The sequence below is a fragment of the Coptis chinensis genome, chromosome 8, assembly GCF_015680905.1.
Source record: "Coptis chinensis isolate HL-2020 chromosome 8, ASM1568090v1, whole genome shotgun sequence".
Lineage (NCBI taxonomy): Eukaryota > Viridiplantae > Streptophyta > Magnoliopsida > Ranunculales > Ranunculaceae > Coptis > Coptis chinensis.
Window position 1 is genome coordinate 26,848,986 of NC_141463.1, and position 116,850 is coordinate 26,965,835.

General features: G+C 37.4%; 12 protein-coding genes and 2 pseudogenes across 23 annotated transcripts in view; 10 read left to right on the forward strand and 4 right to left on the reverse strand.

Annotated features, from left to right (window-relative positions):
* LOC147480822 (uncharacterized) overlaps positions 1-5,001 on the forward strand; it is a 13,031-nt gene extending 8,030 nt beyond the window's left edge. Inside the window, exons 4-6 of one of the 2 annotated variants that reach the window (XM_086580191.1) lie at positions 2,353-2,751; positions 2,834-3,224; positions 3,295-5,001. Coding sequence is in view for 1 of the 2 variants with exons in the window: in XM_086580192.1 (XP_086436318.1) it covers positions 3,336-4,160 (825 nt within the window). In the remaining variant the exon portion in view is untranslated. Of the gene's footprint in view, positions 1-2,352; positions 2,795-2,833; positions 3,225-3,294 lie in introns of both variants that reach the window. The other variant, XM_086580192.1, reaches the window with a different exon arrangement.
* Positions 5,002-6,241: 1,240 nt separating this feature from the next.
* LOC147480823 (DUF724 domain-containing protein 8-like) lies at positions 6,242-9,912 on the reverse strand. The gene is made up of 3 exons (XM_086577712.1): positions 9,326-9,912; positions 7,839-8,556; positions 6,242-7,271 (listed from the first exon to the last, which is right to left on the reverse strand). The coding sequence occupies exons 2-3, from the start codon at positions 7,948-7,950 to the stop codon at positions 6,451-6,453; spliced, it is 933 nt and encodes a 310-aa protein (XP_086433838.1). The 5' UTR covers positions 7,951-8,556; positions 9,326-9,912; the 3' UTR covers positions 6,242-6,450.
* Positions 9,913-40,150: 30,238 nt separating this feature from the next.
* LOC147480824 (DUF724 domain-containing protein 7-like) lies at positions 40,151-41,943 on the forward strand. Its single transcript, XM_086577581.1, has 3 exons — positions 40,151-40,300; positions 40,383-40,443; positions 40,862-41,943. The coding sequence occupies exon 3, from the start codon at positions 40,900-40,902 to the stop codon at positions 41,311-41,313; it is 414 nt and encodes a 137-aa protein (XP_086433707.1). The 5' UTR covers positions 40,151-40,300; positions 40,383-40,443; positions 40,862-40,899; the 3' UTR covers positions 41,314-41,943.
* A 2,248-nt stretch (positions 41,944-44,191) lies between these two features.
* On the forward strand, positions 44,192-51,158 carry LOC147480825 (DUF724 domain-containing protein 7-like). Of its 5 annotated transcripts, none has more exons than XR_015204660.1 (8): positions 44,192-44,828; positions 46,073-46,408; positions 46,930-47,349; positions 48,268-48,795; positions 48,870-48,939; positions 49,204-49,362; positions 49,452-50,271; positions 50,450-51,158. XR_015204660.1 is itself a non-coding variant. In XM_086577577.1 (7 exons), the coding sequence occupies exons 1-7, from the start codon at positions 44,385-44,387 to the stop codon at positions 50,036-50,038; spliced, it is 2,544 nt and encodes an 847-aa protein (XP_086433703.1). In that variant the 5' UTR covers positions 44,192-44,384; the 3' UTR covers positions 50,039-50,465. The 5 variants fall into 5 exon arrangements, 1 of the variants encoding a protein (XP_086433703.1); XR_015204661.1 differs by having other exon boundaries at positions 50,664-51,158; XR_015204663.1 differs by having other exon boundaries at positions 49,204-49,332.
* A 20-nt stretch (positions 51,159-51,178) lies between these two features.
* LOC147480826 (DUF724 domain-containing protein 2-like) lies at positions 51,179-57,121 on the forward strand. 3 transcript variants are annotated; one of them, XM_086577580.1, is made up of 5 exons: positions 51,649-51,791; positions 53,659-54,084; positions 54,808-55,404; positions 55,483-55,573; positions 56,101-57,121. In XM_086577580.1, exons 2-5 carry the CDS (start codon positions 54,043-54,045, stop codon positions 56,919-56,921), a joined length of 1,551 nt encoding a protein of 516 aa, XP_086433706.1. In that variant the 5' UTR covers positions 51,649-51,791; positions 53,659-54,042; the 3' UTR covers positions 56,922-57,121. The 3 variants fall into 3 exon arrangements, with proteins under 3 accessions (XP_086433704.1, XP_086433706.1, XP_086433705.1); XM_086577579.1 differs by having other exon boundaries at positions 53,659-54,076; XM_086577578.1 differs by lacking the exon at positions 53,659-54,084 and having other exon boundaries at positions 51,179-51,791.
* Positions 57,122-57,930: 809 nt separating this feature from the next.
* LOC147480827 (protein AGENET DOMAIN (AGD)-CONTAINING P1-like) lies at positions 57,931-58,560 on the forward strand. The gene is made up of 2 exons (XM_086578753.1): positions 57,931-58,367; positions 58,521-58,560. Exons 1-2 carry the CDS (start codon positions 57,931-57,933, stop codon positions 58,558-58,560), a joined length of 477 nt encoding a protein of 158 aa, XP_086434879.1.
* Positions 58,561-59,384: 824 nt separating this feature from the next.
* On the forward strand, positions 59,385-60,980 carry LOC147480828 (protein AGENET DOMAIN (AGD)-CONTAINING P1-like). The gene is made up of 2 exons (XM_086578754.1): positions 59,385-59,453; positions 60,480-60,980. The coding sequence occupies exons 1-2, from the start codon at positions 59,385-59,387 to the stop codon at positions 60,978-60,980; spliced, it is 570 nt and encodes a 189-aa protein (XP_086434880.1).
* A 458-nt stretch (positions 60,981-61,438) lies between these two features.
* Positions 61,439-63,534, forward strand: LOC147480829 (uncharacterized). The gene is made up of 4 exons (XM_086577915.1): positions 61,439-61,924; positions 62,004-62,064; positions 62,336-62,500; positions 62,604-63,534. Exons 1-4 carry the CDS (start codon positions 61,514-61,516, stop codon positions 62,657-62,659), a joined length of 693 nt encoding a protein of 230 aa, XP_086434041.1. The 5' UTR covers positions 61,439-61,513; the 3' UTR covers positions 62,660-63,534.
* Positions 62,690-63,334, forward strand: LOC147480830 (DUF724 domain-containing protein 6-like). The gene has a single exon (XM_086578755.1). It carries the CDS (start codon positions 62,690-62,692, stop codon positions 63,332-63,334), a length of 645 nt encoding a protein of 214 aa, XP_086434881.1.
* Positions 63,535-66,722: 3,188 nt separating the features above from the next.
* On the forward strand, positions 66,723-72,010 carry LOC147480831 (uncharacterized). 4 transcript variants are annotated; one of them, XR_015204580.1, is made up of 4 exons: positions 66,723-67,290; positions 69,781-70,381; positions 70,471-70,558; positions 71,034-72,010. XR_015204580.1 is itself a non-coding variant. In XM_086577427.1 (4 exons), the coding sequence occupies exons 1-4, from the start codon at positions 70,019-70,021 to the stop codon at positions 71,063-71,065; spliced, it is 651 nt and encodes a 216-aa protein (XP_086433553.1). In that variant the 5' UTR covers positions 69,967-70,018; the 3' UTR covers positions 71,066-72,010. The 4 variants fall into 4 exon arrangements, 2 of the variants coding, with proteins under 2 accessions (XP_086433553.1, XP_086433554.1); XR_015204581.1 differs by having other exon boundaries at positions 66,760-67,290; positions 70,486-70,558; XM_086577427.1 differs by lacking the exon at positions 66,723-67,290 and adding an exon at positions 70,794-70,961 and having other exon boundaries at positions 69,967-70,381.
* A 227-nt stretch (positions 72,011-72,237) lies between these two features.
* Positions 72,238-73,498, reverse strand: LOC147480832 (SMR domain-containing protein At5g58720-like; annotated as a pseudogene).
* A 269-nt stretch (positions 73,499-73,767) lies between these two features.
* LOC147480833 (uncharacterized) lies at positions 73,768-78,382 on the reverse strand (annotated as a pseudogene). The gene is made up of 9 exons (XR_015205449.1): positions 78,359-78,382; positions 76,894-76,960; positions 76,278-76,306; positions 75,989-76,197; positions 75,356-75,474; positions 75,052-75,141; positions 74,863-74,938; positions 74,286-74,440; positions 73,768-74,013 (listed from the first exon to the last, which is right to left on the reverse strand). The product of XR_015205449.1 is annotated as an uncharacterized LOC147480833 (transcript).
* A 20,810-nt stretch (positions 78,383-99,192) lies between these two features.
* On the reverse strand, positions 99,193-105,339 carry LOC147480834 (uncharacterized). The gene is made up of 6 exons (XM_086580195.1): positions 105,257-105,339; positions 105,025-105,175; positions 104,848-104,934; positions 103,802-104,729; positions 99,612-99,795; positions 99,193-99,505 (listed from the first exon to the last, which is right to left on the reverse strand). The coding sequence occupies exons 4-6, from the start codon at positions 104,390-104,392 to the stop codon at positions 99,312-99,314; spliced, it is 969 nt and encodes a 322-aa protein (XP_086436321.1). The 5' UTR covers positions 104,393-104,729; positions 104,848-104,934; positions 105,025-105,175; positions 105,257-105,339; the 3' UTR covers positions 99,193-99,311.
* A 746-nt stretch (positions 105,340-106,085) lies between these two features.
* Positions 106,086-106,454, forward strand: LOC147480835 (protein AGENET DOMAIN (AGD)-CONTAINING P1-like). Its single transcript, XM_086578757.1, has one exon. It carries the CDS (start codon positions 106,086-106,088, stop codon positions 106,452-106,454), a length of 369 nt encoding a protein of 122 aa, XP_086434883.1.
* Positions 106,455-116,850: the final 10,396 nt, after the last annotated feature.

The following is a 116,850-nucleotide window of genomic DNA, read 5'->3' on the forward strand; positions in this document are numbered from 1 at the left end:
CATAACCTTACATCTCCTTGACTAAATTAGGTTTAGGAGGATATGATTGTTTCCCATATTGTTTCCTCTCGTGAAACAACGATACTCATTACTTAATAATATATGACATGGTTAAACTTCATGTCAATGTTAAATAATGCATTCATGCCAAACATGGTAAATATCATATCATAGGTTGGGAAAAGTAAACTTTAACTGTACCCTTCACAACAAAAAGTATACGATATTTAAGCAAATCTAGCCACTGAATATGCAAAACAAGCGAGGACTTCACCTCCTCTTTTTTACATGAGCTCAAGCAAGATAGGATACCCTATTAACAAGACCTCAAGTACTACCACAACATCTAATGGCTCAACCCATTAATGTCTTCAACTAGAAAATTTTACCAATAAACTATTATCAAGTTTAAATTAAATCCATCCACGATGATTAATATCCAAAACTAGCATGCTACACAACTTTAACATATCCTATATTGGATATATGCTACAAGTTACTTCATCTAACATGTATTTTCATAACAGTACAATTATACCCATCGTCTAACAACACGTTCACTCAATAAAGGTAAGCAATTTATGCATTGAATACATTATAATTACTATCTAAGATTTGAGAGTGGTTGATATTAACTATCTTAAGGTCACTCTTAGACCATCTACATACATCTACATATGTACAAAGAAAATAATATCAAACTACTTCTAGTCAAACCAATTAATATCTTAGTGATAAACACGTATAATTTGTTGACTAGGTTATTAAAGAAGTTTAAGCTTAGGGATTTTTCTCCTAAGAAAAGCTAGCATGCAACTCAAGGCAAGAATATCACCATATAATCAAACCAAAAGAATTGCAATGAGTGAAAGAATACGATACCTAACCGATTGAAAAATCGGATTACCATATTTTCCTCCTTCTAGAAAAACAGTTCAAAAGAACTGTAATTCTGAACCAGCTCAGGACGAATTGGGTATCAAGCCTTATACCACTGGAAAGCTCTTTGAATCAGCTATCCAACACAAGAAGCGGATTGCAAAACCGAGCTCTGAGCTGAAAGTTATAGCAGTTTCCGTAACGAGTGACGCAGCTGTCAAAAAGACGAACTTTGACGTTTTTCTTGATAGAAATCTCATATTTGACTCCCACAAACGTAGGAGAAAAGTCTACAACCATATAGGGTTTGATAAACCACAAAAGATCAATAAATATTCAATCTTTAATTGGTTTCCCTATAAAAAAACGAAATTATTAGAAAATTTCTAAAGTCATAACCCAATAACACAAACAATAACTCAAAGTAAAAGACTTATCTTTTGATTGTCATTATTAAAGCACTCTCCTTTGTTCTACTACAAAACTCTTTCCTTAAGATTGTTAGAATAGTTGTATGAACACAGAACTAAAGTAGAAACGAAGGAAAGTAGCAATAAAGAAACAAGGGCGATGAATGGCGGGAATAACCAAGACGCGGATTAGTCGTCCTTAAGGAAAGATTTAAGCCCCTTCCAATGGTGCGAAAGGCAACGGCGATGGCGTCTTCCTCACAGGATTCAATGGTTAACAGCGACGACTTTGCACTAGAACGGACTACCCTCTAGAGCAAAGCAATATAACTTCTACGGGCCGGGGAAGAAGAGAAGAAGAAAAGGATGGTTTTAGTTTTCGTTTCTCTCGAGTTGAGTTCGATCAAGTCTATTTTCTATGGATGGACAGTCCTATTTATAGAGGTTAGGAGAAAGAGAGACCAACTCCTAATAGAACGAAACTTAACGCTCAAGAAAAAGGCAAAACAAGTTTAGGCTATTGGTCAAACCACTACCCACAACAGTAAGCCCAAGCCCAGGCCTGAACCCTACCCGATGTGGTGGATAACCAATGTGGGACTATCTACTATGCACTAAAGTGGAGAGAACACATATGGTTCATCTCCTCCACTTTGCACACACTCACAAGTATTTCGAAATACACTTAGAGATTCCAACACAAACTAGCCCTTCACCATGAAGTTGATTCGACTGAATAACATATATAAATGGATGTATGGTTACCAAAGTAATATCTACGATTGGATCATTAAGATGCCACTTCTGGTCAGATTCAGCTTGCGTGTGTTGTTTTTGTAGGATGCTTCTACTGCTAAGTCACTTGCTCTTTAAGTTAAAGTTTTGGTTATCTGCTCTTGGTGTGTGCAATGTTTGTGCTGTATAGGGTAGGGTAAAGCCATTTTTTATTACGTGTTTGTGCAGATTCGTGAGAAGGGATATAGGAGTATGCATACTTTATATCCATGGAATCACTGACGTCATATAACTTGATAATATATCTGATTAGGAGATTTTGTTTCAGGACATAGGCATAGATCAGGCGCAGCTGTTTAATGTCGATATAAAAGACGAATCACTTAAAAGAGAGAGGAAATTCAGTCATACAATTCCTAGTAGTAGTGCCCAATCTTCACCACCTAACAAGAAGCTGCATAAAGGAGAAGCAAGTCAAGAGACAGTGGGCTTGTCTCTATCTGACGAGTTGACCGAACTTCCTAACCTGAAACTTTGTCAAGAGAAAACTAGAAGTGATTTTGATGGTGATAGATCTGGCAATCAGAAAAAAGTTGCCGACTCATATCCGCCTACCATTAAAGGAGAACCATGTGACTGGTCTCGATCTATATATCAAGTGAACTACCCACAAAACAGTCTTGCTGCTCAATCCTCAGCGCACAGCACGGAACCATTGGGTGCTCATGTACATCCTCTATATTCCAATAACATCTTTCTCCTCTTAAACTGTATGTTTTCTTTAATCTTATTTTATTTTGGTTGTGTAGGATATCAACCAGAACAAAGGAAGGGTAGCAGGCTGTCAATCAATCGAAAATATATTCATTCAAGTTATTTTATAAACATAATTTACAATAAGTAGCACATATCATTAACAAGATCAAAGCATCATAACAGTTAACAACTGGAACCAAAGGTTGGTTACATATAGTAGTAATAGACTAATAGATGAAAATATACGATCTTATTTGTGTATCTGTAATTGCAAAGTGTTTTTTTTTTCTTTCTTGTAACCTATTCTAAACACAAGTTATATATACTGCTGATACCCTATGTGACGCATTTTAAATCCCGAACTCCATATTTCCGGCAGAGAAGTTACTCATATTGTTCAAGCAACACTTGGCCTTGACGATTCGTATCCTCTTGATTATATCAGTAAGCTAGAATTAACTTGTGAATGCTCATAGCTAATACCGATTTTAATAAATCAAAAACTCTCTTTCAGCAGGAGTTTCAACTGATAACCAACATACATCTCAGTTATCTATGGCAATCATCTCGACAGAAGAACCAACTAAGGGCAACGAAGCTCAAGAGGCCATGTGTTTGAAAGAAGACGAAAATACTGGTGACCAATGCCACGATGCCTTAGAAAATGGAGACAATGAGATTGTCATGGCGGCTTTGTTGAATGATCGCAACAGTAATTTGAATGTTTTGGAGAATGAAAGCTTGCCCTTCATTAAGAGCTCGCCTGGGTGGAAGGATGTGGAGTCCAATGAAATATTTCGTTCAATGCCACAGAAGCCACATTTTCGACCATTACAAAAAAAACCAGAGTTGCTTCGTGAAGGAAAAGCTCTTGGTTTGATGGCATGCTTTGGTAGTTTGGTGGAGAAAATAAGCAAAACCCACTATGATGAACCTAAGAGCATTCTTGAAGACAATGAACCTAAGAGCATTCTTGAAGACAATCTGAAACTCCTTTCTTATTTTAAATCCTTTGGATTCAATGTGCAACCAATACAAGATCGGCAAGAGGGCGTGGAGCAGGGAATGAAGCTAGCAATTGCGCGGAATGTTACAAAGCTGCGAGCACAAACAGATTCCCAAAATGCGCTATCATTCATACAAAAAGCTGCCTTTCCATGGGAGGCCAACAAGATGATGAGGAGCATTAAAAGAATGGAGGCAGAATTCGAGGAATTCACTATTGTTCATATTTTCAGAGAAGCAAATAAGTTAGCTGATTCTTTAGCGAGTACTATACCTGATGAGGCATATGTAGACATTAGTATAAATTCCTTATCACATGATGTAATCAAGATCATAGATAATGATGTTATAGGAAGAGAGTATGAGCGATTGTAACATGTACATAAGCTTCTATTATCAATAAAGGGGTAGGGGACCCTGTTAACAACCCCGCTTGCTGATCAAAAAAAAAAAAAAAAAGATCGGCAAGAGGAGTTGTTAAGAGTCAAAGAGGAGGAAGTGCAGATTGATAGGAAGTTGAAGCATGTTGAAGGAAAAATCGTCAAGGGGGAAATTGAAGAAGAAGGACTGAGGTTAGATATTGTTAAATTTGACATGGTACTTGGCGAATATAATGAAAAAATTAGAAAGCTTCAAGAATATGTCAACAAGATGAGCAAGGAGCGCCAACTGTTGTGGAGATAAAGCAGACTACAGGTTCTATCCTTGCCTCATTGCGAGACAGTCGTAATAAGATTAAGAAAGAAAGACAGAGCACCAAACAGAAGTTTAATCGTATAGCTGCTGCACCTTGGTGAATATGGTTTGATCTTCCAAGAAACTCTGTAGCCTATTTTAGTATCTTGAACTATCTAAGTTCTATCCACTTGCTAATTGAACACCTTCTTGTCAGTGCTAACTCTTAACGACAATTGTATGACTGGATTGTCCCTTGAATGGGGCATATTTGTTTGACCAGCATATATGAGTTGGCTACTTGGCCCTTTAGGGGATTAAAGTAATCATTTTATTTGATATACTAGTGTAGTTCTCTGTCACTGAAGTATTTTATGGAAAGTGCATTTTATGGGTGCACTTCCCAGGGGGTTCAGAGAGGTCATTGTATAATGATTGCAGACTTCAACTAGATAACATCTATTTAATAGAATTCTGTAACGTGAGACTAGATAACATCATATACTACTTATTACAGGTTGTTTTGTTTTGTTTTCTGTTATGTTATCTCTATAGTATAGGCTTGCGTTTGTCAGGAGCTGCAAATCGCAGTGAGAAAAAGCAGACTGCCAAATGCTTCTAGCATTGCCCTTTTGCAAAACAGTGGTGACGGTGTTTCTGAAGGAAATTCAGAGGACCACACTTAATTTTACTTGTATTGCAGCAGTTCCTTGTTGAATATGACTTGATATTCCCTGAAATTCTGTATACTAACTCAGCGTCTTCCACTATCTATGCTCTATAAGGCCATATCAATGATATATTGTTTTCCTTTCTAGGGGCCTAAAACAAGACCGTTTTTGCTAGTATACTTTGTTGCATAATTGTAAACAGAGAATTCTCTCTTACGTGATTACCAAGCAAAAACCTTTTTTTTAACAGTCTATTAAAAACATTTCACGGCATCATTTATATGTATATTCTGCACCAAGCCACTCATCAAATCCATTCCAATTTCCAAGAACATGAAACTCGCTCTTGCATTTTCGAAAAACAACACAACATGAAATTCAATTCAATTCTGTCATCCTCTATATATTGCATTAATTGTAATCCATGCTTGAATATCCTTTTCAGGCATCATTTGAAATTTGTAACTAGTCAAACAACTCACAAGCCTACTACACGGCCTATTCTAGACAGAGCGGATAGTATGATCATCCAAGAAGCAATATCACGCTTCCGCATTTGCCAAGAAAATCTGTTCGGCTAAACCAAAGATAGTACTAGATCACTCAGAAAATTATTATTAGTATAATTCATGTTATTAATCATAATATCAAAACCCACATGTTATTAATCATTATTATTGGTCTTTCTCGGTCACACACACAACAGCGCAGTCGCTTGTGCCTCTCAGAAGCATTGTAAGTTTCTATGCCGCCGTTGATCGATCATTGTAAGCATAGAACTTATGCCTCTAAGAAGAACTTATGCCTCTAAGAAACATTGTAAGTTTCTATGCTTACATAGCAGCGCGGTCGCTCGTGCTTACAACGCTAGAAGTTACAAAACGAAATGGACCAAACACAATATATGGGATTTTCAGATAGAACTAGGGAAATATTAAGAAATGTTATACAACTAAAAATTAAAGGAACTAAAAACTTGTTTTTATTAGTCAATTAAGATAAATTTGAATATGGTAAAATAATTGTAATTTTGGTAACAGCTTAAGTTTATCAGCCTATCACCTCATTTTCACAATTTCAGATGCCTTAACAGACTCAAAAAGACATTGCTAGCCTGGCCCTTGAGTGAATTCATATTATGTTCATCAAAAGAACATACATACATATATATCAAGTGGGCGCTTACATTCAAGGGGTTCAGCTACAATTAAGAGAAAACGAATTAGCACTATTATAGGATGAAACAGAGGTGTTGAGTTAGTTTGAGCATAGAACTTAAATGTGTACTTGACAATGCTTCATTGAAGACGAAGACATATTTACCAGGGAGCAGCAGCTATACATGCGAAATTAAATGTGGTCTTCTGAAGCTCTTTCACAATATCATTATGCCTTTTTTGCAATGAGGCAATGCTAGAGCCTTTTGCCTGCTTTTCCATCTCAACCATTTTCAGCTCCTTCTCAATCTTGGTCACTGATTCTCGAAGCTCCCCAAGTTTCTCACCAATTTCAACAGCTTTAGACTTCAGTGATTGTTCATCATTCATTTCGCTCTTTATCTCTCCTTCAACTTGCTTCAAATTTCCATCAAGTTGTACGCAGCTATCTTTGACTCTAAGAAACTCCTCTAGGCGAGCTCGTACTGGCTGAACATGGAAACCAAACGATTCAAAATCCTTAAGAGCCTCTAGTTTGTTTTCAAAATCAGTCTTAGGTTCATTAAGTTGGGCTTCCCTGGTTTTCTCTACCAAACCTGCAACGCTCATCATTAAACCAAAAGCTACTCCTTCACGGAAATACTCAGGGCGTGAACTTAAGGGTTGAAAATGTGGTTTCTGTCGTATTGAACTGAATGCTTCCATGGACTCAATTTCCTTCCATAAAAAAAAACTCTTAGTGAAGGGCAAGTTTTCATTTTTCAAAGGTTGTTCATCACTGTTGTGATCAATCTGCATAACTATCTCATTTTCTCCATTTTCTGCAGCCCTGTCACTTTGGTCATCTGTATTTTTATCCACTTCCAAACTCGTGGAACAGTTATCCACATACAAGGGCTCTCGAAATTGATTGACCTTCATTGGTTCTTCTCTCAAGGAGACTTCCATGCTGGAAGAAATAAGTTGGTTATCTGGTGAATTCCCTGCGCAAGTCATGAATGATAAATACAATAATTACTAGGTACAAGCATTCAGTTATTCATATAGCTTAATTTAACAATGGTTTCAAGAAAAAACGAAACCCCAGTCTACATAGATAGAGGTTGCGAATCTTTAACTAGTCAATATTTCTGCCAGCTTTTTTTTATGTATCTGTTGTTTGTTCAACATCACTAATGTCTCGGTTGGAAGTGTATTGTTTGGGATCTATGAAGCACAACAGAGGAAATTAGCTTTATTGCATTAAACCACTCCGTGTGTCAGGATTAAGGGATTTAAATAGGGAAAGAAATTTCCTCCGTTTAGTGTTAAATCAATGTAAGTCAAGCCAACTAAGCAATAATTCAGAGGAAATAGTATCGCATCAAACCAAACACAGTCTATGTGGAAAAGGTTTCCAAGGGAGTGAAAACACTATGATAGCACTCACCATTCGTTCGAGTGGCTATGTGCCTATGCATGTGTTAAAGGATCTTTGTTCTTCCTAACGTTGTTTTCCAATGATACTAATGAAAAATCATATTTATGAAAGAATCTGAACTACTGCATACCTTCTGCTGTAGGTTCTGAAATATATTGACCACCTGTTTCCAAATTGATAGTTGTTTGTTTTCCTATCCCTTCTTTCTGTTGATTGTATTCCTGCTCAAGGTAAAGAATCATATTATGAAAAGATCATTCAGCTAAAGACAAACGCTATTTGGAGCTTAAACTTGCATCTCGACTCAAGCTTGTTATGCTATGTGCTGAGGAATGAACTGGAAGATTGTCTTGCAAATACTGCAATTGAGTTTTTGACGAATCAGCAACAGTTATGTGAGTAACAGATTTGTCACAACCAAAATCACTTCTAACTTTCTCTTTACAAATAATCAGAGTAGGATGCTCGATCGACCGGTTTGATAGACATGTGAAGCTATTATTCAAATTTTGACTATCGCCTTTCTTCTTTTCAAAGAGAACTCCATCTCCCTTTGTAGTTGGGCAGTTCAGATTAAAGAATGACCCTGACTTAGGCATGGTTCTGGTGAGCATTGCTCCTGTGGTATCTTCTATTAGAGACAAGGAGCCCAGTGTAGTTTCTCCTTTATTTAACTTCTTGTTAGATGGTGGAAACTGGGAATTGCAGCCAGGAGTTGTATGTTTGATTTTTCTCTTTCGTCTATGTGATTTACTGGTTATATCAGTATTGAGAGCAGTGTCATGGGCTTGCAACAGCTGTGCCTGAGCTTGTTCGACTTTGCCTTGATTACACTTTGTGCCTAAATCCTGAAATAGAAGCTCCTGGTCAGAAACATAACTAGTGATAGGATATCTCCGGTGCGATGAATGTATATATACTCCTAATTGCTATATCACGGATGGGAATAAACAAGTAGAAGGAACTATCTCTTGAGATCAATCATATAGAACACAAAGATTGCCCACACCAAGAGCAGATAGCCAAAACTTAATTTCAGAGTGAATTAGGAGTAAAAGAATCCTACAAAAACAATCCACAACTCAAGGTGAATTTAACTAGAAGTGGCATCTTAAACATTCTAACTGAGACACCATTTTGAGACGATAAATCTTTCACTTGTATAGGCAATTACAGAATGCAACACAAACCAGTAAAACATGCTCATATATTCCTATGAGAATAACATAAACTACCCAGTAAAACATTATAACCTATGCAGAACAGATTTGCAAGATACCTTGTATCCTTAAACCCATTCTTTTCATATAAAACCTCTACTTCTTGCCCTTCATTAAACTTCATTCTCTTCCTTCACACTCACTCTCACAAACTTCTACATAATCACAATGTACTTTACAAACTGAAGTTTTACCCTTAGAATAAACAAAACCCTTTCACACAAAACTACAAAATCCCAAAATACTCCAAACCCCCTGCTACTAAAACCCAAAAGACACAAAACCCTTTTCCAAAACAACAAAAATAAACAAAACCCATGTGTTCTTAAATCTCAAAATAAGCACAGTTTGCAGAAACAACAAAAATAAAAATAAAAATAAAAACAGAAAACAATACCTTGGGTTGTTCATGTTCAGCACTTGTATTATTTTTAACCCATTTCCCATCAATATACTCAAGATGAAGCCTTAACTGAGAAACCTCAAGCTTCATTTCCTCCTCTTGAATTTCAAAGTAGACCCTATACCTTAAACCCTCCTCAAAAACTTTATTAATCACACCTTTCCACCACCTACCCTTCAAAAACGCATCAACTTCTTGGTTTAGCCCAAAAGAAGAAGATGGTGTTATATGTCGGGGCAAAAACTGAAACAACACGGATCTACCCAGACACTCTTAAAACAAAAACTGACCTTCTGAATATCACCACCTTCTGAAGGTCACCACCTACGAGAGTATCACCGCTACTACCAAACAATTCCAGAACTCGCGCACCTTGTTGAACTTGTTGCATGAGAAAGAATGTTCTTGTTGTTGAGACTGAACCACTGTTTAGTTCAGTGGCTGCCTACATACCCCAGAGGGATCAAGTCTCTGAAAAATCTCCGGAGTATAGAGTTTTTTCAATGTAGTTCTGTTGGTGAAAACTCCTCATTATGTAACAGTCCGGAAAACTAGAGAATCCCTGGATACGGATCCTTGTCCTAGTTTTCAGTTATATTGGATAGAGAATCTCTGGATATAGATCTTTATCCTTAATTTTCAGTTACATTGGATAGAATCCAATCTCCATATTCTGCCAGGTCTGGCTGGGCCTTATTTTCATCTGATTACGGGCTTATAGTGAGGCTTGGCCCACATGCCATGTTGGGCCCTGGCTACGAACTAGGGCTAGGCCTGCAGATATGTAGGGTCCAGTCTGGGTGTCATGTCCAGAGATCATGCCCAGTGGTCCCCTAGCGGCAGGTTGAGCTGAAAGCATTCGGCCCAGTTGGATGTCTCACTGCACAAGTTGATCCAACGAGGCCACAAAAGAAGAGGATCGGGTAATGCCATGTGGACCATTTATGAGGGTCCACACATCGCCCCATCTCTGTCACGCGGAGCAGCCACGTGGCAGAGAAGAGAAAGAGAATCCGATAACGTTTCTTATGCTCAGCTCCTGTATGGTCGGAGACTTCCCTTGGGGAAGGTGATGTCTAGATTGCTGAATTGGTAGGGGATTGCACCTGGGCACATGATGATCCTGTTTTACTAGGTAATGAGTCGAGTCCGCTACATCCGTCAATCTTATGGCATCAGACTTGGAACAACAGAGATGTACTTATGCTCAGGCCTAAGAAAAGGATTTTTAAGGACATTCCTTTCTTCACCGTCGACTTTGTTTCTTCGGATAGGAAGTTCACCCATCCCCCACTCATTACTTAACATGGCATACACCCGCCTGCAGAGTTCAGGGCTGGGCAGGCCGCAGAATGGATGTTCCAAATAATTTCTCAGGTGAGCTCCTTAAGAAATTATCTTCTTCGTCCACAGATACTTGGATTTCTCCATAGTTTTCTTTGTTTTGTAGCTCAATTTAGTTCTTTCTCTAACAGATACTTGGATTTCTAATGCTGTGGTGAGTGAAGTTGATGAAAATACGGTTTCGCATAACCTTCAAACCTTGTTTGGTCTCCCAGAGATTATTAGGGACTTGAGTTACCCTGATACAATCGTTGCATGGGCTGCTGCATACCTTGTTCATCCTCTTCAGTCTGTGATGCCTGACACCGCTGGAGCTTCAGAAAAGGGAAATGAAGTATGTGTTAAACCTATGGCATCGAGGAGGCTTCCATGTATTGCTCCTTCAGATATTATCCTCCCTGGCTCATTGGGTGATGGCGCTCAGAATTCTGACATAGGTGATACAGTAGAGGATCTTGCACGGCGTCGGTGTTACATCTATTATTCTTCTGACGAAGACAATGTTCCACCGACTATCACGAGGCATCCTGATCCTAGCTTGAGATCCCACAGCTCGTGTTTGCATTCTCCACGAGCCACCATTTCCAAGTCTACTTCTATTCCACCTTCTCCAGTCGTTATGCGAGGCTCTGGAGAACATCCACATGCTGAGGGTGTTGTTGAGGTCACCACCTCTGGTGTCGTCGCTGAGCAGAACCATGTTAGTACCGATGTGAATGGAGGGGGTACTCGTTATGTTATTCCTGATACTACGGATGATGTACAGTCGGCTCACTCTGTCCATGTCTCTAGTCACTCCGGGGACCACAGAATGAGAGACAAGTCTACAAATAATTGCTCTGTTGAAAAAGTTAGAAAAGACCCTTGTTCCAGTTCGGTACCATTTTCACTATCTTTTCAGCATGCCGAGGAGGTCTTGCTTAAGTCCTCCACCCTTTTTCGTGAGGCTTGTGTCGAGGCTGAGCTAGAATCTCAACGTTCACGAGACCACGTTACCACTTTGTTAGAGGAATGTCGTCGACTTAGAGAAACAATGTCTGCTCGTGATGAGATGATTGCGTCTAAAGACTTAGAACCCGATTACTTTAGGCGATAAGCTCGGGGAGTCCCGAATGTTAGACGAGCTATGGAAAGTGATCGTCGTGCGAGTGAGGAGAATACGGTCGTAGGTGGTGCGGGAAAACCGGCATCTAGTTGAGGAGTTTGCTTTGCTCAAGAATCGTGTTACGACTAGCCCGACTTGACATTTTGCTTTTTTCTTATTATGTATCTTCCGTTTGTAGTTCGGACATTTTGAAGGCTCCCGCACTTTAGTTATCTTGAATTCTTGTGATGTGGCTGTAAGGATATTTTGAAGCCATGGACTTTTTGAAATGAAAAATCTTCCACAAATGGCTTGGCAATAAAATAGAACTTGAAAAGTATTGGCCTGAATATTAGCAAAGATATATACTCCGCTTTCAACACTACATGTGGATCGATTCACATGTAGTGTTGAATAAGAAAGTTTGTGTATACCGGTAAAAGCGGGGATTTTCACCAAAGATAATGTGAAAAGAAAATAGAATAGATAAGGAATTGATGTTTGGCAATTCACCGGTAGAATTCCATTGTAGAATAACTTTCGGTTGAGCAAAAACCGGCCGGAGCATGTCGCCATACTCAGAATATATATCGAACGATATTGTGCTGCATTAATAGAATGACCCGATTGAAGCGTAATCGGATTGAGCAATTTTGTAGTAATGCTCAGATATAAATAAGTCCATATAGTCAAACCTTTGAAGGTGTTATCTTGGACAGTTTCAGAAATGATGATCCCAGTTAGCTCAAGGTAGGTGGCGAATTTTGAAGCTTTTGCTATGAAACTCATAAATGATGTTAATGCACAGAGTCTGATTCTAAGCATATTGTTTTCGGTTGAGAGGATCAATGTCATTCAACCGTACCAAGCGATGTTATCTATCCAAACTTTGCGGCGCCTCCAAGGGATAGATTGCATCCAGCACTTGGGTTTTTAAAGTCCTAAAAGTTCGGAGTTACCCGGTTCACAAATAGGGACCGAGAGCGGAGGGTCGGCGCCATTTACTCGGACCAAGACACGGCGCTTCGTATGTTGGCTTTTTGAACCGGGATTTGTGTTTCACGCGAAGCCGGGCAAGAGGGTCAAGGCCATATACGGACCCGATACTTTAGTCGTCGGGACATTTTTCAAGCCCGGCGTACTTTCGCGCAAAAGACTTGCCTTATCAGCGGCCTCGATCAATTATAAGGATTTGAACAGCGAGAGGGGCGCTCTAGTCTGTACCAAGCTAGACAATTGATGCCATTCAGCTGGGATTCGAGTATGCATTTAGTATTCAATGCAGTTTCAAGTGTAAAAATGCTAGAACTTGGAATTTTTGCAAGCAAAAATGAGGCTTTTAACTTGACCCGGGCATCTTTGAGCATTTGAACGGGTTTTGTAAAGCTGATAGAGATTTGATCTGAAGTCATCTATACCAGCTAGGTAGTCTTAGGTTTGAACTGCGGTGTGTCTAGTTGGAGGGTTAACCACCGGTCGAACTTGACCCGAGTAATCGCGGCGCGCTTGAACTTGGATTTACGTAGTGCGGGTGCTAAAAATTCATAACCTTTGTTAATAAAGAGTATCACATTAACTTCCAATGTGGCAAATAAGGAATGATAGCGAATGATCATTAGACTTAGTGTTATTCAATGACTCGGTACATGATATAAAGAAAAACTTGCTAAAATGAGAAGCCATGCTTTACTCGGGACATCGCCGGCGAAAGATTTTCACGGCATTATTAAATGATTTCAGTGCATCATTTATTTAAAAAACTTCCTAAGATGAGAAGCATTCCATGCTTTACTCATGACATCGCCGACTAACGATTTTAAGTAATAAGACCCTTTAGATGCCAAGCTATCCACAATGAATGGCCCCTCCCAATTTTCAGAAAACTTACCCGAGCTCGGGTTATCAAAATTCTTGGCTTTTCTGAGGATCCAGTCACCAGGTTTGAAGACACGTTCTCTGAGTTTTCTATCATGACTGCGCTTCATGTTTTCTTGATATTTGACCAATTGCTGAAGAGCTATATCCCGGCGTTCATCAATAAGAGCTTTGTCGTAAGCTAAGACTTCATCTTCAACCCCGGATTTTATTGCTTCAGGTTCTATTTGTTGGTGCCATGATCTGTTGGGAGTATCGCTTCGCACCATATGCTAAAGAGTATGGTGAAAAGCCTGTGGACCTTCTAGGAGTAGTCCTATATGCCCATAGGGGCCAGGCGGACGAACCCGGTTGCCTTTAGCTCCGGTAAGCCTTTTCTTAAGGGTATCGGGATTACCCTATTAGTAGCCTCTGCTTGGCGTTTGCTTCGAGGATGGTAAGGAGCAGAAAAATTGTGCTTTATGCTCATAGACCCACAGAATTGTTGCATCTCTATGGAGCCAAATTGGGGACCCGTTATCGATACTAATTCGAAGGAACTCGAACTGCGGATAATATATCACGCCACAGAAATTGCTTTACATCAGCAGTAGTTATTGAAGCCAAAGCTGTGGCTTCGACCCACTTTGTAAAGTAGTCGGTAGCCACCAACAAAAAACGAACTCTTCCAGGTGCCCTAGGCAAAGGTCCCACGATGTCGAGACCCCATTTTGAGAAAGGCCAAGGGCTGAGAATTGGGTGCAGTTCTGTGGCTGGTAGTTTTCCAACTTTAGCGTGTTTCTGGCACGGCACACAAATTTGAGTGATTCGTTTTGCGTCTCTTTGCATATACGACCACCAATAACCCTGTGTTAAAGCCTTGTAGGCAAGATTGCGACCACCCGAGTGATTTCCACAAACACCTGCATGAATTTCTTTAAGTATCATTTTGCCTTGCTCTGGGGTAAGACATCTTAACTGTGGCCCGAACCCCATTGGTCTTTTATAAAGTCGAGCAACTCTTTCTTTAGTAAACAATACTGCGAATTTCCATGCTTCTCGCTTAACCTTCTGAGATAAAGCTTTCTCTATGGGGAGATTTCCCAAGTTCAGATACTCGATGAAGGGAAGCCTCCAATCAGATTTTTCTAGTGCCAAGATTTCTAAGTCCCTATTATCTCCAAATCATCAAGAGTTTCCTCTTGGATTCGCTTGATTCAAACTTTTCGCTTTCGATGGGGATGATGTAAGCCCCGATATCTTCACGGTCGCCCTAAATACTGCTAAGGTTACGGGGTTCATTCCTTGATCTGAATCATTTAATGTGGGATGCTTTCTTTTGAGTTGTTTTTTTTAAAGGATGCCAAAGTCGGCGATCCTCAAAGATCAACCGGATCTATAGATTCTGGAGATGCCCGATCCGCCTGTTCTCTTTTTCTTCGTCGAGTGCTAACAGCAAAAACTTGCAATGCGTTACACTCTATAACATATGCCTCATGAAGTTTCATTGGTTTTACATTGATGCTCGGCTCTTGCTGGAAATCAATCTGGATTTCTCTTGGTTCATCTAACTGGACAGCTGCAGAGAGGTAAGCTAGTGCATCAGCGTGCCTGATTTCATTCCTTGGCCTTTGACTGATGGAGATTTTGTCAAATTACGCGCCAATTGGTGAATGACCTATTAAATATGCTGCCATCCTTTCATCATTTTGCTTGGAAAGTACCACCAAATTGATTAGCCACCAAGCGAGAATCTGTTAGCATTTGAATGTTCTTTGCTCCCAGCTTAAGTGCGGCATTCATACCATAGATAACAGCTTCATATTCGACTTCATTATTAGAAGCCGAAAAGCCTAGTCTGACTGACCTTTCAATTTTCTGTCCTTCAGGGCTGATAAGTACACAACCTAGACCAGATCCGGATGCATTTTTTGAACCGTCAGTGAAGATGGTCCAGAGAGCTTGATTACTGTCAAGAATTCGCTCGCCCCCAGAATCGGATGTACTGGGTGAGAATTCCTCAGTTTGTTCAGGGAACTGAACAGAATGATCAGGAAGTTGTTCTATTTCTGCTAATTCTGGACTCAGTTGGATGTCATCCACAGGAAAATCTGCCATAAGAGAGGCCAGAGCATGCCCCTTTTCTGCAGTCCTTGGCTCATAAACAATATCATATGCGCTAAGGTAACTTGACCATTCAATCAGCCTATTTGATTCCTCCTGTTTGCCGAGGGTCTTTCATAGAGGATACTCAGTATAAACCCTCACCGTTCTCCCCTGAAAATATGGCTTCAACCGCCGAGCTGCATGTACTAAGGCCAACGCGACTTTCTCAATTTTGGAGTAACGACTTTCTGCTGCGGTTAGTGTTTTGCTAACAAAATGAACCGGCTTTTCTTCAGAATCATCAACAAAATGGCGACCGGCTGCGCAGAGTCGATTGCGACAAGATAAATTCCTCTGAGGTTCTCCGGCCTTTGGACTAACCAAAATTGGGGGAGAAGTAAGGTAGGCTTTGACTTCAGAGAAAGCCTTTTCACAGTCTTCATTCCAGGTGGATGCACCTTTCAGAGTCTGAAAGAACGGCCTACATTTATCAGAGTATCGAGATATGAAACGACCAAGAGCCGCAAGACGACCTAAGAGCCTCTGTACTTCCTTTCTGCAGGTAGGGGGTGGCATGTCGAGAATAGCTCGAATTTGCTCCGGGTTAGCTTCAATTCCCCTATGGGTCATCATGAACCCTAAGAATTTTCCTGAAGATAGGCCAAATGAACATTTGGCGGGGTTAAGCCTCATTTTGTATTTCTTTAGTCGATCAAATACTTTCTGCAGGTCAGCAAGATGATCGCATTCTTCGCTTGACTTCACAACCATGTCGTCAATATAAACCTCCATAATAACCCCAATGAGATCAGCAAAGATAGTATTAACCAGCTTTTGGTATGTGGCCCCAGCATTCTTTAGGCCGAATGGCATAACAACATAGCAATATAGGCCTCTGTCTGTTATGAATGTTGTATACTCCTGGTCATCATAGTGCAGTACAATTTGATAATATCCTGAGCTTGCATCCATAAAAGATAGTTTATTGAAGCCGTATGTTGCATCCACCATATCTGAAATTCTGGGTATAGGATAAGGATGTAGTGGGCAAGCTTCATTCATGTCTATGAAGTCGACACAAATTCTGAGCTTCCCATTCTTCTTTGGTACTGCTACAATGTTGGAAACCCAAGTTGGGTATTCAACTGGTTGAATAAATCCAGCCTCCAATAACTTGTCAATCTCCTTATTCACTAAGAGTTTCCTGTCTGGGGCCATTCTCCGCGGTTTCTGCCTTACCGGTTTGACTTTTGAGTCGATGTCTAATCTGTGACAAGCGACGCTGGAGTCAATTCCAGGCATATCTTTTGGATCCCAAGCAAAGATAACTCTGTTACTTTTCAATAAGGCCACCAAAGCTTCTTTCTCTGTTTCAGAAAGTTCTTCAGAGATGAAAGTGGTCTGACTCTCTTCTTTTCCTATCTCGCACTCTTTTCAAATTTTATCGATCGTCGGAGGTCCCTTAGTTGGTGCCTCCCGAGGTGCTTTGGCTGCCCTCATTGGTGCTCTGGTCCAACCCTGCTGTAAGTGCTATTTCTGCTCAGTGTTGAGAATGGTGTGTCCTCTGACCTCAGACTTTTTATAATCATCCATCGCATGCTCATGGCATTTCAGGGATGCAATCTGGTCACTTCGGATCTTACAAGTTCCCTTTGCTGTTGGAAACTTAACAGCTTGGTGATAAGTGGACACCACCGCATGCATTGCATGAAGCCAATCTCTGCCTAGAATGACATTATATGTGGATGGGCGTCTACCGTAACAAAGTCAATTCCTACAACCTTGGGACCCTTGTGGATCGGCAAATTAATTTTACCAACCTTTTTAGTCTGAACCCCATTAAAGCCGATAATTGGAGTATCATCTTCCTGAATAAGATCATCGTCGAGATTCATGACAGAATAGCATCCAGAGAATAGGATACAGGCAGAGCTGCCAGTGTCTATCAGAATTCTTTGGACTCTGCGGATGCCAACCCATGCTGTAATCACCACAGCATCATTGTGAGGATAGTAGACTCCTCGCTCATCTTCTTCGGTAAAAGTTAGTCCTCCTTCTACCATAGTCTCAGCATAGAACCCAAATTTAAAGTTGATACTGTTTATGTGATTCCAACTACCAATTTTTTGAATCTTATACGTGATGCTCCATTTTCTTTCACGGTTGGATGAGCAACCGCCTTTGAGCATGACATACTGACTATCACATCGCGGTTTCGATCAGATTTACATGAGCCATCTTTTTGAGTACCCTTTAGATACTCCTTCAGCTGCCCCCCATCTGCCATTCTGGAGACCTCCTTCTTGAATGCATAACAGTCATTCAAAGTATGGCCGAAATCATTGTGATACTTGCATTTCTTTGACTTATCTCTCCTTCCCTCAGTATCAGGTTTCATAGGGAACGGTTTGGAGAGTTTTCCTTTGAGCTTGTCATACAATTCTGAGAGACTGACGCTGAGCTCTGGAAGAGTAAGATCTTTGCTTGGGCGGCCATCTTGTTTCTGACTCTGTGAGACGCCAGTTTTGGCATCTTTGTTATGTTTCTTTCTATCTTTGTCATGCTGTTGTTGTTCCTGCTTTGCTCTATCATTTGAAAAGTACCCTTGCTGCTTGTACTTTGAATCTTCCTGAACAGTAGCATACCTTTCTGCTCGCACCAGCAAATCCTGAACTGTTTCTGGAGGCTTCAGAGTGAGTGAGTTGTATAGACCAGACTTATCAAAAGGAAGAGCATTTTTGAAAGCTTGCAAGCGCCAACAACGTCATCCGGGACATTCTTGACCTCTTTGAGCAAAGACTCGAAGTTTTCGACAAGGTCTCGAATGCTTTCTCCTTTCTCCATGTGGAGGTTGAAAAGAGTTCGAACCTTTTATGGTCTTCTGTTGTAGCGATAATGTTTTGAGAACTTGTCATGGTCGCGGAAATGTATGGATTGAGCGAGGATGGAGCTCGTTAAACCATGTCAAAGCTTCTCCGCTAAGGGTAGCTTGGAACATTATGCACATCAACGCATCATTGTTATTAAAAAGAGCTATAGACGATCTGTACTTCATCAAGTGCTCATCTGGACAACCATCTACATCATCGTAGGTTAGGACTGAAGGTTGTTTGAAAGAACCAGGGGAAATATAATCTCTGATTTCATCTATAAAAGGAGATTCTTCAGGTCCTTTGATTGCCAATTTATGTCGTTTATCTTCCCGAGTAGCTTTGGAATCCATAGCAGTTCTAATGAGCTCTTGGACTCGCTGCTCATTCAAGCTGTCGCTATTTTCCTGCAGAGCGACATTGTTCGTGCCGACTCTGTAGGTATGATTTCTCCTTTCAGGGCTCCAGCCAGGCTCAACAGAGTCTTGCCTATGTTGCCTGAAATTTACTTCCGCCCTGCGGGGGTTTAGCTCTCTGGTTTGAGCGTAACCACCCACAGAATTGTGGAGGGCTCCCATTCTGTGGCTTCTAGCCCAATGTTGGCTACCTCTTCTATCTCCAGCTCTCTGATAACCTCCATTAGTCCTCCGGTGAGTGTTCCTCGAACCATTGTGTCCTGATTCTGAGGACTCTGAACCTCCAGGACTACGATCAAATCTTCTGTTGCCTCGAGCTGGTCTGTGTTGTCCTCTTTGTAGTACCGGACTGCGAGAGCGTTGCACGTCCCTCTCTAGATTGATTTGAGCCGCAGAGGAATATCCGGAAACTGACATTGATTGTTCCTTGGGGTACTGGGAACGTCTTGACACTGATCTGCTTCGGTGACACTGTGGGCTACGAACCCGTCCTAGTATAGCGTTAGCTCCACCTAAACGCTCCACAATTGGAGTTCTGTGGTTTTGGGTGTTGCTGGAGGCATGGCTCCTTGGATGATACCTCATCTTTTGAGACCTGCTATCCTTTGGTACAGAAGATTCCTGCTGAGAGTTTTCTTCCCTAGGGCTTTTTGTCGTCATTTCTCCTAAGTCGATTGTTTTCCGGTCGCCCTTAAGCAACATAGACATTAGAGTTTCTTCATCAGATGGGTGAGCATTGTGGCTTGGATCCTGAGGGCCCGATCCAGGCCCAAGGCGGCCTTGCAAACGCCTAGGCAATATGGACGGTCCAGATTGGGTGGAAATAGTACCTGACCTAGGCCCAAGGCGTTGCTGCAGACGCTGAGGCAGCATTGACGGTCTTTCCCCAGCAGATGCAAATCCGTCTCTGTGTGTGACAACTCGAGTACCCCTAGTTGCATCTTGTTCCCCTGCTGGAACAGTAATTCGCAGGGTCTCCACCAAATCTTCTTCTTCATGCTGGGCGTCTAGATTTTGTGAGGGAATCTGACGTGTATATTTCTTCTAAGCATGAACCTCATCAACAACTATGTGTTGTGCTGTCTCAGCATTAGGAGGCAGGTTTTGTGCAATTTCTGGAACTTGACTAGTGTCAGCCACCTTTTGATTTCTTTTTGGTCTCCCAGCAGCCATTGATCGTGATATTCAATATAATAAAAGAGAAGAACGTAGTCGTGGGTCGATGTCCCCACAGACGGCGCCAAAAGATGTCGGGGCAAAAACTGAAACAACACGGATCTACCCAGACACTCTTAAAACAAAAACTGACCTTCTGAATATCACCACCTTCTGAAGGTCACCACCTACGAGAGTATCACCGCTACTACCAAACAATTTCGAACTTCGCGACCTTGTTGAACTTGTTGCATGAGAAAGAATGTTCTTGTTGTTGAGACCGAACCATCGTTTAGTTCGTTGGCTGCCTACATACCCGGTAGGATCAAGTCTCAAAAATCTCCTCGGAGTATAGAGTTTTTTCAATGTAGTTCTTGTTGGTGAAAACTCCTCATTATGTAATAGTCAGGAAAACTAGAGAATCCCTGGATATGGATCCTTGTCCTAGTTTTCAGTTACATTGGATAGAGAATCTCTGGATATAGATCTTTATCCTTAATTTTCAGTTACATTGGATAGAGTCCAATCTCCATATTCTGCCAGGTCTGGCTGGGCCTTATTTTCATCTGATTACGGGCTTATAGTGAGGCTTGGCCCACATGCCATGTTGGGCCCTGGCTACTGAAAGGGCTAGGCTCTGCAGATATGTAGGGTCGATGCGGGTGTCATGTCCAGAGATCATGCCCAACTGGTCCCTAGCGGCATTGTGCTGCTGAGCATTCCGTCCAGTTGGATGTCTCACTGCACAAGTTGATCCAACGAGGCCACAAAAGAAGAGGATCGGGTAATGCCATGTGGACCATTTATGAGGGTCCACACATTATATCTTTGGGTTGTAAAGGTCTTAAATAAGCTATATCAACATGTTCTCTTAATGATGCAACAAGATCATCTTCTAATAGTGTATCATACTCTATAACAAACTTGTTCTTTGTTTTTGATGGGCCTATTATTTTTGCTATAAACCATGATCCTTCAAAACCTTTTTCATTACTTATTACTTCTACTTGTTTTCCTTCTGTTAAAATGTCTGCAGTTCTCATGTGGCCTTTTGAACGTTTGGTTCTCTGAAAGAGAGAGAGTGTGACAGTGTGTATAGTATTATATAGTATATAGTCGAGTGAGCGGAGCGAACGATTTTGGCAGAAGGGGGGGCTATGCGGACAAAACCAACTTGGTTGGTTTCTGTCTGTCTGTCCTCAACTTTTCTCTCATTTTTTCTCTTTCTCCTTCACCCATCTCTCCCTCTCCCTCTCCCCTGCATCACCCAACTCTCTCTCTCTCCCCGCAGCTCCGCTCACTCCCCACTGCCACGCAGTATACTAGTATATAGTCTATAATCGAGTGAGGGGTATGCGGACAAAAGTTCATTTGGTTGGTTTCTGTCTGTCCTCTTTTCTAATCTTTGTTTCTCCTCTCTCTCGTACTCTTCCCTCTCCCTATTTCTCTCTCTCTCCGATTACGCCCCACTGCATAGCAGTATCTATACTCTATAGTACATTTAGTACTGCCTAGAAAATTAGGAATAGGCTGTTGGTATGGTTATTGAGTTTGACTCAGGTAGATGACTAGATGGGGACCAATTTTGACCAAGTGAAAATCATTAAAACTGGGAGTCTTAAGCTATTGTAATTCGTCTTGAACTGAAGTTGACCACCTTTCATTCTCGAAATTGATTCGCAGGTTCCAGTACAACTTCCTCAGGTTCGTGTCTCATTGTTATCATGAAACTAATGTTGGAGCTGATTGTGTTGCCTTCATGACTTGCAACTCAATATAATTGGCAGAATATCAATCCTTACCTCCTCAGAATATAGTAATACAGACAACATATGTCAAATAATAAATAATATAGAGTTTGAATAATATGCTTACAAAGCGTTTCAGTAGGTCTGCCTGTCTATGAAGCATCTCTTCTGAAACCGAAACAGCACTTTGTGTGGCCTGTTTGTTGAAACTTGAAAGCCACCTTCATTACATTTTCATTCATTTCTTATTCTTCAATATCCAAAATGTCAAAGGCAACAACCTTACCCTTAAGAGGCTCGAGCTTCTTCTTCCAGGTCTGGAGATGTAAGTTCTTGGGAGGCAACTGAATCCAATCAAGTATTCTTGGGAATTTACCATTCAATGCTCTATGAGCCCCAAGAGAGGGGATGTGAAGGAATGTCCAAATATCAAAACAAATAACACAACCATAAACTGCAAAGGAGTCCTTGTCAGCTAACACATTTTTGTAAATATCATCCAAACAGTATTCCAACATCTCAAAGCAAGGTGTACCCCATGGAAACTGATCAAAAGCAACTAGGTCCTCTGCAAGATCAGCATACCTTCCATCTACAGTCCTAGAAGATCCAAGAAGCACAACTTGGAGCAGCACATACAACCTATTTAGCCTAAATATATCACTTTTATCTTCACTACCACTGGATTTCGCCACCACTAAAGCATCTAATATTTCTGTCTCACTAACAGTGCTTCCTTTAAAAAACCTAGCACGAATTGAAATTTCGATGTGTTGTTCTTCAAGTCAATGGTGTAGAATGAGTTAGCAACAGGTTTTACACTAAGACTCATAATCAATACAACATCACTCTTCTTGAACACCAAATCTTTGTTACCAATCCGATAGCAAAGTCTACCAACTTTATGGCTAACTATGGCGCAAATAAGTATAGTTGTTGCGTGCAAATTTTTTTGGATTTGCAAAAAACTTCGAAAACAAGAATTCTCAAAATCCTCCATTTCTTCCTTACTAAATCCACCAAATAATTTTTGCATTTTATCTAATGACATTCTACATGTCAGGTTAAACTTCCTCATTTCTCCACCAATAATTCAAACCGTAAAGGAGGGTTAGAATATGAAAATTAAAGTGAAACTAAAAGTCAGGGTCAGTTAGGGTTTCCAAATTGAGATTCACTAGGATGGTTTTTACCCCCTAATTCCCAATTGATTTCTTTAAGTTTCGGTTACTGTGACACGTGCCAAGGTCATTTCCCTCTATGTGTCAATCTTCATTGGGTACCCAACTTCATTTCCCGCCAAAATAGTGATGTCCATGTTGATTCCTCTATCCAATGAATAAACATATTCTGAACCTAAGAGTATCAGCAACTCTGTTATACATTATCTAAATAATTAATTCAAATAAGATAAAAATAAATAAAAATAAATATTAATATAACATTCTACATAAAAAATCTTAAAGGGTGAAACATGCCGAAGAAGCATGCTTGCCACTAAATATCATAAAATAAACATTTAAAAAAAAAAAAAAGGTTTAAATGCCTTTAAATAAATAAAAGGTCTTCTACAAATTGGGGACAGATGTCAATCCTCAAATTTCCCACCAAAATAATGATGTTTATGTTCTTCTATCCAATTAATAACTATATTGTGGCCTTAAGACTATCAATAACTTTCATGTACATTGATAATTATTTATTCATTAAATTCATTTATGGGTTCATTTAGTCGAGTTGCGTGCCCTGGAGTTGCATACTTGCATGTCCTCTAATATAGCTACAAATTGCTACATATTACATTTGACAAAGGGTCAAAATTTGCTTCATTTTCAAATCCAATTGGCCTTGGATGACCCTTCGTTTTTCTGTGTCATGATGACTATTTATGGTACGTTAAGAAAACTAACCACCCCACATAATTACGACACCTCATTTCCCACAAACTTTTGTCTTTAAAACCACTCTGGAAATAACAATGGGTAGCAATCATCTAAAATTTGATCTCTCACATTGTAATATGCTTACTGTTAGCAACAATCAACCAGTCAAAAGTTTTATATATATATATATATATTATTTATTATATATTTTTATATATATATTATTTTTTTGGATTTATTTTTTTTTGTCTCTTCTTTGATTCCCTGAAACCATTGAAACCACTGATTACTCGAGTGATGACGAGGATAAAATGTGGGATACTTATTCCAGTGATGACTATACGGACGAATAAGAAGAAGAAGACGATGAAGTGATGTGGGACCTATATTTTGATGGAGATGTTACTGATTATATGTGGGAGGACCAAGACATGGCTGATGATAGTTCCAGTTCTAGTGATGGTGATGATGGCAATGATGACGATGACGAGGATGACGAAGATTAATCCTATTTGTGGTCAAGTTTCTGTTATGTTATGTGTTTATGTCTTGTCCAAGTTTCTGGAGATTTTGTTCCTTTTGTTGTTGATAGTTGTGGAATCATAACATGTCTTGTTGATGATGTATAGATTTTGTTTATGTTTTCATCCTTTGATGATGGTTTAATACATGGGTACATTTTAATTCATGATTTTTATCTTGTTATTTTTTCCAGAACCTTGTTATTTTTTATGATGGTTTAATACATTTTTCTATGTTTTTGTAGGTTTTAATCTTCATCTCTACGTTTTTCTTATTAAAAATTTATTTGTGTTGGTAATAAAAATATGAACAGTGTTAATGTTAACCGTCCATCATAATTTTACGAATTTCGATGCTTCAAAACTGCAAATGCATTCGTGATCGTTAATTTACATCAGCTCATCTCTAAGATAATATGTGGTATATATCCACACACCATCAAATCACTAAAATCATTACTAAAACTAGAAAGAGAGTGTCGTAGGTCCACGTAGGCAATCTAAGATATCAATAAGGGTAAAAATGTCCAAATAAAAGTTGAAAAGTCAAAATTGGGGAGTGGTTAGTATTTCGGAACAAATTGACATTAGAGCATTCCCAATGCAACCCATTTTTATTCACCTCCACGTTAGCTCTATTTCTCCTCTTTTCCACCGTTTTGGTGAAAAGCAAGGTGAGACTGCCCAATGCAAATGTGACTATTATTCTCGGACGGGATGTTTGATTCCGTTTGAATGTAAAAATCATAAAAACGCGCCAAACATCCCGCCTAAAGTTTAAAAAAAAACCCCCGAAAAAACACACGAAACATTCCGTCTAAAAAAAACCGATTTTTTTTAAAAAACATACGAGATGGAATAAAACATTCCGTCCGAAGTTCCCAACTCAGCTACTATCTCGGTTGAAGGTTTCACTCTCGTTTTGACTTAGGAAAATAATCACTTTGATATTCACCTTTGCATTGGGCAAATGTTTTTGACCATTTAGAAGTGAATATTGTTACATCCCCCTGATATTCATCTACATTGGGAATGCTCTTATGAGTTACTATTTAGGAAATTATCATATAATAAGAGCATCATCAACGTATTGCCAAATCCCATTTCTAATGTGAAAGATGGAAATGAATTTGGCAATTTTGACTCCCAACGCGCTGCCAAAACACGACTTGTATTTTAACAATTGTCAAATTATATACTAAATTACTGAGAAAAATATAAATGAGCCACACGGGACAAGTTTTGTCGTCTAGCATTTTTTTCTGTTTTTTTAATCAAGTGAGCATATGCGATCGTGTAGAGTTGTTTTTTGAGAGGGCGTAAAATGTGTCTTGGGCTGCTATTTGTCTCCTTTAATAGTCTCTCCCTCATTCTCTTATCTTCTCCTGATAAGCACCCAAAACTGTAATATGAAACTCCATTGAGACATATAAATTTGGTTAATTATGTGTTTAATAATCATGAAATAAATATATTTTCGTACTTTTGCAGGTATTCGCAGTAAACATTAAAATATTGGTTAAACCTGCATTAAAGCACGGGGAACGACATATATATGAATTCTTTCAAATCAGTCATGTAAAACCCAACAAATCCGCACAGAAGTATCAAACTTCCGAAGCTCCTACCTCTTGAACCAGGACTCCGAATGCGACAAGTGAGCTGCTCAGACAATCAGAGCGATGAACTCTACGCATAGGCGGGAAGTTGTAAAATTGCCAAAAGACCGAACCGCCACTAGACTGCACGTGGACCCACTATACGGGCCCGCAAGATTTGATGAGTCATCAATCATGGAGCATGTCAAGACAAAAATGTCAAATTATTGGTGCAAAATTGACACCTTGCATGTAATTAATTAGATTAGGTGTTAATAGTGAAAAAAAAATGCAAGATGTTACTTTGTTTTAATGTGTTGGATAAAAATGAAGTAAATGTGATTTGGTGTTTCACGTGGGAGGAAATGAGATTTATAACACCCCAGCTTTTATTTGCTTTTTCTATAATAATAATAATATTAATAATAATAATAATAATGTAAATAAATAACAGAGATAAGATATCCAGTAGTTTTTGGATAAAAGCCCGTAAGTAAGTAGATAGGTTTAAAACCCTTGTTTTCGGGGAGGTTTTAAAAACCAGAAAATAGGGGTTTCTCACGTAGGGTTTTTAGGGAAAAACAAAACGGGAGTTTTAGAAAGAAAAAAAAAAAAAAAAAAAAAAAAAGTTTTACTGAGAGAGAAAAAAAAAAGGGGGTTTGAACAAGAAAGATTGTCCGTCGGGGCGTGACAATGAGGCGTTGAGTTTTCGGGGTTTCGCTCTCGGGAAGCTGTTCGGTTTTAAACGGTGAGTAGTCTGACGATCTTTTTAAATATTTGTTTCTGCTACAGTAATGTTGGTTTTTTTTTTATCTGGTAAACTCTATTAAAGGGTGCCAATTCTGTTAATGGTGTCGACTATGTTAGATACCATTTGGAAACACTGCATTAAATAACTAGGACGAATTTTTGGCATTTAAACTGTCGAAGTCTGGACATCGGTGGGTAATGGCGTCGCCATCAGCACCAAAGCACCAAACCGTCCTTCCTGTTTTGTGGTTGAAGTATATTTCATTTTTTTTTATTTGTGGAAATGTTGAAGTGTTAAATTTGAATGTTATTGATGATGTTTGGTTGTGGTAATGAAGAGTTGGGTATTGAATTGGTGTTTGGGTTGATTGGGTGAGGGGAAGCCTTGAAACAGCCATTAATGGCATTCAACCAAGACCCCAAACCGTCCGGATTTGTAATGTGTTGTTTGAATGTTGTTGTTGTTTGGATTTTTGTTGGGACATGGTTGTTGGGTTGAGGTGAATATGTTAGGTGGATTGGGTGCTGGAGAGGAGCTGTCGAAGCTCCAAAGGTTGTTAATGGCGTGGGATGTGATTTTTACAGTATAACAGGATCATGAATTGTTAGGATAGGTGTGTAGGGGTTTTTGCGAGGATGAAAACCGCTGGGTTCTTTTTGTCATGGATGGCCGGTGGTGGCTGGAAGTTGAATGAGGGAAGGAGATGAACAGTAGCAAAAACGAATTTGGGCTTGGGCCAAAATCGTGTGGGCTAATATCTTTTTACTTTTGGATTTTTATTTTTGGGCCTTAGACTTTGGGCCTTTGGGTTAGAAGAGTTTGTGGACTCGACTTTGACTGTTGACCGTGAGTGGACTCGACTTTGATTGATTGACCGAGTGGACTTTGACTTTGACTTTGACCAGGGTTGACTTTGACCAGTTGATCTGAAAATTTGACTTTTTCCTAAAATGATGATTTAGTCTAATAGGATAAGTCTAGGACTATTAACGTGTTTGACCTTAGGCTAGGACCTTTATAAATATACTTGTGTTCGTGTATTTACTGCTTTGTGATTTTTTTTCAGTCTTTTGCGATACACAACGTTATGACACTTATACATTCATGAAATTAATAACGCGTAAACCAAAAATAATTGAATCAAGATATTCCTACGTTCTCTGAAATAATCTATGCAATAAAGTACAATAACGTAAAACAAAACTTACCGCACCCTTTTTAGAACTCTCCACTTCAAGTTTTGAATTGAATTTATGACCGATGAAGTCATATGTTAGGTGGGCATTTATTGAATGTGCCATAAATGGCCCGTTAGTGTTATATAAGGGTATTCATTGAATGTGCCATGAATGATTATTCATTGAATGTGCCATGAATGGATGGACCGCCCTAAAGAGGAACTAAGGTATTCGGCCTTGGGTTAGTTGTATTCCTTGAGTGTACGGGAATGTAGGATTGGGTATTCCTTGAATGTGGCGGTGAATGACCGGGGCATTCATTGAATGTGCCATGAATGGCCCGTTAGTGATTTGATAGGTATTCCTTGAATGTGGTGGGAATGACCTAAGGTATTCATTGAATGTGCCATGAATGACTTGAGTTTTGTGCCCAAAGAGGCTGTGAAATATGTATATGAAAGCCCAGAGATGGCTATGATATTGTGGTATTCGGTGGGAGAGAGGCACACAGGAATGTGTGATTTGGTAAATATGTGGAGTGCAAATCGTGGAGTAGGTACTAAAGGGTGGGTGTATAAAAAAAGTAATTGATTAATTGATAAGAGAAATGGATTTGTTTATACGAGTGTGCTTGGGTTTACTTTTGAATCCATATAGGATATCTATATATGTTATATACAAGTTCTAACTTTCTTTTGCAGGAGAGTAGGACTTAATAATATTTTTGCAGGGACGTGGTCCTACCCTTATACAGCGGCGGACATCGGTAAGTGTAATTCAATTATTTAGATATTAAAAGGAGTTATTAGAATGAGTTAATAAAATGGAAGTTAATAAAATGGAAGTTTTTCTTGGGAAGAAACTATGCCGGTTGAGATGACGGAACTACCTGTCTTCCAAGCTGAGAATGATTAGGTTATGATAGATTTAAAGTGTTAGTTGGATAAGTAAAATTTGAAATGTTTATATGTATTTAGTCTACTCATACCAGCAAATTCAATTTGCTGACCCATGTTTGCTTTGTTTTGGCAACGTGGGTGTATTCTTGGGAACATAGGTGGAAGGCAGTGGAACCGCGGCGTGTGATTGGGATTCTTGCATGGAGCAGTCCGTTAGTTTTCTCTTAGGTCTGATTCCTATTGGAAGGATGTAATAACGTAGTTTACCTTTTTCATGGCATGAGAACATGGTAGTGAGGAATTTTATTCTGAGAGTTTGTTTGATATTTTATTTGGAAGGATGTTATCTTAATAAAGAAGTTGCGGATAATTATCGGGATTATTTTATTTTAAGTTGTTTCTTTTATGACATGGCTATTAGGGTTTGTATGTGTAATATCCTCCGTCATAGTCTGGGTTTTTAAACAAGTGAACCTAGTGATGTTTGAGATATTTATATTTCAAATATTCACTTTGTTATTGTTTAGAAATTCGGGCTGTGACAAGATTTCTCTCAAATGGAGAAGAAAACAAAACAAGGGGGGGACAATCTATTTACTCCCTTGACTTCTTTTCCTTTACCATGTATTATTTTTGTCACACCCCGAATTTCGACAGAATTTGGAAAAACATTATTTGTTCCCGACTCTTCGATCTCTGAGGTGTGACGCACTCTCAACTTCCAAAAACCCATAAACAGTTTAAAATATGCGGATAATTAAAAACCAATAAAAATTTTAACTTAAACAAAAGTCATCTTCATTACAAAAATTAACAAATAAAAATACAAATAACTTTGTCTCAACTGAAAAACTATATCACCTCAAAGGAAAACAAAGCCTATCTTGAAATGCGACGCTAACGCAAATCACGAGCAGCAACCAATCTTCTTCTACACTAAACCTGTCAAGACTTATCAACTATGTTCATTTAATGAACACACCCGATAAGCAAACATGCAAATTGGGTCAGCATTATAAAAATGCTGGTGTGAGTAGCTCTAAAACACAACATATACTTATACATATATTTACACAATCTACAAGGCAGTTAGTTCCTCCACCGAGGCGCCTTAACTCCCAACAACTAATACAACATCCTTAAGTTCAATAACTAAGGCAGGTAGTTCTTCCACTGAGGCACCTTAACTTCCCACTAACCACACAACAAACTATACGCATAATAAAAAGGCATTTAGTTCCTCCATGAGGCGCCTTAGGTTATAACTAAACTATAACCAGCCAAGCATATACAATCATCTATCTAAAGATATATTATTAACCAACATATTACCATAATTATATTAATTAAGGCTTTCTTTGTGTGTCCCTAAAATCACGTCGTATCTATGTCTTACCTAGTTTCCCTGGCTACCACAATCGCTACCCAACGCCGAACATGTACATCCACATGCCTCCCCTTACATAATGAACCACTTCGTGCGTAACCACCCTGAGCGAGATGCCGCACACCAGGTAACCCTCACACGAAAGCCATTATGTAAGTAATATCACTATTCGGCATAAAATATCGCGCGGCCTCGTTCTATTTTGCTTAACGGAATAATCAAGCCACTATTCGGCTCACGCCGAAGGGCCATTCAGATTCAATCACATTAAGCCCGAAGGCCATTAAGAGAAACGCCAATCAATCAAATTGCACACACCCACACAGGGCAGATCACATAAGTTGTGGTAGTCAGGTTCTAGGATTTTTGTTACGTAATTTATTCAGGTGTCATACATTAATGACTCATAATAAATTTCACTATATCACGTGCATGTCAAATACATTATTGCACTAAGCCACAATATATAGAAATATCTCAATTATATCTCATAACCACTTTCATTCTTTCTCGTGCCAATACATTATTGCACTACGCCACACTCCCGTGGGAAATATTCACAATTACTCTACTAGCATCTCACATATAACGTAATGTAGTGTTTATACATTTATGTCTCCAAAACTATTGCATTCAATATATATATCCCAACATATTATATAATGTCACAATATCAACGTCAAATCTTAATTAGATAATGACCACCAAATTTATACAAGCTTCCACAGCATTTTAGCATTTGATTTCTCCATACAATTTACAACATATAATGCAACACAATTAAACAGTCCACAGTCCACAATCAAAGCCCAATATATATATATGTTTTACACACCACTTACGTCAAATCTTAATTAGATAATGACAAACAACGTTATATAATTTCCGACAATATTTTATTACTATATTTGTCTATATTATCAAATATGTGAAAAACTGAAAAAGTCAACATTCCACAGTCAAAGGTCAAAGGTCAAAGTCAACGGTAAAAAGTCAACGTCAAAGTCAACACTTCAATGGTCAAAGGTCAAAGTCAATTGTCAAAGGTCAAAGTCAAAGTCAAACTGTCATTTCCATGTTCGACAGGTTCAGGGTCATTGCCATGGTTCATGGCTAAGGTCAATGTGCATGGCTCATGAGCTCATGACTAAGGTAATGGTTCGGACCCAACTGGCCAAGCCCAAACTTTAAAACCCGTAAGTCTAAAACCAACTTATTTATTCTACCTGATCCAATTGGGATCTATATTAAGTCCTATGGACTGGCCCAAAAACTTTAGACTGAACTGGCCCAAAACACAACTGAGTTCGGCCCAAAAATTGAACTGAAACCGGCCCAAAAACAAATGGGAGAAGGCCCAAACAAAACAAACTAAAATCGGGCCCAAAACAAAACAAAAATAGAAATGGCCCAACATAACTAATGTGGTCCGGCCCCTAACAACTTAACTAAAATCCGGCCCAAACTAAATTAGATTTCGGCCCACACAAAATAAGGTTTTTGGCCCAACCAACAAACCTAAACCCAAGAGAAACCGATCCAGCCCAAGCCCAGGCCCAAATCGTCATCTCCTACCTCCAGCAGCCACCACCAAAACCGGCCACCACCAATTCCGATCGCCCAACACAGACTCGGGCCCAAAAACCAGGCCCACGTATCCCGAATTTAATCCAACCAATTTTAAATAAATAAATAAATAATTAATTAATTAATAAATATGTCTTTTAAAATACGGGCGTTACAGCTATACACATCTCAAAAGAATCTCGTCCCGAGATTCAGAAGTAAAGCTATACGAACAAATAACGTTGGTTATTAATGTAGAGCTTTCACAAGAATATACGTAGATTAAACTTAAGCAAGATAACATTTGTATTAATTATTTCTAAATAATACCCGAATATATATCCTCATGCCATTACAAAATCTATCATATTTTAACTGTCTATATTAAAATAAATTATTAATGTCACTTAAACACAAGACAAATATATCATTTCTCATGAGCATGCAGTTTCTTAACACGTAGCAAACTCTACGAAAATTAATATTCTACTTGACTAATCAATAATGTGAGGTAAGTTCATCCATGCATAAAAACATTATAGAGTCTTTCATTATCATGCATAAAAGAAAATTAGTGTCCTAACACACTTAAAACAAAAGGTTACTCATGTCATTGATACTACAATAAAACTTTATATTTACTTTAGTCATACTATCAGAAATATTAAATTTAAAACAACCCTTGAATCCTAATTGATGCTTGCAACTGGATCAAATATAGCACGTATCCAAATATAATTTTTCATATTCATCTATCAAAATCATATAGACTGAAACAAAACAATTAAGAACAAATACTCGACGCTCATTGTTATTATTATTATTACTAATTATTTTAAACGGTGAAAAGATTCAAAAATTAATCTCCATATACAATGACAATTAACATAAGCCTTGCTACCGTATAACACGAATTTTAAAAATTTTAGGATAATATAAACTCACTTCTAATATATCACCCATAACAACTTACATTCTCACGGTAATATTTATGAACCATAAATCAAGGTATATATTTAAGAATACTCGAATATGCAAAAATTAATGTGAAACTAATTTAACTATATTAATCTATCATGTCATAATTTATCGACACGAAGCACACTTATAAGACAAAATAAAAATCCGTTTGTTGTTGAAATACGATCATCATTATATTAGGACATCCTCTACATAAATTCCAATATAGTTTAAAAATAACAATTATCACCATTATTTTAATTAATCATTAATAACGTAACCCTAAGAAAACAACCTACACATGCATGTCTTCTTGGTAAAACAATATTAATCATCACGTACGCACGGTAATAATTCCTCTATATACAATAATATAAAAACGTGTATACGCATGTATACATATCTCAAAAAGAATGCACATGTATACGCAAGTATACACATCTCAAAAAGAATACACGTGTATACGCAAGTATACACATCTCAAAAAGAATACACGTATATTTTATTTATTATTCGGTCTATTTCTAACTAATCACATCTAACAAATTAATCTATAATACTTCAAAACACTATTCATCCATTAAAGTGTACGAGTAAGGCGAGATAGTTCCTCCAACACCGAGGCAATTAGTTCCTTACTTAGTACATTACAAAGTCATCAGTTAATGCAGGTCATTCAATATATATTAAAATATCTCATTGTTTCTTAAATAATAATCTAATACTCAAATACAAAGTTCACAGACAGGTTATCACACTTAATCCCTAATTCATGTGAAAATGATCACCAACAACAAAACCACACTATAGCAGCACACATCATTTTGATCAAATCCGTCAATAATTAACATATTACACATATAACCACTCCTCATATGATAAGAAAAATAAAAATCATTTCATATCCACTCCACAAGAGTTTGGCTGGTTATAGTTTAGTTAGAACCTAAGGCGCCTCGTGGAGGAACTAAATGCCTTTTTATTATGCGTATAGTTTGTTGTGTGGTTAGTGGGAAGTTAAGGCGCCTCAGTGGATGAACTACCTGCCTTAGTTATTGAACTTAAGGATGTTGTATTAGTTGTTGGGAGTTAAGGCGCCTCGGTGGAGGAACTAACTGCCTTGTAGATTGTGTAAATATATGTATAAGTATATGTTGTGTTTTAGAGCTACTCACACCAGCATTTTTATAATGCTGACCCAATTTGCATGTTTGCTTATCGGGTGTGTTCATTAAATGAACACAGTTGATAAGTCTTGGCAGGTTTAGTGTGGAAGAAGATTGGTTGCTGCTCGTGATTTGCGTTAGCGTCGCATTTCAAGATAGGCTTTGTTTTCCTTTGAGGTGATATAGATTTTCAGTTGAGATAAGGTTATTTGCATTTTCATTTGTAAATTTTTGTAATGAAGATGACTTTTGTTTAAGTTAAAATTTTTATTGGTTTTATTTATCCGCATATTTAAACTGTTTATGGGTTTTTGGGAGTTGAGAGTGCGTCACACCTCGGAGATCGAAAAGTCGGGAACAAATAATGTTTTTTCCGAATTCTGTCGAAATTCGGGGTGTGACAATTTTAGTTCCTTAACTTTAGTATTTTTTTCGTTTTTGGTTTTGGAAGTAAAAGCTTGTAATAGTTTTAATGGAGGAAACATTGTGTTCCTCTTGAAAAATTCTCACTTCTTCATGCAAGTGAGTTTATAAATAGATAGTTTCTTCTTTTTGTTCTCTCTCTCTCTTTTTACATTCCACACTTGTTTTAGTTTTAGCCCAAGGATCATGAGCTAAACCTTCCCTTTGTGGGGAGTTAATAACACTCATGTGAGGGAAAAGTCTTGTTATTTGGTTTAGTAGGTGTTTAGGAAGAACAACTAGGCCTACATCCTATTCCAAAATGATAGTTGGTATAGAGTCTAGTTAGGGATCAAGTGATGAGGTTAGAGATAAGTCATTGCTTAGTTCCACATGCTAGCATGTATGAGCTTAGAGATGAGTCATATTTGTTAGGGATCAAGTTTTCTTTTAGTAGAACTTGTCTATGAGTTATAGGAAGATTTTAATACACTTATAAAAATCAAATAACAAAAGTAATCTTCACATGAGGAGAATTAACTCTCCGCTTTTGTTTTAGTAAAATTTTATTGTGTCTTAGTTGCATGATTTCGTAACTTAATGTTTTTAATTTTTGTGTAGTAAAGAAACCAAATATTTAGTATTAATATAATCATATTTAAACTTAGGGTTATTTAGGCTTTAGTCCTACTTTTTATGGGGTATTTAGGCTTTTGTCCTAAAATTATCGTTTATTAGGTTTTAGTCCTACTTCCATCTCCGATTTTCTCAAATGACCAGAATACCCTTAGAGCATGTTTATCACACGACTTGAAATTGCATAAATGTAGGACCAAAACCTAATTTACCCAATTATAGGAGGGGTAAATCCTAAAAATGAGATTCAGACATGCACTAAACTCTAACATTTTCTTAACTTACATTAAGAAAAAATGTATTTTGGGAAAAGTCATTGTATTACTTTTTTGTGCATTCTCTTTCTCTATAAGTCTTAATTTTAAATTGTTCGACTATGCAACACAATGTTGCGTTCATTGAGTCATTTGAATTGGAGTGCTACATTCATGGGATTAAAATCCGTTCTGTCTTGGGCGACAATTGTTCATCAACCTTGAGCACCAAGAGGGAGCAAATTTGTCTTAATAAGGACATAGTGATTATCACTAGGATCGAATTTAATCATTGGTAAATTAAGTTAGTTTGTTGAACTAAAAGTTTGTTCATGACATATTTGTTGTATCAATTTGATTTTGTTGTTTACTTAACAATAAAAATAATTTTATAATAAGTTTCCTACATAAATTACATCTGCCATTCGATCATTGATAGCGGGGCTATACAATAATGTCCATTTAGTTTTAATCATAAATATTTTAAAAGCGGGGCTATACTTGTAAAACCAACTCTGTGTAGTAGATTCTGGGCTCACTAAAACCATTTATGGGCTTGGGCTTTTCTGAGCTGGAAAGTCTCTCTGTCTACGTGGCACTCTCTTTAGAGAAGAACTTCAATTCGAGCGGTAAATTCTTCAATATATATTTGTATTAAGCATGCGACTCATCAATATTTGTATTTGTATTTGTATTTTTATCTTATGAATGTAGCACTCCAATTCAAAGGACTCAATGAACACAACATTGTGTTGCGTAGTCGAACAATTTAAAATTAAGACTTATAGAGAGAGAGAATGCACAAAAAAACCTTGAAATGACTTTTCCCAAAATACATTTTTTTTTAATGTAAGTTAAGAAAATGTTAGAATTTAGTGCATGTCCAAATCTCATTTTTAGGATTTACCCCTCCTGTAATTGGGTAAATTAGGTTTTGGTCATACTTTTATACAATTTCAAGTCGCGTGATAAACATGCTTTAAGGGTATTCTGGTCATTTGAGAAAATCGGAAATGGAAGTAGGACTAAAACCTAATAATCGACAATTTTAGGACAAAAGCCTAAATACCCCATAAAAAGTAGGACTAAAGCCTAAATAACTCTTAAACTTACTCACTAAAAGAGTAAAACCCCTAAATAACCAAGTTGTAAGTGATCCTAGAATTTAGTTTGGTTCGAATTCTTACTTCAAACTATATAAACACGAAGATCGTGAGTAAGGAAAATCTTTGAATTCGCACTTTCGCCAAAGAAGAGATTCAAATCTCTAACAAAGCAAACGGCAAAAAGGTGAATATCACCTCCCTCCTTCATCTTCCTCCTCTCATCTCCTTATTTTCTCTTTATCTCTCTCCTTTATCTTCCTCCTCTCATCTCCTTCCTTACTACGCTCACGCCCCCACTGCTATGCAAATTAAAACAGCTCAATTTTGTCATCTATCTACTAGTGCATATGGTGTGAGTGAGTGTGTGACTGTGTGAGAGACTAAGAAGATGTAGATGTAATCAGTAATCTATATGTGTGGAAGTTATAGGCGTGCGCCTATCATTTGTGTGGTCATTACAAAACTTCAAAAAAACAGTCTTCATTCATTCTACAAGTAAAAAAGGTTTTCCCGTCCATAAAATGAAATCAAATTTATCAAATTATTGGGCTGGTACTTAACTTTGATTTGGCAATTTGTATGGGTGAAAAACGCTGACGTGTGACAGCCAATTATAACAACGCGTTGACGATGCCTTTGGTTGCCTTTAAGTTGATGGCACCGCAACCAAAGCCCCACCAGGCGGGCACCAGCAAGTAAACAAATAAAAGAATACAAGGCTTATTCCAAACGTGATCTAGGATGAGAATGATGAGCATCAAAACAAAAGAGGATTGTACTTAAAATCAGACCCCAATAACAAGTAAGACCAAAAAATGGAGTTTGTTAGAGAAGCAGAAGGAGGGTTTAAAGACAAGTGGTATGCTGCAAGATCATAAAAATATTAATAAATGGAACAAGTAAGACCAACGTTCTAGTTGAGTATAATAAGCAAAAAGAGCCCATGGTGCTAACTCCGAGTTCTGCCACACCAAGCCCTCAAACGATCTTGCATGCACTGTAACCGCTAAAACCTCCTCAGTCAGAAGCAGAAAAGAAGAAAAAGAACAAGAATGGCGAGAATATGGAAGACAATCAAACGAGTGAACAATGGTTCTTTGAAGAAGGAAATAGTGCTCCATCATCATCGGCATTAAAACGAGTATGCAGATCTTCCTTCTCCAAATCTCAATTTATCATAGCAGAAATTTGCTCTTTTCTTTTTCAGTGTAGGAAAATACGTATGATACGTCCCTCATCACTTTGACATTTTGGTGTAGACAATCCCTGCACATAATGCTTACATATGTTGATTAAATCTTTACTAATAATATTAGTCCTTAAGCTCATGCGTGTCAGAAGAAATTGCTGTAGGAACTAGGAAGAGTGTGTGCAAAGAATAGTCTGTAGGAATTGGTCTGGAACCAAGATATGCCCCTTGGGGATACTACGTGAGTATAGTATACGAAAATTAATGTTGCGGTAAATTTGAAATCAAACTATAGATTGTTAGCGACAATGCCCATGAGAGCACATAAATTAGAGTGGCTATTCTCTTCATGACGTTTATACCAAATAGCAACTGAAGAAATTGTAATGATAGAACTGATACTAAATGTTTCCTTAAATTAAAATATGAAAACCCAGTTTAGTTGGCTTTAGGCCCTTTATCATTTTGACATTTTTCTTCACGCCCTGCTCTAGAGTCACTCCAGGAAGAACAGACTAAGACTTGACTTGAGATGATGCAAATCACTGGTACACGGAATGCCTACATATGTTTATTAAAGTAGGCTGTCGAACGAAACCAGATTTTCATGGGTGTATCTTGATTTCAGATGCCTTTCTAAAGAAATATAGTAATTTATCCTTTGTTATGTGAGAACTTTTCCTTTTCCCCACTGATAACCTTCTTTCTTCTTTATGCTTAAGATCACCTGTGCTTATTTAATGTAATACTTTCGTCAGCCCGTAGTTTATTACCAACCTGATGATTTGATAATATAGAGCCAGCTATTCGATACGTCCTCCTTAAAGGCCGTATCGTCAACTATTAATGCTCTAAAATAGTTTCGTCGTTGTTATACCTGAATCGAGCAATCCTAAACCGATCGGGCATCACGTGTATCCTCAGTCTTTGTTTCACAGCACTTGGCAAAGTCAAACACTCAATCTCCATGTGAAGGAGGTCCATGCTTAAGCAGAAGGTTGATATATTTGTTCAAATTTTATGATCTCCACACCAATTATGAAAACCTAATTTCTCATGGTTAGTAACAAAATTGCACTTCAATTCTTTGTAGAAGGCAGCTGAGCCAAGCTTTACCAACGGAACACAAGTAGAAGTCAGCCTTCCTGATAAACACTGCTGTGGTGCATGGTTCCCAGCAACAGTATTCAAGAAAACCAAGAGTGACTCGTTCTTGGTTCAGTGTAATAGCTTGAGATTAAGTGTTGCAGCAGGGCTTTTGAGAGATATTGTGCATGCTAAACATATTCGACCTTCCCTTCCTGAGAATTTCAGAGGAATTCCTTTCTATGTGGCTGATAAAGTATATGCTTTTTTTTTTTTTTGGCTGGTGGAGCAGAGTAATTACTGAAGTTCTTCCTAGTAACAAGTACACGGTCCAGTTCCAGCATCAGAGCAATAGGAGAGCATTCAACCAAAATGAGTTAAGGTGCCATATCGAGTGGATCAATGAGGAAATGGTTCAGCAGTCAAGGGTAGGAAATTTCAGTCACGTTTAGTCTTTTACTTTTATAAATGAGATGGTAGACCCACAGTTATATCTCAAACGCGTCTAATTTTGTGTATCCTAGAATACCCCTGCTTGTGCAATACAGGTCTCTGTTTAAAACTTGAAAACACTTCTTTGAAAGATAAATTAGGAATTCCAACCTGTATTTGCGTTTTGCGTTTGGATTTTGATATTTCCCTCGAAAAAGAGCATATGATATGTGTTTAAAGAAATAAATTTAGTCTATTGATTCTTGCATTTCAGCTAACTTTTTTTTTGCTGCCTTTCATGTGTGCTTTTTCCTCGGGTTCTCTTACTCTTCTCAAGCATAGAATATGATAAGAACATCGATTTCCCAGGTTGAATTTGATAGTTCTTTGCAAAACTTCGTTAGTATTAATAAGAGATTGCTTTGTTAGTGGCTAAGTTTTGAGTATTAATAAGATATACCAAGTTAACTTCCTGCAAAAAAATCTTGCTGTTTAATCCTCAGCGCACAGCACAGAACCCTTGGGTGCTCATGTACGTCGTCTATGTTCCAATAATGTCTTTCTCTTTAACTGAATGCTTTTTTCGTAGTATTTTATTTTATTTGTGTAGGATATCGATCAGAACAATGTTTGTGCTGTATATGGAAGGGTTAAGAGACTTGCTCTTACGTGTTTATTCCCATTCGTGATATGGGATGTAGGAGTATGCATACTTTATATCATGTATACTCCTATATTCATGGCATCACTGACATCACTTAATAACTAAGTTACATTGACACGGACATGTGTGTCCATATCCGACACGGATACGGAGTGTCAGACACGGCGAAATATCAAAAACTAAGATATATCACATACAATATGTGTCCGTGTGTGTCCGATACGGACACGTGGATACGTATCCGACACAGATTATTTTTGAAATATGGTGTGTTCATGTAACATAGCTTAATAATATATCTGATCAGGAAATTTTGTTTCAGGATATAGGCATAGATAAAGCGCAGCTGTTTAATGTTGACATTACACATGAATCACTTACAAGAAAGAGGAAGATCGATCATACAATTCCTAGCAGCCACGCCCAATATCCACCACCTAACAAGAAGTTGCATCAAGGAGAAACAAGTCAAGTGACAGTGGGCATGTTTCTATCGGATGGGTCGGCCGATCTTCCTAAACTGAAACTTTGTCAAGAGAAAACTAAAAGTGCTTTTGATGGTGACAGATCTGGCAATCAGGAAAAATTTGCTGGCCTCTCACTATAAAAGGAGAACCATGTGACTGGTCTCAATCTATATATCAAGAGAACTACCCACAAAACAGTCTTGCTGCTCAATCCTCAGCACACAGCACGGAACCATTGGGTGCTCATGTACATCGTCTATATTCCAATAACGTCTTTCTCCTCTTAAACTCTATGTTTTCTATTATCTTATTTTATTTTGGCTGTGTAGGATATCAATCAGAACAAAGGAGGGGTAGCAGGCTGTCAATCAATCAAAAATGTATCAGAAGGTTTGTAGACATTCAAGTTATTTTATAAACATAATTTTCAATAAGTAGCACATATCATTAGGAAGATCAAAGCATCATAACAGTGAATAACTGGAACCAAAGGTTGGTTATAGTAATAAACTAATAGATGAAAATGTACGATCTTATTTGTGTCTCTATAATTGCAAAGTGTTTTTTTTCTTGTAACCTATTCTAAACACAAGTTATATATACTGCTGATACCCTATGTGGCGCATTTTAGATCCCGAACTCCATATTTCCGGCAGAGAAGTTACTCATGTTGTTCATGCAACACTTGGCCTTGACGATTTGTATCCTCTTGACATAACTTATGTGAATATATCAGTAAGCTAGAATTAACTTGTGAATGCTCATAGCTAATACCGATTTTAATTAATCAAAATCTTGCTTTCATCAGGAGTTTCAACTGATAACCAACATGCATCTCAGTTATGTATGGCAATCACCTCGACAGAAGCACCAACTAAGGGCAACGAAGTTCAAGAGGCCATGTGTTTGAAAGAAGACAAAAATACTGGTGACCAATGTCACAATGCCTTAGAAAATGGAGACAATGAGATTGTCATGGCGGCTTTGTTGAATGATCACAATAGTAATTTGAATGTTTTGGAGAATGAAAGCTTGCCCTTCATTAAGTGCTCTCCTGGATGGAAAGATGTGGAGTCCAATGAAATATTTCGTTCAATGCCACAGAAGCCACATTTTTTACCATTACAAAAAAAACTAGAGTTACTTCGTGAAGGAAAAGCTCTAGGTTTGATGGTAAGCTTTGGTAGTTTGGTGGAGAAAATAAGCAAAACCCACTATGATGAACCTAAGAGCATTCTTGAAGACAATGAGCATTCTTGAAGACAATGAACCTAAGAGCATTCTTGAAGACAATCTGATGCTCCTTTCTTATTTTAAATCCTTTGGATTCAATGTGCAACCAATACAAGATCGGCTAGAAGAGTTGTTAAGAGTCAAAGAGGAGGAAGTGCAGATTGATAGGAAGTTGAAGCATGTTGAAGGAAAAATCGTCAAGGGGGAAATTGAAGGACTGAGGTTAGATATTGATAAATTTGACATGGTACTTGTCTAATATAATGAAGAAATTAAGAAGCTTCAAGAATATGTCAGCAAGATGAGCATGGAGCGCCAAATCGTTGTGGAAATAAAGCAGACTGCAGGTTCTATCCTTGCCTCATTGTGAGACAGTCGTAATACGATTGAGGAAGAAAGACAGAGCACCAAACAGAAGTTTAATCGTATAGCTGCAGTGCCTTGGTGAATATGGTTTGATCTTCCAAGAAACTCTGTAGCATATTTTTTGTGTCTTAAACTATCTAAGTTCTATCCACTTGCTAATTGAACATCTTCTTGTTAGTGCTATCTCTTAACGACGATTGTATTACTGTTTGTCCCTTGAATGTGGTATATTTGTTTGACCAGAATATATGAGTTGGCTCTTTAGGCAATTAAGGCAATCATTTTGTTTGATATTCTAGTGTAGTTCTCTGTCACTGAAGTATTTTATTGGAAGTCATTTTAAGAGAAGCTTTTGCAGACTTCAACTGGATAACATCCATTTGATTCTGTAACACGAGACTGAAACTAAACACATCATATACTACTTATTACAGGTTGTTTTCTTTTATTTACTGTTATTTTATCTCTATAGTATAGGCTGTGTTTGTCATTTGAAAAGTTTATGTAAGATATTTTGTATGTATAAATTGTTGTGTAAAACTGGCTAGAAGAGGGTTTTCTACCAGTTGTTACTTTTAGTCTTTAAGGCCGCATATGGCGGGTTTGAACTGAGCCATAGAAGGAAAGTATAGAACTGGCCAAGATTTAATCACTTTACACAGAGAGAGGGAGAGAGCAAATGGACATATTGTTTAGTCTGCAAAACTATTAGGCTGTCAGTTCAATATGTAGTGTCTTGATACTATAACAGCAGGGTATTTGATAGCATTCGTTTTCTTTAATTACCTACCCTTTTAATACTTCTTCATTGTTAAGATCTAGGAGATTTCCCTTAGAGTAACATATGCCTGGTTTTATAACTTATTAGACGATGATATAGTTGGCGGAAACAGCTTGAGGAGCTATAAGAAAGTACAGCACGCTGGGTAGAGGAGTTGATAAGAGTCAAAGATATGATAGCCAGCTACAAGTTACAATTTGATTGGAAGCTGAAGCAAGTTGAAGGGGAGATGGCACGCGAAAAGAATAATGAACACTCATTGAATCATACTTATTTTGCTTGTATAGCAGCGGTTCCTTGTGGAATATGACTTGATCTTCCCTGAAGCTCTGTAGACTAACTCAGTGTCTTACACTATCAATGCTCTAGAAGGATCTAACATGTTAGCCTTATAGAAATCATTATTACGTGATTACCAAGCAAAACATTTTTTTTTACAGTCTGTTAAAAAAAAATCACGACATCATTTATATGTAGATTTTGCACCAACCCACTCGTCAATCCATTCCAATTTCATAAGAACCTAAATCTCGCTATTGGATGTCCATAAACAACACAACATGAAATTCAATTATTTCATTCTCTTTTTTTTTTTGCTAACCGGGTGTTCGGGCTAGCTAACGCGCACCTCAACTAATCCCGGGGCATAGTTGAAAATTCAATAGGGTAGTGTCTCGCCAGTGGTCTTGAGGGGAATCGAACTAGTGACCATTGGAAAGCAAGCCCTTGCATTAATCATTTAATTGTATTCCACGCTCGAATATCCTTTATCAGGCATCACTTTAAAAGTTGAAACAAGTCACAAGCCTCGACTAAAAATACCACGCTCCCGCATTTGCCCAAAAAATCTGTTCACGTAAATCAAAGATTGTACATCAAGTCCAAACATCACCTTGCAATATATAATATTAATCCAACCCATTTCTACACTCACACATGGCAGCATGGTCGCGCATGGAACGACTATATTTGTGCATTGTTTTCGTATTTATTATGTTAATAGGATTTTAGCATTCAGAGCCTCTTAAACTTAAGTTTTAAGCATTCATAGGCTCAAAAACTTATTTGTTTTTTTAAGTCGTTTAAGCATTCAGTCGTAGTTTAAGCATTCAGTACCAAAATTCCTCCTGAATGTTGAATTCTAATACTTGAAACAAGGAAATCCTTTCTTGCCCTTTATTAAGAACCCAGTCTTAAGAACCCATCTACTTTCTTACCTTGACCTTTATGGCTTCAAAATGAGTTCTTTAAAATTTGAAGTTGGCGTCACAGGGTTTTTCATTTTTAGGGTTTTTAGAGTGAATGATATCCACTTTGTTAAAAATAGAATTACATATATATTTTTTGAAAGTAAACAAAATATTTTTGAAAATAAACTGTTCAAATATATTTGTGAAAACATATTTTAAAATAAATTTATTTATCATTTATTTTCTTCGATAATCCATCTCCCCTCCTCAAATCTAATATATATTTTCTTTTACATATTTTGTGTTTATAAGAAATCAAGTTAGTGCTTAAAATAAATAACATGAGTAAAATTAGTTGAATGATTTATATTCAGCCTTCAAAACTAGGTTATTCTAACATAAAACAAACATGTTTTTCAGAATTCACATTAATATCCATTTAAAGGCTCATTGAATCAATTCACTAATTGATTACTTAAAAAAAAAAAGCTTAAACCAGGGTCATTTTGGACATTAACAATCAAAACACCAGAATAGCACGTCGCAGACTCTGAGAACTCTTTCATAAAAATGGCTTTTACTTAAAACTAGTAACATTTCCAGCTGCTTCCTCTTTTCTCCATCACATTCCTCTGAAAACACACTGCATCCCTTCTCATAATCTCATTTCACACCAACCCCACTTACCCACTTTACCACCTTCTTGTCACTTTCATTCAAACCAACCCAAGAGGCAGTGAAGTGATCAAGAAGAAAAGATAATGGAAGAAGCAGGGTTTAAGGAAATGCAACAAGTAGAACTTAGAGGAGAAAATGAAGGGTATAAAGATACATGGTATACTGGAAAGATAATAAAGTTTCCAAACAGAAAAGCTAAGACATGGATATTTGTTGAGTATGACAAGTTGTTGGCAAGTGATGAACATGGAACAAGAAAACGACATCGGAAATTTGTTAAGCCTTGTTCTATAAGACCATTACCAGTAAAAATGCCAAATGAGGTCGTTTATGAGTGTTATCAACAAGTTGACGCTTTTTATAATAATGGGTGGAAGAAAGGTTTAATCCTTAAAGTTCATGATAAGTTGCCTAGGAGGTATACTGTTTATTTTCCTCTTTCGAAAGAACAAGTTGCTTTTGGAGCTGAGATGCTGAGAGTTCCTGTTGATTGGGTTGATGGAGAATGGGTTAAACCCCAATCCCAGGTAGATTTTATTTTGTTTTGTTTTCAGTTTATGTGATAAGGGCTTTTGGTCTAGCTTGTTTTTACTAGTTAGTGTAAGAGTTTAGGATGATTCCCAACCTGACTTTATTAATAAAAAGTCATTTAATGTACAAAGTGGCATTAGCATCATTAGAAATGAGCTGGATATGCCCAAAAAGGGTTTACAAAGAACAGAAAATGTCGCGAATTGGTCGGCCACTCTATGGGCTTCCCTGGAAATATGCTTATAAGTATGTTATCAGAAGATGATATGAGGATCTTGTTTGATTTACCCATACAATTAATTTCATGAAGGGAGGATTTCTCCATTGAGTATTCTAGTTGTTTGTAAAAATCATGTTTGCATTTCAGAGGAATGTCAACCTCTATACCCTCACAAACAGCAAGCTTTTTTAGAAAGAATGTTGAGTGGTTGTTAGAACGCCCATAGTAAGCCATCGCTATCTGTCCAGCTCGATTTCTAATAGCACCACCATAGCCTTCCTTATGAGTAAGGAAGCACCAATATATAACACCAACCAATTATCAAGCGGGGGTTCCCATGTAGTTGTCCCTTGTCAGGGCATGGTGAGTCGATTCAGGTGTCCAGCTTTTTCAGCGGCATCTTATTTAAATGATTACCCCTGAAGTGAAGGGTAGTGGTCTCTGTCCTTGTCTTGCCATAGACATCTCTGATTGTAATTGTGTCATGTACTCATGTCTGGCTTGACGTACATCCCTTTTTTTGTATTTATGTTATGTTTATGTTTTTGTTTCTTCACCATGTGCAAAAAATGTCACCTTCCATCATTTCACTATCAAATAGCCCCCTCTTCTTTTGTATTTATGGGTCCAGTTTAAGTGTTGACATGGGTGTTCTTCTAGCTTTGGCAATGTCATTCTCTGCTTGAACTTTTTCTTATAACATGTCGTGTTTATATTATTATTTTTATGGTAGGGTTACATAATATGTTATTTTGCTTTCCTTGTCTTGGACATCAACTCTCATAGCTTGAATTCTTCTCCAAAGAAGATATGTTTGCTTTGATCATCTAGTGACAGTAATAATTTCACCCTACTTTCTGTGGGTGTAAAATACTGGGCATGCTTTTCAACGAACTGTCAGATATTACCTGTTATTTCTGTTTATAACAATATGCTGTAGATTCCAATTTGTACAAGTATAACGTGTCTTGATAAATTTTTATGTTCAAATTGCTAACCGTCAACAAGTACTTCAAGCAGATGAAAGAGAGTAACAAGAAGAATGCTGAGGATGCAAAGACTTGCCCTCAGATCCATCAAACAGATGTTCTCTTTCAAATGAAGATGCGTCGCAAAGGTGGCAGCAGCGTCAGTTACTTTGGGAATCAAAATAAGCAAATGGTGATAACTCCGAGTTCTGCCACACCAAGCCCTCAAATGATCTTGCCTGTACTGCAACCACTACAACCTCCTCAGTCAGAAGCAGAAAAGAAGAAAAAGAACAAGAATGGGGAGAATATGGAAGACAATCAAACAAGTGAACAACGGTTCTTTGAAGAAGGAAATAGTGCTCTGTCATCATCAGCATTAAAAAGAGTATGCAGATCTTCCTTCTCCAAATCTCAATTTGTCATAGCAGAAATTTTTTCTTTTTCAACTTAGAAAAATATGTATGCTACGACCCTCATCACTTTGACATTTTGGTATGGACAATCCTTGCATATAATGTTTACACATGTTGATTAAAGCTTTACTAATACTATTAAAAATTTAGTCCTTAAGCTCATGTGTGTCAGAAGAAATTCTGTAGGAACTAAGAAGAGTGTGTGCACAGAATAGTCTGTAGGAATTGGTCTGGAACCAGGATCTTCCCCATGGGGATAAGACATTATTTATCATAGTGAGTTAGTGTATGATACGTCCTCCTTAAAGGCCGAATCGTGAACTATGAATGCTCGATAATTGTGTTGTTATACATGAATCAAGAAATTCTGATTGTATTAAGGTCCATGTTTAAGTAGAAGGTCGATATATTTGTTCAAAATTTATAATCTCCATGCCAATGAATACCTAATTTCTCGTGGTTAGTAACAAAATTGCACTTCAATTCTTTGTAGAAGGCAACTGAGCCAAGGTTTATCAATGGAATGCAAGTAGAAGTCAGCCTTCCTGATAAACATTGCTGTGGTGCATGGTTCCCAGCAACAATAATCAAGAAAACCAAGAGTGACTCGGTCTTCATTCAATATAATAGCTTGAGATTAAGTGTTGCAGCAGGGCTTTTGAGAGATATTGTGCACCCTAAACATATTCGACCTTCCCCTCCTGAAAATTTCAGAGGAATTCCTTTCTATGTGGCAGATAAAGTAGACGTTTTTTTTTATTTTGGCTGGTGGAGCGGAGTAATTACTGAGGTTCTTCCTTGTAACAAGTACACGGTCCAGTTCCAGCATCAGAGCAATAGGAGAACATTCAACCAAAATGAGCTAAGGTGCCATATTGAATGGATCAGTGAGGAATCTGTTCAGCAGTTAAGGGTATGAAATTTCTGTCACTTTTAGTCTTATATACTTGTATAAAAGATATGGCAGAGCCACAATAATCTCTCAAACGCCTCTAATTTTGTATCTCCTAGAATAACCCTGTTAGTTATATTATTCACAGTACAACTCTTTGTTTAAAACTTGAAGACGACTTCTTTGAAAGATAAAGTAGGAATTCCAACCTGTATTTGCGTTTGAATTTTAATATTTCCCTCCAAAAAAGAATATGATATGCTTTTAAGGAAATAAATTAAGTCTATTGATTCTTGCATTTCAGCTAACTTTTTTTTTGGTGCCTTTCTTGTATGTTTTTTCCTCGGTTCTCTACTCTTCTCAAGTGTAGAATATGATAGTAATATCGGTTTCCCAGATTGAATTTGATTGTTCTTTGCAAAACAGCGTTAGTATTAATAAGATATCTCTTTGTTAGTGGCTTAAGTTTTTAGTGTTGCTCTGATCTTTTATACTTTTTGTTTTGCGGCATTGATTATCAAGTATCACTGCGTAGTGGTGTTATTCTGATCGGAGTGTTTAAATGTGAAAAAAGGCCAGTGGAGCTTCCTGTCCATCTCTACTGTATTTGCGGCACATGAACTAACCCTTTATGATGTACTTGATCTGATTGGATGAGATAAAATTACTTCAATGAACATATGGGTTATCATTTTAGAATGATGTGCCAGATTGGATGATTACGATATAACTTCTGGTGATCTGGTCAAGTTGGATTATTTTGGTTGATTAGTGTGCTCTTGATGTGGTACAGTGGTAGGTCGTGATATGTTCAGATTTGTTTATGTCTGCATTTTAGTTTTTTGGAGCATACATATACATAATAATATTCATGTCGTCAGGAGACTTGCAAATTCCATATAAACAGATGGATAATCTGACCAGGATTTATTTTTTCAGGACATAGGCATGCAATGTAATCAAGGTGATGTCAGACAAGCTGATCAGGCACATATGTGCAGAACTTCATTAAGTACAGATATTGCTGCGCGAAATTGGAAGATCTTACATACAACTCCAACAAGTAATGCCGATTTGGCATCACCTTGCAAGAAGTTTAATAAAGGAGAAGTGACAGTGCGAACCATGCCTCAGGCGGGGATACATTTCAGTTCTGACACCCCAAACCCAGCAAGAGAAGATCTTCGACGAAAGGAGGACACAAGTCATAATTTGACTGATATCATCACAAGTCCTTCAAACAGATGTAGTGGCCACCATACACTCAATTTTTGTCAAGAGAAACTGAGAAGTCATTTTGATTGTGACAGATCTGGTGCTCAAACAACGGTTGCTGACTCTAGGTTTTCATCTCTTTCCAAAATCAGAGGAGAACCATGTGATTTGTCTAGGAGTCAATTACAGCACTTGCAAAACAATCTTACTTTTCACTCCTCAGCGCATAGCATAAATAGCGTGGCTGGCAATGTAAGTCTCACTCCAACAATTTCTCGTCTTTAGCTGAATGATTTTGTCATAACATGTATGTTTTCCTTGAGTAGGAAATTAATCATCCAAAAGAAGAAACAGTAGGTCATTCAAAACAAAATGTTTCAGAAGGTTCAGCAGGAGGTATGTAGTAGTTTAAATGTTTCATGGATATGATTCCTATTAGTAGCATAGTAGCAATTAACAAACAACATTAGGAAGACCTCTTACATTTAGACTGTGTCTGGTTCTTTGCCAGATGAACCCCTGGAATGTATTGCTTAGCAGGCCTGATTTGTGTTGGTTTAACAAAACATAGCAAATTAAAGTGCCCCCACTTTATATGCCTTAAATCATATAATGGTTTTCTGAAGTAACTCTGATGCCGTGTTGTTTGATCAACATCAGTAATGTCTCTGTTGGAAGTGTTGAGGTTGGGATCTACAGAGTGCGGTAGATCAAAAGAAACTGCGTTAGTTTTGGAAGAAACATTGAGCAACGTTGAAGATGTGCCACCTCTTTCTATGTGGATTGAAGGTTCGCATTCTCCTGCAATGATTGGCAAAAGTAAGCTAAAATCAGTTAATGATTGCATTTAGATATTATAATGTCCATTCTACTTGATCAATACTTCATTTCCGCATGAATTTCACCAGATAACCGACTTACATCTTCCAGCATGGCAGTCACATTGAGAGAAGAATCAGTGGCGGGCAATCAATTTGAAGAGCCCTTGTATGTGGATAAATGTTCCATGAGTCTGGAAGTGGCTAAACTAACTGGTGACCATTGTGACATGGATGTAGAAGATGGAGGGAATGAGATTGTTATGGAGTTAAATCACAACAGTGACGAGCAAACTTTGAACAATGAAAACATGCCCTTCACTAAGAGCTATCCTGTATGGAAGGATGTGGAGTCCATGGAAGTATTTCGCTCAATACGTCAAAAGCCTCATTTTCGACCCTTAAGTTCACGTTCTGAGTATTTCCGTGAAGGAGATGCAGTGGGGTTGATGCTAAACTTTGCTAATGTTGTGGAGAAAATAAGGGGGGCCCAACTTAATGACCCTAAATCCGCTTTAGAAAGTAAATTAGAGGCTCTTAAGTATTTTGAGGACTTCGGGTTCAATGTTCAACCAATACGAGCTCGTCTAGAGGAGTTGCTAAGAGTCCAAGATAGCCAGTTACAACTTGCTGGAATTTCGAAGCAACTAGAATGGCAGATCACTGAGAATCACTGAATTCACAAGTTGATGAAGTGAATGAGACACTTAGGGAGCTTCAAGAATCCCTGAACCGGATTAGCAAGGAGTGGAAAATGGTTGAAATGGAAAAACAGAAGAAAGGCTCTAGCATTGCCTTACTGCAACAAAGACTTAATGATATCAAGAAAGACATTAAGAGGACCAAACTTAATTTTGCTTGTGTAGCAGCTGCTCCTTGGTGAATATGTCGTCATCTTCCTAGAAGCAAAGTATGCAAATTTTGTATCTTACACTGTTTTAGTTCTATCTAGTTTAACAACTTGTTTACTATGCGTCTATGTGGTTACGCAAGGCATCTGTCACCACTTGTTGGAATGCCATTTTACTCGAGCTCTTTGGTATGAAACTCATTGCCATATCAGGTTAACTTATTTCCAAAATTTGCAGGTAACTGATTATGACATAATCCCCCTTCAAGCATTGGTATATTGGTATATATGGATTGCGCATTGCCCAATCTATCCAAAGTGCTCTCTGTCATCAAGTGATTCTTTGACGGACCAGAACATTTGGTCACCAATTCCCAGCATCAATTCCACTGAAATTCTTTCCCTTAAAATTTCTATAGAAGCTCGTTTTATTTGCTGATTTATTTTTGCAGGAGAAGCTGGACTGTAAAGGACTTGTCATATGCTCATCAAATGGTGCATGAAATTCAACTTCACCCATCTAATATTACAACTCTTTTGGAGCAGAAACGTTAAAAAGTATATCACATGATCACGAAGGCTCATTTTTATCTCTTGCAGTAAACAATCTTCAGCCGTTCCGTTTGCTTCTATTTGTATTATTAAGTTTTATATCGGTATCTTTTGCTACTTAATTCTAGCATAATAAATGATGATTACGACAAAGAAAAAGTAATCAGAAACTAGACTAAACATCTATGCTCTCGCCTTTTTAGGAGCTCTACTAGTCTACGATCCCTGACATTTTGTCTTACGTATCCACAAAACTAAGATCAGTAGCAAGTGGGTAACACTAGCTAAAAAAATATATATATATATACGATCCTTTCACAATCTCCAACCTTAACACAGATTTTCAGAGCAAACTCGTGTTGTCAGATAGGATTTCAAGGCAGATAGCACACACACAGATTAAGTGCTGAGCTCATCTAGATTAAGTGCTGAACTCATCTAGTCTAGAAATAAATGAAGAGAGACTATTGTGACATTGTTGTCCAAGTAACTCACAGTAACCAGAATATTTCTCAACAGTAAATATCTTTTTTTCTATAATCACCAAACTAGAAATGTCGAAAATATGTTTTAAACATAAAAACGGTAAACTTCTTCCTACTTTCCAAGCAAGTGCCATGGAGTTTAAGGAAGGGCAAGAAGTAGAGGTTCTAGATGAAAAGAATGGGTTTAAGGATACATGGTATCATGCAAAGATCATAAAACTTAACAGAATGATACTAGTTGAGTATGACAACTTGTGGGAAACTGATCAACAGGGATCCAAACGACTTCGAGAGTTTGTTAAAAAGTGTTCAGTAAGACCATTACCACCTAGAGAGGGCAACCAGATTTTTGAGCGTTATCAAGAAGTTGATGCATATCATAATGATAGGTGGAAGAAAGGTACAATCATTCAAGTTGATAAGAAGTTGTTGAGGTTTACTGTTTTTTTTACGGTTTTGAATGAGAGAGTGGATTTTGGAGCTGAGAACTTGAGAGTTCATGTTGACTGGATAGATGGGGAGTGGGTTAAAAACCAGCAACAGGTAAAATTTATTTACTTTTCTTTCAGTTTTTGACAAAAGGGTATTTCTAATTTTGATGGCGGATCTAAGATTATAAGTGGTTTTCTGTTGCTCTGTGTGTGTATGTTCTTTAAGCTTATGCAATTATATTCTCTGCTTAGATTTTTTTCTTGTTATCAAAGATTGGATTGTTTGATTAGATAAATTATAAATTCACTCTCGTTTCCTATGGCTGTATAGATTAAACATGCATTTCGACGAGAATTATTAGATTTTTATGTTCGTACTAATATGTCATAATAACTCTGTTTGTTTCCTGAGATATGTTATTCCCACCTAATGTTTCTGTCCTTTCGTTTTGAAACATGACCATATACAAACTATGAGGGGGCTTCCCCATATTTCTAGTGGCGTGTGTTTCTGTGTGCCTTTTAGCTAAAGTGTGCATCATTATCAGCATTGAAGAGTATGCATAGATCTTCATCTTTTTCAAATCTTATATATGATAATAGAAGACGAAACTTTTCTGTTGGTTCAGACACTTTGGTTGTGCCCTTCTCTTGAAGCAGCCCGTCGATATAATAGACGAGATGGAGCAAATCAGCATTTTGTGCAATGCTTACATACGTTGATCAAGTCCAATTACCCTGGGTAGATCAGTAAATCTGAATCATTCGCTAGAGACAATTCTTGGGCTTTTTTCTTATTTTTTTCTAGGTAAGTGGAAATTATATTAAAAAAGTGAAGAAAGAACTGCACTGGAGAAGGATAGCTCATAGCTAATCCATTCGATAAAACGTCAACAGTTCTTTAGGCATGCATGATAACTCTAACTAGCCTTAAGAGAGGACAAAAGGTCCAAAACACGTATACACGCTCACTAATATTATCAATATATTAGTTTTTGTTGAAAGTGACTAATAAGAAATAGTGTTGCAGTAACTAGAAATGAAACCATGAACATAAAAGAGAATGTTAGCCACTTGCCATATCACATAGGTCAGAGTGGTTGGTTCTGTACACGACACTTACACCAAATAGCTATGGACGAAATGATGTTTGTTGGCGGAACCTTCAACAATGGTTAAACATCAAGAAATCAGAATGATAGTATTGAAACTAAATGTAACTTTAAACCTAAACAAAACCACTTGGACTTCAAATTGAGTTAACGAAGATGGGTTATCCTTCTGAATAACAGGGAGTCAGTGTCCGATGAGTTTGAATGTGATTTCCATATTTAACACCGACTGTGAAGAGACTACAAAAACATGTTAAGTTCATTCATTCTGAGTTCCATTCCATTGGCTGTACAGGACTTAGAGACCTTATAGCACTTATGACCCTCTGGTATTAGTCCGCTTTTAGCCTCCATTCTTCTAGGAGTGACTTTAGGCTAAACATCACCTACGGATTATTTATTGTAACACATCCTTTCTACTAGTGGTTTGATGATCAATCCATTGAGATATCACGAAAAGGCTATAAAACTATAAAAGAATATCCAGAAAACGTTGCGACAGTGATATGTCTAAATCTATGTTACATGGACACGCCATATTTCAAAAATAATCCGTGTCGGATACGTATCCATGTGTCTGTGTCGACACGCATGGACACAAATTGTGTGTAATATACCTCAATTTTATATTTTTCTCCGTGTTAGACACTTCATATCTGTGTTAGATACGGACACACGTATCTGTGTCAATGTAACTTAGGTCTAAATGCAGTGGCAGTAACCTATCTAGAACTTGAGATGCATGATTCATGCAATTGAGACTGTTCAGTTTCATGTCTTAATAAGACGTTCATACAGTTTTACATTTTTTAAACCTCCACATGAGTTAATATCTAGTCTCTCATAGTAGTAAAATTGTCCTTGTAGCTAGCGATGGATGAGGAGTTTATCACAGCAGGAACACCAGTAGAAGTCATCCTTCGTCATAAACATTGTAGTGGTGCTTGGTTCCCAGCAACAGTGCTCAAGGAACTCAAGTATGGCTCATTCTTGATTCAGTACTCGAGCTTGAAGTTAATTGAGGTGGAGGGGTGTTTAAAAGAAGTTGTGCACGCTCTAGATATCCGACCAACCCCTCCTCGAAATTTTGAGGGAAAAGAACTTGGTGTGACAAGTAAAGTGGATGCTTTTCTTGATTTTGGATGGTGGACTGGAGAAGTGATTGAAGTTCATGCTGGTAACCAGTACATGGTCCAATTTCAGCATAAAAAAAAGTACATTCAGTCAATTCGAGCTAAGGTGCCATAGAGAATGGATCAATGGGGAATGGGTTCAAGAATTATTTGTAAGAAGGTTTGGCCTACTTTTAAAAGCTATGTGGTATTGATATATCATCTTCCATATTACATCAAGAACACAGAAGCCCCAAACAAACAAAAGAGTTCCCAGGCCACCAGTGGCTTCCACCATACCCTACTTCTCCTCCTCATCATCCAAGCCCTACCCAGCATCTGAGCAACTGAAAATTAGATGATCATCCTCCTCATCTAGTTTTTTCCTTATAATCTTTCGTTGGTATTGATTATCATGATATTGTTTGTCTCTCATGTTTGTCTTTGTCTTGTATTTTGTAGTTCATACATGTTTATATTCGGCTCTGTTCTGCATAGGTTATGATGTTTTACTGGGTACTTTATTCTCATAGGAATATTTGAGCATGTTTTACTGGTTTGTGTTGCATTCTGTAATTGCCTATACGAGTGAAAGATTTATCGTCTCAAAATGATGTCTCAGTTAGAATGTTTAAGATGCCACTTCTGGTCACATTCACCTTGAAATATGGGTTGTTTTTGTAGAATTCTTTTACTGCCAATTCACTCTGAAATTAAGTTTTGGTTATCTGCATTTGGTGTGGGCAATCTTTGTGTTCAATGTGATCGAGTTTAAGAGATTTTCCTTCTGTGTATTTATTCCCATCCGTGATATTGCATTTAGGAGTATACATACTATACATTCATAGCACCGCAGATATCCTATCACACTAGTTATGTATCTGACCGGGAGCTTCTGTTTCAGGATTTAGGCACAAAGTGTAGTCAAGGCAAGGTTGAACAAACTCAAGCACAGCTGTTGCAAGCCCGTAACACTGCTCTCAATACTGATATAACCGATGAATCACATAGAAGAAAGAGAAAAATCGAATATGCAACTCCTGGCAGCAATTCCCAGTTTCCACCATCTAACAAGAAGTTAAATAAAGGAGAAGCTACACTGGGCTCCTTGTCTCTAATAGAAGAAACCACAGGAGCAATGCCCACCAGAACCATGCCTAAGTTAGGGACATTCTCTAATCTGAACAGCCCAACTGCAAAGGGAGACGGAGTTCTCTTTGAAAAGAAGAAAGTCGATAGTCAAAATTTGAATAATAGCTTCACATGTCTATCGGACCGGTCGATCGAGCATCCTACACTGCTTATTTGTAAAGAGAAAGTTAAAAGTGATTTTGGTTGTGACAACTCTGTTACTCACAGAACAGTTACTGACACAAGCTTTTCATCTCTTTCCCATATCAGAATAGAACCATCTGATTCGTCTAAAACTCAATTGCAGTACATGCAGAACAATCTTCCTGTTCATTCCTCAGCACATAGCATAACAAGCTTGGATGGAGATGTAAGTTTAAGCTCCAATTAGTGTTTGTCTTTAGTTGATCGAATGATCTTGTTATAATATGATTCTTAAATTGAGCAGGAATTCATTCAACAGAAAGAAGGGATAGGAGAACAAACAACTATCGATTTGGAAACAGGAGGTCAATATATTTCAGAACCTACAGAAAAAGGTATGCAGTATGTCAGATTCTTTTGTAAATAAGATTTTTTATTAGTATCAATGGGCAAACAACTTTAGGAAGAACAAAGGTCCTTTAACACATGCATAGCCACTCGAACGAATGGTGAATGGTACTAAATGAAAATACGTTCTTTTTTCAACCTGTGTTCATCATAGCTTTTCAATCCCTTGAAAACCTTTTCCATATAAACTTTGTTAAGTTCGATGCCTTAATATTTCCTCAAAATTATTGCTTAGTTGGACTCACATTGACTTGACACTAAAATTGAGGAAAGTGCTTCATAGATCCCAAACTCTACACTTCCAACGGAGACATTAGTGATGTCAATCAAACAACACATACATCGAAAGAAGCTGAGATTAATTTGGCAGAAATATTGACCAGTTGAAGATTTGCAACCTCTATCTATGTAGACCGGGGTTTCGTTTTTCTTGCAATGATTGATAAAATTATGCTATATGAATAATTGAGTGCATTTATGGAATTATTGTATTTATCATTCAAGACTTGCGCAGGAAATTCCCCAGATAACCGACTTATATCGTCCAGCATGGCAGTCTCCTTGAGAGAAGAACCAGTGAACGTCAATCAATTTCAAGAGCCCTTGTATGTGGATAACTGTTCCGCGAGTTTGGAAGTGGATAAAAATACAGATGACGAAAGTGACAGGGATGCAGAAGATGGAGAAAATGAGATAGTTATGCAGATTGATCACAACAGTGATGAACAACCTTTGGAAAATGAAAACTTGCCCTTCGCTAAGAGCTTTTTTCTATGGAAGGAAATTGAGTCCATGGAAGCATTCCGTTCAATACGACAGAAGCCACATTTTCGACCCTTAACTTCACGCTCTGAGTATTTCCGTGAAGGAGAAGCTTTTGGTTTAATGATGAGCTTTGCAGGTTTGGTAGAGAAAACAAGGGAGGCCCAACTTAATGAACCTAAGACCGATTTTGAAATCAAACTAGAGGCTCTTAAGGATTTTGAATTGTTTGGGTTCCATGTTCAGCCAGTACGAGCTCGCCTAGAGGAGTTTCTTAGAGTCAAAGATAGCTGCGTACAACTTGATGAAAATTTGAAGCAAGTTGAAGGAGAGATCAAGAGCGAAAGGAATGATGAACAATCACTGAAGTCTAAAGCTGTTGAAATTGGTGAGAAACTTGGGGAGCTTCGAGAATCCGTGACCAAGATTGAGAAGGAGCTGAAAATGGTTGAGATGGAAGAGGAGGCCAAAAGCTCTAGCATTGCCTCATTGCAAAAAAGGCATAATGATATTGTGAAAGAGCTTCAGAAGACCAAAGTTAATTTCACATCTATAGCTGCAGCTCCTTGGTAAAATATGTCTTCATCTTCCACGAAGCATTGTACAAAAAGTACTAATTCAACACCTTGTGATCCTATAATAGTGGTAATTTGTTTTCTCTTAATTGTGCTGAACCCCTGAATGTGACCGTCCACTTGATATATATGTATGATCTTTTCATAAACATAATATGAATTCACTCAAGGATCAAGGCAATCATTTTGTTTTGTATACTCTGATTAGCATAACTCTAAGCTGATAAATCTCTTGTACCAGATTACCAAGCCAGCAATGTCTTTTTGAGTCTGTCAAGGCATGTGGAGTGCGGTACCATACCTGTTACCATGTTCATGAATTCTTCCACAAGTCGTACTTAAAATTTCTCTAGTTCAATCGAATGTAAATTCTGTAATTCGTTTGTCACCGCAACTTTCGTGGAATAGGGTGGTTGTTTTTGTTAGCGTTACTGGACAATAGTTATGTTTTTGTAAACTGAATTTGCCTATTAAGCGTCATTTGTCCATGCAATCCAAGAAGGTTAATAAGAATATGTTCTTAGCCTTTGATGCCTCTTGGGCCTTGGCACTAGTTAGCAGTGTAGTGGTTTGCTTATTCAACCTGAGCATTAATTCTCTGACCTAGAAACTGATTTGAGAGCAGTATTGCAGTACCATATAATCACAATAATCACAAAAAGTAGAGAAACAAAGAAGGGCATTTTGGACATTTACGTAGTCAATAAAGAAGGGTATTTTTGAACAGTCAAATACCGTAACACACAAGAATAGCAAGTGTTAAGTACTACTGAATATAACGCGCCAACTTGAAGAAAATGGTTTATACTCAAAACTAGTAAAACTTCCAGCTGCTTCCTTCTTTTTAAGTCTTTTCATAACCATCATTTCTCTCTTATTACAAATCTCTCAGCTCACCAAACTACTTCACAGTTTAAAGAAGAAGCTAGCTACAAACTTAAACACACTCTTTCCTTGAAAGCAATAAATAAGTTGCATTATTGCTAGCTAGCTAGAAGAAACAAACAATGGAGTTTATTAGAGAAGGGCAACAAGTAGAAGTGAGTGGGGAAGCAGAAGGAGGGTTTAAGGACAAGTGGTATACAGCAAAGACCATAAAAATATCAAATAGAAAAAGTAAGACCAACGTTCTAGTTGAGTATAATCAGTTGAAAGCAAGTGAGCAAGGTTTGAAAAGATACCAAAACAATGTTAATCCTTGTCATGTTAGACCATTACCTCCTAAACAACCAACTCAGCTTGCTTTTCAGTATTATCAAGTAGTTGATGCTTTTCATAATGATGGGTGGAGGAAAGGTAGAATTGTTAAAGGTATTGATGGTGAGTTGGCGGCGTTGAAGATGTTTAAAGTACACTTTCAACATCCAGATGAAAAGATTGATTTTGGAGCTGACATCTTGATTGGGATAATGGAAAATGGATTGATAACAATCAGTACCAGCAGGTAGTTTGTTTTCTGTTTTCTGTTTTTAGTCTATATTTACTTAACTTAATTGGGTGTTTGTTCTAGGACTAGCTAGCTTGCATTGTTCTTGTGAATGGGTATTTCCAATTTTCTTTGTATTTCTTTCCTTTTCTTGTTTTTAACATTTTGCAGTATAGCTAGGCTGTTTTCTTTTACAAATGGGCATTTCTAAATTTCTAACATATCAGATTTTCAACTGAAGAAGAATTATATAGAGACAGTATCTTGTTTATATATCTTTGCTGAACATTGGCATTTTGGCATCACAATTCTATATCTAACTTTTTACCTTGAATTGGTTAAACGTCAACAACTACTTCAAGGAGACGAAAGATGTCAACGAGAAGCATGTTGAGGAAGGGAATACTTCTCTTCCTTTTCATCAAACATCAGTTCACTATCTAAAGAATATGCGTGTCGGAGGTGGCAGCAGCAGTAGCAGCAACTTTGGGAAACAGAATAAGCAAGAAGATCCCATGGTAACATCTCCAAATTCTGCCACTTGGACATTTTCTCCGCTGCCAGCACTACTACAATCACATCAATCCTCAGAAGTAGAAAAGAAGGAAAACAATAAGAATGGTGGGAATACGGAAGAGCATCGAACCGTTAAAAGAAGGTTCTCTGAAGAAGGCAAAATTGCCACACCAAGCCCTCAACCATTCTTGCCTCTGCCACCGGTACTACAACCGCTTCAGTCCTCAGAAAAGCAGAAAAACACTAATAGCGGTGGGAATATGGAGGAGCGTCCAACCGTTAAAAGAAGGTTTTCTGAAGAAAAAAATAGGGTGCATCACCAGCAGCATTGCAGAAAGTATGCATACATCTTTCCCTTCTCTGAATCTCATTTTACAATAGCAGATAAAGTTTTTCAACTTAGAAATATATGTTGGCCTTAGGCTCTTCATCAGTCTCACATTTTCGTTGTGCCCTGCTCTGTTGATCCTAGGGTAAAATAGACCATACTGAATATGGTGCAAATAATTTGTTTAAGTAATGCTTACATTTGGAGATTTAGTCCGTCCCCATGGGAAAAATCCTGATTCCAGGGAATACAGGCCAAAGGTATACTATTTTCAAAGTGAGAGACTACTTAAAAATTAATGTTGCCGTAAACACAGGAAAGATTTTTAACCACAATAAGTAGAGTGGTTGTTCTTCTCATGACACTTAAACCAAAGAGCTACGAAAGAAATTGTAATGATAGAACTGAAATTAAAGTAACCATAAATCAAAGTAAGTGTCCAAGTCATTCTAATGTGGTTGCTATACTTAAATCTGAGTATGAAGATGAGACTGCAAACCATGGTGGAGTTATCCATCTAAAGTTCCATTCCAATGACCATATAGAGCTAACCAACTTTATAGAAGTTGTGAACTTATGGTATACGAGTCTTTGTCCAATAACGACCTTCTCACTTCTAGGAGCTCAGCTTTAGGCTTTCTACTCCTATTTATAAGAACACATACTTCCTGCAATATCTGCTTTTTAATTGAGCTTACTGATTTTCATAGATTTTGGAAAATATTCTGATTCTCTTAAAATTGTTATTGATTTAATGCCCGTTCTTTCCGCGTAAAAACCTCCACGTCTTCTTCTGAACCTATCTCCTTTGCTCAGTGTTTCCTCTGCTTGATCAGTTTGTGACCTTACACTTATTTATTGGTGTCGAACTTTCCAGCTAGAGATATCTCTGCAAGTAGAACTCTCCACTTCAGGCATATAGAGAGTGTGGTGTGATGATAAATCTATTGATTGACTTAACATATCATAGTTATATGTCTAAGATAATATGGGAGGAATCATGACTGCCGTATTATACTTTAAAAGTGGTTTGCTCCAATAATTAACAGGTATCCCTTAAAGCTTGTATCGTCTCTGAAATTAATATTTCTTATTGCACGATTCACGCAATTGAGACTATGTTCACTTTTATGTCTTCTGTTTGCTCAAAATTATGTTCACTTTTATGTCTAAATAGTTGATACAGTTTTTAAAATCCTGCAACCTCCATATCAGTTAATAACTTAATGTGATAATATCTAGTTTCTCGTGGGTTAGTAATGCAACTGTACTTCAATTCCTTGTAGCAAGCAATGGATCAAGTGTTTAGCACAGGAACACCAGTAGAAGTCAGCCTTCCTGATAAACGTTGTCGTGGTGCTTGGTTCCCAGCAAGAGTGCTCAAGGACATCAAGAATGGCTCATTCTTGATTGAGCATTCCAACTTGAAATTAAATGAGGCAATGGGATGTTTAAAAGATGTAGTGCATGCTCCACATGTCAGACTCCCCCCTCCTCAAAATTTTAGGGGTAAAAGTTTTGTTGTGAAAGATAAGGTGGATGCTTTTTGTGATTTTGTCTGGTGGAGTGGAGTAGTGATCGAAGTTCTTGCTGGTAACCACTACTTGGTTAAGTTTCAGAATCAAAAGAAAATGAGAACATTCAATCGATTTGAGCTAAGGTGCCATATGGAATGGATCAATGGGGATTGGGTTCAAGAATTAAGGGTAGGGAATTTCAGTCTACTTCCATTTAATAAAATTAAACATCACCTTGTTTGTGGTTTAGGTTCTGAGTGCTTTCCCTGATCATCTGTACGTGTTTATATTTTCCTCTTTTTGCTTCCCTTATGATGCTTTTACTGGGTAGTTTGTGTTATTTTGGTAGGAATATATAACTATGAAAACAGGACAGTGGATGCTTCCTGTCCGCCTCTGCTGTATTTGTGGCACATATTGACTACCCCTAGCTTCTTGTTGAAGTTGATCTGACTGGATGAGTTTGACCATTTAATATGTTGCATACCAAAATCACTTAAATGAATGCATGCTATATCATCCAATGATGATGTCGCAGATTTGCTGATTAGGATGCCACTTCTGGTTGAATTCAGCGTGGTGTGCTTGTTTTTGGAGGATACTTCTGATAATTAATTCTCAAATTAAATTTTGGCTATCTTCACTTGTTTGTGCTGTATAAGACAGAGTCAAGATATTTTTTTCTCTAGGAAACTGGAATATACGTAGTTTATATTCATGGCATCACAAATACCATATAAGTTAATATTATATCTGGTCAGGAGGTTAATGTTATATCTGATCAGGAGTTTTTGTTTCAGAATATGGGCATAGAACAAGCACCACTGTTGCAAGTCGGTAAAACTGCTCTAAGTACTGATGTTACAGATGAATCACTAACAAGAAAGAGAAATATCAATCATACAACTCCTACCAGTGATGCCCAAAGGTTGCCACCTAACAAGAAGTCGCATAAAGGAGAAGTGAGTCAAGCAACAATGGGCTCCTTGTCTCTCACGGACGGGTCCTGTGATCATCCTAAACTGCAAGTTTGTCAAGAGAAAACTAGAAGTGGTTTTGATGTTGATAGATCTGGTAATCAGATAAAAGTTGTTGACTCTAGCTTCTCATCTCCTTCCACCGTCAGAGGAGAACTATGCTCTTCTACAATTCAACCACAAAACAATTTTGCTATTGCATCCTCAGCACACAGTATAGAAACCTCGGGTGCTCATGTACGTCTATGTTCCTATCTATATGGTCTTTCTCTTGGACTGAGTATTATTTCAATGATATCTTATTTTATTCATGTAGGATATCAATCAACAGAAAGGAGGTGTAGCAGGCTGTCAATCAAAAGAAGATATTTCAGAAGGTATAAGTTCAGGTTATTTCGTGAATATGAATTTCTACAAGTAGCACATGTTGTTGATAAAAAAAACACTAGCACATACCATTAGGAAGTTCAAAGCAGCATAGCCACTGAAACCAAGTAATAGTGAATTAGTGATAATTGAAGACACGAATACTTGTGTCTCTTTCATAGCAAAGTGTTTTTTTCTGAAAACCATTTCATTTTCATGTCTTGTTATCTCTAATCTATACACATCATATCTAATGATGTTACCCTCTTTGGTGCTTTGTAGATCCCAAACTTCACATTCCCTGCAGTGAAGTCAATGATGTTGTTCATACAGCACTTACATCCAAAGGAGCTGACATAATTGTGACAGGAAGCGACGTAGAAACTGTGCAAGCTCTATCTATACGCTATGGCGATTCTTCTTGTCCTGTTGCAATAATTGATGACAGTAAGCTAGAATCAACTAGTGAATGCTTTTAAACAATAGCGATAAGGAAAAGAATGCTTTAAGATACTACCTAGTTTAGTTAATCCATCCTTGTTTTGCACAGGAGTTTCAACTGATAACCAACATACATCTCAATCAATAACCTCTATCAAAGCATAAATTGAGAGCAAGGAATGTCAAGATATTGTCATGACGCCTCTCTTGAATGATCACAACAGTTACGAGGATATTTTGGAGAGTGAAAGCTTGCCCTTCATGAAGAGCTCTCCAGGTTGGAAGCATGTAGAGTCCTCAGAAGCATTTCGCTTAATGCCGCAGAAGCCACATTTTCAACCATTAGAGAAACAACATGCATTTCTTCGTGAAGGAGAAGCTCTAGGTTTGATGGTAAGCTTTGCAAATTTGGTGGAGAAAACAAGAAAAGTCCACCATGATGAACTTAAGTGCGTTCTTGAAGACCTATTAGATCTTGTTTCGTATTTTAAACCCTTTGGTTTCAATGTTCAACCAATACAAGCTCGGCTAGATGAGTTGTTGAGAGACAAAGAGAAGGAAGTGCAGCTTGATGGGGAGTTGAAGCAAGTTCAAGAAAAGATCATGAATGACAAAATTGAAGAAGAAGCACTGATATCGGATATTGATAAACGTGATGAAAAACTTAGGGAGCTTCAAAAATCTATTGACGAGATCAGTAAGGAGCGGGAATTGCTTATGAAGGAAAAGCAGACAACAGGTTCTATGATTTCCTCGTCCCTAAACATGCATAACGAGATTGAGAAAGAAATGCAGAGGATGAAAGCGAAGTTTGATAGTATCACAACAGCCCCTTGGTGAATATGATTTGATCTTTTCTGCACTCGCACTATGTAAGTTCTGGCTACTTACTACCCCACCACCTTATTGTCAGTGCCTTATTTTAAAAATGACTCTGTAACTGATTTGACCCCTAAATGTGGTTTATTTGTTTAATTGGTACATTTGAATCGACACTTGAAGGGATTATGGCAATCATTTTATTTTGGTATTCTTGATTAGCATAATTCTCTGTTAGCTGTTAGTTGGTAAAGTCTCCGGTTCTCAGAGCTCATTCTTTTCTTAGATGCCACAGAGGTGTGTTGTGGATTGTCTGAAATGCATAATGTGAGTCCACTGGAAAACTTGTAGGACTCTGCACAAAGGATATGACCTATTCTTTGCACAGGGCAGTGGCATAAACTGGCGGTTGAGTCAATATTATTTCACATGGTCTTTCAGTGATGTTAATTCGAGTCATGGTGTCCTCTGCGACTGGTGTCCAGCAAATTTTATTTAGCAAAGTTGGTGAGTGTGTACTCTTTCTTCTATTATGTACAGAACAGAGCAAGATGAAGTTGGACTAAACTTTGCCGGTACTGATAATATATATATTTTTTGATAATTAAATTTTATGAATGGAGGACAAAGATCAGAAAGGCCACTACAAGTGGTGTATACTGAGGGTGATCCTCAACTGTATCAATTATCAAGGACAACCTAACAGCGGTTTGCAACCTTGCAGTGTTCATAAACACATACAATCTAGAATACAGATATGAAAGGAAGATGTATACACACAATTTAGTACTGGAAAACTGTCATCAGGCTTCCAAGAGTGGTTATGCCTATATTACATTACACATCATGCTTCTTCAAGCCTGTTTGGTAAGCTAGACTAATAGAAGTATAGAACAACAGAGAAAAATGTTGTATAGAAGAACTATAGATTCATCTTCAAGTCCACACATGGGAGATTCATTCCTCTTCTTGTCAAAGGATGTTGTTACAATGTTACTGTTGTATAGTTTCATTATTAACCATCCAGTCATCTAAACACTATATAAACTAACTGCCCAATTAGATTGAAAGACATATACCTAGCTAATTCTTGCGGAATTACTGATGGAAGTACCATGTCACATACCCTCTCTCTAACATTAACACTCAAAAAACCGGTCCTTAAAAAGTTAAAACTAGCATGGCGGTCACTTCACAGCATCAGACATAGTGATGTAGATTTAAAGTTTTAAACTAGCAGAAGCTTCAGTCTATTAAATTTATTTTTGAATTAAACAAAACAAGAAACATAAAAAATGACTTTTATTGAATCTCACAACTCATAAACTTAATACTGAAGAATCCTAATTACAAGCCCTTTTATTTATACTAAACCTATAAACCAATAGAAAATAGACATGTGTCAACAACTAACTAATGGACTTTATGGGCTTGGACTCGACTAAGAGACGCACACCCTCAACATCAGCAACACACTAATGTTCTACATCACATGGGTTCACATCTCATAAATTAAAAATGTTGAACAGAAGCAATAATAACTGATAACCATCATCAACAACTGCAAATGTCCCCCTAATTAAATTGCACTTATTATATTATGTAGGGTTATTTAGGTTTTGGTCCTCCTAAATAATGGGTATTTGGGGTTTGGTCCGCACTAATCAGTTTATTAGCTTTTGGTCATCCTAAATCGTCTTGACTAACAGTCAACCAAGTTGACTGTCACATGCCGTTAGTCAAAATAATTTGGGAGGACCAAAGCCTAATAAATTGAATAGTGCGGACCAAACCTCAAATACCAATTATTTAGGAGGACCAAAACCTAAAAAATGATGAATTATACTTGAAAGTTGTTTTTTTCTTCACTTATTTTTTGCTATATTACAAGGGAAGGGGGTGTCCCTTAGAAGAATCTCCAATGGGGGGTGTAAACCGTATAGAGTAGAAAGTTTACACTCCAAGTGTCAAAAAACTCTATCCAATGGGAGTGTTAAACCGTAGGTAATAGACTATTAGTTGATAGAGAGGGTGAGAAATTCCACATCTCACTATCAGTTGATGAATAGCCTGGGCGACACTTGAACACACGCCTGAACAAAAGAAATGAAGTGATGTCCCTATCTATTTCTAAAGTCACAATTTGAAAATTTTAAACTCGGATGACACTTGAAGTGACGTCCCTCTTCAAATGTTGTCCGAGTTTAAAATCAAATTTTTTTACATTTCTCTATTAGGAACAATAGAGAGTGGATATTTATAGGCTATACAGTAATTTGCAATTAGAGTTGCAAAATCCTAATGACACCTAGGTAGAGGTGTAATTTTACACCCCCCATTGGAGATGCCCTTACTACTTAGTGTGAAGAAGTTCTTACATTGCTTACCTTAGTGATCATGGTTAATCTTTGAACACCTATTACTTTTAAGAAGGCATGCAACTAAAAACCTTGTCCCGATTCCACATTGTGAGTAATTTCATATCTATTCCATAACTTATATCATATTTATGTCCCTCAATTGATCTCTTTGGTTATATGAGTTATATATGTCTAAAGTTGTATTATGGAGAGTTCATTGATTGGCTAGTCTACCTACTTAAATATTTATCGAAGACATTACATGTCTACTTGCATTGGTATGATTGTTTGGAGTTAATGATTCAATCTAAAAAGATTAATGATAAAAGGATTTTTCCATAATTGAAACAACTTTACTAATAATGATCGAGTTTGTACTAGGTAGAAAAGATAGCACCCGTTTAGTTCTTATAAATGATTAACAACTTCACCGCGTCTTAGGATGTAAACTTTCAACTCTTGCATGATACGCTTTTAGTTGAATGACATAAATATGACAGATAAATTATGAAACAAATATGAAGTTATTCACAAAATGGAATCGGGGCCGAGGCTTTCAGTTGCATGCCCTCTTAAAAGTAATAGGTGTTCAGCATTAACCATGTTCACTAAGATAAGCAATGTAAGAACTCACTGTTGCACTGAGTAAGGGACGCTTTCTTATGTGCACTCCTCATCTTGTAATATAGCCAAAAATTAGTGAAGAAAGAAACAATTGTTAAGTATAATTCATCATTATTTAGGTTTTGGTCTTCCTAAATAATTAGTATTTGGGGTTTGGTCCTCACTAGTCGATTTATTAGGCTTTGGTCCTCCTAAATTATTTTGACTAACAGCTTGTGACAGTTAGTTAAGAGGATTTAGGAGGACCAAAAACTAATAAACCAATTAATGCAGACCAAACCCTAAATACCTATTATTTAGGAGGACCAAAACCTAAATAACCCCTATTATGTATTATGGAATTGCCAACTACCAATAGTGAATAAGTGGACTTTGTCTTGTCCGCCTTGCATTCAAAACCAAGTCAATAACCCAAGGTCATTTTCGTCCACCAAAATATGACTTTATCACCAAGAATAGTACCTTTGTCAACAAACCCGCGAAACAAGAAAAATGGTTTAAGCTAAAAACGGTAACATTTCCACCTCCTTACTCTTTTCTCCACTTCACTTTCACTGGAAGCAAGAAAAAATGGGTGACAGTGAAGTGTCATTATTCAAGGTAGGTGATGAGGTAGAAGTAAATGGTGACAATAATGAAGAGTTTAAGGATACATGGTTTACAGCAAAGATTATAAAACTAACAGACAGGAAGCCTGCAAAGATTTTGATACAGTATGAAGTATCAAAGTATAAAAAGTTTGTTAATCCAAACGGTATAAGACCATTACCACCACCTAAAGAAGCCAATGAAGTTTTTGAGTGTTTACAAGTTGTTGATGCTTTTTATAAGAATGGGTGGAAGAAAGGTAGAATCTTTAAACTAGTTATAAATAAGAATGTGAGGTTTACTGTTTATTTTCCGGGTTCGAATGAGAGAGTAGATTTTGGAGCTGAGATGTTGAGAGTTCATTATGATTGGGTTGATAGCAAATGGAGAAAATCTCTTCACCAGGTAATTTCATTTCATTTGCTTATCTTTTTAGCTTAGTAGCATTGTAATTACCAAAAAGATAGGATTTTTACTGATGAGTAACTATTCATTTTCGTAGAATGTTATGATCCACCATTTTTTTTTTTTTTTTTTTTTTTTTTAACATAGTCAAAAAGCCCTAGTTTTTCTTTTTTCCATAATCAAAAGGACAATTTGTAGCCCTACTTTGGGAATCAAAATATGCAAGAAGATCCAATGTTGATAGGTCCAACTTCTGTCACACCAAGTCCTCAAGCTACCACCACACCAGCCACCTAAGTCCTCAGAAGTAGAAAACTAGAAAATTGATAAGATTGGTGGGAATGTAATTAGTAAACAAGGGTTCACTGTAGGAAGTGCATCATCCGCAACATTGAAGAGGGTATGCAGACAGTAGTACTCCCCTTTAACTTATACAAATATGTTGGTCTTATGCCCACACCACTCCTAAGATAGTTGCTTACATATGTTGATTAACTCCAACTACCAAGGGGCTAGATTCTGGTTCATTGCTTTTGCTAGAAAAAGTAGTTTGACATACGAGATTGCCTTTAAGGAAGGAATACAAAACGTGTAGACTCACTAATATTGCCAGTAAATGTATTTTAGTTTTTATAGTGAGTGACTATTAGAATTAGTGTGCAGCACCCTGTTGTTCTGGAATGAAACTAAAACATAAGATAGATTACTAGCCACACTACCCATGAGTGATGAGACTACGAGAGCGCATAAACTAGAGTGGTTGTTCTGTTCACAACACTCAAACCTAACATCAAGGAAAGAAGCTTTAATGGTGGAACTGAAGCTACATGTAACCATAAAACGGAACATTAAAACCAGTTGGACCTGAACCAATTTGAGTTAACTAGATGGGGCACCCTTCTCTATATCAGGGAGTAGTGTCCCACACGTTTCAATGTGGTTTCTGTAATTAAACTCAAGTATGAGGAGACTGCAAAGCATGGCGAATTTCATTCCAAGTTGCATTCCAATGATTATATAGAAATAACAGACTTCATAGTACTGTTGACCCTCTGATATTTGAATCTTTTCACCTGCTGATAACCTTCTCTCTTCTAGGAGCTTGACTTTGGGCTTAAGATTACCTACCCTTGTTTATTGTTACACATCCTTTCTGCTAGTGGTTTGATGATCCATCTAATGATTGACTTTACATAGTATATTTTTGTGTCGAAGATAATATGGAAGATATCATGCAGCCATTTGATTCAGTAAACAGCTTATATGTCTAAGGTGCTCTGTAAGTAATATGACTAGATGAATGATTCATGCACCCGAGTTTGTATTCAGTTTCATGTCTAAATAAGACGTCGACACAGTTTTTTAAAATCTAGTGACTTCCATATCAATTTCTGTCTAGTTTCTCTTGGGTTAGTATTACAATTGTACTTTACTTCCTTGTAGCAAGCAATGGATTGAGCATTATCACAGGAACATCAGTAGAAGTCAGGCTCTGTGATAAATTTTTTCTGTGGTGCTTGGTTCCCAGCAAGAGTCCTAAGGGAACTCGAGTATGGCTCGTTCTTGATTAATTAAGTACTCAAACTCGAATTTAAGTGAGGTAACGGGTGTTTAAATGATGTTGTGCACACAGCACGCTCCACATATCCGACCCTCCTTAAAGAAAAGAATTTGGTGTGACAGATAAAGTGGATTTTTTTTCGATTTTGGCTGGATTATTTACAAAGTTTGTGCTGGTAATCAGTACATGGTCCAATTTCAGCATCAAAAGGAAAGCAGAACCTTCTATCTAGTTGAGCTAAGGTGTCATACGGAATGGATCAATGGGTAATGGGTTCAAGAATTATCGTTAGGAGATTTCAATCTACTTTTGTGTTAATCAAATTGAACTGTACATTGTTTGTGGCTCACCTTTTTGAGTGCTTTCTCTAATCTTCCATACACCATTATAGTTTCCTCTTTACGCATCTGCTTTTTTGATTTACCGGGTTGTCTGAGTTGTTTTAGAAGGAACATATGATGATATGAATATGAAAAGAGGAGTGTGCAGGCATTCTGCCTGCCTCCACTTCAGTTATTTGCAGTGAACTAACCCTTCCCGATGAAGCTGATCTAACTGGAGGAATTTAACAGTTTATTATGTTGCATTCTGCAATTTTTAAAATGAATGCATGGTCTATCAACTATCATATCAAAATGATGTCTAAAATGAATTGATTAAGAGGCCATTTCTAGTCAAATTTAGCTTGGGTAGTTGGTTGTTTCTGTAGGATGCTTCTACTTCAAATTCACCCTGCATTTTAGTATTCGTTATCTGCTCTTTACGTGTGTGCAATGTCTGTGCCACATTCAATAAATTATTCCTTCTCTGTGTTCACTGCTATTCGTTGTATAGGATATAGAAGTAGATATACTTTATATTCAAGGGAATATGGCATTGAAGACATTATATCACTTGGTGATATATCTGACCAGGAGCTTTTGTTTCAGGAAAGAGGCATAAAATGTGATCAAGACGAACTCCAACAAACAGATCAGCCACAGCTGTTGCATGTCGGTAACACTGCTCTTAGTCCTGATACTGCTGATGAGTCACATTCAAGAAAGAGGAAAACCAAGAACACAACTCCTAGTGGTGATGCACAACTTTCACCACCTAACAAGAAGTTAAAATGACGGAGAAGAAACAGATTGCTCCTTGTCTCTAATAGAAAATCCCACAATAGCTATGCCCACCAGAACCATTACCGAGTCAGCTACTTTTTCAGATGTAGAAACCCCAACCAGAAATGCAGACGGAGCTCTTCTTCTCCAAAAGAAAGTTGTTAATCAAAATTTGGCTGATCTTTTTACAAGTCAATCGAATGGGTTGAGCAATCAACCTACACTCAAATTTTGTCAAGAGGAAATGAGAAGTGACTTTGACTGTGACAGATTTGGTGATCAGACAAATGTTACTGACTCTAGCTTCTCATTTCTTTCAACAATCAGAGGAGAAACATCTGACTCATCTATACCTGAAGCGCTCTACCTGCAAGAGAATCATGCTGTTCTGTCCTTGGCGCACAGCATGAAAAGCTTGGGTGCTATTGTACGTCTATATTCCTAGTTAGTCGTTCTCTACAACTATCCGACTTTTTCACAACATATATTTTTCGTTTTTTACTTTGATTTGCATAGGATATCTATCAACAGAACGGAAGCGTAGGAGAACCGACACCTCACATTTTGGATTCAGGCTGTCAATCAAAACAAATTGTTTATGAAGGTATGTAGTAGGTCATGTTATTTCTTGGATATGATTTTCTATTAGTATCCAACATTGTAGGAAGCATAACCACTAAAAGTAATGATTGGTAATACTAATAATTGAATGACTCAATTTTATTTGTATCTCGAAAGTTACTTCTCAGATTTTTTTTCTTCTCCATTTTATAACTTGTTATCCTAATCCAAACACAACTTGAAAGTCTACTTCTGAATACCTCTGTGGCACTTTGCAGAACCCGAACTGCACATTTCCAGCAGAGAAGTTACTGAGTTTGTTCAAAAAATGGCTACATCAGAAGAAACTAAGATAATAATGGCCCAAACGTTGAGCAACTTTGAAATTGTGAAACCTTTATCTATGTACCTTGGCGGTTCTTATCCTCTTGCAATGATTGATAACAGTAAGCTAAAATCTACTAATGAATGCTCTTAGATATTAGATATTTTACTTGACCAATGTTTGCTTTGTGCAGGAGTTTCACTTGATAAGCAACATACATTTTAGTCAAGCATGGAAAACACCTCAACAGAAGCATCAAGTAAGGGCAAGGCTACAGAAAATGGAGAGAGAGAGATTGCTAAGCAGGCGTTCTTGATTGATCAGAACAGTGATAATGAAGTATTGGAAAATGATAACTTGCCCTTTATTAAAACGTATTGTGGATGGAAGAATGGAGTCCATGGAAGTATTTCGTTCAATGCCACAGAAGCCACATTTTGGATCCTTACAAAACCAATCCGAAGTTGCCGTGAAGGACAAGCTGTAGGCTTGATGATAAGCTTTGCCAAATTAGAGAGAAAACAAGCAAACTCCAGATTGACGAACCTAAGTGCGTTCTTGAAAACATTTTAGAGGTTCTTCCCCATTTTGAAGCCTGTTTCAATGTTGGACCAATACGTGCTCTGTTAAAGGAGTTGTTAAGAGTTAAGGATACCAAACTGCAGCTGGATGAGAAGCTGAAGCAAATTGGAGGGGATATCATCAAGGCAAAAGATGACGAAGAAGCCCAAAAGTCAGAAATGGATAAACTTGATCAGAAACTTAGAGAGCTTCAAGAAGCTATCAACGAGAAAAACAAGGAGCGTCAAACGATTGTGGAGATAAAGCAGACCACTAGCTCTATCATTGCCTTTTTGCAGAAAAGGCTTGTTGAGATTGAGAAAGAAATGCAGAACACCAAACTGAATTTTCATAGCGTCGTAGCAGCTCCTTGGTGAATATGGTTTTGCTGGTATAGTATCTTACACCATCTAAGTTGTATTCACTAGACTAATTCAACTCCTCCATGTCAGTGTCATCTTTTAACAGTGATTTTGTGTTTATTTTGACCCTTTAACATGCGAGTGTGTTGCCCCTTGGGGCTGAAATTAAACGTATCTCATATTACTTGCAGTACTTTGACAGACTTATTTAAACATATCTGCATTTTGGATGTTGCATTTATAAGCATATTTCCTCTCAAACAAATTCCGTTACCTAGTTTAAGATGTTCAATGCTAATTATTTTGTAAAAGTGACTATCCAATTGTAACTTCTACTCTTCCAGCATCCATCTCCTACCCCAAACCCAAACACAAACTGGGACAAACCAAATGGATAGATTTCTGTCCTTATTTTTTAGACTTTGGTACTACTTTTTAGTACAGGAAATAGTACCGCATTTCATAAAAAATTAGGAAATATTACCATTTCTGTCCGTTGACTGAGTTAACCAAAGTCAAACTGTTTTAATCTGTTCGTATTTTCATAATGTCTATAATATCCTCAATGTGGTTATCACGTGGTGAGTAGGGAAAATACTGTTTCCGATCTAACCCGAGTATGTTACTGTTTAACCGATGTTTTAACCGACCCGAGAACACGAACACGAGCTCATGAAACCGGCCCGAGATCTGATTTACAAGAAACGGAGATAAACCAAGATTATTGGTGCTCACGCTTTAGTCGTCATCGTAGTTGTCGCAGTCTCAGAATCAAAATTCAAATTGGCAGCAGTAGATTCCTTTTAGGGAGTTTTAAAAGCTCAATAGGTTGTTTTACATGTTGCCCATGCAAATCAATTGTCACAGTATTTTGGATTCCCTTGTTTCTCACTTCAAATATCTCCTGGCTGGCCTTTTCATCCGCTTCACGAGCAACTTTATTATGAACTTGACCTTGTTCTGAAAGATAAGATGCATTACTGCTTTGTCTATTGGAATATGCAGTTGCAGCCTTTTCATAATAGGATTTCATGGCATCATAATGCCGAGTTGTAGCCTTTCTCAACACCTTATAATCTTCTCCTTTAGCATAGTCAGTGTTCTACAGAGTTTCAGCGCAGTGCTGCATCCTTGAACCAAACGACGACTCCATTTTCTTTACTACAGTTGTCCAGTTCTTACTGTCGGTTTCAAGCTCAGAACAACTCCTGGGACATACATTGTCTTTTAGGTCCAACAAGAACGTCTAAATAACCCTGCTGCTATCAGTTGAATCTGACATTCTATCTGGAAATTGAGATTTGGCTAACTGTCAACACAATCAGTGAAGGTTCTTGAATCTTGAGATATTTGGCTATAATCACCGTAGTAGCCATCATTTAACTGGTTATGGGATGATGATGCTGACGATGATAAGTCGAGCAACACATCTAAAGCCGTATCAACATCATATCCGCACTGACACAAAACATCCCTGACGACGGCCATGCTAAGGTCACAATCATCCCCAAGCATCGAGCACAAAAACTGTTCTGCCTCCTCAGACACTGCATGTTCTGGCCAAGTCCATTAGATAGGCTATCTCGATCACATAACCCTTGTCTAAAACACTCGCCACAGTACCAGCAGAATCAACAATTTTCTTTTGCTTAATTTTTCCACCTCCTCCAAGACCATTAGCGCCAACTGGCATTTGAATTAAGTCGACGAACTTGAACTCGATCTCGTCATCCATTGATCATCACTACTCGAGCTCTTAACATCCCCACCACCATCACTAGTACTCTGTGTAATCAAGCACTTGAGTTTTTAACATCTATATAAGACCCGTCCGTTTTTAGTATTGGAATGGTTTCTTTTTTCTATATCAATATCTTTTTTCTAGATCCATAAATTCTGCCATGAAGGTTATGAATTTGACGAGGGTTTAGAAAAAACAGAGAGTAGAGTATTTCATTGGGATTAACGAAATAAAAGACCAATAAAAATGTAACACGTGGTGACTAGTAAAAGTTCCTTTCGTTCATTGCCTACACTTTCTAGTGATTCTTCATTGTTATTAAATACACACAAGAGTTTCCTTCAAGTAACACAGACCTGGTATTACAATTTATTAGACGAGGATAAAGTTGGGAGGAACAACTTGCAGGATCTATTCCACAATGTTTCAGCAAGTTTAGTGTCATAAGAAAGTGGAGAAGAACTAATTGTCCTTCCTCGTCCGCCAAAGAAGTACTTTCCTGAGATTTCCTGAAATAATGAAAACCATATTAGTCTTTCTTGGCCAGAACTTAAAACTGGTAGCTACAAATAGCAGGATATGTATAGGACATGAGTCTTAAAGTGCTTTGCAGTAATGTGATATAATTACAAGCTCAATGCAGAAAGACTTGGAAATTCAGCTTGCTGTAAGGACTGCGATTTATTAAATCATAAGGTAACTATAAAGGCAAAAGTAAAAAAACTACCACAACGATAACAAGTACTATACTTAACAAGTGCACAATGCAAGCCAAACTTACTGGAGGAGCAAGAGCTGCATCGATAATACTAATGGCCCCATCTTCAGGTGACTGAAGAAAGCCATAACATTTCAAAGCTGTAAAAACCACACTTTTAACATGCCAGGAAAACTCTCGCGATGATCTTAGTTTCAGCTGCCCCGGGATCAGCTACCCTGAACAGAGCAGTCAAATAAAGATGAGTTAACATAGTAAACAAACAGAAACCAGTGGATCACCTGAGTTTTAGACATTAACAATGAGACTATTAGTTTCATGTAGAACAGAGATAAATGTTGTCTATAATCCATTTTTCCTAATTTCTGCATACAAACTGTGCACCAATTTTAAGAGATTGCAGTCGGAAAAAACAAAAAAGTTAAGCGTAATAGATGGCCAGAGCAGATATTCAGGTTGTCGACTTGTCGTCTTATCCAAGAGGCCACTAGGCTAGTATTGCACAAACTATCATACAATTATTTGTCATTACATTTCTTTAAGTTGCCCCATTTGTTAGGCAGCTCGCCAAGTCATAACACCTGGTATAGTAAGTTAACTAAATAGTAGGAATATAAACACGGGGTTTTTAAGTACATACACAACAGAAAGCTGAGTAGAGCTTTCAACCGATCGAAGTTGCCGATGGAGTTCGTAAGAGAATAGCACTAAGAATACTGTTGAGCAAATGATTAAATGTGCTGGTTAGTTTCATTTAATATCAATTAGCATGCTCCCATCAATAGACATTTTCGCGTTTCAACTCAATTTGTGTTCACAGACAGCTTACATTTGCTGGATTCATAAACATGACCACATGGATATGCTGTAGGCAGAGATGAAGCAATCAGAGTTTCCTTGTTGACTTATATGCTAAACACTGCAGTAGACATCAACATTTATTTTTACCAATTAATTTTCAATACATGGTATCAAAGGAAAAGGTAACCATAGTGTCAAAACAAAATGACATATCTTGTGCTGATTCTTTGCAAACCTGACAAGTTTTGCAAAAACCTAGCAAACTTTGCTCCACGTATGAAGTTCTAGCTGTAGCAATATGGTTCATACATCTAGAGGTTTCAGATACATACCATGTCGATGGGTGACGGACGTAACATTAACCACCCGCGCAGGAACAAAACTTTCTTTGAGTAGTGGTAAGAGAAGACTGGTCAGAACAAATGGACCAATGTAATTTGTCCCCATTGTCCTGAAATACAAGTGCCGCACGTCAGCATGGATTAACAGTTCTACGGCTATGCTTGTTTATCTGGCAAACTTGCAAAAGTGTCCAAGGAAGAAATTGAACTGGAATAAGGAGTAATGCATGGACAGGTAGGTGGTTCCAACTCCATACACCATACCAAAAAGGGATCAAATCCAGTTGATAGCTTTCCTTTATGAAACAACAGAATTTTATCCTCAGTTTGTATCCTTTTAGGTAGGGTTTTGATGGTGGCAACAACTATGAGACCATGAATAACCTCCTCTCTAATTTAATTTCCAAATGAAAATGTTTACAAACTAGCAAAGTAAACAGAGAACTTATATTCTGATTTCGACCTCATTTGTTTCTGTTGTGGAAATCGATTCACGGCCTGAATCTTAGAGTGATTTACATAATGCATGTGAAAGATATACAGGAGAAAGTATAGATTGAACCTGAGTTCTGGTATTTAAGTCAAAGTACTTAACAAGTTCTTAGAACGCACAAACGTACTTACTCGTCGTAGCCTTCTGAAGTGAATCTCTGTGATGTTGCAAGCATTCCAGCGTTGTTTATCAAGAGTTGGATTGAGGGATGCATATCTGAATCCAAAAGCCACTGTTGAAGGGAACTTTTGAACTTCAGCATGGACTCAAAAGATAACAAATCAACCTGAAATGCTTTCACATGGGCATCTAGATCCTTTTGCTTCAGCTCTACCATTGTCTATTTCACAATTAGAGAGAAATCAAGAGACGAATAAAATGAAGGATAGGTTTGGCAGTAAATTTAAAAGTAACTTGCACCTGAGATAGAAGATCTTCAGATCGTCCAACTGTGCATAGACGAGACAAACTTTCAGTTGCCCTTACTCAAAAGGAAAAAAAAATCTGTACTTCTAGCATATTTTGGTCACTGAAGCACATCAGATAAAACATTCATGGTCCTGATATCATATAATTCAAGATTTCTCAAGAATCCAAGATCGAAGGAACAAAATCATGATGGAACCATCCACCAAGTCCTTGAAGCAGCCCTGTTTTAAGTAACGCCTGCACTGTAAAGTTTCCCAAACTTGGAAAGTAAAGAAACATATCCTTTATGACAGTTTCTATGACACTTTAAATCAAGATTAAGTGAAAAATGAAGAAAAATCATCTCTTAAAAGTTGAGGAATTGAATACAGAGTGTTTATACTTTACAGCATGTCCTAGCATATGAAATGAGGATCAGCAAGAAAATTAGATCAACTGAGTTCTAGCGATCAAGAAAATAGTTTATATATATGCCAAGAGCAGAAATCAAGCACAAATGTTTTATGACTTGTAGCAAAGATACAGCCTAGTAGCCTACTCCATTTAAGCATGAGGGCAGCACTAGTGCAAGTACAAGAGAAGGAAAGGAAGGGGAGCAAAAGAGTACCTAGAACAACATAGAAACCTTCACGGCAGAGAGCAAACACAGCTGCCTTACCCAAACCAGTTGTGGCCTACAATAGAATTTACTCTATTTCAGTCCACATAGGTGTTGGAATCTCTTGTGTATTTCTAAATACTAGTGTGTGTGTGCAAAGTGGAGGAGATGAACAAATGGTGTTCTCGCCACTTTAGTGCATAGTAGATAGTCCCACATTGGTTATCCACCACATCGGGTAGGGTTCAGGCCTGGGCTTGGGCTTACTGTTGTGGGTACTGGTTTGACCAATAGCCTAAACTTGTTTTGCCTTTTTCTTGAGCAAACAAGTTTCAAATGTTCTATTAGGAGTTGGTCTCTCTTCCTCCTAACCTCTATAAATAGGATTTGTGAGTCCATAGAGAAAAAAGACTTGATCGAAACTCAACTCGAGGAGAAACGTAAAACTCAAACCAGGTCCTTTTTTTCTTCTTCTCTTCTTCACCGCCGAGGAGAGAGTTATATTGTTTGTTTCTAGAGGGTAGCCTGTTTCTAGTGCAAAGTCAGGGCATTGTTAACCATTGAATCCTGTGGAGGAAGACGCCATTGTTGCCTTTACGCACCATTGAAAGGGCTTAAATCTTTCCTTAAGGACTGACTTAATCCGCTTTGGTTATTCCCGATTCGCCGTCCTTGTTTCTTCATTGCATTGTTCCTTTCGTTTCTACTTTAGTTGCTGTGTGTTCATACAACTATTCTAACAATCTTAAGGAAAGAGTTTTGTAGTAGAACAAAGGAGAGTGCTTTAATACGACAATCAAAAGATAAGTCTTTTACTTTGAGTTATTGTTTGTGTTATTGGGTTATGACTTTAGAAATTTTCTAATAATTTCGTTTTTGATAGGGAAACCAATTAAAGATTGAATATTTATTGATCTTTTGTGGTTTATCAAACCCTATATGGTTGTAGACTTTTCTCCTACGTTTGTGGGAGTCAAATATGAGATTTCTATCAAGAAAAACGTCAAAGTTCGTCTTTTTGACAGCTGCATCACTCGTTACGGAAATTGCTATAACTTTCAGCTCAGAGCTCGGTTTTGCAATCCGCTTCTTGTGTTGGATAGCTGATTCAAAGAGCTTTCCAGTGGTATAAGGCTTGATACCGAATTCGTCCTGAGCTGGTTCAGAATTACAGTTCGTTTGAACTGTTTTTTCTAGAAGGAGGAAAATATGGTAATCCGATTTTTCAATCGGTTAGGTATCGTATTCTTTCACTCATTGCAATTCTTTTGGTTTGATTATATGGTGATATTCTTGCCTTGTGTTGCATGCTAGTTTTTCTTAGGAGGAAAATCCTTAAGCTTAAACTTCTTTAATAACCTAGTCAACAAATTATACGTGTTTATCACTAAGATATTAATTGGTTTGACTAGAAGTAGTTTGATATTATTTTCTTTGTACATATGTAGATGTATGTAGATGGTCTAAGAGAGACCTTAAGATATTTAATATCATTCATACTCAAATTATGGATAGTAATTATAATGTATTCAATGCATAATTGCTTATCTCTATTGAGTGTATGTGTTGTTAAACGATGATTATAATTGTATAATTGTGAAAATACATGTTAGATGAAGTAACTTGTAGCTTATATCCAATATAGCATATGTTAAAGTTGTATAGCATGCTAGTTTTGGAAATTAATCATCGTGGATTTACTTTGAACTTGATGATAGTTTATTGGTAAATTTTTCTAGTTGAAGACATTAATGGGTTGAGCCATTAGATGTTGTGGTAGTATTTTGAGGTCTTGTTGATAGGGTATCCCTATCTTGCTTGAGCTCATGTTAAAAGAGGAGGTGAAGTCCTCCGTTGTTTTGCATATTCGGTGGCTAGATTTGCTTAAATATCATTATAATTTTTGTTGTGAGGGGTACAGTTAAAGTTTACTTTTCCTGAACCTATGATATGATATTTACCATGTTTGGCATGAATACATTATTTAACATTGGCATGAAGCTTAACCATGTCATATATTATTAAGTAATGAGCATCGTTGTCTACGAGAGGAAACAATATGGGAAACAATCAATATCCTCTTAAACCTAATTTAGTCAAGGAGATGTAAGGTAATGGATTGTCTTCTTAGACAATATCCTCCAGTGACTATTTTAGACAAGGAGATGTAACACTTGTAGATTGTCTTATTAGGCATTATCCTCCCATGACTATGAATAAATAGCCAAGGTGATGTACAAGTGCGTGGATTGTCTCCCTATGACAGTTGGAATGTTGAATGATGAAAAGAAGGATGATAATGATATTATCTCGGGTAAAACCTTTTTCATCTAATTCTTCTATTCTTCAAGATTCATTAGAATCTTTTGTGGATTTCCTTTCATATAGATAACATGAACATAATATGACTATGTTTAATATGATCCAGAATCATAGACTTGAGTAAAGTATATTCTTGTCATAAGAGTGCATTTTATTGTTGTTGTTTCTTTTAGTGTTTGTAGCGGTATAATGTGTTTTGCATGTAAGTTTGATTAGGTTGAGTAACTATTGAACTGTGGGGGGTGGTGACCCATATGCATAACACTGTTTTACCATAGTTCATCTCACAAAATAATTAGAAAGACATTGAACTACAAAGTATGGAAAGGTCTTGGGCCTATCCAAAAATGCTTCAAAATGTGGGGGGTGTCTTGCCAAGGCTATTGTGAATGAATCTAAAAGAAGTCTTTTTGTGACCTAGAATTATCTAGTAGATGTTCATTGGTGAAACTCATAATAGTGATGTTTGTTTTTAGTTGTCATGAGTGATAACAATTTTGTAGATACCACACTATTATTGAATGTCTTATATGCTAATTTTATTTGAGGTTGTGCTTTCTGAGAAATTGGCATAGAGTGGTTGAATGTTCATAATGAACTACATAAGAGGATCCTATAATTTCTGAGCAAGAAATTTGGAAGACTATCAGTGAGTATATCCACAATTCACAGTGATGATGTTTATATGTTTCTTGAGGAAGATTCATTAACCTATAAGGAAGTTGTCTGTCTATGAGAAGTGTCCTTTTTGAAGGATACAACTCCTCTAAACTGGACTCTTGATTTATTGGGGGATCTATAAGTTGAATTGGATCTTCAAGAGAAAACTAAAACGTGATAGTTGTATTGCAAAATACAATGCTAATAATAATAGCCAAGGGGTTTCAATCAGAGACAAGATTTATACTATTTTGAAACCTTGCTCATAACTAGAATTTCTTCTACATAATTCTAAAGACTCTAGTTTAGTAGTTGTCTTGGAACTACAATACCAAGTAGTACCGGTGATGAGTGAAGGTATACAATTTAGTTAAATCTTTATATGAGTTGATTCAAAGCCTATAAATGGCATGAGCAATTCAACAACATATTAGTGTCATATGGATGTCAAAGCACCGTTGTTGATAAAAATGTGTACTTTCTTTAGAGCAAAGCAAGACATATGTGTGTTAATCTCTTTGTTTAGATGATTTAATATCATGAGTGCTAGCATTGAGAATGTGTATGAGACGAGAGAAATTCCTATTTGAAACACATCATAAACCGTCATTGAAAATGATAGTTTATTATGTTGTTAAACTCATTTCAGAATCGCTATATTCAGGTTGTCAAGATGTTGACATTTGAATATGGTTGAAGGCCACAAATACCTTAAACCGGACCGGCCGGATGGTATAGGGAATTTCGGGCACTCTGAGTAATTGAATGACCGTGAATATAGAAATTAAAACTCATGTTGGTCTCATTATATTGTTATAGCACTTAGTAGAAATATTTTTCATTGAAAAGTATGGATATTATGATAGTAAGCATGTGTTAACACCTTTTGTGGCAAATATCCATCTTATGAAAAATAATCTCATTGTGTTTTCTCATACTAAATATGTCAATGTCATTGGTAGCTAATTGTACTTGATGGATAATGTATGTGAGACATGACATTGCCTACATTAATGGCATACTGAGATGATAACCCATTGTGTCCGTATAAGGAACTTTGATGTATATTGTCAGATTATCCAAGTACTATAGCAGAGCCATTGATTATGGACTGATATTTAGTAGATTTCCATCATTGTTAGAAGGGTAATATGTTATAAACTGGATCCAGTAATGTTTATGTGTTTACCTTTGGTGGAAATTGAGTGTCTTGGATATCATCCAAGCTAATCGCCTTTAGAAAAGGCATGATGATGATCTTTGAGTGGGTTAGCAACCTCTTGGCAAATCTTCCCATTGGCTCTAAAAACCTCCGATGTGTATATGCTTTGTAACCTGCCTCATTGCAATAGCTAAGACATGTTAACTTATGTCAATGGGAAAAGAATACATGTAAGTTGAGATATAACTTAATCAAGCAAACCTGCTAGAGATTATGTTAGGTTGGACTTAGTTTGGCCACATGTCTAACCGCACCACTTCTTTGGAGGCAAGTGGTTATCGTCGAGGGGATGGGACTTTTGCCTTAGATAGAGGGCGACACTGACGGCAACCCCACCTATGTGATTGGAGATCCCATGAAATAGGTTCAAAGGGAAAAACAAGTCACCTCGCCGCTTCGGTATGCTATTGTCTTTCTTTGACGCCCGTCCCCTATGACTAGATAGCATTATTGTATACTTTGTATAACTTGAATAGCAATGAGAAAAGGATGAGTTTTTTTTACTCTTAATGGAATCCATAGTCCATTATTTTTATGAGATAGTGTATTTTAAGCTGCTATGTACACTTGATGGATATCCACCTACGTGAATGTAGAACCTGGGTCGGTTCTTATGAGTATTCAGGCAAGTACTTATAGAGCATTCACATAACACAAAAAGGCCAAGGGGCCAAAAACCCTTGAAACGGGCATATAATGAAAAAAAGCAATGTGGGTGCATGTCCTCTATTTTACTACAAGGAATGTTGGTTCAAAGATTTTTTAATCCACCACTTTCCGCGTATTATAAGACATGTTACCCTATGACTGGTTCAAGCCCGTAAAGCACCAGTATCTTATGCATTATTTTTTCGATTCTCTCTGGCATTTCGTTAACCCATTTCTTTTGTAATATCCTATTCCAAAATAGTGGGGGACTATTAGTATTTTGAAATAGTGGGGGATTGTTGGAATCTCTTGTGTATTTCTAAATACTAGTGTGTGTGTGCAAAGTGGAGGAGATGAACAAATAGTGTTCTCGCCACTTTAGTGCATAGTAGATAGTCCCACATTGGTTATCCACCACATCGGGTAGGGTTCAGGCCTGGGCTTGGGCTTACTGTTGTGGGTAGTGGTTTGACCAATAGCCTAAACTTGTTTTGCCTTTTTCTTGAGCAGCAAGTTTCAGTGTTCTATTAGGAGTTGGTCTCTCTTCCTCCTAACCTCTATAAATAGGACTGTGAGTCCATAGAGAAAAAAGACTTGATAAGAACTCAACTCGAGAAACGAAAACTCAAACCAGTCATTTTCTTCTTCTCTTCTTCTGTCGGCCGCCCGAGAGAGAGTTATATTGTCGTTCTAGAGGGTAGCTTTGTTCTAGTGCAAAGTCGGTCGCTGTTAACCATTGAATCTGTGGAGGAAGACGCCATTGTTGCCTTTACGCACCATTGGAAGGGCGAAATCTTTCCTTAAGGATGACTAATCCAGCGCCTTGGTTATTCCGATTCCATCGGTTTGTCCTTGTTTCTTCATTGCTCTTGTTCATACGTTTCTACTTTAGTTCTTTGTGTTCATACAACTATTCTAACAATAGGCTCATAGAAATCAACATAGAGAAATAGGTAAATACACACATATCGGATATTTGTGGTGATTCCTACACTTATAACTGTGGCTACATATTTTCCTAGATATCGATTATCATGTGAATAATTATCAAATAATGCACAATGCATGCAGAACATCCATTACTATGAAACATATATCACGGCGACGGTATAACAAGTTTTTGTATTCAACGACGGAGGATTCTTACACCAGTTATTATACAAACAGTCCTTGTTCTGTATTTTGCATGACACGAGGATAACTAGGATACATGTAGGATTTTGGTAAGAAAGTTTGGGAGAACCACAACTTGAAGTGACAAATGAGCAGTTGAGTATTCCTAACACCGCCAATCTTCCACATCTTGATGACCAAGCAAAGCTTGCTGCCTCCCACCATGTCCTCGGTGTATTCATCATAACCCTCCAACCAACTTTGCTTGCCATACTAAGAGAAAACAAATAAAAGCGAATACTCAAAACTTTCATATATATACAAAAAAAAAAAAAAAACCTTGACCCCCATCAGTATAAAAATGAATACATACTTGCTTGCTTATAGGTTGTTAGAGAGTTGGAACGAAAAGAAATGAAGATAGTAATTGATTTATATATAGAGGGGAAAGATGACAGAAAAGAGTGTGTGATGTTGGAGTTGTGAACTTGTGATGTACGTAATAGGTGAATAAGAGAGGGAAGTTCAATCACAATTGTACCCTTAGTTTTGCAACAATTTAGATTAGTTTGAGAGGGGTGTTTTAGGGACATTGACCAAAATAGCTAACTGCTTAAACGAATTTTACCACACATTTACTCTGCATGATTGTTTGTTTTCCTGAAACTATCTTCCTCTTTGTTATACATAAAAAGGGTTGTGAATTTGAGTCAAAGAAATATGTAACTGTAAGCATATAACACATGATTAGTACAAGTGGAATGAAAAATGCATACAGAGAATGGCGAGACTATAATACATTATAAATTCGATTTAAATAATGACTAGTAAACGGGCACGTGCGTTGCACGTGCTAGGAATGAAAATTGGGGTAGAAAAATCAAAGGAAAGAATAATGCATAATGTAAAATGTTACATATTACATTTGTCTGAATGGATTATGTAAAATTGTTTATATTCAAAGTACTTCAATAAGAAAAAAAAAACGAATGAGTACGCTAGTTTTATTCTTTGTTTGATTCCATTTTTGCTGCTTTGCGATGCTGCGAATAAATATATTTGAAGAGGTATTTAACCGCCTGTAATTTAGTTAGTATGTAATTAGTATTGTATATGGCAGAAACAAATTTACCTAAAAAATACGTATTATGTTGATGAAGTTTACCTTTGTGCTGCTAGTTGTGTAATTCTTTTGTGGAGTATTTATAATTGATAGAGCAACATTGTTGGATTTATATGTGTGTACTACCTGTAAGATATAAGAATACTACATCATGTTGTGCAATATAATTTATATTCTAAACTGAAGAATAAAATATCTAACAAAAAATGCAAGAAAAGTAACCTTTTTCTTTTGATTGTATTCGGAATGATCTAGCTTAATCATTTTTTTTTTTTTTTTTTTTTTTGTAGTTAATTATTTTGATCGGTTTAAATAAGTAGGTAGCTTGGAGGGTTGATAGCTAAAAAAAGCCATTTTTGTTTGTCTTATTTAGGAGCGTTCACATTTAAGTTGGATATAATATGTGGACTGAATTGAATGTGTAAATAATAGTTTTAGGTTAGATGGCTATGTGGCAAAATTACAATTTAAAAGTTTTGAATATAATGTGGATCCATTTCATGTGTATGGAGATTTAATTATTCAAATGATGGAGGGTTGAATTTTATCAATACATTTGTATGGAGGTGTCAAAAGAAAGAAATTATGGATGCTAGGTGCATTCTTTGAATTACATCCTGTGTCATCATTACATTAGTAAGCACATTAATCGATCAATTGTTACATTGTTTATTGGTCCCTATTCTAAAAATGTTATTAGCAGCACCAAGCTACACATTCAAAATTTTGCGGGTTTGATTCCACTTGATTAACATAATGAAATGAAATGTTGGTTATATGGTCCCAATTTATGAATCTTTTTCCTTGGCACCAAGCTGCAAATGCCATCCAGCAATATTTTTGCTTCATGATGGATTGGGTTGTCCCATTTTTATATATTGTTATGGGTTGCGCATGGTAAATAACTAATTATTGAAATATTGCCCAACAATGGCGGAATCATGGATTGCTATGGATGATGAACTTTAGTATGAAGACTTTGCAATTGGGTGATTAGGTTATGTGTCGGCGGAGTTTCGATTGAATTGTGAAGCATGGAATGGAAACTTTAGTAAAAATCATTATAAACAATAATTAGAAAGGCAAACAACAGGCTGTATAGCTTAGTGATAGAGTGTAAGTTACTGCAAAATGTGTTTTTATTTTAGTTCTGTATGAAAGTTTGTTGTAAATGTTTTTACTGAGTATTTTATGTTATTCCCATAGGAATATGTTGGCATATTTAACTGGTTTGTGTTGCATTTTGTAATTGCCTATATGAGTGAAACATTTATCGTCTCAAAACAATTTCTCGTTTAGAATGTTTAAGATGGCATTATTTATGGGTCAATTCACCTTGAGTTGATGGTCAACTGGGTAGTACGTTCTATGGTATTGCAACTTATTTAGGTAGGACACTTACCTTACCTTATACATAACTGATTTTTTTGACATCAGGGATCACTGACCTTACCTTACCTTATACAACAACTATTTATGTAAATCCTATGGCTTCACTATGACATGGCAGAGAAAATCTAGTAGCCATTAGTAACATCATTGTTGCTTTACAAATTAAATTCCAGCAACAAAATATCTAATAACCATAAGTAATAAAACAATAATAAGTTGAGAACAATATTAATAACGACATGCTCGAAGCCATCTCCTTCATTTACGTCCTATAACTGTTAACATGTTCCAATCTTAAACCACTAAAGCAAGACAAAATAAAGTCGACAACACTCTTGAACCAACTGCCACCTACAATACTACTGAGATAGCGGACCGGTCTACACACAGATCTGAACGTAACACTCACCACATTCCTAGTACCGGCAATCGTAAGGAAGAAATGGAAGCACTTGGAGTCAGTAGTAACAACAATAGTAGCAGAAAACAGCACCTACCACGCAACAGCAGCAGCGAAAACCAACAACCAACCAGACAGTTAGCAAAGCAGGAATAACACATACTGAAGAAAGTGAAGGCAAAAGCACCAAGTACAAATAAAGCAATAACACCCAACACTCAACACAATATGAAGGCATGAATGTAACACTTGTATTCCCTCCAACTACTCTATCCGTTTATTAGTGGGGTGTTGTAAAATATTTTGCTTATTAGCACGGGACTTCTACTGAGGGTGTTAACGAAAGGAGCCGACCTATATTCGAAGAAAAGAAAAGAAGAAGGTCAATTAAGAATAGAAAACCCTAGGAGTTTAAAAAGCCGAAGCTTACTCTTAACAGATGCTTCCCGTGAAACCCTTCGAGTGCTTGGGTAGTGAAGGAGTATTACTTCTTGTTTCCTTGATGACGATTTTAGGTCTTGGACAATTTTCGATTATTAAATCTGAATAAGGAAACATATCGAAGAAGTTGTGAATCAATATGATGTCGACTACCCAAGTATGTCACTTGGTTCTAACATGAGACAACAGTTATCGGCTATCGTAGGACCAACATATTAAGTTTGTTTTTGGGTTGTTACATTCTGAAAATATCAATTATGAAACACATGGGAATTGACAAAACAGAGCGAGAAGCATAAAGCATACCCCTTCAACATGAGGTGCCTCATTCGTTTGCTTGTAGATCCCAGAACTACTAATGTAAAACAATTGTTTAACGTTGGCACTTTCGAGGGGCCTGTTACAAACAAACAACATTAGAGTATGAGAAGCGCGAACCACGGCCGGTTTATGCATGACAAATGCAATCTTTGTTTTATTTTTCCTTTTAATAATTGCTTAATCAAATGAAACTATGAAACGCATAATCGCAAAAAGACATAAAAGATAAATACAAAAATAGTAGCGGTGAATTTGGAGACAGGAAACAAACCTCCACGGTATCCAAATGTTTGCCTTTTATTCAACACAACATCGAATTCATACCGCCAACAACATCCGTTTCTAATATGCTCGGATAGAGTAGCATGAAATGCAAGTAACATTTGCTATGAACTCCGTAATGGTTGCAGTTTTTTTCAGGAAGAATGCCACCTTAATAGCTTTGACAACCTTTTCTTGTAGTGGAAGCGGTTATATCCTGCTAGACTATCGAGAAATTGGAGCATATGACCCTTAAGTACCTTAGATCTTGATCCCTTAAATCTATAAACCTTTACTGAGTAAGTCTCCCTTTTCCTTTTTGTAATACCAAAGTGATTATATATCACGAATGTCTTGTAAAGCGGAAATTATATAGAGGGAATCTAAGAAATAGCACAATAAATGCAATAAAGTTATGCGAGAATATTATAGTTAGTTACGTCATTATGATAGAGATGGACTTCATGTCTAAAAGCAATAAAGTTACAGAAGATAGCACATTAAGGTTTTTTTTTTGAGAAAACAACTAATAATAACAACAAATAAATATAAAATATCTCCATCGCATTATCTACTTTGACACATTTGAGCTTCAATCCTACAAACAAAGAAAAAAGTATATGTGATTGAAATGAGTCGGGAAAAGAGTCATGTAGAATTGTGGTAAAGGTCAATTTGTTTGAAAATAAGTAATGTTTAAATACCTTGCTTTCTTTTATCTTACGAACTCTTTTAGATAGAGGTCTAATGAGTGAAGTCTGGGATGTTTCATTCGAATCTTCGGTCGAAAATTCCTTTGACAAATAAGCATCTGAGGAGGATAAGTGAATGTCTAACTATTTATTAAAAAGGGAAACATATAAAATTTAAACACATACCATATAAGCTTTTCTTTTGAAAGTTTTATTAGGTCTTTTTTTCTTATTTGAGGGCTGAGGAATGTCATTGGAACTTGCCAAAAGAATCTGCTGCTAGACAAAAGAGAATATTAAGAATAAAGGGAGGAATAAAGGAATATGCAATTTTTTTTTGTATAGATACTAAGTAATTTGCAGTAGGGTAAAAGTAAATGAATACCTTTTCCTTCATAAGAGTTGAGTTGTTCAGCTGCATGTTGTCAGGTAGTTGGGCTTGGAAGGAATCATTTAAAATCTGTGATGACTCTGTCACCTGAGTGTATATTAAGAGGTAAGCCAATAAATATAAGCCAATGATAAATAGGCATATTATTGGTAGCTAATGTAATAAAATTGAACGCGTCCAAAGGTTGAAACAATGAAGTATGTATCTAATAGATAAAACACAATCATAAAGAATAAGTTTGTATATCTATTTACCTGTTCAATTTCTTCTTGTATTTGGTGTGAATCAAGATTGTAATCCATCTGAAAAACCTTATTAGCTGTAAAGCCATACTTGCCTTGACTCTGGATGTTGTATTGGTTGATTTTTATCTCAAACACTATCGAAGTTCCAATAATTTCATCCATTATGGCCTTAACAGTTTGGATACCATCGGCCTACTCCAATAAATGACAATTATTCAGTTACAATGTTGTATTTTGTAAATCATATAGACCGAATGCGAAAATTTTCAGAAGAATGCGTTGTAATGGTTTTACCGATTCGATAAGCCTAGCCAAATCAGAAGCTGGATGTTTTAGTAGCTCTTCTGCTTCATCGCCAAATATAGTTATTAGGGTACTTTCTGTGTCATCTTGAATGCGAGCTTTCAGTTGATACCTAGCATACATTTTTATTAGATCAAAATCATAAAGTCGAGAGAAGTATTAAATGAATATCTTTAAAAAAAAAAGAATATGAATACACACCTAGCATCTGGAGATGGAATAGCATTGTTGCAATTATTGCACCAATAGTGATCACCTTTGGCTATAACTTTTTCCGGCACCCGATTTTGGTGCAAGACTTATAGAGCGGTGCATAATCATGAACAATATCATTAATAATTGCTTTGCATGTGAAGACTTGTCCTGTATGGAATATAAGTATTTTTGAGCAAAGTAAAATTAAATATGGTCGATAGGCAAATGTAGAGTAAACTTACAACAGAATCTGCATTTAACATTTGAAGAATTTTCTTGGCGTTTTCTGTTTCTTAAAGATCTGTCCTTCATATTACGTTCAACTGATGGTGAAGCTTGTGAAATATTTCTTTCTTTGAAAGTGGAGCTGTAAAAATATAAAATATAGTTATACTTGATCAATGGCTAGTTAATAAAAGTGTATATTTTATTTTAAATAAGTTTTCGTTTTATTAGATCACATTACGTAATTCTAACATACGGAATTTCCAAGTTGACATAGAACTGGGTTGCTTTTGTTGAATTAAGGAAGTATTGATCTGAAAAAGAAAAAATTTAAGAGTAAAAAGGTTATGTAAAAAAAAAGTGCTATATAGATTAAAAATCTAATATAATCACCATAATAGCTTCCAACAGTTAGCGAAGTGACAACCAAGACCCGATGCCTTTCGTTGCATACGTAATAACATTATCCATCAATTGTATTGCATTTTCCCGAGGAGATTTATTTTCAGTTCAGTTCCACTGCATAGATAATATATTATTGTGTTAATGTATAGAGTTGGTTATGCATTTTTTAAATTCTAAATGAGCATATGGAAAAGCAAACCTGCTATTCTTCAAGAAGATCTCTTTCAACATGAGGCCTTTTCTAAACATCAATTGTGAAACACCTTCAAGCGTACCATACACATCTGAAAAAAACAATTTGATGAAATAGTCATTTCTAACGATGTTTTTAGAATTGAAAGACTGCTTTTATATCACGGCAGCTTACCTTGCAGATTTTGATTTTCTTTTGGGAGCAGCCTAATTTTGTTAAACTCAACGAAGTCAAAATTATATTTTGGAATTTCAGGGTGTGCTTCAGAAGATCCCCTAACAATAGTATCCCATCGATAAGTATAAGATATTAGGTGTTGAGCGGGTAGGAATGAATCTGTTCTAGTTTGAACACCTGAAGTTTTCAATGTGATATACATGTCCTCGCCATTGAAGAACATTTAAGAATGTGTTGAATGGTTCTTAGGAACAATTGCTTGAATTTGATTTCCTGAAAATAATTAAAAGCAATTAGGCAATGTCATAATGGGGAGAATTCAATGTAACGGAACATAAATGACTTATCTGAATTACTGTTCATCAATCGGGGACAACATCAAATCTTTTCTTCTTCTCTTGGGAGTCTTTTTACTGCCTAATGTCCATCTTCTCGAGACCACGAACTTTAATTTTACACCCGATGAGTTTTGTCGGTTAATTTATACAATGGAACATATTCCTCGTACCCATTTGTAGCGATGTACCTAAAGTGCAATGAATTAGTTGCAAGGAAAAATAAAGCGACAACATGCCAAATTTAAAAGTTGTAACTTAAAAGTTAGGAGATTTAGAAACCAACCTTTTTGGAGTGATTTGGGTACTTGTTGTTCTTGGCGATGACGTATAAGAGAATGGAACAGAAGTAGAAGAAGAGAGGGATTTGAAAATGTAGTTTTTTGAGTATTTATAGTAACTATCATACTTGTTACAGGGTAGTTAGGAATGTCGAGGTATGAAGAAATGGCGAATCTGTATTCTAAGCGGTGTGTAGGATGTATCGCTTTTTTAAAATAGATTCAACTGAGACCTAGATTCTTGGCTTTAAGGGAAGTGGTTGTGTAACTGTTTATAAATGAGAAACTTGGCGGTTGAGCCATTTTTTTATTGCATGAAAAAAACGGAAGAAAAAAAATTAATGCGGGAAAATATTTGTAAGACGTGTAGTAATTCCTTATAAAATTCTTGAATATGATTTCAAAACGTGTAATTCAAAATTAACAATGTTAAATAGCAGTAATGTTTTTTTCAAAAAGATTTATGATATATTTTTTTGTCAGGCAAACCTCTGTTGAGCTTTAAAAGCAATGTTAGCAACGATCGTTTTTTTTATAAAAAGGAACTTGAAAAAAAATAACGTCAAGACATTCAAAAGGAGACTGCAATAGAAAGAAAAATTTGGGATGGAAGCTTGCAGTTCTATGAAGAAAATGAGTGTCAGCTCTAAATTACCACCCTGTGTAAATGATTTTATTATAGTTATATCTGTATGAATTCAAGTGAAGGAACAAAGGCTAGATTGTTATGTATGTCAGAACGAAGTTCCAGTATCATAGATCAACAATGACGACAACAATATAGCCTTGTCTAGAAAGTATATATATCAGACTTGGTTCCTAGTATGCCCGTTTTTGGTACTCCTGGGTCTATGTAAAAAAATGTCCCCGCTGCTGATGTCATGTGATATTGAGTAACCGTGTTGGCCACTGAGGGTGGGAACAAACGTGCCAGCCCAACGTCAATGATCTTGGTCACATGGTTGTGATCTAGGAGAATATTGCCTGGTTTAAGGTCCCGGTGCACGAGGGGCTCTGGTTTTGTTTGGTTAATGAATAGAAGTCCAGTTGCATTCTCGGCTGCTATCTTGAATCGAGTCCACCATGGAATCGTAGGTGTCCCTCCTTCCTAAAGAGCCTTTCTTCTAAGCTACCATTGTCCATGTACTTTCGTAGACTAAGCATCAAGACTCAAGAGAGGCGCCGAGCAAAAGAACCATGTTTGGATGTCTAATGCAGCTTAACACTTCCACCTGCGTAGTCATGTTTTTTAATCATGAATACAAAATTTCGTGGTAAAGACATAAATGCATAGTTATTTACTGATGCTACCACCACCGCTAGCACTAAATATGTTACCTCTTGTTGGAATTGTTTCATCCTTGTGTGCTGCGGCCGATCTTGGACCTTAATGGCAAATGGTGTGGGATCAAGCTCAGCTCTATAAACATCCCATATCCGGCTTCACCAATCTTCGAGAATCACGAGAAGTTATCGATTACCAATCTTGATCTCTTCTATGTCGTATGTTCTTGTTTGGCAAAGCAGTCAAGACTTTGGTTTTATTTCTTTGCCCGAGGTCGAGCCTTCATCTCGACACCATCTCGCCTCTTTGTCTCGGTTCGGATATCCTTTTTGATCTTTTAGCAGGCTTCAGCGGCGCTTCGTCCTCGCCTTTTGCATCTTGGCAATTGCAAGTCTTTGCCTATTGACTAGCTTTGCATCCTCAAACTTCGCGAGCTTCATTAATTTTCCATCGGTGAAACTCTACAGCCTGATATCAAACATCACAGATACCATTTTTCTTAACTTGGTTTTGAAGGAAATCAAGAAAGGTCCATGCAAGCTTGGCGAGTCAATTGTAGTTAAATGTTGCAACCACTGATCTTAACTTATATTTGGTACTTGGGTTATAAGCAGTTCCTCAGTTAGAAACTTTTGTAGATAAACAACATATGATCAGGTGTTCAAAATGAAGAGATCTTACCTTGTGTCTAAGTGAGGCTTTTTGCGGCCGAAATGTATTACATGTCCATGGTTTGCTTTAGCTCCATTTTTAGGCTCCTCATCTCAGACTCGATTTGTTGAAAGGAGGATGTATTTATTAGTTATCATCCTTGAAAGTAATGGACAACCTATCTAACTAAAATCAATAACATTGCAATTTTTTTGGCACATATTGCAAATAACGCATAAAAATAAAATAGAGAAAAGCAACGTACAATAAACTATTTAAGATTTAAATCAAACTGAAAGTAAAAGTGAAATTAGGAAATAGGAATCTTACCTCATCCATTGTGGTTGCAGAGATAATGGAGAGTATGTAGGGGGAGAGACTAATTAGAGGGAGAAGTAGGGGGTGAGACATTTAAAGGATCTTTCTTCTTTGACCAAGGCAACATTTAAGATTAAAACGGTTTCCAAATCTATTGAGAATTCTCATCAAGTAATGAAGATTCTATCGGTGTGTGACGTGATAACACTGGAGTTGCAAGGGTTCTTTGTTGAGTACTATCTTACTGGCATGGGAGTATACATTAATTATGAAGGAGCATATATAATTTTCCCGCTGGAAGATATTTGATGTTTCATACTCACCCTTAGATCCATGAAGTTGCTTGCATGATCTTTCACGCGTTTCGACCTTATAGTCCGCAAGCTGGCATGGACACGAAATGCATGAGCGGCGTGGCGATGGATTTGTCATGAGGAGCAACTTGTAAGTCTTTCAAATAAGGTTGCAGACACAAAACAGGATACTCAAGCATTTCATACGAATCGGGGAACCGGTGTGCGAAGGAATGCAATAAGAAGATAATTGCATGTTGGAAACATTAGGGCAAAGTCGATGCGGCAACCGGCCTTCTTCGATGAGATTAACACAATGGGCAAGGACTTCATGACACCGATGTATTTGTTTATGGATATGTCTATGGCCTAAGGGCACCGGGTATCATTGCCCCGCCATCGAAAAAAACTGCTCCCTGGATAAAGGCCGGTGTCAAGTAATCGATAATAAATTTTTGACAATATGAAGCCGCAGCCATAAACCGTAAGCGTGTCAATAGATCTTCAGATGACTTATGGTATGCGGCACGATAACCTGGTAGTTTATGCATATCGGATAGCTGAGATAGTGTTAGCCTCGAACTAAATACATCCATAATATGGTTGTAGGAGTAGAGTAATGTTTCTTACTTGAGCGAAGCCAATGTGTATCGATGCAATGATTTTGTTTAGAAGGGTGCTGGTTTTCCATCGGCTTTTTTTTAACCATCATTTAAAGTTGAATAACAATGACGGCAATAGCTAGACTTGAATTTAGTTCAGTCTGAAAACACTGTTCATATCTCAGATTCTGCACAACCTTCGACTCTATTGGCCTCTTTATCATCACAATCGATTGTTAATGGAACAAAAGGCAGATGCGACGACTTGTATATCTTGAACAAACTGCACAAAGTTTAAAAGTAATCTTTAAGCACGTGAAGAATATAAGGAAAACTGGAGACAGATTACATTTAAAAATATTATCACATTTACAAACCTGTACTTGCAGAACAACTCAAGTGACGTGTCTATTGTTTCAAAGACCACACAAAACAATTTAAATCAACTTTAGAGACAGATAAATTGCTGCAACACCACTTGTAGAAGCTGAAATTGGAAAAGGACGAAACGATAGGAAGTAAAAGCTTGATAGTCAGCACTTCCCAAGTAAAGTTCGATAGTCAGCACTTCCTAAGAAAAGTTAGAATGGCTGACATTGTATGTTTAAATTCATAAATGGAGATATCAGTACTAAGGATAACTAATAGCATACGACATAAAAATAAATTTATTTTCCCTCCTCCTTTATCTGGGCTTGGGACCAGCAATGCAAAACGCAAAATGCATTGGCGGAGTTAAAAATTTTTTTGGTTAGTCGTGGATACCCTCCCTTTAATAGTTGTTTTTCTAATTGTTTGAGCGTTTGCTTTGTTTACAGTAAGGACTTCTTTGAAAAAACTAAAGGCACTCTTGTAATGTACCAACAAAAGGAAACAATCACAAAGTAAGGCTAAAACGCAGGCTATGTCCGGGTGGAGACCACAAAGACACGTTCTAAGGCACGTTCAATTTGTACTATCACGAGTATTAACTAAGAATCCTAGGGACTACTTGAGCATTGTTGGGTGGTTACAGACATATATAGGTTTTAGGGGGTCTAATAGAAAAATCAGATAGGAAGACAATATTGTGAATCCAATGGATTGCCCAAAAAAACATGCCTCACAGGATATCTCTACTTCATAAATGTTGATATCTTTGTGGAGAGTTTTTTAAAAAGTAAAGCGTGTGGGAGTGGTGGGGATGATGTATACCTAACTGCAAATATTAACAGTGGGTGGGTATCCCGAACTAACCATACTGTTTATTTTAAACGCAGTAGAAAAATAATCATAACATTTTATTGTACATACGAAAACCGTGGAGTGAAAAACAAAGGAATAGCGATTCATTGCATGATAGCATGGCGAATTACCTAAAAGAAGGTCGCTGTAAAGCATCCATAGTATCATCATCATCTGAAAAGTAACACGCCCCGATATACAATATTTCTAGTGTAAGTTCCGCCACGTTTAGTTAAGGTTCCATTTTTGACTAAAATCTTGATGTTATTTCTTGAGACACACCTCGACAATGCAACGTGATAGTTGGCCATGAGTGAAAACATGATCGGGAAGGTATATACCAACATCACTAATAGTTTGTCCTTGTGATTTATTAATAGTTAATGCGAAACTAAGCTTAATTGGAAATTGTTTCCTTATAAAAGTAAACGCATGTGTTCGCTTTTATTTGGCTCGAGAGGTATTCGTGGTATAAACTCTTTTTACCTCCGAAGGCGCCGGTGGCAATCTCAAAGATATATAGTATTATCATAGAAATGAATACATATTAATCTAGTTCCATTCTGAGAACCCTATAGTCGGATTAATATTTCTAAGAAGCATGATTGGGCATCCCTTTTTCGTGAGTTAATTGATGTGGGGGCAGCCACCCGGTGCAATAGAATTCAAAATTTTGTTGATATAAGTTCCTCGATCGAGGTGGAACAATATCAAATGAGTAGTAGGTTTTTTTCTTGTCCCGGGAACATGTCTATAATCTGATTATTGAGTTTGTCGACAACATCATTCCTCGGTGTTAAAATAGCCCTATCAATAATGTAATTACTATTACATCCATTAAGACTTCGATGAAGGATAAACAAAATCTATTAGATCATTTATTGACTAATCACCCGTCGGGGCAACACAATGTCATCCGGGCAATCTAATCATTCTATCATCATCAATATAAGGCTCGCCACCATTGCCCACACGTAATAGAAAATCAGCAAACCATGGATCGTTCCAGGCACGATATTTTGTGTTAGAGAAATTACTTTTACCTTGTTCGAGAACCATGACCTAACAACGAATCGCGCCAATCTCTTGAGCCCTTGTGTAACGCTGAACAACAGAAGTGTTTGACGGAAATCACCTCCAAGAACAAAAAATTTTTCCACCAAAAGGGAGGTCGAGTCGGTGATATCTTTTAAGGTTCTATCAAGAGCTTCAAAAGCGTGTTTATGAGCCATTGTTGCCTCATCCCATATAAGTATATCTGCACAACACAAAAGCTTGGCAAGTGCGTAGAGCTTACCAATGTTACATGTCCATGTGTAATCTATATTTATTGGAATGGCAAACCCTCGAATGTGTTCTACCCCCGTGTAATGCAATGGCTGCTATCCCCGATGTGGCTGTCGCTATAGCAATATGATTATCATTCCTTAAAGATGCAAGAAGTGCTCTATATAAGAATGTCTTCCCTCGTACCTCCTCGGGTCCATCAATGAAAAAATAGAATGTTTTTTTTTTCTTTAACAAATGAAAGGATTTCATCAAAAGCCATTTTTGTTCAACATTCAAGTTTTGAATCGCCATAAGGTCCCCTTCGAATTTGCAAAGATCTCTCTTCAACAATAAGCCTTGTTAAATCAATATCCTCGCCAATGCCCCCAATAATGCGGGTAAATCATAATCAGTAATTTTCTTTTTGTTTTCAATTAAAATATCATCAAGTTCCTTTCGTAAGACGATTAATAAATAGTTGGGTATTTTCTATTTCTATCATTTGTCGGGTTTAGTCCTCGATCATAAATGGGTAGTATTCATTCCAAAGTTGTCTTACTCCACTTGGTGACCAATAAATTAAAAGATGGTAGCGAACAATCATTTTAAAGAAAGAGGCATATGTGTGTGTAAGTTCCGCCACGCTTAGTTAAGGTTCCATTTTGACTAAAATCTTGATGTTATTTCTTGAGACACACCTCGACAATGCAACGATATAGTTGGCCATGAGTGAAAACATGATCGGGGAAGGTATATACCAACATCACTAATAGTTTGTCCTTGTGATTTATTAATAGTTAATGCTAAACTAAGCTTAATTGAAATTGTTTCCTTATAAAAGTAAACGGCATGTGTTTAAACTTTTATTTGGCTCGAGAGGTATTCGTGGTATAAACTCTTTTACCTCTGAATCGCCCGAAGGCAATCTCAAAGATATATAGTATTATCATAGAAATGAATACATATTAATCTAGTTCCATTACGTAACCCTATAGTCGGATTAATATTTCTAAGAAGCATGATTGGGCATCCCTTTTTCGGAGTTAATTGATGTGGGGCAAAGCCACCGGTGCAATAGAATTCAAAATTTGTTGATATAAGTTCCTCGATCGAAGGAACAATATCAAATGAGTAGTAGGTTTTTCTTGTCCCGGGAACATGTCTATAATCTGATTATTGAGTTTGTCGACAACATCATTCCTCGGTGTTAAAATAGCCCTATCAATAATGTAATTACTATTACATCCATTAAGACTCGAAGAAGGATAAACAAAATCTATTAGATCATTTATTGACTAATCACCGTCGTAGCAACACAATGTCATCGGCAATCTAATCATTCTATCATCATCAATATAAGGCTCGTCACCATTGCCCACGCATAGAAAATCAGCAAACCATGGATCGGTTTCGTTACGATATTTTGTGTTAGAGAAATTACTTTTACCTTGTTCCGGAACCATGACCTAACAACAGATCGTCAATCTCTTGAGCCCTTGTAGAACCGCGGAACAACAGAAGTGTTTGACGGAAATCACCTCCAAGAACAAAAATTTTTCCACCAAAAGGGAGGTCGAGTCGGTGATATCTTTTAAGGTTCTATCAAGAGCTTCAAAAGCGTGTTTATGAGCCATTGTTGCCTCATCCCATATAAGTATATCTGCACAACACAAAAGCAGGCAAGTGCAGAGCTTACAATGTTACATGTCGATGGTGTAATCTATATTTATTGGAATGGCAAACCTCGAATGTGCGCTTCTACCCCCGTGTAATGCAATGGTCGCTATCCCCGATGTGGGTGTCGCTATAGCAATATGATTATCATTCCTTAAAGATGCAAGAAGTGCTCTATATAAGAATGTCTTCCCTGTACCTCCTGGTCCATCAATGAAAAAAATAGAATGTTTTTTTTCTTTAACAAATGAAAGGATTTCATCAAAAGCCATTTTTTGTTCAACATTCAAGTTTTGAATCGCCATAAGGTCCCCTTCTGGAATTTGCAAAGATCTCTCTTCAACAATAAGCCTTGTTAAATCAATATCCTCGTCAATGCCCCCAATAATGTCGGGTAAATCATAATCAGTAATTTTCTTTTGTTTCTCAGCTAAAATATCATCAAGTTCCTTCAGAAGACGATTAATAAATAGTTGGGTATTTCTATTTCTATCATTTGTCGAAGCGTAGTCCTCGATCATAAATGGGTAGTATTCATTCCAAAGTTGTCTTACTCCACTTGGCTGACAATAAATTAAGATGGTAGCGAACAATCGTCTTAAAGAAAGAGGCATATGTGTACTTGCAGCCTCGCTTAAACAACTTTTGATGCTGTCATCATCTTCAAGTAAACCCCTTTTTCTAGCTGATTCCTTAAAAGTGCCCACATGCTCACCATTGGCTGTAAGTAAATCGTTAAAAGAAGTAGGACCTCTGACATGTAACAATAAAAGGCGCAAGTAATAGCGTTCTCCTTCCATAGGAGAAACTGTTGCAATTCTTCCGATCGTTTCATGATTGGCGACTTCTGGAACCATTCCCTACGAGTTGAATCCCAATAAAAGTATTCGAAACTCCAAATACGATATTGGCGTGCTTCCTCATTAATAAGATTTGTTGCGAAAATTCGTGTGAGCATGGTTTTCAGCCGGTGTTCATCATCTAATATATCTTCTATAAGTTCACCAATCGTAGTAAGTAACTTGTTGTCTATTAGGTAGATGTATTTGCAAGGCTATAACGGAAGGAAACATGCCATTTAAAGGAACTTATATAATCGCCAAAAGCTTCGGTGGGCAAATCCATCTTGCATTTACAAATTGTGTTATCTCATCATCACTACCGGATGGTTTACTACTAACTCCAAACGACACCCGATCAGGTCCTTTATAAACATATTTATACAAATATTTTATCAAGTTATCTTTGGAACAAATCTCCACATTGATATGACAATTATATTTTAAGAGAAGATAAGGATTGTATGGAACAACATTACGATTGTCTAATGTGTATTTTCCAACACTTATATGCCTTCCATTATCACGCCTCATATATGTAGCATATGAATCAGTACCATGTGAAGTTGAGTGTGAAAATGACTTAGGAAATGCACTTTTACATCTACCATTTTTCATACAAACTGCATTCCTATTAATAGTTCCACATCGTTATGCATCATATGTTTTGTAAAAAGAAGATACAAATCGGGATCCGTGTCGGGGATCACGGAATTTCAGCGAGAAACAATCTTATCTATATCTTGATTATTTATTTTTTTATCATCTTCATGGAGGATGATGAGAAAATGAGCATGTGGAAGGCCTCTTTTTTGAAATTCTATAACATGAACTTGTGCAATCACTCTACCTAATATATGTCTGTTAAATAAATCATGTTTAAGTTCCCCTAAAATAGAATGGAATGTTCTGGTGGCCACATCTGGTCTATCTTGTGCAATGAGGGTCTAGGTCTAATTCTCGTGTTATTGCATGCCAAGATGAGTTACATGTGACAGTTATAAATAAATCTGGTTTTCCATACCTCCTTACCAACGCCATTGCATCCTGATATCGGTGATGCATATCCCGAGGGCTACCCGTATGAGACGGTGGAAGTATGATCCTTCTACCAATGTTGCCTAGTTATCATAAGTGTAAATAAGTTAGTTTTCAAAAGATAAAAAGTAAAAAAAGAGAATGGCAATTAGTTAATAATATGAATATCGGAAGACAAATATAATGCACCTGCAGATGTTTCCCCTGCATTTAATGCATCTTGAATGCCTTGGTACAGTTCAGCTCTTATATTCTTTTGATTATCCCGATAATACCTCATTTTCATTGTTTCAATTTTGACGCACATATCAACGACAAATTGTTGCAGAAGACGACACCCCAAAAGGAACAATGAGACCTCCATGGGGCGAATCTGAAAGATGTAGAAACATGAGCGATTAGCTCATTAGATATATGGTTTTGTCAAAGACGTTGTTAACTCTCTGAAACAACTATGAGTTTAAATTCTATAATTTGTTGTAATTGTTTGATATGTCCTAAACTCTGATGACAGCAAGTTATAATGCAGTAATCCCATTTGATATACAACAACAATGTATTGTCTCTAGTATTCTCGACGGCTGTGTCAGTGCCCAACTCTGAAAATAAATAAGTAGGTCTTCGTGAAATGTCATGTGTAGTTTAACAATCTGTTTGTAGAGCGTGTTTAATATAAGCTTGTGACTTAGGGCTACGAGCGCATGAAAGCAATAAGAGGAATTAGAATTCATATATAAACTATTAAAAGAATTGAGGGCATAAATAAATAAATAAAACTTATACACACTGATATTAATTGTAAGAATGAATATTAACGAACTATCAATGAAATAGTCATTATACAGCCCAATAACAAAAAGACATGTCAATCCATAAAATAAAAAAGAAAGAGTCAATTACATTATCTAAGGTTTATGCAACCAAACACTGGCGAGCAAATTTTTTTTTAAATGAGATAGTTGAATGACATTTCAGTAAATATTATTAAATGCATGGTCGTATTAAGACATTGGAAACATTTGATACGAAGACTCGCATTAGCATAATACTTGGTAGCACTCATAAAAGTACAGTTGCTCATTGAGAGACGATAATGCTGGCACAGCAGTCCCATATGCCAAAAATAATTCAAGCCTGAACAGTAGTGGACAAAAGAATGGTCGGGACGACATCTAAAATGTATTTTGCAGGGCTAAGCTGAGAATAAAAGTGAAACACGGAATCTGGCAATTTGTGCAACTATCAATAACTGCAAGGAATTTCATAAGATCAATATAACCTGTATAATGCAATTTCCATAAGTTTCATAAATGTTATTTTTCACCATAAATTCAATCTCATTGTCTATCTGAAAACAGTTAAAATTCTCGTAGCTCGAAAATGGTTTATTCAGGATATTTGCTTTATAAATTTCCATGCAGGAAAAATAACAGATGATCCATAACCGTTGTAGTTTTTATGGTTCTAAGAGTGTCGCACATGATGTCAAGAAACTGTGAATAGCTAGTGCAGAAGACAAAAATTTCAGGGCTCGTATTGTGATTCTATAGATATGGCGGAGATACTTTTGTGAATGAGATGTAAATCTGGGGAAGCTAATTTTGGTGGGGGTATGTTCCAACAGTGGGATCGGCATTTGAGACAGAAACATTTCTCACTAACATCACTTACTTAGCAGAGAGTATGTATGAACTTTGAGTGATATCCAGTAAATTATAAAGCGCATTGTTTTGTTAGCGTGATAACAGGCAAGGTCTCAAGGACTGGTTTCCTGTGGTAAGAATTCTGAAGGTTGTACATGGTTGATGAGCTTTTATGTTTTTTCTTTTTGGTCATCTGTGCTAAAAACTAATCCTTGTAATATTTTGCTAGGGGCAGTTTTATTCTATGTTTTCTTTCATCTCATTCAAGATTTTCCTGGCGTGAATTATTTTCTTGCAGAAGGGGTCATTACAACACTTGGTAACTAATAGGGGCAGAGTCTATAAGCTAGTCCATCCGTTTGTTTGGAATCTTAATTCCTAAAGTTAAAGAGCTTGCAGTGACTGGTGAAGTCTTTACAATGAGTGATGGTTTGGCATGCAAGATACTCTGCTGAAGTGGTCTTAGATTGTTGTTGTAGTCCTCTTTGATCTTATATTAGGTGAAGATTAAGTAGAGCATGGTGTGTAAAACCAATGCACCAGGTGCAAGCATAAATGAAGAACAAAGTCAAACAGCTTAGGTTGAAGTTAGTTATACTGTAGGAAAGCCTAATATAGTTGATAGTTGGACATATATACATGTACTGTGGGCGACAACATATAAAAACTGTTTAATAGTACTGCCATAATGTCAAGGGTATCTGTTCCTGTGAATACTGTTTGAAGTTTTGAAGTCTGTTTATATGAGCAATCTATACCATCTAATCCGGTGTTTTGGCCATCCATCTTATCTATGTTTGTCAGAACGGTTTAAGGTTTTGAAGTCTGTTTCAGATGTAAGAGATTTGGTTTATATAAGCCTCAGCTTCTAATCCCAGCGTACTTACAGTCAGTATTTTTCTAGTTGGTTCCTCCGAAGTACTTGCAATACAGCCTGAACACTGAAACTGTTTTCATTGCAGGGAAATGAAAACTGAATTCCATTTTTGTTGTTTGTGTAGGCAGATGAAGAATGTTAGATAAGTAGATGCAATGAACTGTATCAGAAACTTAATTTTATCGATGCATGGACTTGAAGCATCTTACAGAGGACATGCTTAGTTTACATCTCACTCAACTTCATTTAGAGGGTGACTTCCCTCAAGCATCGTTTAGTAAGTATTTAATACCTTATCTCAAACCACAACAGGTAAACTTCCAATGCAATTGATTATCTAGCCAAGGCATGAAAATTTGAAATATCTCCAAGTCCGGGACATACAAAGTAAAGAAGCTAATGAAAGCTAAAGAAAAGATGCACAGATCAATTAATAAAAGAGTGCAAGATAATCCCAAAATCGTTGAAGTGTTCAGAAAAGAATATTGCTATATACAAAAGGAAGAAGTAGAGATTTTAAAAAACAGAAAAAAGAAAAAGATATTTCAATGAAGCTATATATGAGCTTGTCTGAGATAAATGATCACGTCAAAAGCGTTGGAATCTTAATTCCTAAAGTTAAAGAGCTTGCAGTGACTGGTGAAGTCTTTACAATGAGTGATGGTTTTGGCATGCAAGATACTCTGCTGAAGTGGTCTTAGATTGTTGTTGTAGTCCTCTTTGATCTTATATTAGGTGAAGATTAAGTAGAGCATGGTGTGTAAAACCAATGCACCAGGTGCAAGCATAAATGAAGAACAAAGTCAAACAGCTTAGGTTGAAGTTAGTTATACTGTAGGAAAGCCTAATATAGTTGACAGTTGGACATATATACATGTACTGTGGGCGACAACATATAAAAACTGTTTAATAGTACTGCCATAATGTCAAGGGTATCTGTTCCTGTGAATACTGTTTGAAGTTTTGAAGTCTGTTTATATGAGCAATCTATACCATCTAATCCGGTGTTTTGGCCATCCATCTTATCTATGTTTGTCAGAACGGTTTAAGGTTTTGAAGTCTGTTTCAGATGTAAGAGCTTTGGTTTATATAAGCCTCAGCTTCTAATCCCAGCGTACTTACAGTCAGTATTTTTCTAGTTGGTTCCTCCGAAGTACTTGCAATACAGCCTGAACACTGAAACTGTTTTCATTGCAGGGAAATGAAAACTGAATTCCATTTTTGTTGTTTGTGTAGGCAGATGAAGAATGTTAGATAAGTAGATGCAATGAACTGTATCAGAAACTTAATTTTATCGATGCATGGACTTCGAAGCATCTTACAGAGGACATGCTTAGTTTACATCTCACTCAACTTCATTTAGAGGGTGACTTCCCTCAAGCATCGTTTAGTAAGTATTTAATACCTTATCTCAAACCACAACAGGTAAACTTCCAATGCAATTGATTATCTAGCCAAGGCATGAAAATTTGAAATATCTCCAAGTCCGGGACATACAAAGTAAAGAAGCTAATGAAAGCTAAAGAAAAGATGCACTGATCAATTAATAAAAGAGTGCAAGATAATCCCAAAATCGTTGAAGTGTTCAGAAAAGAATATTGCTATATACAAAAGGAAGAAGTAGAGATTTTAAAAAACAGAAAAAAGAAAAAGATATTTCAATGAAGCTATATATGAGCTTGTCTGAGATAAATGATCACGTCAAGAGCGTTTTCTCCAGCATGGATAAATTTTGGTAGCAGCCTCATTTAACAATTAACAAAATAGTAGCGGTAGTAGTTACCAAATGCAACAATTTGTAATAAAAGGAAAAACTTTTATAATCAATATAAATACTGTTGAATGAATTTTGTGCATACCTGCAAAATATACGCATAGTAGGTGCGGCAACTTATTCTTCTTGTACCACTGCGATGTACACCCAAGTCCCAACCATATTCACCAAAAGGAAGCATAAGAGGATATTGTAACGGGTCATAATATCCAGCAGTGTCAGGAATTGGCCGAAGGTCACCCGATTGTGTTTGTACAATAATATCTCGCGCTTCCATTCTCTCTGGATCAGTATCTCCTATCAATACTGCAGCAACTTGTGATGCTGTGGGTAGAGCATGCTCCCGACGGTCTGTTCTCAATTCTTTGATAATGAGCCGACAACTCTGTAAATCGTTTCTCTGTCCAAGTTGTCTAAAAACGCCGACAAAGGGATTATTGCAATTATCTAGGATATTTTTCAACGTAGATATAACATCCGCCCGTAATTTAAGGTTTTCAGAATTCCGATTCTCAATCTCATGGTCAGTGTCATAGATGTACATCTGTAAATATCTAGGTTTCCTATTAGGTCCCGGCAACAAACTTCCAATCCTATGATAAATAGAAGCTCTTGCACGAAATGAGAAGACGCCATCTTTACCATTTGCAAGATCTTTATCAAAATCAACACCCATTGAAGTAAACGCAAATATATGATTGTAGGAGCGGATGTTTTTCTCCTAAAATGTTTACCAAGGTCACCACCATCAAGAAATAGTTGAACTAATTAAATGGCGCCCGATGGCCTAGGAAGCTTTATTCTACCTTTTCCACAACATATCTCAGATGTCTCGTGAATGAATTGTTTGGCTCCACAGTATTGGCAAAGTGTAGGTTCGGGCAACATGTAAGGATCAAAGCTTGGATCAAAAACAAAACCTCTTGCACACCTGTAAAACCCATGACTGATCCTAGACGGTCTCGAAGATGGTAGAGGTATTGGCATTACATGCGAGCTTGTTCTGTTACTCCCTGGAAAGTGTTGATTGAGTAAAAATATAAGCACAGAAGGTAAAAAAAAATTCGTCTGAGTTTCATAAACGACGTAGAAGAACTAAAAGCATCAAACAGGAACAACAATAAATGTCACCTAAATTCGTGTTTATGTTTCTTGCAATTTGCAATGAGGTTGTTAGTCGCAGGCGTGGGGTCGCAGGAACAGGCTGTTGATGGGAATCTGAAATAAATCGTTTAAAAAAACAATAAGTTATACAGAGTAAAAAAATAAAGTTTTAAGACGGAAATAAGGAATAAGGAAATGGGCAACCTTCATTAACGGTAGAAGATAAGCGTTGTTGATTAATACGCCTCTGGTAGCGATTTCTATGAGCAATAGAACGCCTCTGTCTTTGTTGTTCATTTTCAGGAATTCTTCTTCGATGTCTGGTTCGGCGCCGCCGATGGGAAATACTTTGGGTCTGTAAAAAAATCAAAAATGAAAATGTCAAAGGAAATGCTCGTAGAGAGTAGTAATTGAAAGGAGAGTAATAACAAAATACCTCTAGCATCGGAACTCTGTAGAAGAGAGACTTTAAAAATAAAAAAAAAAAAAAAAAAAAATAAAAAGCAAAACAACAATGAAAATCGTCGGGGAGAGAGTTTGGAATGATGAAGAGAGGAGAGTTGGGTATAATTGAAAGGAGAACACTTGAGAGTTTGGAATGACGAAGAGAGGAGAGTTGGTTCGCGATGAGAGGAAGGAAAGAAAAGAGAATATAACTGGCGGTTTTTTCGCGGTTGTTATTTAAGGGTTTAAAGGCTAAGCATGTTGACCAATTTACCCTTTCAATGAAGAACAAAAAATAAATGGCTGTCTAACTTTCCGGTACCCTTATCATGAAAAACTTTGTGTTAAAAACGGGAATACGGGAACTAATTGGGAAATCTGGTATTCGCTTTATATATAAGATATGTAAAATGTTGCGTTTTATGTGTCCAAATCAATAGTATATCAACAATGTTTTGCCTATTTAACATAGGTGCACAGACATAAAAAATGAAGTACTGTGCCATGTTCTGCAGCAAAGGAGACAGGGTGGGGAGGTTACTTGGGCCAGAAGACAACACACTGAAGAACATAGGAATAGAATTAACAACTGTAATAAGAAACAAACATTAAAGATCTAAGTTTGGTTTAAAAATGTGGTCAGACTTAAAGCCATGCAATATGCATGGCCAGATGGCCTATTGATAAGCCAGAAACTTTATCAAGAACATATTCCCAACTTTAAACTTTATGTCTCTTTAGTCTGTCCTGCTATTTCTATTTTTTCTACATAAAGGTGCGTCTTAATTCCTCAAATCTTGCCTGAGAAGCTTGTAAGGAGAATGGGGGATGCACATTTTACCAAGGGAATGGAGGTTGAAGTCTTCAGCGACGACATGAGCTTCAGGGGTGCACTGTTCCAGGCAAAATTTATTAGATCAAATTCAACAAAGAACAAGGTATTTGTCGAGTACGAAGGCTTCATGAAGGATGATAGTGGAACACAACCATTGAGGGAGTTCATCAATGTGGTCAATGTCAGGCCTAAACCACCTGAAGAGCTCTGTCGTAACTTTGAATTGAGCGATGAAGTTGATGCATTTCAAGACTGTGTGTGGTGGGAAGGTGTTGTGACCAAAGTTAAAGAGAACTCAAGGTATATGGTGTACTTTAGACCTTCAAAGGAGGAACTCGAAGTTCAAACAGTCTGAGCTTCGCTTCACAGAGAATGGATAGGTGGTACCTCATGGCTACCACCTATGGAGGATACTACCAAGTTGCAGGCACACACGGCCCCTAACAAGTCGGAGTCATCTGCGCACCTTGTCTGTTCAAGAAAGAAAATAAAGATCAAGCCATCAGTTTCTAAGCGCCGCTCCTTGTCTCCAGTAGCAGTAGTACATGCCAGTTTGGCCTCCGTGGAAGCCACAACTGAGGCAGAGGCGCACATGTTAATTTAACCACCCCAGCCACAAAAAGAGAAGTAACTCCCCTTGGAAAGAGAAATACAAGAACTAGAACTTTGACTGATATCTTATCGGGTCCTTTGCTTTAGACGGGCTAAATTTTCATTTTTTCAAAGTATTTGACAAAATGAATTGATCTAGAAACCATTAGTGAGATTTGTCTTCACACATTTAACATCTTGCTTCTCAAGGAGGATAAACTTTTTCACATTTTATTACCACTGGCATGCATTTGTATCCCATGTCTATTTAGTATTATGCTCTACCTCAACAGATTAGGATGTTGCCAATCAGATCTCCGTGGATTGATTATATTTTCGGTATTTGGTTGTTGTTTCACATAAGTCCATAAGCTAGCTACACAAATTTGTTCAGCAGTAAACTTAGTAGAAACAAAAACTAGACCTTAAGTGGACAGAGAATTTGAAGTAAAAACACGCGCACGATAAATCTTCATAAGAAGAGCAGCCTGTTTTAACATAATTTCAAATGCATTGGGTAATTTACTATTATACCACAAAGCAAATCCAGAGCGGAACCGTTTATGCATTACCCATGGATACTGTTGTGAATAATTAACTGCGGAAACAACGTTACCCACAACAAACGGATCAATCTTACACAACGATCAATCCTTCACACTAGACAAGACTTCAACACCCTCCAAGCAATATCCCAACACTTCTCAATATCAAATAACAAGCATATAAAGTAAAACAATTAATGCAAAAGAGAACCAACCACAAGACAAGGATATATCGTGGTTCGGCAATTTGCCTACGTCCACACTGGCGAGATCCAAGCTTTACTACAAGTCCGGAGTAACAGATTACAAGTCTCTCAATTCACTCACAAAGAATGAACACTCAACTCACAAAGAATTGTTCTCTTGTAATCACTCTCTTTCTTGTTTTTGGAAAAGTTAGGTTTTCCAAAAGACTAATTTTGTTTTTATACCAAAAACCAAAATTTCGCGATTCTTGTTATCGAAGCCCCACCGAAAAAGCTCGAAATGCTGGCGCCTACTACTGGCCTGGGCCGCCATGGGTTAAAGCCATGAGCTGGTCGCCTTTCCTTGAGCTGGTCGGCTTAAATTATCGGAGTCATGAGCGAAGAAGCCGCTTCTTCGAGCGCGGGCGCTTCGGCGTGAAAAGCAGAAAAAATCCCTTTTTCTCTACATTCTCCACCTCGGTGAGGTTTTAACACATAAAACCGAGCCGAACACATCCAGCAAGAACACATCCATCCAGAACTCGCAGTCAACCGCCTCGAAGGAGCCATGCTCACAAAGAGCTACCCACAAAGAGTCATGCCCACGAAGAGCACGTCATGCCCACAAAGGGCCACCCACAAAGAGTGTCATGCTCACAAAGAGCCACCCACAAAGAGTGTCATGCTCACAAAGAGCCACCCACAAAGGGTGTCATGCTCACAAAGAGCCACCCACAAAGAGTGTCTTGCTCACAAAGAGCCACCCACAAAGAGTGTCATGCTCACAAAGAGCCACCCACAAAGAGTGTCTTGCTCACAAAGAGCCACCCACAAAGAGTGTCATGCTCACAAAGAGCCACCCACAAAGAGTGTCATGCTCACAAAGAGCACGTCATGCCCACAAAGGGCCACCACGCTCGAAGGCATTATTCAACAATGGATGAGCCTCCACCATTTGTGGAGTACCTCCAACCAATAGAGAACCTGCTACAACCCAAAAACCTTTTGCCCTTAGGCAATGAAACAAATTCCCAAGTACAAAACTTGTCACGAGCCTCCACCATTTTCTGCATATCCACCGACCAATCTCTCAGAATGAGCATCTCTAATGCCTTCCTTGAAGCTATCCGCCCATCATCTTCAATATTTAGTGCGTGAGGCAACCGAGTCCAAATGACCATAATGCTTCACTAGCTTATCATGCCCGTGCATAACTTGTTTCACACTTCTCTTTGGCTTTGATCTAGTCAAAGCTTGCTGCTCAGGTTGTTGTAACTCTTCTTCTTGTTGAATAGTTCTCTTAAATGTCTCGAAAACTTCATCCTTGGACTTCAAGATATATCCCCACACATAGCGTGTATAATCATCAATGAAAGAGACATAATACCGGTTACCTCCCTTAGAAGCCACTCTAGAAGGTCCCCAAACATCCGTATGCACATAATCCAGGATGCCTCTCGTCTTGTGCTTGCTTGTACCGAACTTGACTCTGCACTGCTTGCCATAGACACAATACTCGCAGAATTCCATACTTGGTTTCTCCAAGTCTTTCAGGTAGCCTCGCTTGCACAACTCAGACAATCCCTTTTGGGCTCATATGCCCAAGGCGATATGCCACAATTTTGTGCACTCAGAATCATCACTACATGTACTCACTGCTACATCACCTATCACCGTATCTACCCAACAAAGTATACAAGTTTCCATGTCTTTGACCACTTCATAATGACTAAAGAGCCACTAAGGATCTTTAGGACTCCACCATTTCCCACAAAATTGTGGCCTTTGGAATCCAAGGTACCAAGAGAAATAAGGTTCTTCTTTAACTTCGAACGTGCCTCACATCGGTTAAAGTCCTCACTACACCATCATGCATCTTGACCCGTGATAGTTCCAATCCCAACCGCCTTACAAGCAACGCCATTGCCCATCAAAACGGAACCTCCACTCAAGTTCTCATAGGTAGCAAACCACTTCCTATTTGGACACATGTGGTAGGAACACCCTAATCAAGAATCCACATATCGGGTCATGTGGTCGCCTTGTGTAGACACGAAAAGACTTACATCATCCCCATCGGGCGGGAAAGCAAGACTTGCTTCACTAACATCCTCATTCTCAAACTTACCACTCATCTTGTTACTCTTTTTCGGGCTAGAGCAATCACATAGATAATGCCCCTTTTCTTTGCAATTGTAGCACCGTACATGTTTTAAAGGCTTCTTCGAACTACCCTTCCACTTGCTTGTGGAAGTCATCTCATTCGACATCACCCTCGCCATCTTTTCTTTTGCTTCTTTATCAAACTTCTCTACTTTAAATCTAGCATTTGACATCTTGGGAGCCCCTTTTTCAAGTCACACACAATAACCCAAAAAATTATCTCACTCAGGAATTTTATCGAACACCTTGTCTACATAAATTTCGAGCACTATGGTTCTTTACCAAAACTCAAAATCCTAGGTCGTATACCTCGCTCCGATACCAATTGTTGTGAATAATTAACTGCGGAAACAACGTTACCCACAACAAACGGATCAATCCTACACAACGATCAATCCTTCACACTAGACAAGACTTCAACACCCTCCAAGCAATATCCCAACACTTCTCAATATCAAATAACAAGCATATAAAGTAAAACAATTAATGCAAAAGAGAACCAACCACAAGACAAGGATATATCGTGGTTCGGCAATTTGCCTACGTCCACACTGGCGAGATCCAAGCTTTACTACAAGTCCGAGTAACAGACATTACAAGTCTCTCAATTCACTCACAAAGAATGAACACTCAACTCACAAAGAATTGTTCTCTTGTAATCACTCTCTTTCTTGTTTTGGAAAAGTTAGGTTTTCCAAAGACTAATTTTGTTTTTATACCAAAACCAAAATTTCAAGATTCTTATGTAGCGGGCCCACCGAGAAAAAGCTCGAAGGCTGGCGCCGCTTACTACTCCATGGGGTTAAAGCCATGGCTGGTCGCCCCTTCCTTTGAGCTGGTCGCGCTAAATTCTTGAGTCATGAGCGAAGTCGCTTTCCTTCGAAGGCTGGCCTCGAAAGAAATGAAAGCAGAAAAAATCCCTTTTCTCTACAGATACTCATTTTCCCAGTTGAATGATTCAGATTTCGGACAATGGATATATCATTCTTCAGAAAAAAATGCATCGAGAGCCTATAATTCTGTAAACATTGTGTGTCTACTTTGTAAGGTATTGCAGAGTCAAATCGTCATGTACCTATAAACAATTCTTCATCGGACCTAGATACTAATGACATTCCCTAACAGAAGAGTTTCTTATGACAGTTCAAATATATGTTCTGTCCGCTTTGCCTATAAACCGCCTAGAATTTTGTGAAAGCCTAGCAATCTTTTCGAGCATGGTTTTAGAAGTTCCATTCACGCTATCAAATCTACAAGTACAAGATTGATACCCTAATACCACAGGGTCCTCCCGATGATGCTGCTTCCCGCACCCGCCCTTCAATACTACCTTTTTGCCAGACTGAACAAATACCTGCAGTCCAAGAATTTTGATTGGTACAAACACAAGTATTTATCTGGATTTAACTACCCTTTCTTTACATTACTGTAAAACCATTCTGATTCATTAATTGGATAAACCGTTATAATATGGAACTTAACCTCAAACAAGAAATTATATGTTTGTCCGCATCACCACCCAGGTATATTCCTCTAAAAATGGCCGGCCTACAATACAATTGTTTCCAATTTGGGTAAGTGGACTGGTGATACACCTACATAGTGTAGAAAACAACAACCAATCAAAGAAACAAAACACAAGATTTATAGTGGTTCGGTGCCATTGCGGCAACCTACGTCCACTGGAGAAGAAAGATGTTTATTGCTTGATTGATTTTTAGGGTTTTATTACAGAGATATATATATAGGCACAACACAAGTGCACAATCGTCTGTGTTGTTTCTAAAAGAGTGGAGTCTTCCCTTTATAGAAACACACAAATCTATCGAACTGTCACGAACCGACTAGGGGCGCACACGCGCCTTCATCATCATCATCATGTGGAAGACGCTACCGCCTATTTCTTCTCCCACACTCCCCCTCAAGTTGGTGCGAAGATATCCAGCGAGCCCAACTTGGAGAGTATATCATGGAACTTGGAAGCTGGAAGTCCATTGGTAAAAATGTTTGCAAGATGTTGGTCACTGCGAACAAAGGAGGTAGCAACAATCTTGGACTGTACTTTTTTACGCACAAAATGACAGTCAACTTCAATATACTTAGTTCTCTCATGGAACATCGGATTTGCTGCAATGTGCATTGCAGCTTGATTAACACAGTAAAGTGTAGTTGGTAGATGCAAACCAAAGCATAAATCCTTCAAAATGGCTCGCAGCCATATAATTTCACTAGTGATGGAAGCCATAGCCCTATAGTCAGCTTCAGCACTAGAATGAGCCACCACATTCTGTTTCTTACTCTTCCAAATGACCAAATTACCTCCCACAAAGGTACAATAACCAGAAGTAGACCGCCGATCAACTGGACATCCCCCTAATCAAGATCATCAGATAGGCGAATAGATGTATGCCCATTTTTCCGCATCCAAATACCTCTGCCTGGTGACCCTTTCAGATATTGCAGTATTATAGAAACTGCATTCATATGTTGAGTCCTTGGAGCGTGCATAAAGCGAATAACCAAGCTTACTGCTTAAAAAATATCTGGTCGAGTAATAGTTAAATATATTAGTTTACCAACTAATCGCTGATACTGACCAATGTCAGTAAGAAGATCACCGGTGTTGTCCAACTTGGCTCCACTGTCAGTTGGAGAATCAGATGGTTTTATCCCCAGTTTTCCTGCTTCACACAAAAGATCTAACACATACTTTCTTTGATTAAGAAATATGCCCCTTTTTGAATAGGCAATTTCGATCACAAGAAAGTATTTCATAATACCCAGATCCTTGATGGCGAATTTCTTGTGCAGTAGATCCTTGAGCTTAGAGATTTTGATATGGTCATTACCTATGATAACTATGTCATCAACATAAATAAGAACAACAACCAAGCCTGACCTACTAGACTTAACAAATAATGAATGATCAACATCACTCCGCTTAAGACCGGTCATGACTAGAACAGAACTGAGCTTGGCATACCATGCTCGTGGAGATTGTTTAAGTCCATAGATAACATTTTTTAACTTGCATACTAATCCAACCTTAGCCTCTTTTGGATGTCCAGGTGGGATGCTCATATACACTTCTTCTTTAAGATCACCGTGTAAGAATGCATTTTTAACATCCATCTGAAATAATTTCCAGTCTTGATTTACAGCTAGAGATACAGGAACTCTAAACGTGTTCATCTTTGCAACTGGTGCAAAAGTCTCCTTGTAGTCTTGACCATATGTTTGGGTGAATCCCCTTGCAACGAGTCAAGTTTTAGGCCTCTCTAAAGAACCATCATTGTTGAACTTGTTTTTGAATACCCAACGACAATCAACTGTCTTCTTTCCGTAAGGTAGAATAACAATCTCCCAAGTTTCATTCTCGTCTAGAGCACGAAGTTCTTCTTGCATTGCCTTTCTCCATACTGGACGAGAATTAGCTTCTCTAAAGTTCTTTGGTTCTTGCACATCATCGACTGTACTTAAGAAAGCATGATGAGATGAAGTGATATTGGCATACGTTATATACTCCTGTAGAGGATATGAAATGTCAAACAATGAATAAAAATTTTGATGAGTCACTGGAGGATGTCGTTCTCTATCGGATTTATAGTAATCCTTGAGAGTTACTGGAGGTCGTCTCTCTCGTTCAGATTGTCGAGGAACTGAAGGGGGTTGAGAATCAGGTGAAGCACGCACATGCCTTAGTTCTTCAGTGGGTGAAGGCGCACGCACCTTTGTCTGAATAGGCCCAACACAAGAATCAGAATCAAGAACTTCTGCAGTGAGAGGGCGCACGTGCCTTAGTTATGCAGTGGGTGAGGGCGCAAGTGCCTCTATCTGTGCAATGTCTTCTTCAGTATAGGTGCCAATAACTTTTGCGGCAGGAACCATACCTTCACCAACTGCTAGGAGAGGTGCCAAATAAATCTGCCGAACACTCCCCCTGGGACTGATTCCCAGGCATAGCTAGAGCTTGAAAGAAAGCTTCACATTCTACAAATCGTACATCACGAGAGACAACCAGTTTTCTTGTCGCCGGATTGTAACATATGTAGCCTTTATATATGGTAGAATAACTAAAAAAAATACATCAAGTAGTCCGAGCATCAAATTTATCTCGATGAATAGCTTGCTGATGTACATAATAAACACACCTAAAAACTCGCAGATGAGAGAGATCTAGCGGCCTAGACTTGAGCACTTCCAATAGTGACTTAAAACCAAGAACCCGACTGGGAAGACGATTAATCAGATAGGCAGTAGTTAAGATGCTATGAGACCATTATTACTTAGGAGCATTCATGCCTAAGATAAGAGCACGAGTAGTCTCAAGAAGATGTCTGTTTGCAGGTGCCGACTAGCAAAGTCGGTAAAATCTTTGGGTGATGATACCAGAGGTCTGGGGCTTTACTTCTCATTTAAAACAGGCTTACCAATCAAAAAAAAAAAAAAAGATGTCATTTTCACCACCATTCATTGGCACGAGGTGTGCCAAGACAAATTTAGTTTGATGAATTATCCCTTGGTTACGAAGGTACTCAGGTAATAGATCTTTGCAAAATTCAGTGCCATTGTTAGATTTAAACATCTTTATTTTAGCACCAAACTGAATTAGTAACCATATTGTGAAAATTCTTGAAAATAGTCACAACCTCAGTCTTCGATTTCAACAAATATAATCATGTAGCATGAGATTTATCATTAATAAACAATACAAAATACTTATAGCCATCATAAGAATTAACAGGAGTAGGTCTCCATAAATCAGAGTGGATTAACTCAAACAAATTATTAGACATAGTATGGGAGTTTGGAAAAGGTAAACGAGTTTGTTTAGAAAATTGACAAACATCACAAACATCATCAGAGTTTATAGAAATATGAGGAAACAAATTTGACAGGACACAACTAGATGAATGCCCACATCTTTTATGCAAAGTGCGACTTTTAACTAAACCACTAGCTTGACATGCCTTCTTATGAGACTTCAACAAATAGAGCCCATTGGAATAAATTCCTTCACCGATCGTCCTCTTCGACTTTTGATCCTGAAAGACGACAGAGTTAGGAGAAAAAATGACATCACAATTTAAAGAATTTGTAATTTTTCCAACAGATAGAAGTTGGATAGGGAAGGAAGGAACAACAAGAGCGTCACTCTTGAGACTTTGATTAAAAAAAATCCACTTGACCACCACCTAGAATGGGAACGGTGGATCCATTGGCTATGGAAATATTATGTTTTTCGGTATTGGACACAAAATTATGGACAGAGACAGGGCAATTAGCCATATGATCATTAGCCCCCAAATCAATTATCTATGAGTTACTATTTTCTGGCATAGTGAAATAGGCATGTAAATTACCTGACACATGAGTTGAGACATACTAACTTTTGCTAGATGGCATGGACTTAGTGAGTTGTCGGAGAATTTGACTCAACTGATGACTAATATCAGAGTTGGAAATTGATGTCTCGGCTACTGCAGCATGATCTTTCTTGGACAGTTCCCTTTTAAGATGCGGATGTAATTCCCAACAACGGTCCTTAGTGTGCCAGTTTTTCCACAATGATCACAGTGAGACGGTTCCCTTTTTCCTTTACCTTTTTTGAATCCCTGTGACTTCTTTCGAAAATCATTTTCTGCAAGTAGCACAGTAGATCCAGAGATTGAAGACTTCAACTCGGAGTTCATGGTTTTCTTCCTTGTTTCCTCTCTCTGAATAGTTGTACAAACAACAACAAGTGAAGGAAGAGTGTTTTCCATTAGAATATTGCTTTCCAGATTTTCATATTCTGGTTTAAGACTACGAAATACTGCAAAGATTTTATCCTCTTCAGCCCGTTCCAAAAGAGTCTTAGCATCTGTGGTACGTGTGTGGACGATATATGTTTAACTCATCCCACAATTTCTTCAGATTCCCAAGGTGTTCTATAAAAGTCTTCTCACCTTGTTGCAAATCACCGATTGTAAGTTGAAGTTCAAAAACACGGGCAAAATTATTGTTCTAGTTTCCGTATAAATCTTCAATTGAATCCCACATCTCCTTTGCAGAATCAGATCGAGAAAGTAAAAATTTCAGCAATAGTTGACTCCATCGAATTGAGTAACCAAGATTGAACAAGCTGATAATTGGAAACCCAATTATCATATTCGGCATCATCAATGGTAGGACACACCTTTGCACCGTTAATGAACCCTAGTTTCCTTTTGGCACCCAGAGATAACGAAACAGCCCTAGGCCAAATATATAGTTTGTTCCAACCGGGATTAGATTCAGTCTGTGTTGTTACAGCAGACTTTGGATTTGTTTTAGGATCTGCCATAGTTTTTTTTTTTTTTTTTTTTTGGTTTAAGTAAGTTGAGGTTGATTGAGAGAAGAGATTAAGCGCTCCGCTCTGATATCATGTAAAAAACAACAACCAATCAAAGAGACAAAACACAAGATTTATAGTGGTTCGGTGCCATTGCGGCAACCTACGTCCACTGAAGAAGAAAGAAGTTTATTGCTTGATTGATTTTTAGGGTTCTATTATATATATATATATATATATATATATATATATATATATATATATATATATATATATATATATATATATATATATATATGTTTGGGTGAGAACTCACACAAACACACTAATGATCTTGTTGGAGAGGTGGAAAGAGAGTGAAAGAGACTGTACCACCAATGGCTGCCTACGTATCCAAATTGTTCTCTGGAATCAAGTCTCAAAAATGCACGTAGTTCTTTGTTTGAAATGATTATTGGGTATTTATAGGAATCTCATTGCTAAAAATACCCCTTTCTTATTTGACGAGATATTTCCCTCTTTGTATAAAATCTTTCCAAAAGCTTCATATGGACAAAATCCCTTGACATATCTCCAGACCTGCTATATATAACTTGAGTGTCATATTAGTGGGCAGTGTCATTGCTCCAATAGAAGGCATGCCCGAATACCACATTAGTAGACAAGCGGGACTGCCACAGTAGCGGGTAAGCAAACCCGTCTCATTAGTGGGCGGCTCTTATAGTGGTACCCCATGATGGTCGTTCGTAGGGGTACAAGTACAGTGGTACATACACCCCCCTTTTGCCGGATGGAATTCGTTCCTTGCGGCGAAGAATAGACATCATATTACTATAAAAGAATGAAACAGTGTGATCACAATTTCTGCGATGTCATGCGAATAACTTAGTTAAGGTACTTAACTTAGAATGCTTTGAATTAAGTGTCGATGCGTGCACAACCTCTTTTATAATG

Excerpts from the sequence above, each read along its gene's own strand:
- LOC147480827 (XM_086578753.1), top strand. The coding sequence starts at position 57,931 with ATGGAGTTTATTAGAGAAGGGCAACAAGTAGAAGTGAGTGGGGAAGCA. Across the intron at positions 58,368-58,520 it reads ATAACAATCAGTACCAGCAG|TATAGCTAGGCTGTTTTCTT; the intron begins GTAGTTTGTTTT and ends AACATTTTGCAG.
- LOC147480825 (XM_086577577.1), top strand. The coding sequence starts at position 44,385 with ATGGAAGAAGCAGGGTTTAAGGAAATGCAACAAGTAGAACTTAGAGGA. Across the intron at positions 44,829-46,072 it reads GGGTTAAACCCCAATCCCAG|ATGAAAGAGAGTAACAAGAA; the intron begins GTAGATTTTATT and ends TACTTCAAGCAG. Across the intron at positions 48,940-49,203 it reads TTCAGAAGGTTCAGCAGGAG|TAATGTCTCTGTTGGAAGTG; the intron begins GTATGTAGTAGT and ends GATCAACATCAG.
- LOC147480823 (XM_086577712.1), bottom strand. The coding sequence starts at position 7,950 with ATGATTCTTTACCTTGAGCAGGAATACAATCAACAGAAAGAAGGGATA. Across the intron at positions 7,272-7,838 it reads TTCAGAACCTACAGCAGAAG|GGAATTCACCAGATAACCAA; the intron begins GTATGCAGTAGT and ends TGACTTGCGCAG.
- LOC147480826 (XM_086577578.1), top strand. The coding sequence starts at position 51,318 with ATGTCGAAAATATGTTTTAAACATAAAAACGGTAAACTTCTTCCTACT. Across the intron at positions 51,792-54,807 it reads GGGTTAAAAACCAGCAACAG|GATTTAGGCACAAAGTGTAG; the intron begins GTAAAATTTATT and ends CTTCTGTTTCAG. Across the intron at positions 55,574-56,100 it reads TTCAGAACCTACAGAAAAAG|GAAATTCCCCAGATAACCGA; the intron begins GTATGCAGTATG and ends AGACTTGCGCAG.
- LOC147480831 (XM_086577427.1), top strand. The coding sequence starts at position 70,019 with ATGCCCACCAGAACCATTACCGAGTCAGCTACTTTTTCAGATGTAGAA. Across the intron at positions 70,382-70,470 it reads TGAAAAGCTTGGGTGCTATT|GATATCTATCAACAGAACGG; the intron begins GTACGTCTATAT and ends TGATTTGCATAG. Across the intron at positions 70,559-70,793 it reads AAAACAAATTGTTTATGAAG|AACCCGAACTGCACATTTCC; the intron begins GTATGTAGTAGG and ends GGCACTTTGCAG.
- LOC147480830 (XM_086578755.1), top strand. The coding sequence starts at position 62,690 with ATGACGCCTCTCTTGAATGATCACAACAGTTACGAGGATATTTTGGAG.
- LOC147480834 (XM_086580195.1), bottom strand. The coding sequence starts at position 104,392 with ATGGGTGTTGATTTTGATAAAGATCTTGCAAATGGTAAAGATGGCGTC. Across the intron at positions 99,796-103,801 it reads ACTATGCGTATATTTTGCAG|ATTCGCCCCATGGAGGTCTC; the intron begins GTATGCACAAAA and ends TACATCTTTCAG. Across the intron at positions 99,506-99,611 it reads TGCAGGGGAAACATCTGCAG|GCAACATTGGTAGAAGGATC; the intron begins GTGCATTATATT and ends TATGATAACTAG.
- LOC147480829 (XM_086577915.1), top strand. The coding sequence starts at position 61,514 with ATGGGCATAGAACAAGCACCACTGTTGCAAGTCGGTAAAACTGCTCTA. Across the intron at positions 61,925-62,003 it reads TAGAAACCTCGGGTGCTCAT|GATATCAATCAACAGAAAGG; the intron begins GTACGTCTATGT and ends TTATTCATGTAG. Across the intron at positions 62,065-62,335 it reads AAAAGAAGATATTTCAGAAG|ATCCCAAACTTCACATTCCC; the intron begins GTATAAGTTCAG and ends GGTGCTTTGTAG.
- LOC147480824 (XM_086577581.1), top strand. The coding sequence starts at position 40,900 with ATGGCAATCACCTCGACAGAAGCACCAACTAAGGGCAACGAAGTTCAA.
- LOC147480835 (XM_086578757.1), top strand. The coding sequence starts at position 106,086 with ATGGGGGATGCACATTTTACCAAGGGAATGGAGGTTGAAGTCTTCAGC.
- LOC147480828 (XM_086578754.1), top strand. The coding sequence starts at position 59,385 with ATGCTTACATTTGGAGATTTAGTCCGTCCCCATGGGAAAAATCCTGAT. Across the intron at positions 59,454-60,479 it reads CCAGGGAATACAGGCCAAAG|CAAGCAATGGATCAAGTGTT; the intron begins GTATACTATTTT and ends AATTCCTTGTAG.